The sequence below is a fragment of the Pistacia vera genome, unplaced genomic scaffold, assembly GCF_008641045.1.
Source record: "Pistacia vera cultivar Batoury unplaced genomic scaffold, PisVer_v2 Contig971, whole genome shotgun sequence".
Classification (NCBI taxonomy): Eukaryota; Viridiplantae; Streptophyta; class Magnoliopsida; order Sapindales; family Anacardiaceae; genus Pistacia; species Pistacia vera.
In genome coordinates, this window is record NW_022196858.1 from 20,287 (window position 1) to 164,465 (window position 144,179).

Sequence of the window (144,179 nt, forward strand, 5' to 3'; positions counted from 1 at the left end):
TCTTCTTAAATTCAACGATTAGTACGCTTGAAAGCTACTAGACACTACTTGTGATATTTGGTTGTTAAAATGTAATGGATTTCAAGCCTTAACATCACATCTTTTCATGAATCATTTATCACTTTAATCACTTTAATTTAAACATGTGTTTTCAATAATAAACAAAGTTTGCCATTTTTTTTTTTTGGCCGGTTTGCGCGCAAAACTTGAGCTAATTTTTGGAAGAGACTAACTCAACAATCTCCCGCCATAGTCCCCCACTTAAATTTTGGGAGTCAAGAGAGTTGGAACTTAAGACCGTGCTTCTTAACCACATATTTCAGTTAGGGGTGTTAAAAAAAATGTAAAAACCAAACCGAATCAGTTTTTCAGTTATCCGAAAAACCGATTCGGTTTCAGTTTAAGTAAACTCATAAACCAGAAATTCGGTCCGGTTACCGGTTTAAAGTAATTTTAAAACCGATTAACCAAAACTAGTTTTTAAAACCGATTTTCACTTTAAATTTAAAAAACCCTAAATCCTCAAATCCTTTTCTCTTTACTCTTCACCCTTTACGCGTTTTTTTTTTTTTTTTTTTTCACACAAACACACACATTTCTTCTCAATCCTCACCAATTTTCACTTTTCTCTTCCCTCTCAAAATAAAAAATAAGTTAAATTAGGAAAAATTTAAAATAAAAAATAAGTTAAAGGGAAAACTAGTTCAAAACTGGTTAACCAGTTCGGTTTTAATTTAGGAAAATTCCTGAACAGAAAATCCAGTTCGGTTCAAAAAATCAGTTAACCCATTAAACACCCCTAATCTCAAGACTCGTCCGACCACTTGAACTACCCAAGAGTAGGTAATAATACACAAAGTTGAAGCTTGTTTATTACGATTATATTGTTTTCAACAATATTTGTATAATGTTAATTTGAATTTGAGAGTACGTGAACACAGAAAATCAATACGCAATTAAATTTCTTAAATTGTGATTTAAAAAAAAAAAAAAAAAAAAATCTAGAATGCTTTGATTTCTACATGTGAAGTACATGAAAAACAAAACACATGACTTGTGTTTTCGGATTGAGACAAGAGAGACAGGTGAAGTGATACTGCTGGAGATAATCTAAGGAAACTAAGTGTTATAGATCCTCTTGATTAGTCATAAATTGATTTGAGTTGAGCTAATAATTCAATGTGAATACTTAACAAGCAAGATATGGTTATTTTATTTTGGTTATAGTTTTCCACGACTTGTGACAATTCAGAAGAAATAATAACCACCTTTTTCACACTCTAAATATTGCCCTCAATCCCACACGTGAAACTTACAAAAACATATTTATCCACGATTATAGAGATAAAAGATATATTCAAGTCTTCAATGATTATGTTAAAAGATTGCTTAGCGAAAAACATACACGATATTTATATAGTTTGGAGTAATCCGTCCATATCCACGATGAAAAAAAAACCATTATAATTTCATAAACATGATATACAACAGCATACAATACCATAAATCTGGTACATAATAAACAAAGCGGAAACAAAATCCTAATGAAAACAATTCTAGTTTCTAAGACACCTAAAATAGGAAGGTATTTGATAGTTTCTAATAATTATTGAAACGTTTTTAACTTAAGTGTTACCAGAAAAGACCTGCGCCTTGAAATCCTTCAACTTTATGGGCTTTTCAGCCCATATGTTAGGTGGTAATTGGGACAATTCAGAAGAAATAATAACCACATTTTTCACACTCTAAATATTGCCCTCAATCCCCCACGTGGAACTTACAAAAACAAATTTATCTACGATTATAGAGATAAAAGATATTTTCAAGTCTTCAATGATTATGTTAAGAGATCGCGTAGCGAAAAACATATACAATATTTATATAGTTCGGAGTAATCCGTCCATATCCACAGATGAAAAAAAACCATTATAGTTTCATAAACACGATATATAATAGCATATAACACCATAAACCCGATACATAATAAACATAGCGGAAACAAAATCCTAATAAAAACAATCCTAGTTTCTAAGACACCTAAAATAGGAAGGTATTTGATAGTTTCTAATAATTATTGAAGCGTTTTTTACTTAAGTATTACTAGAAAAGACCCATGCCTTGAAATCCTTCAATTTTATGGGCTTTTCAGCCCATATGTTAGGTAGTAGTTGGGCCATCTTTGAAATGGGTTTTTATTGAACACGATATACAACAGCACAAAATACCATAAACCTGGTACATAATAAATAGAGTGGAAACAAAATCCTAATGAAAACAATCCTAGTTTCTAAGACATCCAAAATAGGAAGGTATTTGATAGTTTTTAATAATTATTGAAGCATTTTTTTACTTAAGTATTACTAGAAAGAACCCACGCCTTGAAATCCTTCAACTTCATGGGCTTTTCAGCCCATATGTTAGGCAGTAATTGGGACATCTTTGAAATGGGTTCTTATAGTCAGCCCAATTTATATATTTAGTGGAGCGCGATCTTTTAAATAGTCACAACATTTGGGCTAGCCAAGTGAGCTGAATACAAGCCTGCCTAACATTTGGAATGGGTCTACTAGGTTGAGATTTGTTAGGGCCAAATTGTGATTTTATGATCTTGAGGCCCATCAACTCGAAATTAGCAAACTTGAGGTGTGATTCATTCAGGTTTCAGGATCCCCAAAGCATATCTAGAAAATCTAAATAATAATAATAATAAACTTTAGATTATAAAAATACTTCATGCAAAGCAAGCGTCATGAGAAGTCAGAGCTAACATGATCCACTCTCTATTACATTTTAATCAAAACACGAGTAGATTTAAATGGTTATTAAAATAATTAAAAATATATATAATTATATAATATGCCCTCATAATTATCTCTTAGATATGATCATTTTATATAAAAATCTTTCCATATAAAAAACGTAATGTATATCAATTTTAAATCATCCACATTTAACCTTATAAATCTTACATTATCTCCCCTATACTTTGGTCCCTAATCATAATATATAAAGTGTGTATCATAATTCATGTTATATTATTGGCTCGATTATCTTTGTCTATCTAATTATTAATAAAAATATTAATTTAACTTCTTTTAACAAGAAAACGGGTAATTTCTAAAATAGTAGTCACAAGATAGTATTATTATTATTTTTTATTTTTTGATAATCGAGATATCGGGCTAAGATTATGCATACTTCAACTAATTTACAAAACCTATTATATACTCTACAAATCCAATAAGACATATAAGCCACGATATAGTAGGTAATCACTTATGAAACTCGAACACAATAACTCATTATAACTACTCAAATGGTTAAAATTTTGTCATCCGACCACAAGGTTAATGATTTACAATATAGTATTATTAATAATATCAACGTCAAGTAAACCATTTGATAACGTTATGAACAATCGTCCAATTTTAGGAATCGTACTTACACAATGGTAGAAATGGAGTGACGTTAAGGTTAGGGAATTAAAAAAGAAATCCTAAGATATGATATAGAAGTCAAAGCCGGGGTGGTTTTTACGTGTGTTAAAATAGTGATGGGAATTGGTCAACAAAAAAAACATGTGTGCCTAAAATGAAAGGAACAGATAAGATTAAAAATTTAATTAAAAAAGGCAAAAGAAAAAAGAAAAAGAAAAAGGAAAGCAATAGGGAGGAGGGTCCGTAGTGGAAAGGTGAGTCAGGCATATCCTGTCACCCACCAAATGGAAGAGAACGCGTTAAACGTGGCAGGCTTGACTCGTTTACATTACAGCTTGGAATCTATCACACCGTCCATTCACTTTTTCCCCACTCGCCCTCTTTCACACTCGCCCATTTACTTTTTTTACCTTATTGATTACCTTTTTTTGAATTAATTTGATAGTTTTTACAAGAATTTTGTAATAATATTGGAAAAGCTAAGATCCGTTTGGTTTATTATTTCATATCTTATTCTCAAAATAACTGTTTGTTTAATTATTATAAAATACTATTATATTTTTTAATTACTTTAAACCCTTTAAGTTTATTAATTTAATAAACACCCACAAAAAAAAAATTTAAAAATTAACAAAAACACCCCACTCACAATAGTTACTAGATTCTGGCAACTACTATCAATGGTAGTCAAAATTTGTCACAACGGCTATAAACAACGGAATGACCAGTAATTCACGATCTAGTCTTTTTGCGGACGGCCAAAGAAATGGCCGTCATTGACAGTCAATGGCGACCATATCTTTAACCGTCAGTGATGACTAGATCTGACCGTGATTTGGCCTTTTCCAGCCAAATCAATGTGGATCTGGCGAAAATGCCAGATCAATGCACGATCGGTCAAATCGACTGGTCTGAGTCGTTATGCAGATTCCGACCTGATTCGGTGGTGGTGGCTGGAATCTGACACTGTGTGGGTGGGAGTGTTTTTGTTATTTTACAAAAATTTATATTAGGGTGTTTAGTTAAATTAGCAAACATAAGTGGATTTTTTCTTAATTTTAAAATTTTACCTCGTAATAATCACCATATCAACTACCCATATTATTTCCAAAAACAACCAAACGGACTCTAAGATACTTATAATTTTGTTTGATAAATAATAAAATCTATATATAAATAGTATCTCAAAAACTATTAGAATTATGTTTAAATAATAAACTATATAATTAGATTCAGTGCATACTATTATTATATAAAAATATATAATATTTTTCAATCTGTTTTATAATATTTTTTTAATGAAGAAAATAAATTACCTCGATTTTTATAACTTTGGAATTGATTTTTAATGTTAGTCATAATATAATTATAGTACTAATATATAAAAAAAAGAAAAGAAAAACCCAAATGCATAAAAATTAGATTGTGTTGCAATAAAAAAATTGAGTACATTACACATTTATGGATAACCTAACGGTAAGGGCAAACGAAAGGGGTTGTGTACGAACTCACAATCTCAGGTTTAATTTTCTGTTGATTGCTATTGGATAGTTTTCCCCTTAAAGAATATATCGGTCTAAAAATCAAGATTTATATAATGAAATTTCCAAAAAGACTAAGTAGAGAGTAAAAGACAGAGAGCAGAGCGGCGTGAGGTAATGGGTAATGTGGCAAGCAACGTGACTGACAACCCAATAAGCTGGTTAGATATAGGAGAAGAGAGATATGAAATAAAATGAAACGGTTTCATTTAGATTTCATTTGAATTTCATTTGAATTTGAGTATAGCTGTAGTGAAGCAACCAACTATGAACTAACTTAAAGAAGTGGCACCCTTTGAAGTGTTGACTTTGACCAAAGAGGAACAGAGACGAGAAGAAAAGTCTCCCTTTCCTCTCTCCTTCTTCTTCAAAGAAAAACACATAAAACCCCCTCACCTGCTTCTCTCTTTGCAACTCAATTCCTTTGCCGAGTTCTCTCTCTTCATATTTCGCACTCTAAACTTCCAAAAAACTATAACAAAAACCCTCTTCACTTCCTTCTTCTTCTTTTACTGGAAGTCACAAGTCTTCATAGGTATGTTTCCGTTTGGTCAAAAATCAAACAAAGAATTTTAGTTTCTTTGTTTCTTTCTTTGGTGGATTTTTTAGTTTAATTTTTAATTTAATATCTGGGTTGTTGACTGATTCTTCAATGGCTTTATAGTTTTTACACAGTTTATTCAAATTTTTGAAAGGAATTAGTCTTGCAGGACTAAGTCCATGGCTTGGAGACTAATATTAATAATTGCTTTTTTTTTTTTTATACTATCTGAATCTATGAGATAATTGAGGAAAATTAAATGATTGAGAAAAAGAGATTTGGTTTTATGATATAAAGAGACTTGGTTGTGAGACTTGATAAGTCCAAGTTATGCAATTTTGTTTTTCTCCTGTTTTTTGTCAGCAGCTAAACAAACTGTGTGTACTGCTTTCATATATGTTTCTCTCTTGCTATTAAGTTCCTTTCTTTATATGTTTGATTGAGCGGCTATTGAATTTGTTTTGTTTATAATTATGCAGGACTTGGGTATGTGCGGTGGTTCTGAAAGAAACTTTGCACCTCAAAATTTCTCATGGAGGGTGAATTCACAAGCAAAAAGATGTTGACTGTTATACCAAGTTCTCACTTTTGCTCGAATTGTCAGCTTCTGATGATCTCGCTGCCTTCAAGAATGAAATGAAGTGAGGGTTTTGATGTTGATGAGGCAAGCTTCTGGTATGCTAGAAAATTTGGGTTGAAAAAGATGGGGTTTGAAGAGAGGACCCCTCTTATGATTGCTGCCATGTTTGGAAGTCTTGAGGTCTTAAGTATAATCGGAACTGGCAAGGTTGATGTGAATAGGGCCTGCGGTTCTGATGGAATCACTGCCCTTCACTGTGCTGTCGCCGGTGGTGCTAACTCGTGGTTGAGGTTGTCAAGCGCTTGCTTGATGCCTTGCCGATGCTAATTGTGTTGATGCTAATGGAATAAACCAATTGATTTTGTTGCTGTAGCCATGAAGTCGTTACGCAATTCAAGAAGAAGGGCAGTCGAGTTATTGTTGAAGGTGATCAAACTGTCTTTGAAGAGGAAGAATTGGAGATGATTACAGTGCCTCAGTTATCAAAAGAGGAACGGAGAAGAAAGAGTATCCTATTGATACATCTTTGCCTGATATAAACAATGGTATTTATGGAACTGATGAGTTTAGAATGTTACTTTTAAGGTGAGCCTTGTTCAGGGCTTATTCACATGATGGACAGAGTGCCCGTTTGTCCACCCAGGCGAGAACGCAAGGAGAAGAGACCCTAAGAAGTACCCTTATAGCTGTGTCCCTTGCCCTGAGTTCCGCAAGGGGTCATGTCCAAAGGCAGAGGTTGTGAGTATGCACATGGTGTTTTTGAGTCCGGTAATCCTGCCCAGTACAGAACCGGCTTTGCAAGGATGAGATTGGTTGCAACCGCAAAGTTTGTTTCTTTGCACACAAGCCTGAAGAGTTGCGCCCTGTATATGCATCCACCGGTTCAGCTATGCCTTCTCCGAGCTCTATTTCAGTCAGTGCGGTCGACATGGCAATTATGAGTCCATTGTCACTTGGTTCAGCATCTTTGCCGTTGCCTGCATCTTCAACTCCTCCAATGTCTCCGTTGGCTACTGGTTCATCTCCCAAGAGTGGAAGTTTGTGGCAGAACAAAGTTAATCTCACCCCACCTGCCTTGCAGTTGCCTGGTAGCCGGTTGAAGACTACTTTTAGTGCAAGGGATTTGGACTTGGAGAGGAATTGCGTGGGCTGGAGAACATGTCAGCAATATGCGGCAACAACAATTTAGGGATGAGATATCAAGTCTCTCCTCACCATCTTGTTGGAGCAGGGAATACACTAGGATTGGAGATTGAAGCGTAACCTTGATGATTCTTTTGAATCTCTTGATCCTTCTGTATTGTCTCAGTTGCAGGGAGTTTCACCCAGTTGCAGTCACCAACTGGACTTCAAATTCGCCAGAACATGAGCCAACTTCGTGCAAGCTATCCAGCTACTACCCTTTCATTTCTCCTGTGAGGAAACCCTCAACATTTGGGTACGATTCTCTGCTGCAGTTGCAGCTGCAGGTGATGAATTCAAGGTCCACTGCCTTTGCAAAGCGAAGCCAGAGCTTTGTGACCGTGGAGCAGTGACCAGTCGTGCTGGCCTTACAGCACCTTCTAACCCTGCATCCATGAGGACCACTAATCTATCAGATTGGGCCCCCGATGGGAAATTGGATGGGAATGCAAGGAGACGAGTGAGCAAGCTTAAGAAGTCTGCTTCATTTGGGTACCGTAGCAACAATCTAACAACAAAATCCGCAACTGCAGCAACAGGCTTGATGCCATCATCAAATGTTGACGAGCCGATGTATCGGGGTTAATACCCTGGTGAGAGATGTTCCTCCAGTAGGAAATGGAATGTTGTGGCTCCGAGAAGCAGCAACATAATTTATGGATGGAGCAATTGTACATAGAACAGGAGCAGATGGTGGCATAATGAACATCTATTTGCCTGCCCTATCCTAACTAAATTGATATTCTTTTGTATTCCACGATTGTAGTTGAGGGTTAGGAAGAACAAAAAATGAATGAGCAACTGCTCATTTCATTCATGGTTAGTCCAAAGAAAAAGCAACATGAAAAGAGAAGAAAATTTGTTAATTTTTTTTTACATTATTATTTTCTCCCTCTCGAAGATTGATTGTAGTTTATTGGCAAAAGAATGTGCCTCACTCTACTGTCATCTTTACATAAATATAATGATTTTCATTTCCATAGTTTTCGAATTCTCTTCATCTCATCTTCTATATCTGGATATGATTTATTTTCTTTTCTTAGCATATTGGTTTCGGTCTCTTGTTCTGAGACATCTGCCGCCCACCAGAGTAATGGCCATGGGTTCTTTAAACTTATAGAAATCCTTCTATTAAAGTGAATATTATCATTTAGAGTTAACAACTTTTTTTCACGTACTTTTCATCCACAAACTTTTAAAATACTATTTTACTATTAAATTTATATCGAATAACGAACAAGAACAAACTCGACTAAGGCTAATAGAGCTTTTAAGAGAGAAGGGTGATTATTCTTTAGTGGTGAAATGTTGGTTTTTGGTGATTGGGATTGATTCGAATTTGATTTGGAAGGGGTGACTGCGCAAACTTTAATCGTTTGATTGTCGGTAATTAACAGTGTAGTGAAAGTAGGGTTTGAGAGATTTTGGTGGTGTGATTGGGGAAGAAAATAGTGGTGGTTGTGAGGCGTAATGATACCGAATGAAAACAAAATATAAATTTGGGTAGTAAAATGATATTTAAAAATCCGTTGGTGAAAAAGTGTCATTAAACTATTATTTGGGTGGAAAAAAGCTGTTTACTCTATCAATTTAAGGCAATCCAACACTGATTATGCGTCCAAATTTATCTGTCTTACACCAAGATAACAAAAGATTTGCATAAATGGAGTTGGATATCTGTTGAGGCAATAAGCTGGGTCCTTTAGTTTGAAAAGAAAGTGGGCAATTAATAGTTGTTGAAAATAATGCAATTGCTGAGCTGAATCTGACCATTAAACTTGAGCACTCAAATCCCAATAATTGTGTCACGGAAGCCAAATGCCATAGATTTTCCAGGAATTTGAGATAAGAAACTGGCAAAAAATTCCAAAATGATGTGTGGGGTCTTGTCTTTTCTCTGTTTTTCTCGGTCCCTCAGAATGAGAAAGTCTTGTGCGTAACATGAGTATGTGTTTGAAACGGGCCGCCCACGAGACTAAATTGCCCAACTCTCAACATAATATTATCAAAATCTATAGGCCGACCTACCCAGGTTTGACATAACGACGATTAGTACTCAAAAAATTTTAAACGATAAATAAGTACCTTTCATTAGTAAAAAGATTAGAATACCTTTTGAGAAATATTAGTCTATTTTTTTAATTACTTTTAAACCCTTTAAGTTCATTAATTCCATCAAATACCCCCAGAAAAAGTTTAAAAATTAACAAAACACCCCACTCACCTACTTGCAGATCCCGACGGCCACCACCGTAAATGTCCAATAATTCACCGATCTGGCTTTTCCGACTAGATTACAGTGGATTGGTCGGAAAGTCAGATCTGACGTGAAAAGGCAGATTGGCCGGAAAGTGACGGCTAAAGAAATGGCCGTTGACAGCCAGATCTGGCCTTTTCCAGCCATATCGTGGTGGATCTGGCCGGAAAAGGCCAGATCGGTGAACTTTCGGGTCATTTCCGGTGGTGGGTAAACGTTGTGACAGATTCCTGCTACCACCAGCGGTGCCGCTGGAATCTGACAAGTATGGGTGGGTGGGGGTATTTTTGTAATTTTTAAACTTTTTTCTAGGGTATTTTGGAATTAATAAACTTAAGGGGTAAAAGTAATTAAAAAAATAGACTAATGTTTCTCAAAGGGCATTCTAGTCTTTCACTAACGGAAGGTACAGTTTGTCTTTTGAAAACTGGGTACCATCACCGTTTACCAAACTTGGGTAGTGTAAGTTGTTTCCCCAAATCTATAAGAGTATGAAGCTTCTTTCTTGCTTCTTTTCAGCTTCATCCTCCCACATATTGATGCATTTTTTTATTATTTTAAGGTTGCTTCAAGATTACAACTACAAAAGTTGCTTTATGAATTAAGAATATCTCTTATTGTGGTGAATGTTGCCACTCAAAGAGCGTCACAATTAATATATTCAGATTCTCCTTTATAAAAATTTCATGCGCAACTTACATCACCATGTTATTTCAGCTTGGTCAAGTCAAAAATCTATGGCTTCTGGTTAAATAATAAGGCATTCAAACTACTTTTCAAGGATTCAAAGTAGTATGTTGGTATAAATATGTCTCTCTCTTATCTCTATATTTATCATCAGCTTTGTTAATGTGTGATTTTGACACCAACAAAATATCCTCCTAAGACGGTTTAAGGTTCAAACAGTTAATATGTTTTTGTCCTTAAGTGCTTGTTGAATCTTGGTTGTTAGAGCTGCTTGTTGAGTTCTGATTGGCGGAGATGTTGTCAGCATATTATTTAGGATTTAGGGTTTAGGGTTTAGGGTTGGCCCCGTTGCTTTCTATATTTATTTCGACTGTTATTCAGCAATCCTAAAGTTTTTTTTTTTTTTTTTTTTTCGTACTCTTTGATTTGGTGTGAAAAAAGTTTGTGACGTTGAAATAGGCCTACAACCCTTTGTTTGTTTCATACTACTCTTTCTATACATAATCGAGAATCTTTTGAAAAGAAAAAAAAATAAAGAATTTGGATACCAAATTCGAAGAGCCATGCTATTATTACTTAATATAAATAACAAGCTTCAATAATTTGACCTGTTAATAGATATGTATATATGAATTATGAATAATCACATAGGAAATGATTGGCAAAAGAGAGTACACGGTCAACAAAGACGACCACCTATATTTCTAATGAAATTGACCCCCAAGTATTAAAGAAATCCTTTGAAAAAGTATACGATAATTGAAATTAGATGAGGTGGAAAGCAGCGTATTGTGAAATTGGGCCTTAGGTGGGCTTTTAATTTGGATCTGAAATAGGCCCAGAATCCCTTTCAGTCGGGTTGTTCTAAATACACTCACATGTATTCTGAATAGCACCACCCCAAGCTCAAAAAATGGAAGTGTTTGTTTTAGACAGTTTAGTTGAATTCAGTTAAGAGAGATTCGATTACACTGGTTCATATTGGAGGAGGGGGTTGAAGGCTTGAAGCAATAACATAAGCATCAGAACAGTTCTGTTTCTGATGCTAATGCTTGGTAGATTGAATTTAAATTTGGGGTCGTTTAGGAAATAAGTGGGGTCTATTTAGTGTTACTCCTCAGCCTTCAAAACTTCAGCTCCCCTGGCTGTGCAAAAGGATCCTGGAATAATATAAACAGCTGAGAAATATGCCCACAGGTTGTTCCATATTATGCACACTAAATGAAGAGACGAAGAAGAAAAGTCTCCCTTTCCTCTTCCTTCTTTTCAAAGAAACACATAAAACCCCCCTCACCTGCTTCTCTCTTTGCAACTCAATTCCTTTGCCGAGTTCTCTTCTTCATATTTCGCACCTAAACTTCCAAAAAACTATAACAAAAAACTCTTCACTTCCTTCTTCTTCTTTACTGGAAGTCACAAGTCTTCATAGGTATGTTTCGTTTGGTCAAAATCAAACAAAGAATTTTAGTTTCTTGTTTCTTTTTTGGTGGATTTTTTAGTTTAATTTTTAATTTAATATCTGGGGTGTTGACTGATTCTTCAAGGCTTTAGTTTTTAACACAGTTTATTCAAATTTTTGAAAGGATACTTGCAGGACTAAGTCCATGGCTTGGAGCATGACTAATATTTAATATGCTTTTTTTTTTTTATACTATCTGAATCTATGAGATAATTGAGGAAAATTAAATGATTGAGAAAAGAGATTGGTTTTATGATATAAAGAGACTTGGTTTGTGAGACTTGATAAGTAAGTTATGCAATTTGTTTTTCTCCTGTTTTTTGTCAGCAGCTAAACAGAACTGTGTGTACTGCTTTCATATATGTTTCTCTTTGCTATTAAGTTCCTTTCTTTATATTGTTTGAATTGAGCGGCTTATTGAATTTGTTTTGTTTATAATTTGCAGGACTTGGGTATGTGCGGTGGTTCTGAAAGTAAACTTTGCACCTCAAAATTTCTCATGGAGGGTGAATCCACAAGCAAAAAGATGTTGACTTGTATACCAAGTTCTCACTTTGCTCGAATTGTCAGCTTGATGATCTCGCTGCCTTCAAGAATGAAATAGAAGTGAGGGGTTTTGATGTTGAGGCAAGCTTCTGGTATGCTAGAAAATTTGGGTTGAAAAAGATGGGGTTTGAAGAGAGGACCCCTCTTATGATTGCTGCCTGTGTGGAAGTCTTGAGGTCTTGAAGTATATCATCGGAACTGGCAAGGTTGATGTGAATAGGGCCGGTTCTGATGGAATCACTGCCCTTACTGTGCTGTCGCCGGTGGTGCTAACCTGTGGTTGAGGTTGTCAAGCGCTTGCTTGATGCCTCTGCCGATGCTAATTGTGTTGATGCTAATGGGAATAAACCAATTGATTTTGGTGCTGTAGCCATGAAGTCGTTACGCAATTCAAGAAGAAGGGCAGTGAGTTATTGTTGAAAGGTGATCAAACTGTCTCTTGAAGAGGAAGAATTGGAGATGATACAGTGCCTCAGTTATCAAAAGAAGGAAGGAGAAGAAGAGTATCCTATTGATCACATCTTTGCCTGATATAAACAATGGTATTTATGGAACTGATGAGTTTAGAATGTTTACTTTTAAGGTGAAGCCTTGTTCAGGGCTTATTCACATGATTGGACAGAGTGCCCGTGTGCCACCCAGGCGAGAACGCAAGGAGAAGAGACCCTAAGAGTACCCTTATAGCTGTGTCCCTGCTGAGTTCCGCAAGGGGTCATGTCCAAAGCAGATGGTTGTGAGTATGCACATGGTGTTTTTGAGTCCTGGCTACATCCTGCCCAGTACAGAACCGGCTTTGCAAGGATGAGATTGGTTGCAACCGCAAAGTTTGTTTCTTTGCACACAAGCCTGAAGAGTTGCGCCCTGTATATGCATCCACCGGTTCAGCTATGCCTTCTCCGAGCTCTATTTCAGTCAGTGCGGGCGACATGGCAATTATGAGTCACATGTCACTGGGTCAGCACTTTGCCGGGCCTGCATCTTCACAATCCTCCAATGTCCGTTGGATCTGGTTCATCTCCAAGAGTGGAAGTTTGTGGCAGAACAAGTTAATCTCACCCACCTGCCTTGCAGTTGCTGGTAGCCGGTTGAAGACTACTTTTAGTGCAAGGGATTTGGACTTGGAGATGGAATTGCGTGGGCTGGAGAACCATGTCAGCAATATGCGGCAACAACAATTTAGGGATGAGATATCAAGTCTTCCTCACCATCTTGTTGGAGCAGGGAATAACACTAGGATTGGAGATTTGAAGCGTAACTGATGATTCTTTTGAATCTCTTGATCTCTGTATTGTCTCAGTTGCAGGGAGTTTCAACCCAGTTGCAGTCACCAACTGGACTTCAAATTCGCCAGAACATGAGCCAACTTCGTGCAAGCTATCAGCTAATACCCTTTCATCTTCTCCTGTGGAGGAAACCCTCAATCTTGGGTACGATTCATCTGCTGCAGTTGCAGCTGCAGTGATGAATTCAAGGTCCACTGCCTTTGCAAAGCGAAGCCAGAGCTTTGTGACCGTGGAGCAGTGACCAGTCGTGCTGGCCTTACAGCACCTTCTAACCCTGCATCCATGAGGACCACTAATCTATCAGATTGGGGCTCCCGATGGGAATGGATTGGGGAATGCAAGGAGACGAGCTGAGCAAGCTAAGAAGTCTGCTTCATTTGGGTACCGTGCAACAATCTAACAACAAAATCCGCAACTGCAGCAACAGGCTTGATGCCATCATCAAATGTTGCGAGCCTGATGTACGTGGGTAATACCCTGGTGAGAGATGTTCCTCCAGTAGGAAAATGGAATGTTTGGCTCGAGAAGCAGCAACATAATTTAGGATGGAGCAATTGTACATAGAACAGGAGCAGATGGTGGCATAAGAACATTATTGCTCCTGCCCTATCCTAACTAAATTGATATTCTTTTGTATTCCACGATGTAGTTGAGGTTTAGGAGAAACAAAAAATGAATGAGCAACGTCATTTCATTCATAGGTTAGTCCAAAGAAAAAGCAACATGGAAAAAGAGAAGAAAAAATTTGTTAATTTTTTTTTTACATTATTATTTTCTCCCTCTCGAAGATTGATTTGTATGTTATTGGCAAAAGAATGTGCCTCACTCTACTGTCATCTTACATAAATATAATGATTTTCATTTCCATAGTTTTCTGAACTCTTCTCTTCATCTCACTTCTATATCTGGATATGATTTATTTTCTTTTCTTAGCATGGTGTTCTGGTCTCTTGTTCTGAGAAATCTGCGCCCACCAGGTAATGGCACATGGGTTCTTTAAACTTATAGAAATCCTCTATTAAAGTGAATATTATCAATTTAGAGTTAACAACTTTTTTTCACGTACTTTTCATCCACAAACTTTAAAATCTATTTTACTATTTAAATTTATATCGAATAACGAACAAGAACAAACTCGATCTAAGGCTAATAGAGCTTTTAAGAGAGAAGGGTGATTATTTTTTAGTGGTGAAATGTTGGTTTTTGGTGATTGGGATTGATTCGAATTTGATTTGGAAGGGGTGACTGCGCAAACTTTAATCGTGTTGTCGGTAATTAACAGTGTCAGTGAAAGTGGGTTTGAGAGATTTTGGTGAGTGATGATTGGGGAAGAAATAGTGGTGGTGTGAGGGTAATGATACGGAATAGAAAACAAAATATAAATTTGGGTAGTAAGATATTTAAAATCCGTTGGTAAAAAGGTCATTAAACTATTATTGGGTGGAAAAAAGCTGTTTACTTATCAATTTAAGGCAATCCAACATGATTATGCGTCCAATTTATCGGCTTACACCAAGATCAACAAAAGATTTGCATAAATGGAGTTGGATATCTGTTGAGGCAATAAGCTGGGTCCTTTAGTTTGAAAAGAAAGTGGGCAATTAATAGTTGTTGAAAATAATGCAATTGCTGAGCTGAATCTGACCATTAAACTTGAGCACTCAAATCCCAATAATTGTGCTCACGGAAAGCCAAATGCATAGATTTCCAGGAATTTGAGATGAAGAAACTGGCAAAAAATTCCAAAATGATGTGTGGGGTCTTGTCTTTCTCTGTTTTTCTCGGTCCCTCAGAATGAGAAGTCTGTTGCGTAAACATGAGTATGTGTTTGAAACGGGCCGCCCACGAGACTAAATTGCCCAACTCTCAACCATAATATTATACAAAATCTATAGGCCGACCTACCCAGGTTTGACATAACGACGATTAGTACTCAAAAATTTTAAAACGATAAATAAGTACCTTTCATTAGTAAAAAGATTAGAATACTTTTGAGAAATATTAGTCTATTTTTTTATTACTTTAACCCTTTAAGTTCATTAATCTATCATACCCCAGAAAAAGTTAAAAATTAACAAAACACCCTCACTCACCAATCCTGCCAGAATCCCGACGGCCACCACCGTAAATGTCCATAATTCACCGATCTGGCCTTTTCCGACTAGTTACAGTGGATCTGGTCGGAAAATGTCAGATCTGACGTGAAAAGGCCAGATCTGGCCGGAAAGTGACGGCTAAAGAATGGCCGTTGACAGCCAGATCTGGCCTTTTCCAGCCAATCTGTGGTGGATTGGCCGGAAAAGGCCAGATCGTGAACTTTCGGTCATTCCGGTGGTGGCGTAAACGTTGTGACAGATTCCTGCTACCACAGCGGTGGCCGCTGGAATCTGACAGTATGGGGGGTGGGGGTATTTTTGTTAATTTTTAAACTTTTTTCTAGGGGTATTTGATGGAATTAATAACATTAAGGGGTCTAAAAGTAATTAAAAAAATAGACTAATGTTTCTCAAAGGGCATTCAGTCTTTTCACTAACGGAAGGTACATGTTTGTCTTTTTGAAACTTTGGGTACCAATCACCGTTTTACAAACCTTGGGTAGTGTAAGTTGTTTCCCCAAATCTATAAGAGTATGAAGCTTCTTTCTTGCTTCTTTCAGCTTCATCCTCCCACCTAATTGATGCATTTTTTTAATAAAAATCTTTCCATAATGGAAAGTAATGTATAATCAATTTTAAATCATCCACATTTAACCTTATTTAAATCTATACATTATTCTCCCTTATCCTTTGGTCCCTAATCATAAATATATAAAGTGTGTATCATAATTCATGTTATATTATTGGCTCGATAATCTTTGTCTATCTAAATTATTAAATAAAACTATTAATTTAACATTCTTTTATAACAAGAAAACGGGTAATTTCTAAAATTAAGTAGTCACAAGATAGTATTATTATTATTTTTTATTTTTTTGATAATCGAGATATCCGGGCTAAGATTATGCATACTTCAACTAATTTACAAAACCTATTATATACTCTACAAATCCAATAAGACATATAAGCCACGAATATAGTAGGTAATCACTTTATGAAACTCGAACACAATAACTCATTATAATCTACTCAAATGGTTAAAATTTTGTCATCCGACCACAAGGTTAATGATTTACAATATAGTATTATTAATAATATCAACGTTCAAGTAAACCATTTGATAACGTTATGAACAATCGTCCAATTTTAGGTTAATCGTTACTTACACAATGGTAGAAATGGAGTGACGTTAAGGTTAGGGAATTATAAAAGAAATCCCTAAGAGAAGTCAAAGCCGGGGGTGGTTTTTACCGTGTGTTAAAATAGTGATGAGAATTGGTCAACAAAAAAAACATGTGTGCCTAAAATGAAAGGAACAGATAAGATTAAAAAATTTAATTAAAAAAGGCAAAAGAAAAAAGAAAAAAGAAAAAGGAAAGCAATAGGGAGGAGGGAGGAGGGTCCATAGTGGAAGGGTGAGTCAGGCATATCCTGTCACCCACCTAAATGGAAGAGAACGCGTTAAACGTGGCAGGCTTGACTCGTTTACATTACAGCTTGGAATCTATCACACCGTCCATTTACCTTTTCCCCCATTCGCACTCTTTCACACTCGCCCATTTACTTTATTTTACCTTATTGATTACCTTTTTTTATGAATTAATTTGATATGTTTTTACAAGAATTTTGTAATATTATTGGAAAAGCTAAGATCCGTTTGGTTTATTATTTCATATCTTATTCTCAAAATAACTGTTTGTTTAATTATTTATAAAATACTATTATATTTTTTTAATTACTTTTAAACCCTTTAAGTTTATTAATTTAATTAAACACCCACAAAAAAAAAATTTAAAAATTAACAAAAACACCCCCACTCACCAATAGTTACTAGATTCTGGCAACTACTATCAATGGTAGTCAAAATTTGTCACAACGGCCTATAAACAACCGGAACTGACCAGTAATTCACCGATCTAGTCTTTTGCGGACGGCCAAAGAAATGGCCGTCATTGACAGTCAATGGCGACCATATCTTTAACCGTCAGTGATGACTAGATCTGACCGTAGATTTGGCCTTTTCCAGCCAAATCAATGGTGGATCTGGCAAGAAAATGCCAGATCAATGCACGATCGGTCAAATCCGACTGGTCTGAGTCGTTATGCTAGATTCCGACCTGATTCCGGTGGTGGTGGCTGGAATCTGACACTGTGGATGGGTGGGAGTGTTTTTGTTATTTTACAAAAATTTATATATTAGGGTGTTTAGTTAAATTAGCAAACATAAGTGGATTTTTTCTTAATTTTAAAATTTTACCTCGTAATAATCACCATATTCAACTACCCAATATTATTTCCAAAATAACAACCAAACGGACTCTAAGATACTTATAATTTTGTTTGATAAATAATAAAATCTATATTTTTAAATAGCATCTCAAAAAAATATTAGAATTATTGTTTAAATAATAAACTAATGTAATTAGATTTCACGTGCATAATATTATTTTATATAATATTTTTCAATCATGTTTTATAATAATTTTTTTTAATGAAGAAAATAAATCACCTCGATTTTAAATAACTTTGGAATTGATTTTTTAATGTTAGTCATAATATAATTATAGTACTAATATATAAAAAAAAGAAAAGAAAAACCCAAATGCATAAAAAATTAGATTGTGTTGCAATAAAAAAATTGAGTACATTACACATTTATGGATAACCTAACGGTAAGGGCGAACGAAAAGAGTTGTGTATGACTTTAACTCACAATCTCAAGTTTTATTTTCCGTTGATTGCTATGGGATAGTTTCCCTTCAAAATGTTACTCGGGTCTAAAAATCATAAGATTTAATATAATGAAAATTTCCAAAAAGACCTAAGTAGAGAGTAAAAGACAGAGAGCAAAGCGCGCGTGAGGTAATGGGTAATGTGGCAAGCACACGTGACTGACAACCTAATAAGCCGGTTAGATAAAGGAGAAGAGAGATATGAAATGAAACGGTTTCATTTAGATTTCATTTGAATTTCATTTGAATTTGAATTTGAGTATAGCTGTAGTGAAGCAACCAACTATGAACTAACTTAAAGAAATGGCCCACCCTTTGAAGTGTTGACTTTGACCAAAGAGGAAACAGGGACGAAGAAGAAAAGTCTCCCCTTTCCTCCCTCCTTCTTCAAAGAAAACACATAAAACCCCCCTCACCTGCTTCTCTCTTTGCAACTCAATTCCTTTGCCGAGTTCTCTCTCTTCATATTTCGCACTCTAAACTTCCAAAAAAACTACAACAAAAACCCTCTTCACTTCCTTCTTCTTCTTTTACTGGAAGTCACAAGTCTTCATAGGTATGTTTCCGTTTGGTCAAAAATCAAACAAAGAGTTTTATTTTCTTGGTTTCTTTCTTTGGTGGATTTTTTAGTTTAATTTTTAATTTTAATATCTGGGTTGTTGACTGATTCTTCAATGGCTTTATAGTTTTTACACAGTTTATTCAAATTTTTGAAAGGAATTAGTCTTGCAGGACAAAGTCCATGGCTTGGAGCATGACTAATATTTAATAATTGCTTTTTTTTTTTTTTATACTATCTGAATCTATGAGATAATTGAGGAAAATTAAATGATTGAGAAAAAGAGATTTGGTTTTATGATATAAAGAGACTTGGTTTTGTGAGACTTGATAAGTCCAAGTTATGCAATTTTGTTTTTTCTCCTGTTTTTTGTCAGCAGCTAAACAGAACTGTGTGTACTGCTTTCATATATGTTTCTCTCTTGTTATTAAGTTCCTTTCTTTATATTGTTTGAATTGAGCGGCTTATTGAATTTGTTTTGTTTATAATTATGCAGGACTTGGGTATGTGCGGTGGTTCTGAAAGTAAACTTTGCACCTCAAAATTTCTCATGGAGGGTGAATTCCACAAGCAAAAAGATGTTGACTTGTATACCAAGTTCTCACTTTTGCTCGAATTGTCAGCTTCTGATGATCTCGCTGCCTTCAAGAATGAAATAGAAGTGACGGGTTTTGATGTCGATGAGGCAAGCTTCTGGTATGCTAGAAAATTTGGGTTGAAAAAGATGGGGTTTGAAGAGAGGACCCCTCTTATGATTGCTGCCATGTTTGGAAGTCTTGAGGTCTTGAAGTATATCATCGGAACTGGCAAGGTTGATGTGAATAGGGCCTGCGGTTCTGATGGAATCACTGCCCTTCACTGTGCTGTCGCCGGTGGTGCAAACTCTGTAGTTGAGGTTGTCAAGCGCTTGCTTAATGCCTCTGCCGATGCTAATTGTGTTGATGCTAATGGGAATAAACCAATTGATTTTGTTACTGTAGCCATGAAGTCGTTACGCAATTCAAGAAGAAGGGCAGTCGAGTTATTGTTGAAGGGTGATCAAACTGTCTTTGAAGAGGAAGAATTGGAGATGATTACAGTGCCTCAGTTATCAAAAGAAGGAACGGAGAAGAAAGAGTATCCTATTGATACATCTTTGCCTGATATAAACAATGGTATTTATGGAACTGATGAGTTTAGAATGTTTACTTTTAAGGTGAAGCCTTGTTCAAGGGCTTATTCACATGATTGGACAGAGTGCCCGTTTGTACAACCAGGCGAGAACGCAAGGAGAAGAGACCCTAAGAAGTACCCTTATAGCTGTGTCCCTTGCCCTGAGTTCCGCAAGGGGTCATGTCCAAAGGCAGATGGTTGTGAGTATGCACATGGTGTTTTTGAGTCCTGGCTACATCCTGCCCAGTACAGAACCCGGCTTTGCAAGGATGAGATTGGTTGCAACCGCAAAGTTTGTTTCTTTGCACACAAGCCTGAAGAGTTGCGCCCTGTATATGCATCCACCGGTTCAGCTATGCCTTCTCCGAGCTCTATTTCAGTCAGTGCGGTCGACATGGCAACTATGAGTCCATTGTCACTTGGTTCAGCATCTTTGCCGTTGCCTGCATCTTCAACTCCTCCAATGTCTCCGTTGGCTACTGGTTCATCTCCCAAGAGTGGAAGTTTGTGGCAGAACAAAGTTAATCTCACCCCACCTGCCTTGCAGTTGCCTGGTAGCCGGTTGAAGACTACTTTTAGTGCAAGGGATTTGGACTTGGAGATGGAATTGCGTGGGCTGGAGAACCATGTCAGCAATATGCGGCAACAACAATTTAGGGATGAGATATCAAGTCTCTCCTCACCATCTTGTTGGAGCAGGGAATACACTAGGATTGGAGATTTGAAGCGTAACCTTGATGATTCTTTTGAATCTCTTGATCCTTCTGTATTGTCTCAGTTGCAGGGAGTTTCAACCCAGTTGCAGTCACCAACTGGACTTCAAATTCGCCAGAACATGAGCCAACTTCGTGCAAGCTATCCAGCTACTACCCTTTCATCTTCTCCTGTGAGGAAACCCTCAACATTTGGGTACGATTCATCTGCTGCAGTTGCAGCTGCAGTGATGAATTCAAGGTCCACTGCCTTTGCAAAGCGAAGCCAGAGCTTTGTTGACCGTGGAGCAGTGACCAGTCGTGCTGGCCTTACAGCACCTTCTAACCCTGCATCCATGAGGACCACTAATCTATCAGATTGGGGCTCCCCCGATGGGAAATTGGATTGGGGAATGCAAGGAGACGAGCTGAGCAAGCTTAAGAAGTCTGCTTCATTTGGGTACCGTAGCAACAATCTAACAACAAAATCCGCAACTGCAGCAACAGGCTTGATGCCATCATCAAATGTTGACGAGCCTGATGTATCGTGGGTTAATACCCTGGTGAGAGATGTTCCTCCAGTAGGAAATGGAATGTTTGGCTCCGAGAAGCAGCAACATAATTTATGGATGGAGCAATTGTACATAGAACAGGAGCAGATGGTGGCATAATGAACATCTATTTGCTCCTGCCCTATCCTAACTAAATTGATATTCTTTTGTATTCCACGATTGTAGTTGAGGTTTAGGAAGAACAAAAAATGAATGAGCAACTGCTCATTTCATTCATAGGTTAGTCCAAAGAAAAAGCAACATGGAAAAAGAGAAGAAAAAATTTGTTAATTTTTTTTTTACATTATTATTTTCTCCCTCTCGAAGATTGATTTGTATGTTTATTGGCAAAAGAATGTGCCTCACTCTACTGTCATCTTTACATAAATATAATGATTTTCATTTCCATAGTTTTCTGAACTCTTCTCTTCATCTCATCTTCTATATCTGGATATGATTTATTTTCTTTTCTTAGCATATTGGTTTCTGGTCTCTTGTTCTGAGACATCTGCCGCCCACCAGAGTAATGGCCAAATGGGTTCTTTAAACTTATAGAAATCCTTCTATTAAAGTGAATATTATCAATTTAGAGTTAACAACTTTTTTTCACGTACTTTTCATCCACAAACTTTTAAAATACTATTTTACTATTTAAATTTATATTCGAATAACGAACAAGAACAAACTCGATCTAAGGCTAATAGAGCTTTTTAAGAGAGAAGGGTGATTATTCTTTTAGTGGTGAAATGTTGGTTTTTGGTGATTGGGATTGATTCGAATTTGATTTGGAAGGGGTGACTGCGCAAACTTTAATCGTTTGATTGTCGGTAATTAACAGTGTCAGTGAAAGTAGGGTTTGAGAGATTTTGGTGAGTGATGATTGGGGAAGAAAATAGTGGTGGTGTGAGGCGTAATGATACCGGAATAGAAAACAAAATATAAATTTGGGTAGTAAAATGATATTTAAAAATCCGTTGGTGAAAAAGTGTCATTAAACTATTATTTGGGTGGAAAAAAGCTGTTTACTCTATCAATTTAAGGCAATCCAACACTGATTATGCGTCCAAATTTTATCTGTCTTACACCAAAGATCAACAAAAGATTTGCATAAATGGAGTTGGATATCTGTTGAGGCAATAAGCTGGGTCCTTTAGTTTGAAAAGAAAGTGGGCAATTAATAGTTGTTGAAAATAATGCAATTGCTGAGCTGAATCTGACCATTAAACTTGAGCACTCAAATCCCAATAATTGTGCTCACGGAAAGCCAAATGCCATAGATTTTCCAGGAATTTGAGATGAAGAAACTGGCAAAAAATTCCAAAATGATGTGTGGGGTCTTGTCTTTTCTCTGTTTTTCTCGGTCCCTCAGAATGAGAAAGTCTTGTGCGTAAACATGAGTATGTGTTTGAAACGGGCCGCCCACGAGACTAAAATTGCCCAACTCTCAACCATAATATTATACAAAATCTATAGGCCGACCTACCCAAGGTTTGACATAACGACGATTAGTACTCAAAAAATTTTAAAACGATAAATAAGTACCTTTCATTAGTAAAAAGATTAGAATACCTTTTGAGAAATATTAGTCTATTTTTTTAATTACTTTTAAACCCTTTAAGTTCATTAATTCCATCAAATACCCCCAGAAAAAAGTTTAAAAATTAACAAAAACACCCTCACTCACCCATACTTGCCAGATCCCGACGGCCACCACCGTAAATGTCCAATAATTCACCGATCTGGCCTTTTCCGACTAGATTTACAGTGGATCTGGTCGGAAAATGTCAGATCTGACGTGAAAAGGCCAGATCTGGCCGGAAAGTGACGGCTAAAGAAATGGCCGTTGACAGCCAGATCTGGCCTTTTCCAGCCATATCTGTGGTGGATCTGGCCGGAAAAGGCCAGATCGGTGAACTTTCGGTCATTTCCGGTGGTGGCGTAAACCGTTGTGACAGATTCCTGCTACCACCAGCGGTGGCCGCTGGAATCTGACAAGTATGGGTGGGTGGGGGTATTTTTGTTAATTTTTAAACTTTTTTCTAGGGGTATTTGATGGAATTAATAAACTTAAGGGGTCTAAAAGTAATTAAAAAAATAGACTAATGTTTCTCAAAGGGCATTCTAGTCTTTTCACTAACGGAAGGTACATGTTTGTCTTTTTGAAAACTTTTGGGTACCAATCACCGTTTTACCAAACCTTGGGTAGGTGTAAGTTGTTTCCCCAAATCTATAAGAGTATGAAGCTTCTTTCTTGCTTCTTTTCAGCTTCATCCTCCCACATAATTGATGCATTTTTTTATTTATTTTAAGGTTGCTTCAAGATTACAACTACAAAAGTTGCTTTATGAATTAAGAATATCTCTTATTGTGGTGAATGTTGCCACTCAAAGAGCGTCACAATTAATATATTCAGATTCTCCTTTATAAAAATTTCATGCGCAACTTACATCACCATGTTATTTCAGCTTGGTCAAGTCAAAAATCTATGGCTTCTGGTTAAATAATAAGGCATTCAAACTACTTTTCAAGGATTCAAAGTAGTATGTTGGTATAAATATGTCTCTCTCTTATCTCTATATTTATCATCAGCTTTGTTAATGTGTGATTTTGACACCAACAAAATATCCTCCTAAGACGGTTTAAGGTTCAAACAGTTAATATGTTTTTGTCCTTAAGTGCTTGTTGAATCTTGGTTGTTAGAGCTGCTTGTTGAGTTCTGNACAACATAAATATTATTCTTTACCTGTTTACTGGGTTACGTTGTCTGGGATTCACTGAGACGCCTCTTATTTGCTTTGACTTCATCCTTCAGAATTTTCAGCTTCTGCAGTGATTTTATCGATCTCTGACATCCAGTTCTGAGCATCAGTTTCTATAATTTCTAGATTCTTTTCAGCGGCTTCCTTTTCTTTTACAACCAGCAAGTTTTGGGTTTCCAAATTGAGATCAGAAAATACAATACAATACTGTATTATCATAATTACTATGAAGGGTATCAAAAGCAATCACAATTCACAAACTCTCAATAAAAGCTGATGTGGTGCGTACTTTTGAGACTGTTTTGGGACCCTTCTTCTTCTTCTTCCTCCTATACAGAGCATAAACAGATTCTGGCTGTAAATAAACATGTATATAATTCAACAATATGGAAAAGTCTGCTAACTCTAGAGGGATTGAATCTTACTAAAATATGATTCATACCATTTTTACTGTCTACTTTCAATTCATCCTTCTTGTTGAATGACCTTTCAATTCAAAATTTTGTTTAATTTTTGTATTATTTATTACACTTTAATTTAATTGATTTATTATTTAAAAATGTTGGTAACATACCCTTTTCGGATTCTTTGTCGACTTTGTTGGTAAGGCAGTTAGTAACATCAGTATCGTTAATTTGTTGTTCATTTCCAAACGATGCAATGCCAGTATTCAAGCTATTAATAGGTGGCCTACTTCAGCTCAAAATTTTTAACTTCCACAGCAGGCCAATCCAAGGTAATGTTAAACTCCTTTTTTCATCATTGAAAGTTGTTTTAAACATTACTAATCACGTTAAGATTGTGTATTTGCAAGCGTAAGCGGAAGGAACTTGGAAATTTTCTTTTAATGATGAGGAGCTTGAAAAGAATGTACCATTGCTTAAGATGTATGGGATTACATCAACTAAAGATGCTGCTATGGCAGCAGAAGCTGGTGCTAATTTTATTGGAATGATTATTTGGCCAAACTCCAAGCGTTCGGTTTTGCTTGCAATTGCTCAAGAGATTTCAAAATTTTCAATAGAATATGGGGCAGAGCCTATCGGGGTTTTTGTGGATGACGATGCAGAGACGATGTTAAGAGCTGCTAACTGGGCAAAGCTTGAGTTTATGCAGGTATTTATGGTTTTCTGATAGCGAATTCCTTAAAACTTTTGATGGGAATCGACCAGATAACCATCCTTTATCCAATAATACCTTTTTCTATGCTAAGCTGCTGCTGAATGAATTGCTGCTAAATGAATTGCTAAGGTTATTATTGTTTTTCAATTCTAAACTGCTGTTGAATTGAATTGCTGAGGTTAATGTTGATTGTCTATGCTGAGCTGTTGTTGATTTGAATGATTGAGGTTATTGTAGAGATTCTCTGCTGAGTGTTTATGGGCAGAGTGTTTATGCTGCTGAGGAAGTGGGTGTTTGTGGATGATGATGCAGAGATGATATTAAGAGCTGATGAGGCAAAGCTTGAGTTTGTGCAGGTATGTATGTTTTTTGTGATAACCATCCTTTACCCAATAATACTTTTTTCTATGCCAAGCTGCTGCTGAATTGAATTGTTGAGGATAATATTGTTTTTCTATGTTAAACTGCTATTGAATTGAATTGCTGAGGTTAATGTTGATTGTCTATGCTCTGAGTCGTTGTTGATTACTATTGAGATGCTCTGCTGGGTGTTTGTGGGCAAAGTGTTTATGTTGTTGAGGAAGAGTTATTGCCAATTGCCAGATTTTTTCTGCTGAAGTGTTGTTGCCGGTTGACAGATTTTTCTGCTGAAGAGTTGTTGCCAGGTGTGATAAGAGCGGCGATGGGTTGCTATTAGAGGAGGAGGTACAGGAGGTGAGGACTCGATATACGTATATGCGTAACCAATGCATTGTCCTTAATTTATTTCTTCAATTATTCGGTGCTATTACAATTTAAAATTTCTCATAATTTTTATGGATAAAGGTCATAGTCTTGAGTCCCTCTACGAATAAGCTCTCAAATCTTAAAGATAACGCTGCAGCGTACATAGCTTTAATCATGGAAAAGCTAGACCCTGACCATAAGTGATATATAAATACTAGCATTTTGAAATAAGTTCACAACTATTATATATATATATATATATATATATATTGCTTTCTAACATATTTTATTTTCACAATTTGTTTTACTTTTAATTGAACAGACGGGGAAATTTTGATTGCGTGGGAGGGTCTTCCAGATCATGATGCTTCATGGGAACCTTTGGAGTTAATAGCACAGCAAATTCCAGACTTTCACCTTAAGGACAAGGTGAAATTGCTGGAGGGGAGTTTTGATAAGCATCTTGTATTAAAGGTTTATTCAAAAAGAGATAAGGGAAAGTTAGGTAGTGGACAAGGCTGTTAGGAGTTGATCATATGGGATTATCCTATTAATGATATGTTAGCAGTATTATACTGTAAATGTCCTCAGACTATAATCTGGGGAGTTCTTTATTTGGCTTTAATTAGTTTCATTTTGAGAACAAATTAGCCTTACGCACAACAAACATGTTGTTTCATGATTAGATATGAACTCAATTACTGGATCATCAATTTATTGGTTTATTACTCATCAACACCATAAAAAGAGCAGTCTAAATCAATTGAAACATCCAATGATTCAAACATACATGATGTCAACACCAAAGTCATAAGGAACCCGTGCGTCTTTCATCTAGTTGATTTATAATTGGAGTAACGTTAAAAATCTCATGCATCCAATCTATAACAAGTAAATTTCAATTATATCATAAATAAAATCTTATACTATTAATTTTTTTTTAAGCAAACCTCGACGGTACGAGGGAAATTTTATTAATTGAAAAAAATAAATGACATCTAGACAGAGGGGGACGTAATGAGCCTTACCTCTCAAATAATACTAAATACAATAAAAAGGAAAAAAGAAAAGAAAAATGATTATGCATGAATTACAAAGAATAAATATAAAAGCTTTTACGCACACTTTAATGTTTATACAAAAACAATCATATGAATGATAGAGCAAATCAAATTACTAAAATTTCTCACATCGACATCTCAATATCTTTCAAAACAAGTAGTTAATTCATCCTTCTTCTTCATCATGGTCTTCTTCATATCATCATCATCATCTTCATCTTCTTTTTCTTCTCTCTTCCTCCTCTACAGAGCATTGGTTATGAATAAACATGTAAAAGAAGAATATATAACAATAATGTATGACTAGCAACTGTATATCCAACAAAATCTTAATAAAGCAATCAGCAATCATCAACAACTCTTGAGAGATCTAATTTAGGCTCAATTATGGATTGTTATAGTTTATAAAGTAATAATTAATTCTATACTATAAATTAAAAGTGTTTATCAAATATTTGAAAAGTGATTATGTCTTTTAGGAAGGATTTTCGAATAAAAAATTAATTACATAAATAATAATACTAAAAGCCCTAAAAATCAATGTAAGGTATAGACTAATTTTTTATGCGCATAATTATTTAATTTAGTTGATAATTAACTATTAGATTAATTTAATAAAAAATAAAAAAACTCTATCCAACAAAGAATTTTTCCCTATCTTCCATAGCAAAACACCACTTTCACTACTCATTAGCTAACACCGTTTGACTACACAGAGGTACCATTGAAGTTAGCGGATGAGCTACATAAGGACGAGGAACAATTCCCAAACTAGCAACCATCTATTGATCCATCAATTTTATTTTATTTTTCTTTTGTATCTGTGTTAGTGTGAATATATACACAATCATATGAATAACAAGAAAATCAAATATAACAGTTCTTGTGTTATCAATAATATTGAATAAATAATATGATAAAACAAGATTCATACCATCTTTGATCCTCTTGCTTGATTCGCCTATAAAACAATAAGTTATAATAATAGACACCACTTGAACTTATTATTTAAAATGTAGAAATGAAAAGTTATCACAATTAATATAATGAAATTATTATTTAAAAAGTATATATATATATATAGAGAGAATGAAAACATATTCACATAATAAATAACCTTATTTAATTTTATTAAGATACAAAATTATTTATTGGTTTTGTGTATTGAATTTGTATGAGGCAAATTTTGTTAATTGGTTATGTAAAGAGAAAGAAGCTATAACTATTGTGTTTAAAAACAATCACAAACTACAAACAAAAAGAAAAGGAAGTTGAAAGAACAATAACAAAAATACAAAGAGAAGATTTTAAAAAAAATGGTACTTTAGGAAGGATTTTTAAATAAAAAATTAATTATGTAAATGATAGTTACTAAAAACCCTAAAATTCAATATAAGGTTATAAACTAATTTTTATGTGAATATTTAATTGATAACTAAATATTAACTGGTTTTTAAAAATAAAAAATGAGAACAGTATCCAACAAGATTGATTAATATACAATCATGGGAACAATTAAGCAAATTTCTTGTGTATTCAATAATACTGAAAAATAATATGATAAATCACAATTCATACCTTTTTCACTCTCTACTTTGAATTAATTCTTCGTCTCATTCACCACAAAAGCAATTTTGTTTATTAATAAAAATAACATTTGAAATTATATTTAAAATGTATAATTTCAAATATAGAATAAAAAATTGTCACACAATTAATATAATAAGATTTATTATTAATATAATATTGAAAAAAAAATGAAAACAATATTCACATAATAAATTGAACTTATTATAATTTTATTAAGAAAAGAAACAAAATTATTTATTAGGATTAAGAGATTTAAAAAAAAAAAATGAAATCAACTTATTTGAAAAAATTAATTATAATTATAATTATAAACAGTCAATTTAGGGTGTTTCATTTTTGGGTAAGAATTGAGAGTGAATTTCGAAAAGAAGGTTTCGTATGAGGCAAATGTTAGTTTAATTGGTTGTGTAAACTAGCAGCTATAAGTATTGTGTTTAAAAACAATCACAAACTAGAAACATAAAGAAACCTGAGAAAGAACAATCACATCCCCTGTTTGTGAAAAAGATTGCATATAAAAAGTCAAAAACATAACCAATCGGCCAGTGTTAGCTTTTAATATGCTAGGCATGAATGTTGATAAGCTTATTCATTGTATCTCAAATCTTAAAATAATGGGATAGGGTTACTCTATTGAATTTAATGTCATATTTAATACATTTAATTCAAATAAAGTGCATCAATGAGAAGATCATCAATGCAAAATGGTAAAACTTACAATATTAATACAACATGTAATGAAGCTCTTCATCATAAGTATGTACCTGTTCATTGAAGTAATCTTGCACTGTGGCATCAAGTTGCCATTCCAACGTTCCTCATACCCCTCTACAAACACTTTGTTAAGCTTGGGTGTCACTTGCTCTCCATAACCAAAGGTCTTCATTTTTCACATCCCACATCTCTATCGTCTCCAATGTGGGTATTCAATAGTATATGATCCAGAGCTAAAACAAGTGAGTGTGCCAAATAATAAAGGTCCAAGTAGTACAAACTAGGAAACACTATCCCTCTATTGATGCTTCTTTTTCTCCTTTCTATTTATGACCATTTTTCTATTGTTGAGCACCCCATATTTGAAGACTTTTGAGCTTCACCAGGCATTTGACAATGGAAGGGGGGTGAAGAGGTTTTTAATTTATCACAATCATATTTGTATAGTAGTTAGGTTTTCCAAACTTGGGGAGGTTATGGTGTGGTCTAACTCCTCATCCAAAGTTTCTCTTCTCTCAAAGATCTCCTCTAAATTATTGCAATACCTTATATCTATTTCTTCCAAACAAAATAGGCTTTGGAGTAGAGTTGCTGAAAAAGTTTTATCAACTTGTTGCATAACCAAAGTTTTACTCTCTTCAAGCTACAAGACTTATGGATTGATGGTCACCATTCCATAATGTGACAACTCGGGCAATTCTCCCATTCTAGAAGCTCTAACGATGATAGTAACTTGGTTCTCCCTCTGCAATCTTAATATCTTTACAATAAAAATATACGCCAATGATTCACAAGATGCGATAAAGACACTTAATTCATTGAACCTTCTTCAACTAGGTTATGACTAATACTCTTTAAATTAACAATATTCTCTAAAGTAGACGCTCGGTTCTTTTGAGCAAACCTTTAACCCAGTCATATATTTTTGAAATGTTGGTTTGTGAGACAAGCATATTTCTTGGTATCTACTCTCATCCATAGAAGCATCAAAATATTCACTATAACCTATTCTTAATTTAAAGTTGGATAGGTTATTTTGGAATACCAACAATTTTGGTGAGAGGTAAGGTTTGAATATTAATCTCTAAATGAGTTAATCGAGACAAAGCTTGTAAATCAACAAGATTGACATTGCTTTTCGAATTTTCACTTTCATATTCCCATTGCCAAAATTATTAATGTACAACTCTCTAACTTTTAAGAGAGGATATTACACCACGAGGTATTAGTGTAACTCCCAACAATTATTCAAATCTAATAACCTGAGATTACTTAATTGGCAAGGAATCAGGGATCTCTGAATAGAAGATGGAAAGGCTAAGAATCTCTAGTTACTTAGACCTCCAATCATTGATAGGTCACCCAACTTGTAACCATTAACATACAATGTTTAAGATTTGAAAGAAATGAAAGTGAATCAGGCAACGACAAGAGCGTGAATCCACTCAAGTTTAAAACATTAAGATTTTTCATTCTTGAAAGAAATTCTTAGGAAAAAAAATCTTAAAATTGCCTTGCAACATCAAAACCTGCAACTTGGGCATTCCAACTATTAGGTAGCTCCATAGTATTATTTGACATCAATGAGATGCATGTGAAATCTTCACATGTATCTCTTTGTCCACTTCGTAGACCAATGCCAGCTTTTACCAAGAATTGGTGGTTGTATTTAGGAGCTATGTAATGCGAAATCCGCCATACATCATGCATTTAACATACTCTCACCATCATCAATTAAGAGAAAGGAAGAAGTGATGGTACTTACAATAGCATGAACTCTATCTCTGACATCTTCTTGTCTCATCAAAGTCTTTAAACCACCCTCGACCAATTGCGTATCTCACTAAAACTTCAATAGGAATTTTGTAATCCTCTGGAAATAAGCTACAAAGTAAGAAAAGCAATTTTGACTCCACTTTTCGTAGATGATTCAAGCTCAGTTCCAAGGATGAAATAAGATCTCCTCCACTCCTGGATGTCAGATGGGTTGGACTTTTGAAGGTGTCGTGCCGCGTTGCTCCACACATGCTTGTTCTCGCCCTTTAAATCCTGCTATTGTTACAATTGCAAGTGGCAAGCCACCACATTTGGCAGCATCACTCTTGCAATAGAGTTTATGTCAGAAGTTTCGACATTCGAGTCGACAATCTTGCTGAAAAGTGCCCAAGATTCTTGTTTTGATAAAGTTCAACTGTATATATCTCCTGACACTCCATTTGATTACATACAGTTTTGCTTCGAGAGGTGATTAAAATTTTAAAACTCTATGGTCACTCCCAAAAGGAATACCAATCTCATCCAATTTGATTCTTTCCGAAACGTCATCTAAAATAATGAGGATTCGCCTGCTTCTTGATTGTATCCCATAGGAAACTTGTCTTGCTTTTTCGAATTAGCCGGCAGAAGTTCGTTGCACCTAACACGTCAGCAATATGCCTTGAATCTTCATAATACTGGGGGTTTGAGAGACAACCGCCATCATACAGCACCATACATCTTAGCTTCTTTACATGTTGGCTGATTCTTTAACTAGTGTGGTTTTACCCACACCCCCCATTCCACATATTCCAATTATGCTAACATTATGATCATAATAACGCCTTCTAAACTTCGATCGAATTCTAGATTCGAAAGGCCAGAATAAAATACTTTAGATGACGATATAATTCCAGATGGAGGAGCAGGACAAGACACGCTCTCAAAGCTTTCCACTTCCTGGAGGTAATCAGAAATCACCAGAGTATGCTTCTTTGCCTCCTTACTGAATGATAATGTTGTTTGAGATTAATGCGACCACCCTTGAGGCACCTTTGTGGCTTTGTCTTCCTCTTCAAAAAACTTTTGAGCTCTTGTGGAAATATTGTCAACTTCAACTATCCAACTTTGAACATTAGCAAAGATGATTTCTCCATTCTTTCAGCAAATTCGATTTCTTTTGCACCATGTCTCTGCCATCTGCCAGCTTCTTAGATTGCTTTTTCAAGTTTTCAACATTGTTGTTGTAATGAAACAAGTAACCAAGTTGATCACCAGGGGCTGCGAACCAGCACTTTCCAACCTCCACAGTAATTGAAGAAAGAAATTCCATGGCTTCTTTTTTTTTTTTTTTTTTTTTTTTTTTTTTTTTTTTGCTACTAAGTACTCTTTGAAGGTGAGAGAAGATAAAAGAAGGATTTGAAGAAAAGGTTAGGAGAAATTTAGTGGTTAGTTGCAACAAAGAGGCGGACACAAACACAATCAGATGAAGAAATTAATTAAAAAATGAATGATTGAGTGTAGTGAAATGATAAGAACAAACGGAAAAAGAGTGAAATGTTTTCAAGCAAGGTGAAAGAGAGAATCTATTTGAATGATTGAAGGTGAAAGAAGGATAAAATATAAGCAAAGGTGTTTAGGAGAGATTTTGTGAGCAATTTGAGAAATGATAAGAATAAGAAAAGCACAAATTAAAAGGAGGAGGAGTATATAAATGAAATAAGAAAAGAGAAAAGTGATATTTGAAGAAGGAAAGCATGTATTCATCTTTCTGCTTTGCTGTCAAGCCTACTTGGTTCCATCCTATTAATTACAACATATATCTTTCTTTACTTTTATAACATGTTAAGTGTTAGAATCTACAATTAATTTATTCTATAAGAAATGTCTTGGGAAGAGAATATCAAAATCTGCACTGAGCATGAAGAATAATTAGTGGGTGGGTTAAAACAAAATTACTACACAATCAAATTTACGTATAAAATCATATATAAGGATAGCAAGATAATATTTAAAATCTACTTCATTTTTAACTCCTGTGTTAAATTACTTTGATAATATATTATTTGCGTCATGAAATGATAAAGTAAAGAAAGAAAAGCACAAAAGAAGAAGAAATATTTGTATGAAATAAGAAAAGAGAAAGGTTGCAGCATAAAGCAAAGAAAATTAAATGTGTGAAGAGGAACGTATGAATGCATTTGAGTGAAGAAGGAAGGTATATATGATTTCAAGCAAGGGTATTTTGGAGGACGAACCTAGAATAAGAAAGAGAAAAGTTTGAGCATAGAAAAGTGATTATATGAAGAAGGAAAGCATGTAATTCTCTGAAATTTTTTGAATGATTCCATCCCTGCCTTTGCTGCCAAGGCTGCTTGGTTTCATCCTTGTACAACATCATTCTACTTTTATAACATGTTAATGCGTCAAAATCTATGAATAGTCCAGGCGCTTGGTTTCCAAGGTGTAATATAGAAAAGCAGTCTTGGGAGTGAGGCCAAGGATTGAGATTGAACCATTCATTTCCAAGGTGCATTATGTAATATAGACCTTCCTTCTTCATGCCATTTGCTTTTCTTGCTATACTGCAAGTGCAACCTTTCTCTGTTCTATTTCATAATAAATTTTGTCCTTCTTTTTATGCTTTTCTTTCTTATCATTTTATAACACAAAATATAATTATCAGAGTAGTTTAACACAAAAGTTAACATAATATATATGGGCGCGGACAAGACAACTTCTCCTAGGCCCGACCCCCCATTCGAGGATAATCTGTTCCAGTGGGATTGGGTTTTTCCAGGCAATCGATCCCATAAGTATTTGCCAAAAATAACATGAGCAGTAGTTACCAATACCTTGGCAAAATCTCAGAAAGGTCAATAAATTAAAGTAAATGTTAGGGTAGAAAATCAAAATTGAGCAAAAGCTTAAGGGCGTGGGGCAAATCAATAATATTGAAGGGATTTTATTACAAAACATAATGTCCAATTCTAAATTCTTATCTTGAAAAAATAGTTCCTCTCTCTTCTTTTAAGTCAAAAAAAACGAATCAGTTCTCATATTTGGAGTGCCGCGGTGCACTATCTAGTATTGCCATTCAAAGCGCCAGTTAAAACTTATTTCAATGTATAATATAATTCACTAAACAAAGGAATAAAATACTTTACCATTCTTTTTACAACAAAACTTCCCCAGAATGCTTATCACGAGTTGATCGATCGAGACTGGGAATATTGTAGGATCTACAATCTTGATAGTCCGGAAACTTATGGGATATGAATATGTTGGGAACGTGGCCCGAGCAGATGAGTTTACAACATCGTCTTGTACACTTTACAAATAAATTAGTAATCTCCTCTCCTGCTGCTGCTAAGCTCACTTGTAATCATGTCGTCGTTTTCACATTATTGCAATAGTTCATTATACTCGGGATTATAAGCAGCAGCTAAATGCAGATGCTTTACAACTTAGCCTTGCGACCTACATACATAAAGCACTGAAAACCCCAGTAGTTAGTGCCCCAACAATAGACATAAATTGTAATGACAAATATGATCAATTCTGAGACGAGCGAATATCAGGTTATAAGTAAAAACACTTGAGAAATGATTGTGTAAATTCATACCTTGAAAGTAATACCAATCCATCATAATAATGGGCTTTGGAACTTTTTTCCTCTAGCTCTTCCAGATTTGCATTCTTTCCAGGTGTACAATCCTTCAGCCATTTTCCCTGTAACATACACAAGAAAATGGAAAAATGGGAAAAAAAAAAAAATGAATGCCCTCTTCACGAGTAATTATATTTTTAAGCCTGCTCACTGAGCTCAAAAAGTTTACAGTGGCCCATGGCTGGGTCCCAAAATTGAACTCAAATTGTGGCATAGTTTTGAGAAAAATTGTTACACTCGACCTTTTATTTCAGAGTAGTGAGTAGAATCCCAAAAGCATCACTGAGTTTTACCTGTCTTATATAGGCACACCGGCCCACTGAGAAGCAACAATTAAAAGATCAATTTTTCAATTTTGTGGGATGGCTGGAGATGAAGAGTGATGTGATGTCAAAGAAACAACTTTTGTTAATGACAGAGCATAACGTTGATATGAGCAAGAAAAAATACTTTCAAAATTGAAAGAATCCAAAGCTAGGATAAAATAAAGTGGGTGTGACTAAATCACAATGTATGAAGGTTTTATATGCTCTTTCCAACATAATAAAACCGTTTTATTTAAACTTCTGTAATTACCAAAATAATGCATAAAGCATGCTTCCCGCCTATATAATCCTACTATATCCTAAACATCTGATTGTGAAAAAACATAAGATAATTAAATTAAACTAGACGGACCTTGGAGATAGCACGCTCCAAATATTCAATAGCCTCCGCTAGCAGTCCTTTCTGCAGTTGAGTCTGCCCCATAACTATCAAAGCATTTATGTAATCAGGATCCTCATCAAGCGCCAGTCCGTCATCAAACGTTAACTACTAGGGCAACAGCTCTTATTCGATGTTTTAATAAAATAAAACTACAGAATGCGGAGGAAGGAAAGGGGGCATAAGAAGAGCAAGTTACTGCAAAAAAGAATTTGCTCTTTCTTTCTGTACTTTTGAGAAGTGTTTGACTGAAAGCTGTCCAAAATCCAAACAACAAAGATTGAAGACAACATGTAACACAACCCTTACGTTCAAATTGTAGTTAAGGTTCCGAGGTTAGTCACTTACAGCTACCAGCTCTTTAGGGGTTAGGTCCTTGACAGATATTTTGCATTGCTTTGCAGGGAAATCCAAATGTTTTTCAGGACTATCAATTTCTTCAGATTTTTCCAGTGCTGATGAAGCATCCTTGTCAGGTGACCCCAACTTTGTGCGAACAGCAGGATATTTGAGGGATTATGATTTCACACACTAAACCAACTAAAACATATCACACATAGGAACAAATTCTTTCCAAAAAAGAAAATTGCAATAACAACCTGAATCATACAAATTGCAATAACAACCTGAATCATACTAAATGTGCTATTAGTAACCCAATAAGATGACCCAGCAAATCAAGGCAATTAAATTAGTGATTATACCCAGCACAACGTCACGGGAACTTCCCTATCAAATACTTACCTTTCTGATAAGGGTAAAGATCAGCAATTAGAAAAAGAAATTAAAATGAAATAGATAGCAGTGTTTTCACAATCCAATAGGCCATTGGCATTATCAGTATTTACGTATCAACTTTTGCCCATTCAGCCGAGGATGAGGTAACATATATGAACCACTTAGTTTGAATGGTCCCTAAAATCAATTATGCAATTAGGAATCTATCCTATGAGCTTAAATTCTGAGATTAATGATTACTCAATAAACTGTGGACAAATCCAAGAACAAAAATAAATTTCACTGTGAATCTCAATAAACAATAAAAATATCCAAGAAGGTAAGCTAAAAGGGAAATCTGATTTAAAATCATGGAACATAATTTCAAAGTAGAAATGAAGGTAGAATATTTTACTTGAGGAATACAATAGCCAATAAAAAATAAAGGTAGTGACCAGACATCCAAATATCTCTTGTAATACTGCAATAAGGAAGATAAATAATTTTTACTAAATATGGTATAAATATTACAGGGGAAATTATATGCCATTCTTATTCTCACAATTGACGTGAACATAAAATCTGGACAGTAAAAAATTTAGAATGTAATAACATAGCAGTAAGCAAACCTCAACAAAACTGTTCGTGACTCATTTTTGCCGATAAGCCATGCTTCTTATTTTCCAAGTGAAAATTTCCTAAAAGAAATCTGGAAAATATATCAAACAAGTAATAAGATGACCAATGAATATTAATTCACAATTCTATCACTATTGGAAAGATGGGGCCTAAAAGACCATGAGGGAATTCAGTCAAGTTCTGGAACCACAAAGTCCCACCCTGCAATAAATTCCACGGACAGAGCATCGTACATTCTATGCTCCTATAGCAAAATAACATCACATTCAAAAAAAAATATGAGACATATGCAGGGGAACGAAAAGCAAAAAGAGTTCCTTCATTGATGAGAATATTAAAGATAAAACAGAGATCTTGGCAACCAAATTAAAATTGTAAACTGTTTCATTCACTATAAAACTAATAAGATGAGAACCAACAAAAACTATAGAAATAAGATGTGTAATTCTCATATGTCATCATTATAAAATTTATGCTGCATGTTGCAAGAAGCATGGCCAAATTGTATGGTTCAGAAACATATCAAGTCATTTGTAACCCAAAAGAAAGTAATAACAAGACTGGTAACCCTCAAGGATATTAATCTATGAATACATAAAGACGATATTACTATAGTAAGCATTAATACATATATATATATTTATTGTTCTATACAAATATTTAAGCATGTTTGTGCCTTACACGATCAAACCCTGGATGACCCTCCAATGACATTTTCCAAATTCTCGTCACACCTAAGAGAAATCATGGGACCTGGAGAATTGAACAAAACACAACAAAATAAATAAGTACAAAATTTATTCAACCAAACTATACACTAGGCTTCTGTTGCTTAAAGTTTTAGCCTAAAGGACAGAAGACAAATACATCAAAATACCAAAAGAATTAAGAAAAAAAAAAAAAAAAAGCAAAGAAAACAATAATAGTACATAAATAACTGGCTCTCTATATAGATTCCAGGCTTTTGAATCTAACTCAAAATCCTCTATCCCAACATCTATCTATTTCCTTCAGTTAGAAGATGTGTATTTCTTTCTATTGTCTGTGTATCTTGGCTTGAGATGGGAGAAGAAAGTTAAAGTTATTTACACAATATATATAGCTGTGTCACCTGGATGGACAAGGGAGGCAAGGAACCACAGAAATGAGGGGCACCCCATTGCTTTTGCTTCCCTCGGAAAAAGTGAAATTTGATCAATGAAACTCCTTCCTGACTGAGGTGGTGGCAATGGAGGAGGCACTATGAGAAGTGCATATGAGAATCAAACAAAAATTTATTGCAAATTAAATATATGAGCAACAATGAAAGGGGGAGGGAGAATGACCCTGCAAGAATTCCAGAAGAATGATCTAGTATCCAACTGTTAATGAGGACGATGAATAGAATTACATACGACTCTCAACCTCGGAGGCAAGTCTAAATTACACAATTCTATGCAGGAAAAGAAGAATAAATATCTCCACATATCAGACAATTGCTAATAAGTACTGCAGCCCCACTTGGAATGTCTACCAAAAAAAACACATGCACAATAGAAACAGAAACTACACTGATACACGGACCATTGTGTGCATAAATGCCCTTACCAACCTTAACGGCATCAAAGACAATGATACAACATTGAGCATAAGATAGACGATTTTTTGGAAGAAACCTTCAATTCAAGGAAGAAATCATTCCTTCCTTCTGTCTTTACGTATTGACCGCCAAAACCTACTTCTACTCCTACTCCTTTAACAAACAAATCATGGTCAGGAGTCTATACATCAGATACAGGCTTTAATGACACCACAACATACCCATCAACGTGAAGCAAAAACAAAAAAAAAAAAAATCAACAATATTCTGCCACGCTCTACACTCAAGTTGGTAAAAAAATGCCAACTAAACTTAATTTGTTAATAGTTCATGTAGCTTGACAACCTCTCATTAAATATTAACAAGCCAGTAATCCCAGCATAACTTAAAAATTCCACAAATATATAAGGTATACAAATCCTAATCTAGATATCCTCTTCGGTCCACCTTATCGGTGTATGATATCACACCTTCAAGAAAGAAACTAACATATAGTAGAATTTACACTACTGCATTTGTGTTTTCAAGTTTTATTCTCTAGCGAATGTGTACTGACTAGAACTCCAAAGAACGGAAGTAAGTAGAGCTACAAACAAATTGCAAGTGAAATGAAAAAGCAGACTTACATTTAGGAGATAACTCTCCTATCCTTCGCAGCTTAAGAAGCTGCAAAACAACAACAGGAAGCAACGCAAGTCTGAATGCCGAAGTCGAAGTAGCAATAATTACCCACCTGAAAAGTCCTCATCCACCAACTAATTAAAACAAAACATCTCCAGAGTGAATTTCATTCACCATGAAAAGGAAGATATAAAAGAATTTAAAAGAAGAAAATAACATTTCAAAGAAAGAGCAATTTTATAGCGCTTTGTGACAATTTTCCACTTCATGAAACACATTTACACACAAAAGTAGGCTAGAGAAAGCAAGCTTTACCAAGGGACGCCAGAGAGATTATGATAAGCATCGAGCACCGAAATCAGAGTTTGAACAGGAAGAGTCGACTCTTCACCACTGCCAATCACTCCGTCACAAAAGTTAACAATCTCCGCCGGGATCCGCACAGAGTCAGTGAACTAGTCGTCGTGTACTGAACCGGAGTGGAAGATATGCGAACCCACCGGCGAGTGCTTGAAGTAGGGCGACTTTGACGGTTCTGGTGGTGGTAGTGTCGCGTGGAAGAGGTGATAGAGCGGCGGTGCGTGAGGTTTTTTTACATAATAAATTGAACTTATTATAATTTTATTAAGAAAAGAAACAAAATTTTTTATTAGGATTAAGAGATTTAAAAAAAAATAACTTATCTGAAAAATTAATTATAATTATAATTGAAAATAATCATTAGATATTTTTTTTTTTTTCGCTGTAGCCAGGGGGACTCAGCCATCCCTTGCTCCGCCCTTGTTTTTGTGGATTATAATTATTATATTCCACACGGGTTATTAGACCTTAGAGATGCTATCAGAAAATCATAGAGTTTATGCATGTGGGAAACTATGATAATCGACCTAAGCGAAACCAATCAACACAACGATCGGACGAAATAATGGTCAATGCCATCTTTTTATCTCACACACGTACACCCACACAACTTCTAACATCATCTAAAAGAGCTAGTGAATATTAAACAATAACATAAATGCAGAACATGAATATAAATGAAGAACATGTACAGAAATGAAGAATAAGAACATAAATGAGAACATCAATATTAAGCATGTTAAAGAACATAAATTAAAAACATATATGGGATCTTTTGCTATCTATAACATTATCAGAGTATTACAACAGCCTTGAGGTTGAGGGAAAGTTAGAAATATGAAAGAAACATGGAAGAAGTATAGTAAAGTGTGTAGAGAAAATATGGAAGCGTAGAGAAAATATGGAAAGAGAAAAGTGAGAAATAAACAAAAATTTTACAAAGTTCCTCCTCTCTGAGAAGGTAAAAGGCTTTATTTATAGATAAAAGGGATACAACCACTCATAAATGAGTTATTGAATACAAGACTAACCTTTTTGAATTTTTTTTTTTTTTTTTTTTTTTTTAACAACATTAAGTAGCCTACAATCCTTGACAAAACATAAGCTTACAATACTTGACTTTTTACAAAGGATAAGGGAGATATTACATTGAGATGGCAAATTGCCATTTAGTCCACCCCTATTTTACATAAAGGACACAACTATTAATTTTAGGACACACAGGTCTTTAATCGTCTGACAAGTTGGTAACGTGCCACGAGTCTTCATCCTGGAAGTCGAGACAACCCATTGATTAGATCCAGTTAGCAAGGATTTGTCGAGAAGATGTATCTAGATGAGTATCCGAAGAAATATCTCGAATCTGAGATGCTTGCTTTGCAGAGGTACTTGGTGCACGCATGTACTGTTGTTGCCTGGATTTATGGAGATAGTAATTACAAAACTACTGAAGCTCTTCTTCCTGCATAGTATCTGGCTATGAGTCTGGGTACCACCATTCTGGATAATCTGAATTAGCATCGGATAGAGCATTGATGGAACGTATGCATGTCTGTTTGGCTTGGAGTAATTTCTCAGTGTAGTCTGGAGGAAAGAGTTCACATGGAGCATCATCGTGAAAGGATGGCCATATTGCATTTGGAATGATCTGATTTTTTTCAAAAATGATTTTTTGAATTGACCTGGTCTCAACAGGATGATCAAACATATTATGGACGAGGTCATATGGATAAGACCGATGAAATGTAACTCGATGTTGTGAAAAATATAGGCCATCAGATCGGATGTAGTGATGTCTACGAAAAAACATGATAGACCATGCCATTTTGGTAGACATAGGACCTTTGTACCGGGCAAGTTGGTGAGCAAACACAGATTTTCATTTGTCTAGGGTTTTAAACCATCGGGGAAAAGTCATCAAAGAGCGTAATTCAAGGGTTGAGGTTGACTGATATTGGGAAATTATTTTCAACATATGATGGATTGGGAATTGAATGGCAATGTGGTATTGGTGTAACATATACCAAAAGAACCATAATAATTCTTCTGGAAATATGATATCAAGACTTGGAGGTAAATAAAAGATTTTTGAAAAGGGGTAATCTGGATGGACCCCTAACATATCATACATGGATTGACCATATTTTTCAATACATTGAAGTTGGTAAGAAAACATGAGGGTAGTAGCATTTTCATCAATGGTATGCATTCGAACAAGGTCATCAAATTCAGGAGGTACATCAGGAGAAAGGTTTGGTGAAGAAGATGAAGAACAGGAACTTGACTAGGTTAATGGTTGGAACATAAAACATGGAAGAGGTTTGGATCTAGGGTTCATGAAACCAACTTGTTTAGTTTTAGGTCTGGATAAATAATCTGCAATGGCGTTGGTGTGACCTTTGATATGCTGGACGGTGAAGGAATATTTACTGAACCATTTTGTCCAGCAAAGTAACTGCTGATGCGAAACCTTTTTCTTGTGGAAACGAAGAATTTAATCAAAAGACTTCATATCCGTTTCAACAAAGAAATGATGTCCAACAAGGTCGAATTCAAACCTTTCAATGGCATTTTTTACTGCTAATACTTCCTTGAAAGTAGAATGATAATGTTGCTGGTGTGGTTTGAATTGTCCATTCTGGTATCCGCACAAATGTCGTACCTTGTCCTTATCTTGTTCAAAAAGCACTGCACCCCAATGAGTGTCACTAGCATCCGTCTGAAGAATTGGTTTCCCCAAAGAAGGAATCTTCAACGGTTGTGTATGGAAGGATGCACGCTTGAGACTCTTGACTGCATTTGTCTGCTTTTCAGACCACTCTGGAGGATTCTTCTTAAGCATCTGGGAAAGTGGAGTAGTGAAACGAGAAATGTTGGGAATGAAACTGCGCATGTAGTTGGCAATTCCCAAGAATTATTGTATTTCTTTCTTGGTTGTGAGAACATCTGGGAATTTTTGCAATTCATGAGCAATATGAGATTGAAGATCATACTTGCCATCAGTAATCACCATACCAAGAAAATCAATCTTTTTTTATCCTAACTGCATTTTCTTCTCAGAGAGCATGATACCATAAGTGTGGATGATATCAGCAAAGTCATGAAGAAGACGTATATGAGATTCCTCATCTTTTGAAAAGAGAAGGATATCATCAATATAAATGAGACATGTATGCAGAAGGGGAGCAAAAATCTTCGTCATGGCTTTCTGAAACAGGGAAGGAGCAACTTTAAGTCCAAAAGGCATGACTGTCCATTGGTAGTGTTGATTGGGAATGCAGAAAGCGGTCTTATGACAATCATTAGAATGAATTCCAATTTGCCAAAATCCAGCTTTGAGATCAAATTTGGAAAACATCTTTGCATTATGGAGATTTGCAAAAAGAACTTGTCTGGAAGGCAGAGGAAATTTATCATCACGGAGAAAGAAATTCAATGGCTGATAATTAATAACAAGTCTGAGTTTTCCTCTGGCCCGTTCTGCCTATTTATTGACATAAAAAGCTTCACATGCCCATTAAGAGTCTGTGGGTTCAATCAATCCTTAAGATAAAAGCTGAGTACATTCTTGTTGGGCTAGACTGAGATGTTCTGGTGACATGCCAGAATGACTAGCTTTAGTGAGATTGATATCTTCCCTCTTGATGAATGGAAGACGGATAAAGAAATCTGAATTCTTCCATAATGGATGAGCACATTTAGTGACAAAATCAGCATGAGAATCTGCGCAAGAGCGGGAAATAAGCTAGGACTTGATCTGTTCGATAGGATTGCCTTCAATCTGGAATAAATTAGGCTGAGTAGTCCAGGATTGGAAAAACATCTTGTACCGAACACTATCAGGGAGGATTCTAAGTTTATTGAGTTTAGAATAAACATCAAAACCTAGAACCATATCTTTGCCAGGTAAATCGGAGCCAAGGACTTTATGAAAACTAAAACATCTTGAAAAAATTTGGATTTTAATGGGTTTGCTAATCAAATGAGTAGTGAAAGTCTCACTATTAGCAGTGTAGAAAATTTCCTGGTAGGTTTCCACTGAGAGGCTAAGAGGATCTTGGGGTTGATAATAGTACGAGTAGCACTAGTATCCAAAAATGTTATGACTGAAACGGGATTGGAGTATTTAGTGGGGAAGATCTGAACTTTTGCTGTAGGTATGTGACATGAGAAGGCTGATGATGGAAAGGAGTGTGGTGCTTATTGGACATGGTAGAAATAGTAACAATCATCTGAATCAGAGAACTCAGTATCAGTGGCTACAAACTGGAAAATAGTGTCTGAAGTGGGTTCTTCATCCATGGAAAACCAACTTTCAACATCATCATCAGAAAAATCTATATCTGTGAGCTCAGAAAGTTGTTGCATCATTTTGGCTGACTGCTTAGGCTTGGTTGGACAATTTCTGGCAAAATGACCCGACCGGTTGCACAAATAACACCGATTAGACCGTTTGCCTTTGCGTTTCCTTTTCCAAAGAAACTTGCAGTGCTTGAAACGTCAAAATTTGCGTCTGGCCGGAGCATTAGAGGGAGAAAACTTTATGCGTCTAGAATGAAACTTCTTCTTGGTAGGACAAGAACATGAGCGATCTTATTTGCATTTGATCTGCAAGTCTGGTCGTTGAGAAACCTTTGTCAGCTGTTTAGAATGCTTTAGATAATCGTCAAAAATTGTTTTTGAGAACAAAGCTTTTCCAGAGCAAGAATAACAAACTGATAAATTTCACCAAGAGAAGTGGATCCAAGTTGTTTGTTCTGGGACTGCATAAGCTTGGTTGCTTCATGACTTAGGGATTCAGGAATAAATTCCAAAAAGGCTTGCTTCATGTTAGGATCATCCATACCCCTAAGCATATGATATCTTTTTATCATCTCTTTGTAATGTCTGTCAAGATCTTTCTTTTTTAGAGAATAGCATCGCATTTTAAAATATTCTTCTCTGACCTGGTTCTCATAAAGGTGAGGTAATCCACAGAATTCATCATACAAGAGATATAAAGCTTGGTTAATATCTAGCATTTGGATGAACAAATTTTGTCTATACTCCTGAAGACTTATCCACCAATCACGAAGAATGCCACCAAATCTAGCTGTAAACTGCGTAAGCACAGTAGAGACTTGGGCATTAAGTTTCAACATCTCAGCTTGTAACTAGGCCTGAAATTCATACATCCGAGTTCTCCATTTGTGTGGAGGAAGATCATTGACGGTAAAAGTGTGGAGCTTTGCTAAAGTTGTATAAGAGTCACGTTCAACCGTAGTATGATGAGATTGTCGATACATAGGCGGAGAGTCAGGATTGGAATCATCACCTTCAGGCATCTCATCATTAACCTCAGAAACAACAGGTGGTCTTGACGATTCGGGTTGATGGGTCATCAGTTATGGATAAACATTAGGGTGTTGATCAGAAGTATTACTGTCAGAGTCAAAGCCACTTTCAAATGATTCATCAGTAGAAGGTATATCGGCTTCTAATTCTGTTTGGAAGGTAGATAGAGAATCCAAAGAAATACCCGAAGTGGCAAGATGTTACCTTTCTGCCATATCTCTCAAAAAAGAGCTCATAAAATTTGAAGAGACGGGATTTTCTGAAGAGTCAGGATTAGCAGAAGGTTGGCGCTCTTCCATCATCATTATTTGCATTGGAGCCTTATCCTTAGATAAAGGACAATGAGGCTTAGGAGATGGAGTATCTGAGTGACTAGAAGAGAAAGAGTCAGGAATATCAGCGGATGGGGTCTGTGGTCTAGCAGAATACTTTTCTCGCTTCTTTTGTTCTCGTTCTAGCTTGATCTTTTCATCACGTTCTTTGCGGAGCTTGGCATATAATTGTTCAGTGTTGCCAAAACCTTGAATAGCACCAGAAGGTATATAAGGTGAGACCAAAGGTTGGCTAATTTTTGGGAAAGGTGAAAAAGAGGGTTGTGGCCATGCTGTTGTGGAGTTAAAAGGATTTGATACCAATGATATTTCAGGGAAAGTCTATGGTTGTTTGAGTTTTTTCTTCAGATATTCCTGCTGAAGTGATGCCATTTGAGTTTTTAATGACTTCATTTCTGCTTCCTTCTGGAGAAACTAAGATGAATAACCATGAGAGGTGCAGACAATGTGCATTAATTCCTGATGGAGCTGATCAATCCAGCTTTGGAGATGATCAAATTATTTTTGTAGTAGTGAAATCAGCATAGTTTGGTTTTGAGACTGGGAGTCTACCTGATGAGCTACCAAATCCAGTTTTTGTTCAATTTTGGTAATGGTTTTGTTTTGGGCTAAAGCATTTTCAGTCTGCCAATTGAGAATTGCTTCAGCTTGGGAGAGTTTTGGCATGGATCCATCAGGCTGTATAACTTGGATTTTTTGATTTTTTGGGATATAAGATATTTCATACAAACTATCCACTTTAGAAGAAGATCTAGATAAGCTAGTATTTATGGGAGCAGTAAATGTAGATAAAGTTGAAGAGGATTCTATGTACGTAAGTTCAACCTCTTGGATGTGTAATATCACCTCAAATAGTAAGGATAGTGCAAGACCCACACATTGAACATAAAATAAAACATAACACATTAAACAGAGAAATAAAACATAACCAAAGCTTAAAGAAGCCAATATCCAAGGGGAGGTAATCCTCCGCACACACAGAAATTGGAACCAATAAGTAACTTAAAGAATCCAATATCCGAGGGGAGGTAATCCTCCGGACACACAGAAATTGGCATGTTAAAAATAATAATTAGATTTTATATAAAAGATCAATAACATATCAATAATGCTACGGAAACCAGATTCTACACAGAAATCTTACACCGACTTACGTGGCCCGTGACTCACAACAGACACGTTTCACGTTCAAATTTTTTTTCTAGTGAATGGTCATTCATTAACTATGGACGACCGTTGATAAGCATTCATAATATCTATATATTTGTTATATTTCCTCATGTTTTAATGGGTATAAATGCTTAAATCTTGGGTTTTGATTATGTTTCGTATTTTGTGGAGTAGATTGAGGAGTTAAATCAAATTGAATTCAAAATCAAGAGTTTTGGAGAGAAAAAATCGGAGCTCAAAAAGAGATACATTCCAGAAGTGGATTTTGCTTAAAGCGTGGGCACGTCCTGTTTTCCCAGAATGTTCATAAAAGCAGTCAGCAGATAAAGCGTGGGCGCACCTTACTGGATCCGAGGTTTTTGACCTAGGGTTACGAATTTGTTGGAGAAAAAGATATGCATGACAGCTGGAAAGATTTATTTACCCTTTCTTAATCTCTAGGATTTGCCAAGACTCCTTATTTTGGTGGGATTTGCTTTTAATTAGTTTCCTGATCTAGATAGGGTAAATATTATTAGATGGAGTTATAAATAGGGAGATTATTCACAAGAAAATGGGACATCTATTTCTATCTCTCTTTCTTTTTTTTTTTTAGGCTTCCTTTTAATTATGTGTAGCTAAATTCTTTTCTTCCAGCTGAAGGATAATTGAAGTTTTGGTTCTTCAAGAATTGTGAGATCTAAATAATTTTCAATGTTATTTTATTTCTTCATTATTTATATATCTTCTATGTTTATTAACAATTATTGTTTTGATTGATTGATGCAAAGGGCCCGTTGTTCAATTATCAGGTTGATAAATTGCCATTTAGAACTTTAAATCCGTAATTGTTTAAGTGTTCTAATATTAGTGGTAAAATAACATAATTGATTATAAAAAGATTTTCAAATTATATTATGAAGATATATAATCTAGTCTAAATGAATCGAGCTTGTGTATTTGTTGGCTAGAATTGGTAGTCTCTCTAATTATTAATGCTGTCTATAGATTAAATCCTAAGAGCTTGTTTAGGGTTGTTTATTAACAAGGGAAGTAATCAAAGAGCTTGTTTTGGTTATCGAGAAAGTAAGGAGAGATAGGTTGTTAGAACTTGTTAATAACCATAACTAATTTGGTGAAGAATAGAAGATTTTATCCTTGTATCTATGATCAATTCTCTGAACCACTTCTGACATTATACCTTTGGTTGGATATTTGCCTGATATTGATTTTTTCTTAATTTTTAGTTGATTATAATTGCTTTCTTTTTATTTTACTTTGAAATTTCAAAACCCCCATTTTTCTTTGCTTTAATTTTCATTAAAATAAATCTACCCAATCTCTGTGGATACGACCTTGCTCATCACTGTTACAATTTTTATTTTTTTGAGAGTGAGAATTTTATTATTTGTTAGATTCGACACCCACCAACCGTTCACTTACATGGACTCCCATTCATATTATATGGATGAGAGTTCATGTACTATGGACGAGCGTCCTCATTTAAAGAATATCCGTTCATCAGTAAATAGAATAAAAAATATAAACAAAAGTAAGGGATGGTCGTCCCAAAAAAAGGACGGGCGTCCACATATAATGGACATCCGTCCATGAACAATGGTTTTAAAAACTTAAAAAAAATTAAGGGACGCCCATTCATCAATTATGGACAACCATCCCTTAATTTTGGACGGGCACCCACAAATAAGGGACATCCGTCCATAATATAAACATAAAAAATTAAAAAAAACTTTGGACGCCCGCAAATAGGTATAGCTTTCTTGGTTTACTATAGAGCTTCTTTTAACTTTGCATAAAGCATTGAAAGCCCGAGTACAGACCTAGGTTTTTAATTTTAACATTCAACGAGAACTTGTAATAAATATGATACTACAATTGGATACAATTCATTATTATGCAAAAGCCTGTTTCATTTAAAGCTTTCAACATGCCTAAAAATGAATCAATCTCTTCTCAGTTACAAACATTTCAAAGATGTTCCTCAAAAGAACCCCAAAAAAAGAAAAAAAAAAAGGGAAAAATCAAAAATACAAATCAGAACTCTGTTTTAGTATTCTGGAACAGAAGGATAATTCCTTCAGCAACTTAAAATACTCAAAAACTTGAAAGTATATTGAACAAAAAGTTGTGGGCAAGTTAGCTGAATTCTCTTTAGAGTGTTGAATGATTCAAAGTTGTAGCTTCTTTCTATATTATTTTCTACATTTTGTTTAACAAGCACAACCCCCTCGTTTCTGATCTATCTGAGATGAACTCACAGTCGGCTTTAGGTTGACATCCACCATGTCTTCTTGTTTTGTGGAAGAAAGGGTCTCCATTCCTGGCAATGCAGCCGCTATCTTGCGAAATAGAGGCTGTAATATTACATTAAACCATCAAGATTAAAGTGATAAACGGACCCAAATGACAGCAGTTCTGGAATGAAAAAGAAATGCAATTTGTCCATTATTATTTACCTTGATATTGAATCCTGCTTTTGCACTTGTTTCTATAAACACGACTCCGGAGTCCGGACTCGCGAGCCTTGCCATCTCCTTGTGCTATGGACACTTGCCTGTTTTGATTCATCACCAAACCCACATTATCAAAACAACCTATCCATACATCCAAAACCAAAATAATTTATACTAAAATGCTCTGTTCATTCATGAAAGAATCCACATTGAGCTGCAATAACATTTAGCTTGTAATATGCTAGGCATGAATGTTGATAAGCTTATTCATTATATCTCAAATCTTAAAACAATAGGATAGGGTTACTCTATTGAATTGAATGTCATATTTATATACATTTAATTGAAATAAAGCACATGAATGAGAAGATTATCAATGCAAAGTAGTAAAACTTTACAATATTAATTTCAAGATGTAATGTAGCTCTTTCATCATTAAATACATACCTGTTCATTGAAAAACTCTTGCACCGTGGCATTCAAGTTGTCATTCCAACGGTCATTCCATATTCCTAGAAGCACTTTGTTAAGCTTGGGTGTCACTTGGTCTCCATAACCAAAGGTCTTCATTTTTCCACATCCACGTATCAGTACGCTCTCCAATGCTGGGTATTCAATAGTATATGATCCAGAGCTAAAACAAGTAAGGTTGTTTAGATATCCAAGTTCCAATATGTACAAACTAGGAAACACTATCCTCTCTACTGATGCTTCTTTTTCTCTTTTCTCATTTGTGACTATTTCTTCTATTGTTGAGCAGCTTCATAGTTCAAGTCTTTTGAGCTTCCCCAGGCATTTGACAATGGAAGGGGTGAAGAGGTTTTTTAATTTATGACAATTCTCTATGTACATAGATGTCAGGTTTCCCAAACTTGGGGAAGTTATGATGTGGTCTAACTCCTCATCCAAAGCTTCTTTCTTCTCAAAGATCTCCTCTAAATTATTGCAATACGCTATATCTATTTCTTCCAAACAAATAAGGCTTTGGAGTAGAGTTGGTGAAAATAGTTTTATTAACTTACTGCATGACCAAATTTTTACCTCTTTCAAGTTATGAAGGCTTATGGATTGATGGTCACCCTTCCATATATGTGACAACTCAGGCAATTCTTTCAATTCTAGATGCTCTAATGATGATAGTAACTTGGTTTCTCCCTCTGCAATCTTAATATCTTTACAATCAAATATATACACCACTGATCTACAGCCATATGTTTTAAAAGTTTGAAAATTTTGTAAGCTCTGTAACAAATGACTTGGTACAACACTTAACATGTTGCTGCAACTTGTAACTTTTAAAACTTTTAATTTACTGAAAGAGAGGGCTGGAGGTTGTCCATGACATAGTTCAACCAAGTTGGGATTGCAATAGATATTCAATTCCTCTAAATTGTGGAAAGTTGAGTTTGGTGTCCCTTCCATTGCATTTAGGAGATACTTTATCTCATCACATAATGTGATATCAAGATACTTCAATTCATTGAACCCGTCTTCAACTAGGTTATGGCTAATGCTCTCTAAATTAGCAATTTTCTTTAAAATTAGGCACTCGGTTCTTTTGAGCAAACCTTTAACCCAACAACAGTCATGTATTTTTGAAATGTTGGTTTGTGAGGCACACATATATCTTGAGTACCTACTCCCATCCAAATATTCATCAAAATGGTTACTATATTCAATATAACCTATTCTTAATTTAAATTTGGACAGGTTATTTGGGAATACTAACAATTTTGGTGAGAGGTCAAGGTTTGAAATAGAAATCTCTAAATGAGTCAATCGAGACAAGGCTTGTAACTCAACAAGATTGGCATTGCTTTTCAAAATTTCACTTTCAGATTCCCATTCCCAAAATCTATTAATGTACAACTCCTCTAACTTTTTAAGAGAGAATATAACACCACGAGATTTTAGTGTTAACTCCCAACAATCGTTCAAATCTAGTAGTCTGAGATTACTTAATTGGCTAAAGGATATGGGGATCTCCTTAATATTAGATTCGGAGAGACAAAGAATCTCTAGTTTACTTAGCTTTCCAATTACTCCTATGTCACCCAACTCTCCATCACTAATATATAATGTTCTAAGATTTGAAAGAAATGAAACTGAATCAAGCAGTGAAAAGAGCCTGAATCCACTCAAGTTTAAAACATTGAGATTTTTCATTCCTTGAAAGAAATTCCCAGGAAAACAAATCTTAGCACTGCCTTGCACCATCAAAACCTGTAACTTTGGGCATTCTAACTCATTAGGTAGCTCTATAGTATTATTTGACATTAGTGAGATACATGTGAAATCTTCAAATGTATCTATGTTTGTCCACTCTCGTAGACCAATGCCAGCTTTTACCATGAATTGGTGGTTGTATTTAGGAGCTATGTTTAATGCAAAATCCCGCACTACATCATGCATTTTAACATACTCTTCACCATCATCATCATCAATTAAGAGAAAGGAAGAAGTGATGGTACTTACAATAGCATGAACTCTATCTCTGACATCTTCTATTGTTTCATCGTCTTTAAACCACCTCTGACCAATCGCGTATCTCACTAAAACTTCAATTGGAATTTTGTAATCCTCTGGAAATAAGCTACAAAATAAGAAAAGTGATTTTGACTCCACTTTTCCTAGATAATTCAAGCTCAGTTCCAAAGATGAAAATAAGATCTCCTCCACTCCTTCGATGTTGGATGGGTTGGACTTTTGAAGTTGTCTTGCCGCGTTGCTCCACACATGCTTGTTCTTGCCCTTTAAAGCTCCTGCTATTATCACTATTGCAAGTGGCAAGCCACCACATTTAGCAGCTATCTCTCTTGCAAAAGAGCTTATGTCAGAAGTTTCGACATCTGAGCCGATAATCTTGCTGAAAAGTGTCCAAGATTCTTGTTCTAATAAAGTTTCAACTGTATGTATCTCCTGACACTCCATTTGATTACATATAGTTTTGCTTCGAGAGGTGGTTAAAATTTTACAACCTCTATGGTCACTCCCAAAAGGAATACCAATCTCATCCAATTTGATTCTTTCCCAAACGTCATCTAAGATAATGAGGATCCGCTCCTTCTCCTTGATTCTCTCCCATAGGAAACTTGCTCTTGCTATTTCAGAACTAGGTGGCAAGGAGTTTGTTACACCTAACATGTTAGCAATATCGCTTTGAATCTTCATAATACTAGGGGTTTGAGAGACAACCGCCATCACAACAACATCATACATCTTAGCTTCTTTTACATGTTGGCTGATTTCTTTAACTAGCCTGGTTTTACCCACACCACCCATTCCCCATATTCCAATTATGCTGACACTGTCACTATCAGTTAAGGCCTTCATAACTTGCTCTTAATTGAATTTCTAGATTCAAAAGTGCCTGAAGAAAATAACTTCGAGGATGATATAATTCCAGATGGAGGAGCAGGACAAGACACACTCTCATCAAGCTTTCCTACTTCCTGGAGCTGTTCAGATATCACCAGAGAATGCTTCTTTGCCTCCTTACTGAATCGATAACGTTGTTTGAGATTAATGCACCACCCTTTGAGGCACCTCTTGTTAGCTTTGTCTTCATCTTCCAAAAAGCTTTCAGCTTTTGTAGAAATATTATCAACTTCTGCTATCCAGCTTCGAACATTAGCGAAGATGATTTCTCCTTGTCTTTCAGCAACTTCGATTTTCAGTTGCATACTACGTCTTCTATTTGCCAGCTTCTCAGCTTGCTTTTTCAAATTTTCAATGTTGTCGTTGTAACAAAACAAGTAACCAAGTTGATCACCAGCGGCTGCAAAACAACACTTTCCGACCTCCACAGTAATTGCAGAAACAATTTCCATGGCTTTTTTTTCTCTTGGATATAAGGAGAGAATTCTATTGAGTAGTCTTTGAAGGTGAGAGAAGGATAAAATAAGGGATTTAAAGGAAAGGTTTAGGAGAAATTTAGTGGCTTAGTTTGCAACAAAGAGGAGGACACAAACAATCCGATGAAGAAATTAATTAAGTGATGAATGAGCGAGTGGTGTGAAATGATAAGAAGAAAGAAAAGCACAAAAGGACAAGAAGTAAATATCAACGTGTGTTGATTTTTCCACCTTTCTTTTCAGTTTTTGTTGGACTGAATGTGAATATGATGAACTTTCGAAGTCAGTTTTGACTATAATGAATAAAGCTAGAATTGGAATTTAATCAATGAAAATAACAACTTTGATGTTACCCTACCTACCAATGAAATTTCCCACAACTTGTGGTGAAACCAGCTGGAAACTTTAAAATAATTATCTGCAAGAAAATCAGATATTGAAAGCAAATATAATTCTATGTTGATCCTGGTGATTAATGCTTGAATAAAATACATGATTATGATTAATACTTGAAATTCTTCTTCTTGAGTGAAAGATTTAGAGTTTTGAAGGTTCCATGATATTTCAAGTTGAGAATTCCGGGAAGATTACTGCATAAAATTAAAAACTTTAAAAACTGTAAGCCTTCTTTCTGATTTGATCCTGGTAATTTTTAAGTTTGTATTGTCTTTTTTTTTTTTTTTTTTTTTTTTTTTTATTTTTTTTTTTTTTTTTTTTTTACATTCAATTCAACTATGGTTTCTAACATCACATAATAAACTATTTTATTGTTTATTCAAGAAGTTCAAATTGTTTCCATACCATACAACTAATTTTTTAAGCTTATTTAAAGCAGTAAAAATTTTAAATTATTTTTTACTTAATTTTTATATATTTGACTCAATTTATTGTTGTATATTAAAATCTTTTATGATAAATTAATAATATATATATTTTATAGTTTCTCAACCAAACAATTAGCTATCACATTTCGTCACTTCATTCAATCTTCTACAACTCAAGAAGCTTTTCTTTTTTGTGTTAAAATATTAGCAACAAGAGTTAATGAATTAATCTCTTTGAGATTTCATAAATAACATCAATCTCTTTGTCTTTAAGTTTTAGATGTTAAAAAAACAGAAAAATTTGGTAATACTTATTAACCCGTAATAGTATAAATTTTAACAATTTACTGATAATTTATGAAGGATTTCTATTATTTTAAAAATATAAGAGGATTTTTTATTATTATATCATATCATAATCGAATTAGCATCATTGAGTCTATCAACAATAAAATTACACAATTCTCAATTATATAATAAAAAATTGAATGGAAATAACCACCCTTAGATGGCCGAGGGGTCAATTAAGACTCTTGGGTGTATTACTCAAGAAGTCTTGAGTTCAATTATCCCAATTGCTAATAGGAATGACTATTGAAAGTTTACTTGATCCTTAACTTCAGGCCACGAGAGATTAGCAACTGAGAGTTTAGTCGAACTTGATCCTTAACTTCAAACCTGGGGGAATTAGTCGAGTTGCGCGTAAACTGTCTCAGACACTCCTGATCAATAAAAAAAAAAAAAAATTGAATGGAAAATCTGAGTTTTAAACCATCGCATCAAAATAAACCATTAACAACAAAATATTCATTCTCATTCAATCCTAATAGTTTTTTTTAATGGTTTTAAAGTAGGGATTTAAAGAAAAGATTAGCAACCCGAAGTTTAGTCGGTCCTTAACTTTAGGCCTCAGGAGATTAGCCGAGTTGTGCGCAAACTAACTCGAATACTCTCCGTCACAAAAAAAAAAAAAAAAATGGAAATGATGAGTTTTAAACCATCACATCAAAATAAAACCATTAACGAACAAAATATTCATTCTCATTTAGTCCTAATAGTTTTTTTAACGGTTTTAAAGTTGGGATTTAAAGACATTCTTGTGGGTATTGTGGTGAAAGGTTTTAGAGGAATTGCTATTGTTAAATAAGTTAGGTGGGTATTCTCATTGACACTGTTGCCATTTAGATTCCAATTTGAGGCCGGGGCAAGGACAAGACTAACTCTGTCCTTGGCTTCACCCGCCATTCGGGGATTGCTTTTGGGCCCGAGCCTGCCCTGTTTGAGGTGGGTTGGGTAAACTTTTATTGTGATTGGGGTATTTTAGTTAAATTCTCAAACATTGGGGGTTAAAAGAATTCTCTAAATCATAGTAGCAATAATAATAATAATAATAATACCCACCAATTTATTATTAAGAAAGAGGGACAATTCAGGAAAAGCTTCTTCCGATAATCTATTATTCCTCCCAACCAAACACATTAATTATTTATACCCACCAATTTATTCCAATCTAACCAAACATATTAATATAACATTTTTCAGTAATCTTCAAAATAATACGCACACTAAGGGGTATATAACACCCACCCTAAACATAAAAACCCTCCATAATTAATTATGTTTCACTTAATATGTTTGATATTTTTAGTCAAAATTGAGTTTTAATAGGTTTTCATTTGCATTGGTAATCCTTGCCTTCTGTTCTAGGAGGTACATCTTTTCCCACCAACCCTAAAATTTTCCAAGGATCATTGTCCAATGGGACTGGATTTTTCCGAGCAACTGATCCGGTCTAGTATTTTTGCCAAACCTAACATGATAATGGTCACCAATACCTTAGCAAAATTTGAGAAAGGTCAATAACAATTAAAGTAAAATGTTAGGGGAGATAATCAAAGTTGAGCAAAAGCTTAAGGGGAAATCAATAATGTTTTTTCACCGATGGATGTGAATATAATGATTGAAAAACTTTCAAAGGCCAAAGTGATATATATGACACATATCATCAATCTCAAGGTGTATAGTTTATCTTGACCGAGACGGACCACCAAATTTAGAGAAGACGTCTTCGTCTTGTACTTATCCTTACCTTAGCTTTATTAAAGTTGATATGAACCAACAAAGTATAATAAAATGGGGGTCAATATCACTTTGCAATATTAAGACTCTGTTTGTTAAACTCTTTAAGAATACTATTATTAGTATTCTCAATAAAGTTAAACAGTAAAATTAACTTATTCTTAAAATATTATTCTATACTATTCAATTTTTTTTAAACCCTCTTAAATTTGTTAATTTAACTAAACACTCCTAAATATTTTTTTTAAAAATTACAAAAACACCCCAATAACCCTCCGACGGTGGTGGCCGATTATCCGTATTTAATAGATGAGTTAAGGATGTTTTTGTTAACTTTTAATATTTTATTATAAGGATGCTTAATAAATAAATAAACATAGAAGATATTTTTGTTAATTTCTAAATTTTACATCGTAATACCTGTCCAATTTAACTTTTTTCAAAATATTATTCTAAAAAATATCATGATAATGAACCAAACGTAACCTAAGTTTTCATAAGTAGGTAGGTGGTAAATATAAACTATAAAGGAAAGGTGAGGAAGAAATCAAGATGGGATTTTGAGATAAGCTTCAGAAATAAGGCCGATACAATGCCCGATGTCATTTTCTTTATCTTCTAATTAGCACACGCACACAAATATTAACCACACACAGGCTTAATGAAGCAACAGTTAATTGACAAAGACGTTGTGTGACTGAGAGATCATTTACCTAAGATGGGGAATTATTGCAGGACTCTACAATCTTTATAGTCCGGAAACTTATGGGATATGAATATGTTGTGTAGGTGGCCTCGAGCAGATGAATTTACAACACCGTCTTGTACACTGTACAAATAAGTTAGTAATCTCCTCTCCTGCTGCTGCTAACATCACTTGTAAAATCATCGTCGTCGTTTTCACATTGTTGCAGTAGTTCATTATACTCGGGATTATCAGCAGCAGCTACACGCAGATGCTTTACAGCTTTAGCCTGGCGACCTACATTATATAAAGTACTGAAAAACCCAGTAGTTAGTGCTCAAACAATAGACATAAATTGTAATGACAATATTGATCAATTCTGAGACGAGCGATTATCAGGTTATAAGTAAAAACACTTGAGAAATGATTGTGTAAATTTATACCTTGAAAGTAATACCAATCCATCATAATAATAGGCTTTGGAACTTTTTTCCCCTGGCTCTTCCAAATTTGCAATTCTTTCCAGGTGTACAATTCCTTCAGCCATTTTCCCCTGTAACATACAGAAGAATATGGAAACAAATGAAAAAAAAATGAATGCCCTTCTTCATCGAGTAACTATATTTTTAAGCCTGCTCACCCAGCTCAAAAAGTTTACGGCGGGCCATGGCTGGGTCCTAAATTGAACTCAAATCGTGGCATAGTTTTGAGAATAATATGTTACGCTCATGGCCTTTTATTTCAGAGTAGTTAGTAGAATCCCAAAAGCATCACTGAGTTTTACCTGTCTTATATAGGCAACACCGGCCCACTCAGAAGCAACAATTAAAAGATCAATATTTCAACTTCTCTGGGATGGCTGGAGACGAAGAGCTGATGGGATGTCAAAGAAACAGCTTTTAGTTAATGACACGTCAGAAACGTTGATATGAGCAAGAAAAAATATTTTCAAAATTAGAAAGAATCAAAAGCTAGGATAAAATAAATGTGGGTGTGACTAAATCACAATGTATGAAGGTTTTATATGCTCTTTCCAACATAATAAAACGCTTTTATTTAAACTTCTGTAATTACCATAAATCATGCATAAAGCATGCTTCCTGCCTGTATAAATCCTGTTTTATATCCTAAACATCTGATTGTGAAAAGACATAAGATAATTAAATTAAACTAGACGACCTTGGAGATAGCACGCTCCAAATATTCAATAGCCTCCGCTAGCAGTCCTTTCTGCAGTAGAGTCTACCCCATAACTATCAAAGCATTTATATAATCAAGATCCTTATCAAGCGCCAGTCTGTCATCAAACGTTAACTACTTAGTGCAACAGCTATTATTTGATGTTTTAATAAAATAAAACTAGAGACTGCAGAGGGAAGGAAAGGGGGCATAAGAAGAGAAAGTTACTGCAAAAAAAGAATTTGCTCTTTCTTTCTGTCCTTTTGACAAGTGTTCGACTGAAAGCTGTCCAAAATCCAAACAACAAAGATTGAAGACAACATGTAACACAACCCTTACATTCACATTGTAGGTGAGGTTCCGAGGTTAGTCACTTACAGCTACCAGCTCTTTAGGGGTTAGGTCCTTGACAGATATTTTTGCGTTGCTTTGCAGGGAAATCCAAATATTTTTCAGGACTATCAATTTCTTCAGATTTTTCCAGTGCTGATGAAGCATCTTTGTCAGGTAACCCCAACTTTGTGCGAACAGCAGGATATTTCAGGGATTATGATTTCACACACTAAACCAACTAAAACATATCACACATAGGAACAAATTCTTTCCAAAAAAGAAAATTGCAATAACAACCTGTATCATACTAAATGTGCTATTAGTAACCCAATAAGACGACCAGGCAAATCAAGGCAAATAAATTAGTGATTATACCCAGCACAACATCAGGGGAACTTCCCAGTCAAATACTAACCTTTCTGATAAGGGTAAAGACCAGCAATTAGAAAAAAAAATTAAAATGAAATAGAGAAATAGATAGCAGTGTTTTCACAATCCAATAGGCCATTGACATTATCAGTATTTATGTATACAACTTTTGCCCATTCAGCCGGGGATGAGGTGACATATATGAACTACTTAGTTTGAATGGTCCCTAAAATCAATTATGCAATTAGGAATCTATCCTATGAGCTTAAATTCTGAGATTAATGATTACTCAATAAAACTGTGGACAAATACAAGAACAAAAATACATTTCACTGTGAATGTCAATAAACAATGAAAACATCCAAAAAGGTAAGCTAAAAGGGAAACCTGATTTAACAATCATGGAACATAATTTCGAAGTAGAAATGAAGGTAGAATATTTTACCTGAGGAATACAATAGTCGATAAAAAATAAAGGTAGCGTCCAAACATCCAAATATCTCTTGTAATACTGCAATAAGGAAGATAAATAACATATACTAAATATGGCATAAAAATTACAGGGGAAATTATATGCCATTCTTATTCTCACAACTGACATGAACATAAAATCCGGACAGTAAAAAATTTTAAATGTAATAATATAGCAGTAAGCAAACCTAAACAAAACTGTTCTCAACTCAATTTTGCCAATAAGCCATGCGCGCCTTCTTGCTTTCCAAGCGAAGATTTCCTAAAAGAAATCAGGTAAATATATCAAACAAAAGACGGCACAAACTGTAATAATATGACCAGCTTGTTAGTGCCACATACCATCAAACCCTCAACGATATTAATCAATGAATACATAAAGACTATATTACTATAGTAAGCATTATGATAGAAACCCACTCTAATAACTCAATAATTTGGGCTGGGCCATGGGTCTTTCATGGGCTTGGGTAGAACTCTCCTTGGAAAACCGGCTTGCCAAGGGAGGGTGCCCAAGCCTTTATAACCCACATGCCCACCCTTTTCCCTTTCAATGTGGGATCCTAACATTCCACCACGCTTCCGCAACCGACGTCCACGTCGGCCTCTTTACCCCCGTCGGCCTCTTTACCCCTTGGGTGACTACGCGGATCCCCTTTCCCTCGGGCCTCTACGCCCTTTCTCGGGGTAACAGCCCGGGCCCAAGGTCAGCCTGCCACGGGTCAGCCTGCCACGCGTGCGCTACCACATAGGCGCAGAATCATGCTCTGATACCAAATTGATAGAAACCCACTCTAATAACTCAATAATTTGGGCTGGGCCATGGGTCTTTCATGGGCTTGGGTAGAACTCTCCTTGGAAAACCGGCTTGCCAAGGGAGGGTGCCCAAGCCTTTATAACCCACATGCCCACCCTTTTCCCTTTCAATGTGGGATCCTAACACATTAATACATATATTTCTTGCTCTATACAAATATTCAAGCATGTTAGTGCCATACACAATCAAACCCTGACCCTCCAGTGACATTATCTGAATACTGGTAAAACCTAACATAAAACATGGGACCTGAAGAATTTAACAAAACACAACAAAATAAATAAGTACAAAATTTATTCAACCAAACTATATATGAGGCTACTGTTGCTTAAAGTTTTTGCCTAAAGGACAGAAGACAAACAGATCAAAATACCAAAAGAATAAAAAGCAAAGAAAACAATAGTGGTACAGAAATTACTGGCTAACATCTATATATATTTTTTCAGTTAGCACTGCAAGTCTGAATGCCAAAGTCGAAGTAGCAATAATTACCCACCTGAAAACGCTTTGCACACCAACTAATTAAAACAAAACATCTCAAGAGTGAATTTCATTTAACATGGAAAAGGAAGATATTAAAGAATTTAAAAGAAAACATCTATAGAATTAACTGGCTAACATCTATAAGAGACATGTATTTCTTTCTAGGTCTGTGTATCTAGGTTTGAAATGGGAGAAGAAAGGTAAAGTTATTTACAGAATATATGTAGTTGTATCACCTGGATGGACAAGGAGGCTAGGAATCACAGAAATGAGGGACACCCGATTGTTTTTGTTTCCCTCCGAAAAAGTGAAATTTGATCAATGAAACTCCTTCCTGACTAAGGTGGTGGAAATGGCGGAGGCACTAATTTTATCATGTACTCTATATATTGAAAGGCAACTAATCAGTTTCGTGAAGCGGGCTATGTGCTCTACCGAGCTAGAGCTTCCTCCATCTCACTAGCCACCATTTTGATAAAATGTTTTCATCACTTCCAATTTGGGAAGTTTTAGCTCTCATGCACCTAATAAAATATAAAAATAATAATAATAAAGATTGATACATCTTGCTGGATGCAGAGCCGATTTAGAAGACAAAGAAGAAATTGCTTATTCTTTGTATGGAATGAGAATTTAATAATGGATACAAAAGGTATTTATGCTATACCTAGAGGCAATATTGTACATTCATAAAAAGTCTTTAAACCAATTAGATGGGCACTCTCTGCAGAAGATATGCAGCATGTGTGAGATACTCACTCTTTCCACTAACTTCAATGTTAACATAAATTTTAAGCAACGGCTATTGTGTATTACCATATATGTTAAAAGAAAGAAGTTTGTGCAAAAATTTCTTTTTTCTGCACTCAGGTTGGTCAAAAGACCCTCCAAAAGTAAAAACCAAGTTCACCTTATCAGATAGGATAATTAGTGAAAGCATGCATCTCATAGTTGTTTTGTTTTAAATCAAAAAGCAATTCTTCAACACCTTCTATGTAATAATGTCCTCTTCTCATACAATGTTTTAAGTTCTGCAGAGATTTTTAGTTAAAATTAGTATTTTACAAATAAGGAGGGATAGATCCATAGAAGAAATAGAACATAGAGCATATCAGCATATCCAAAGAAGAGTCATTCAGAAATAAACATAAATCAGAATATCTGAATTGATTCTCAAAATATTACAATAGAATACTGTGTTTCACTTTGTAGTTTGATTAATTGGTGGAAAGGATAAAAAAGACAGGGTAAAGTAATTCATGACATAAGAAATTTACAAACAAAATGATAAGATACAGACCACTAACCAGTACAAAAATTGCTATTGAATAGGAGTTAATTAACAATTTATTATCAATTATTCATATTTGCTTGGCTCACGTATGTAACCAACACTTGTTTTGAAAAAGAATCTAAAAAAACAATGCAGTTACCAACATGTAAGAAAAGAAAATAACAAATATAAGTTGCATTGTTACTGAACCAAAATTCGGTTAAAAAAAATATACGTTTCATACGATTTCTTGTCCTAAAGTCCAAAACAATTTTCAGGCAAAACCCAGAACATGCTCTCCACTCTAACATGGCAGGCACTAGATTGTCAAAGCTCATAAAAAGAGAAATTTAGCAACCTGCCAAATCGAAAGGCCTTCCGTCTTTAAAGAATTTTCTAGCTAACTCCACCTGAAATAAGACAAGACACATTAGTATAGGACATTTGATGGGACCAAAAGCAAAAAACAGCTCATTTAGATGATCAATTGATGTAAATTTAAGAAAGCAATACAGTGGATTTTATAGCAGAAGGGAGTTATTAGGGCTAAAATCTATAAAATTTACAAGATGAAGAGTACAAGAGAAATTGCCAAAAAAACAGGAGCATAACTTTGCAAGATCCTCAACTTTTGGGAGGAGAGATCACTCCACATTTCCAACAAGTTAAACAATCCGGAAATAGTGATTATTGATCAATAATTCTAAATTCCAAAATCCAACTTGTGTTTCAATGCAATTCCACACTTCAAAATATAAAAAGGACACATAAACACAAAAAGAGAACAACAATATAACCATTATGCAATCAAAATAAATACAAGGATATAAATCCTTTTATGACTTTTCAAATTTCAAACACGAATTGACCTAATTACTTAATAAAATTGATCACTCAACATTCTATACTGTACAAATTTAATCATTCTATACTACAAATGATGCCTCAAATCAATTTAACTGAAAAATGAGTTCCTTCAACTGAATGAAAGATAATATTTGGACATTAGTGTCACACATACCTCATCAATCAGCCCCTTTTTGAATTCAATCCATGCAGTTGGGTGCTTGCATTATATTAGTTCCTTCGTAGGCATTCTGAGCATAAATTCTCATTTTGATCATCGCAGCCTTAATATAAGGAAATAACTGGAAAGATTAAGAGAAGGGCATGCTGTGTATCCAAATACTGTTTCTGAAAACTCCCAACCAAATGTATTTTCCTCAGATTCATGTATCATTTGATTCCAAAAAGTAAAAAAACTGTACCTTGTAAATTAAAAAAAAAAAAAAAAATTCTAATATCTATGCAAGCTCACCAATCATAACACAAATAGGCAAAGCAAAGTCCAATAAGGCATCAACAGTAGTTATCTTCATCACTATGTTAACATGTGTCCTTAACAAGACTCTTGGTGAATAAGCACAATATCTCACACAAACCAAGATGCATCAATGCAGTAGATGCGGTTGTGTATTACCTCTATAGACCCTAACTCAAGAGCCTACATCATAGAAGATGATTAACTATATTTTTATGAGTTTCTATGGATTGGAAGCATTTACTTGTAAGCGATAACTATGCTCAACAGTCATTTTGATCATCTTAAAGAAAGAGACGTGCAGAAAGACACCACCATTTCATCAAGAACCTTTCTGAAGTTGCAAAATCATTATAAACCTCCCCTAAAATTCCCAAAAACATTTAATCTCTAAGTTCTATAAAATTTATCAAAGCTGAAACTGCAAACACAAACACTCTACAACTCAAGAAGCTTTCCTTTCTTATGTTATAATATCAGCAACAATTAAATTACACGATTCTCAATTATATAATCGAAATGGTATGGAAACCGCTATATTTTAAATCATTGCATCAAAATCAACCGTCAACCAAAATAATATTCATCCTCATTCAATATGTTAACTTCTCCAGTACAGTACAATACCAACATTATAAAAATAACCATAATATTCAAAGAAACATTTATTTCTCTAAGTTTTAAAAAAATTGTCAGAAACTACCATTAGAAACAAAGTCTCCATCTAATCTCTAAACCAAAAAATCTACTCTTCAAGAATCTTTCCCTTTCTTAGATTATAATCACATCAACATTGAAAAATCCAAAATTCTATTATGAGAAATAGCATGAAAACTGAAAATATTTCATCCTCATTCAATGGTCTTAACTCTTAAGTGTTAACTTCTTCAACATGATACTGTATCAGCATTATCGAAATAACCCACCAACAAAACAACCCCAATATCTCTCGTTACCCTTTATTTGACCAGAATTCTTCACAAATAATCTAATTCTGCTCACACTAATTCATTTTCATGGCTTACATAAAACTTTTATTATTATTTTTTTTTTTCAAAAAGGCTTTGACTTTGGCGTCCCAATTTCTAACAAAAATATAAACAAATAAAGCAAAAGAGCGAGTACCCAAAGAAGGCAGGGACATCCTCGTAAAAAGGGTCACGACCGATTGTGTCCATGATGTCAAAGAGCAGTATGAGAAGCTTTCTCTGTTGAGTTTGTCCACTCAAGGAGGCCATGAGGGGCCTTTTTGTAATGTTTTTTAAGCTCGGATTTAAAGAAATTCTTGTGGGTTTTCTAGAGTATGCTTTTAGACGGATTGCTGTAGAACTCAGTGTGGTAGTTACTCTCATAGACACTGCTGCCATTCAGATGCTAGTTCCGAACTGTGCAGTGGGTTGGGTTTGTTTTGTTCGGTCCCCGGGAAAATGAAGTGTAATATCATTTTACTCCCTGTTGTTTTTGTTAAATTTTGGGTTTAATTTTCGACCTCCCCTTACTTTTAGTAGAATTTTAAAATGTCCCCCTAGTCTGGAAACTATCCATCACGTTCCTTGAATTATGTCGATGAATGCTAGCAACATTTTCTTTTTTACTCTTGCACTTCCTTCTTGATAGTGTATAAAGACAAAAAAAAAAAAAGTTACAAGCCTATACTTTCTATAAACAAAACAGTTGTTAGTTCGGTTTTTTTATACAAAATCAAAACCAAAGTCAATGAATGAGAAAGTGAGTATTGCTAACATTTCTCGTATAAAGTAACCTTGACAATATTCGGGACCATGATTAAGGACTTTAACCTCTCATCTCAACCCATTACACAAACCCATATTTGTAAGGTGGAGTCAAGTAAATATCTTTAGGGTATATAGGTCCTTAGAGGGAAAATTAAAAAAAAATTAAATAAGTAAAATGATATAATTAATTGAATTTTATTTATTATGTTTAAAATTTCTTGTTGACAATTTTTTTTTTTTTTTTTTTTTGGTGTTTTCATTGCACTAACTCTCAATTTTAGTGTATCATTCTCATCAACCATAAAATTTTGGAGATCCCTCGTCCAATAGGGTTGGATTTTTTTGAAGCAATCGACCAAACGATACTTTAGCAAAATCATAGAGACAATAATAATTAAGTAAATGTTAGAGAAGATCATCAAATTTAAGCAAAAGCTTGGATGAAATCAACAACTTGAAGGGAGTTTATTACAACCATAACGTCCCGATAATATTCTTATAAAAAATTCTTATCTCTGAGTCGAGGAAAAAAAAAAAAAAAAAATTCTCATAATTTTAATCTACCTAAAATTGGGGTGCCCCAATGACATCACCAACAAAGTACTAGTTAAAACTTATTTCACTCTATAATACAACTGAATGACCCAAAAAAAAAAAAAAAAAAAAAAACACAAGAAATGAGGATTAAATTAATATTCTCTTTTGGAAAATTCTAAACCCCTCGAAGCTTCCTTTTCACGTAAACCTCGAGTATTCAAGAATGACTATAAACCCCCGAGCAAATGAGTTTACATCGTCTTGTATGCTTTACAAATAAATCAATAAACAAGTTGACGTCTTGTATCAATCCAAACCCAATCTATTTACTTATTCATGTTAAAGGTTTCAACCTATTTAATATTCGTGTCATAAATGTTTCAACCCATCACGACATGTTTAATAACTTGACCCGTTTAAAACATGTTTAATAATTTGTCCTATTTAATAATTGACAAATTAAACTTGTTTACAACATATTTAACAATGGACAAATTTAACACGTTTGTGACACTTTTAAAGTATTATTTGATATAAATGCATGGTTAATTAGCCATTTTTGTTATTTATTTTTATTATTAAAATCAAGGTTTTAAAATCCAACCCGGCTTGACCAATGAACTAGTTCAACTGGGACTTGGTTTGTGAGCTAGGTCAAAAAGACCTAAAAACCGAGGGGTCATTTCATCTTGAATAACTTACGATTATAGACTGGGGGTACTATAGTAACCCGCTAGTCCAATCGATTTTTGGGAAAAACCAAGTCAAACATAAACCCCACTTTTTATATCCCTAAACCCAATTTTCCACCCGTTTTCCCCCCCAAAATCTTCATACCATCAAGCCTTGACCCAGTTTGTCACTCTCCCATTTGCGATTTCCTCTCTTCACTATCGATCTCTTCCTTTCATCTTTCTTTAACTTCTTCATTGCATCTCTCATATCCAATTTTCCACTTCAACAATAGCCCATAGCCTTGTTTCATCATCTTCATCAACTTGCTTTTATCTTCGGTAGTAGCTCATCTTTCTTATTCCAGTATTGACTTTCAGTTCCTCTCCAAGACCCGTCTCTTTCTGGTAAACCTTCTTTTATTCCATTTCAATCCATTCTCTATATGCTTTTTTCTTCTTTCTCTACTGGGTTGTTTTTGTACTGTCAATGATAGTCTCTTTTGATTGAAGCTTGGTTGTAGCTTGAGTTTATTACTAAAACTTTAATATACTAATGTTTTTGTTTTTTATCACCATGGATTTAGTTGATGCTCGATCTTAACACTAACTAATCGCACATGGGAAATGTTGAGCTAACTCAGAAGACACACGTGTATATGGGGGTTTTGGGTTGAATAAGAAACAAAGAACAATATTTAAAGCGGTTCGGATGCTTAAACAAGCGAATCTTACATCCACTGATATTGCATTAATATATGAGATCAGGTCGCGTTCAGTGAGCTGATTAGTAGCTTAAAGAATACAAGTGAATATACAAGAGAGAGAAAATGTATGTTATTTCAGAGAAAAATTAGTTAATCCCACGAACAAGAGAGGAGCCATCTATTTATAGCAGGATGAATTGAGATAATGATTACTAAATTTACAAGTGGGTTAGACTGCCGTGCAATCCTTATTTGTGTCCCGTTATTCACCTACTCGATAGATTTCTTCGATTTGCGCAAGGATTGGACACGTGGAACGTCTCCAACCTTTCGCCAGCCTGACGCATACCCACTATTGGCAGGAGCAGACCGCTCATGTCAGCATGCGACGTGACTACATTTGAACCGCTGCAGAACCTACCTAAGTTCTGACCGCTCACACTGACAAGGCTTGGCGTCAACCCTACTTTTTCAAGCGTAACAGATTCTAAAATCATCAGATTCAATTTGTTATTATTTTGTCAATGATAGTCTATTTTTTTAATTGTTTTACTACAATTAATCGCTATTTAACTTAATATATAGAAGCATCAAGCCTTATTAAACAAATTTTGAAGTTTAATCGCAATGTGTGATTTTGATTGCATCATCAATGTGTTAGAATTTTGATGGAGTAATATATTTGACACACTTGATGATGATCATCTGTCACATGGTATGCCAAGTTCAATTGAGGATGAATTGAAGATTATTGGGTAAAGAAAATCATTTTTTACTAAAATGTTTATTAATTATGATGTGTTTTCTTCATGAATTTTGTTATTTTGATTTGTAATTAATTGTAATATGGATTAATGCTTTGTTAAAGAATTTTTTTCAAGAATTTGTATTCTGGAATTCTGCATTCTGAATTCTTTTTGCATACGTTAACATGGTGACATCACCGATTGAACTAGTTTAGTCTATGACCCGAGACCTGACCAGTTTGTCTGGTTTCACCCCGGGTTGGTTTTTAAAACATTAATTAAAATTATGATAATTAAGTATTAATCATATCATAAACGGGTTCGAAGGGTGAGAACCCTCAACCCAAACCCAACCCTTTTAACAAAGGTTTTGAGTTTTTGAACCCAAACCTGCCTAAACTGTGTCATGATCCATTTTGCCACCCTCAATCTCCTCTTCTGCTACCGCTAAGATCACTTGTAAAATCATCGTTGGCGTTTTCACATTGTTGCAGTAGTCCGTTATACTCGGAGTTATAAGCAGCAGCTAAACGCAGATGCTTTACAGCTTCAGCCTTGCGACCTACATTATATAAAGCACTGAAAAACCCAGTAGTTAGTGCCCAAACAATAGACAAAATTGTAATGGCGATATTGATCAATTGTGAGATGAGCGATTATCAGGTTATAAGTAAAAACACTTGAGAAATGATTGTGTAAATTCATACCTTGAAAGTAATACCAATCCATCATAATAATGGACTTTGGAACTTTTTTCCTCTGGCTCTGCCAAATTTGCAATTCCTTCCAGGTGTACAATTCCTTCAGCCGTTTGTCCCTGTAACATACAGAATAAAGTGGAAACAAATGAAAAAAAAAAAAAAATTGAATGCCCCTTTTCATCGAGTATTTATATTTGTAAGCCTGCCGACCCAGCTCGAAAAGTTTACAATGGCCCTGGCTGGGTCCTAAAATTGAAATCAAATTGTTGCATAGTTTTGAGAATAACATGTTATGCTCCTGGCCTTTTATTTCAGAGTAGTGAGCAGAATCCCAAAAGCATCACTGAGTTTTACCTGTTTTGTACGGGCAACACCAGCCCACTGAGAACCAACAATTAGAAGATCACTATTCTCAAATTCTGTGGGATGGTCGGAGACGAAAACGACGAGGTACGTGGCGTTGTTATACCAGAAGTCGCCAAGTGCTGCCAGGCAGCGTTTAAAGCGGTTACTGGTTTCCAGCCGATATACCCTAAGATTGGACAATGCTGCTACAAAACGTCAACCACGGCGGGCCAATGAGCTGCGGCCTCTACTAGATTCTGAAAAGGAGGCCAGCTCCAAAAAACACCCGTAACCCTGTAATAGAGTAATCGTAACAGTAAAACCGGAGGAGATGAATAGCACAAAACGCCGCATCCAGGATCACAAAAATATTCAGGTGTTAACAGACAACCGCGGCAGAGCCGAACTGAGTGTCTGTTAAAACGAGAAACTTCTGTGAAATAGGAGGGCTTCCAGCCAGAGAAATCTTTAACAGAACTAATGCATTAAGAGATTTAGAGAGAGAGAGACATTGTAGAAGTAGAAGTTTTTATTTATGTTTTTCCTTCTCTGCCTTCTGAAAGAAGGGGAGTCTCCTTATATAGGAGAAGGGAAGCATGTTACAAGCATTACAAACCATACACGTAATACATAGGGATTACAAACATTTCAACAAGTGGAAGGCCAAGATCTGGCCAACATAAAAGTAAAATACAAGTGACAAAAGATTAAGATAAACGGCTATGATGTTGCCGACAGTCGGTGGAGGCTACGTGTCTTCATCTGGAGAGAGGATGAGATCAGCAGGATGACGTCATTCAGAGGATGAGGTGTCAGTCCTGTTTAGGTCTTCATTGTCGTCAGAGTCCATTGGGTCGTGGGTATATCCAAGAGTCTTCCACCAAAGTGGATCAGGAGAATATGGGTTTTGGGAGTCTTGGATCATGCGGGCTTGGGCCTGTAAATAGGCTGGACTGTTGAGGACAAGGTCGAGGTCTGGATCACCAGTCTGTATTCCAGGGATGGTAATAGCATGGTCTGGGTCGTATTCCAAAGGATAAAGTGTTTGGGGAGGGCTGTGGTTAATGAGCTAAGTGTATTGGAAGACAGGAACAGTATCTTTGACTTTTGGTCGGATAGTCGAAGAAGATGCTGCTCGGGAGTCTGCATGTTGGTGAACAGCGTTGATCAAGGTTTGGCAATAGTTATGAGGAAGGGTATCCCAAGGTGGTTCTGAGGGGTTATGGCGAGGCCAAAGGGATGGAGGAATATATTTGTTTATGTGGCACATATGGGTCTGAAAATGTTTGAGTTCTGGAAGATGGAAAGACCAATCTGTGTGGAGGGAAAATGTATAGAGGCCATATTTTTTAAGAGTGCCAATATGTTTTGAGTTCTGGAAGATGGAAAGACCAATCAGTGGTGAGATAATGATCCCGTTGGAAGGTAAAGATAACATGGGATGTAGGAAGATGGGGCTTGGTGCAGAGGGATGCTTGTTGTGTGAAAATATGTTTCCAATATGAGAGAGGGTGAAACCATTCGAGGAAAGTCTGGAATAGAAATTCAGGAAAACCAGGAGTAGGTTGGAAAGGTTTGTATGATTGAAAATAAGAAACCATGGGTTGAAGGGGAAATTCGAAGGCTAAAATGTATTTGTATAGGAGACACCAAAGGAGATACAAAAGAGGGGTGGTGAATATGTGTGGATCAGATATATGGAAAAGGGTGAGGAAAGGATAATCAGGATGATAGTGTAATCCACCAAGAGTTTGTAGACTTGTGGTTTGGATAGCTTGTATTTGGTATTGTGAGGTAAGGTGGGAAAGATGGTGGTCTAAACTGTTTTCTTCAAGTAGGGCCGGAACTTCGGGTGGTTGATCCGAAAAAGGATTCATCATGCATAGAACAGGAATTGATGGGGGTTTAGTATATAGGCTTATCAGGGAAGTGGGCTTGGATTTTTTGGGCCGGGAGAGCAAATCTGCAAGGGTATTGTGTTTGCCTTTGATGTGTTTGACAGTGAACTGGTAGCGAGAAAACCATTGGGCCCAGCGAAGTCATTGGGCATCTGGAATTTCCTTTTGCTTGAACTCAAGCATGCGGGGGAAAGATGACATGTCCATTTCCACAAGGAAATGATAGCTGATCAAGTGGAATTCAAATTTCTCAATACCACGTCGGACAGCAAGAATTTCTTTGTAGGTGGAATGGTAGTGTTCTTCACTAGGTTTGAAATGTCCACTTTTGTATCCGCAAACTTTGCGAATTCCATGAAGTTCTTCAAGAAGGATAGCGGACCAATGAGAATCACTAGCATCTGTCTGGAGTATCCGTTGTCCATTAGAAGGAATTTGGAGTGGTGGAAGTTTTTGGGCGATTTCTTTGAGACGTGTCACAGAAGTGGTTTGGTCTGGGCCCCAAGGAGGAGGATTCTTTTTTATCATTAATTGAAGGGGGCGAACCAAAGGAGAAAGTTTCTTGATAAAGGGAGCCATATAAGTAACAATTCCAAGAAACTGTTGGGTTTCTGTGAAAGTAAGATGCGAGTCCGGAAATTTGAGAAGTTCTCTGCCAATGTGAGGTTGAAGTTGATATTGGCCATCTTCAATATGCATGCCAAGGAAATCAATAGAAGTGGTCTGGAGGACCATCTTTTTCTTAGAGAGCATGACACCATATTTTTTGAGGAGAGTGAAATTGGTGGAGGAGAGACATATGACTGGAATGGTCGGGGGAATAAAGCAAAATATCATCAATATAGATGAGAGCTTGCTTCAAAATAGGTTGAAAAATGCGGATCATGGCTTTTTGAAAGATAGAAGGAGCAGTTTTAAGACCAAAGGGAAGAACAGTCCACTGGTAATGGAGATTGGGAATGCAGAAGCCAGTCTTTTCTCGTTCAGTAGGATGGAGACCAAGTTGCCAAAAGCCAGCTTTAAGGTCAAATTTGGAAAAAACACGAGCATTGGCTAAATAGCTGAATAAAAAGTCCTTTCGAGGAAGGGGGAACTTAATATCAGCAAGGAACCAATTCAAGGGTTTGTAATTGATAACAAGGCGGAGTTTTCCGCGGACTTGTTCTGCTCGTTTGTTGACATAAAAGGCTTGGCAAGCCCATGGAGATTGGGTTGGTTCAATGAGACCTTCCTTTTCCAATTGGGCCAATTCGTCTTGGGCAAGAGCAAGATGTTCTGGATTCATGCCAGGGTGAGTGGCTTTGGTGGGATTGACATCTTCATTTTTCTTGAAGGGAAGGCTAACAAAAAACTCAGGGTTAAGCCACAAAGGGTGTGGACAATTAGTCAGGAAATCTGAATGTGAGTCTGCAGAACATTCAGAAACAAGCTGAGCGGTAATATCGGTGGCCGGGGCAGAGGAAATGGGTAAGGTGGTAAAGTAATTTTTGGGTCACCGACTGTCGGCAACATCATAGCCGTTTATCTTAATCTTTTGCCACTTGTATTTTACTTTTATGTTGGCCAGATCTTGGCCTTCCACTTGTTGAAACAGAGGATGAGGTGTCCGTCCTGTTTGGATCTTCCTTATCGTCAGAGTCCATTGGGTCGTGGGTATATCCAAGAGTTTTCCACCAAAGTGGATCAGGTGAATATGGATCTTGGGAATCTTGGATCATACGGGCTTGAGTCTGGACATAGGCTGGATTGTTGAGAACAAGATCAAGGTCTGAATCACCAGTCTGTATTCCAGGGATGGTAATAGCATGGTCTGGGTCGTATTCCAAAGGATAAAGTGTTTGGGGAGGGCTGTGGTTAATGAGCTGAGTGTATTGGGAGACGGGAACAGTATCCTTGACTTTTGGTCGGATAGTCGAAGAAGATGCTGCTCGGGAGTCTGCATGTTGGTGAACAGCGTTGATCAAGGTTTGGCAATAGTTATGAGGAAGGGTATCCCAAGGTGGTTCTGAGGGGTTATGGCGAGGCCAAAGGGATGGAGGAATATATTTGTTTATGTGGCACATATGGGTCTGAAAATGTTTGAGTTCTGGAAGATGGAAAGACCAATCTGTGTGGAGGGAAAATGTATAGAGGCCATATTTTTTAAGAGTGCCAATATGTTTTGAGTTCTGGAAGATGGAAAGACCAATCAGTGGTGAGATAATGATCCCGTTGGAAGGTAAAGATAACATGGGATGTAGGAAGATGGGGCTTGGTGCAGAGGGATGCTTGTTGTGTGAAAATATGTTTCCAATATGAGAGAGGGTGAAACCATTCGAGGAAAGTCTGGAATAGAAATTCAGGAAAACCAGGAGTAGGTTGGAAAGGTTTGTATGATTGAAAATAAGAAACCATGGGTTGAAGGGGAAATTCGAAGGCTAAAATGTATTTGTATAGGAGACACCAAAGGAGATACAAAAGAGGGGTGGTGAATATGTGTGGATCAGATATATGGAAAAGGGTGAGGAAAGGATAATCAGGATGATAGTGTAATCCACCAAGAGTTTGTAGACTTGTGGTTTGGATAGCTTGTATTTGGTATTGTGAGGTAAGGTGGGAAAGATGGTGGTCTAAACTGTTTTCTTCAAGTAGGGCCGGAACTTCGGGTGGTTGATCCGAAAAAGGATTCATCATGCATAGAACAGGAATTGATGGGGGTTTAGTATATAGGCTTATCAGGGAAGTGGGCTTGGATTTTTTGGGCCGGGAGAGCAAATCTGCAAGGGTATTGTGTTTGCCTTTGATGTGTTTGACAGTGAACTGGTAGCGAGAAAACCATTGGGCCCAGCGAAGTCATTGGGCATCTGGAATTTCCTTTTGCTTGAACTCAAGCATGCGGGGGAAAGATGACATGTCCATTTCCACAAGGAAATGATAGCTGATCAAGTGGAATTCAAATTTCTCAATACCACGTCGGACAGCAAGAATTTCTTTGTAGGTGGAATGGTAGTGTTCTTCACTAGGTTTGAAATGTCCACTTTTGTATCCGCAAACTTTGCGAATTCCATGAAGTTCTTCAAGAAGGATAGCGGACCAATGAGAATCACTAGCATCTGTCTGGAGTATCCGTTGTCCATTAGAAGGAATTTGGAGTGGTGGAAGTTTTTGGGCGATTTCTTTGAGACGTGTCACAGAAGTGGTTTGGTCTGGGCCCCAAGGAGGAGGATTCTTTTTTATCATTAATTGAAGGGGGCGAACCAAAGGAGAAAGTTTCTTGATAAAGGGAGCCATATAAGTAACAATTCCAAGAAACTGTTGGGTTTCTGTGAAAGTAAGATGCGAGTCCGGAAATTTGAGAAGTTCTCTGCCAATGTGAGGTTGAAGTTGATATTGGCCATCTTCAATATGCATGCCAAGGAAATCAATAGAAGTGGTCTGGAGGACCATCTTTTTCTTAGAGAGCATGACACCATATTTTTTGAGGAGAGTGAAATTGGTGGAGGAGAGACATATGACTGGAATGGTCGGGGGAATAAAGCAAAATATCATCAATATAGATGAGAGCTTGCTTCAAAATAGGTTGAAAAATGCGGATCATGGCTTTTTGAAAGATAGAAGGAGCAGTTTTAAGACCAAAGGGAAGAACAGTCCACTGGTAATGGAGATTGGGAATGCAGAAGCCAGTCTTTTCTCGTTCAGTAGGATGGAGACCAAGTTGCCAAAAGCCAGCTTTAAGGTCAAATTTGGAAAAAACACGAGCATTGGCTAAATAGCTGAATAAAAAGTCCTTTCGAGGAAGGGGGAACTTAATATCAGCAAGGAACCAATTCAAGGGTTTGTAATTGATAACAAGGCGGAGTTTTCCGCGGACTTGTTCTGCTCGTTTGTTGACATAAAAGGCTTGGCAAGCCCATGGAGATTGGGTTGGTTCAATGAGACCTTCCTTTTCCAATTGGGCCAATTCGTCTTGGGCAAGAGCAAGATGTTCTGGATTCATGCCAGGGTGAGTGGCTTTGGTGGGATTGACATCTTCATTTTTCTTGAAGGGAAGGCTAACAAAAAACTCAGGGTTAAGCCACAAAGGGTGTGGACAATTAGTCAGGAAATCTGAATGTGAGTCTGCAGAACATTCAGAAACAAGCTGAGCGGTAATATCGGTGGCCGGGGCAGAGGAAATGGGTAAGGTGGTAAAGTAATTTTTGGGTCACCGACTGTCGGCAACATCATAGCCGTTTATCTTAATCTTTTGCCACTTGTATTTTACTTTTATGTTGGCCAGATCTTGGCCTTCCACTTGTTGAAATGTTTGTAATCCCTATGTATTACGTGTATGGTTTGTAATGCTTGTAACATGCTTCCCTTCTCCTATATAAGGAGACTCCCCTTCTTTCAGAAGGCAGAGAAGGAAAAACATAAATAAAAACTTCTACTTCTACAATGTCTCTCTCTCTCTAAATCTCTTAATGCATTAGTTCTGTTAAAGATTTCTCTGGCTGGAAGCCCTCCTATTTCACAGAAGTTTCTCGTTTTAACAGACACTCAGTTCGGCTCTGCCGCGGTTGTCTGTTAACACCTGAATATTTTTGTGATCCTGGATGCGGCGTTTTGTGCTATTCATCTCCTCCGGTTTTACTGTTACGATTACTCTACTACAGGGTTACGGGTGTTTTTTGGAGCTGGCCTCCTTTTCAGAATCTAGTAGAGGCCGCAGCTCATTGGCCCGCCGTGGTTGACGTTTTGTAGCAGCATTGTCCAATCTTAGGGTATATCGGCTGGAAACCAGTAACCGCCTTAAACGCTGCCTGGCAGCACTTGGCGACTTCTGGTATAACAACGCCACGTACCCCGTCGTTGCCGCATATCATCATCTGTATCCCAACCAGATGGTTTGGTGGGATATGGTGCAGGTGAAGGAGCGCCTGAGGGTTGGCCAAGTGGACCAATATGTGGGTCACCATGATCGTACCGACTTTTAAATTATCAAATGGTATACAGGGTCCAAAATCATGCTTTTGATTTGGTACCCCCTCGTCATGGGATGTCAAAGAAACAGCTTTTAGTTAATGACAACCAGGAATGTTGATATGAGCAAGAAAATAACTTTCAAAATTAGGAAGAATCAAAAGCTACGATAAAATAAATGGGGGTGATATGAGGGTTTTATATGCTCTTTCCAACATACTATAACACTTTTATTTAAAATTCTGTAATGACCATAAATCATGTATAAAGCATGCTTCCCGCCTATATAAATCCTACTTTATATCAATGTTGTAAAACCCGACCCGTCCAATGACCAGGCGACTGGGTCACGTGTTGGCTGGTCTGACCGGTTGGTCCAGCTGGTGCTGACATCAGCATGATGCCAGCCCACAAAACAAAACCATAATACTTATAAACTATGTGCTGGGCTAGGAAAGTTCAAAGTTGGGTGAGGCAAACTATCGAACAGGTGTTAGGCAAGTTCAGGGGATAAGGGGAAGGAGAAGTGAAGGTGGAGGATCTCTGGCCAGGAAACACACAACAAGCACAGCAACACACCATTGACACAACAACACAGCCAGAGGTAAAGGAGGGTGAAATTGTAGCCTATAAAATTATCATATAAAGATGTAAAAATATTTATATTCACCAATAAAAGAAGCTTAGAGATCACATAACATATAAATAATATTTTTGGTTTTGAAAAGTAAAAGGTTAAATCTTATTTTCAACAGAGGAAAACTTATAGAAGACAAAGGAGGCATTTGAAGCAAAGAATTTCACCATCACATTCAGACTCCACCACATCTCCTCATCGCTTCTCTAAACTATCTTTCTTTCTTTCAGGTTTTAACTCCCATTACCAAACACTTGCTCTAGTACATTTGCTCTTTCCATTAATCCATGGCTTTCAGTGTTTATAGCTTTTAGTTAGGGTTTCATGTCAACAATTGGTGATGGCAGATCACAGATGTAAAGCTGGAAGAAGACTTGGAAGAAGTCGAATGAAATTGAAATGAAGGAGAAAATAGTAATGGGTTAAAATTCCTTTAGTTTAGGGATTTTGGATATTAGACTGGATTTTATTCCAGGCCAGTTGGGCTGGTGGTTTAACACTATTATGCTGGTCCAATAGCGGTCCAAAGACGTCCAACAGGTAAGTCCGGGTTTATTTCTAGTGTGAAACGGGGAAGCTGCCAAAACCCAGTTAGATCGGCCAGTCTTGTCTAGGTTTCAGAACATTGCTTTATATACTAAACATCTAAGTGTGAAAAAACATAAGATAATTAAATTAACTTGACAAACCTTGGAGATAGCACGCTCCAAATATCCGATAGCCTCCGCTAGTAGTCCTTTCTGTAGTTGAGTCTGACCCATAACTATCAAAGCACTTATGTAATCAAGATCCTTATCAAGTGCCAATCTGTGACGAAATGTCAATCACTTAATCCAACAACTAAGGAGATTATTTGATACTTTAATATAAATAAAACCACAGAATGAAGACGGGAAGGAAAAGAGACATAAGAAGTGAATATTACTGCAAAAAGGAAATTGCTCTTTCTTTCGATCCTTTTGACAAGTGTTTGACTGAAAGCTGTCCAGAATCCAAACAACAAAGATGTAAGACAACATGTAACACAACCCTTACATTCAAATTGTAGGTGAGGTTTCCAGGTTAGTCACTTACAGCTACCAGTCCTTGATGGGTTAGGTCCTTGAGAGATATTTTGCGTTGCTTTGCAGGGGAATCCAAATGTTTTCCAGGACTATCAATTTCTTCAGATTTTTCCAATACTGATGGAGCATCCTTGTCCGGTAACCCCAGCTTTACATGAACAGCAGGATGTTTGAGGGATAATTGCTGCAAAGTTGATCATGGTTTCACACACTAAACCAACTAAAACATTTCACACATGAAAAAGAAATTCTTTCCAAGAAATAAAATGGCAATAACTACCTGAATCATACTAAATGTGCTATTAGTAACCCAATAAACCAGACTATCCCGCAAATCAAAGCAAACAAATTATTGATTCTACCCCCGCCCAGGGTCAGGGGAACTTCCCTGACAAATAATAGCCTTTCTGAGACCAGCAATTAGAAAAAAGAAAATAAAATGAACTAGATAGCAGTGTTCTCAAAATTCAATAGGCCATTGACATTATCGGTATTTATGCAATGACTTTTGCCCATTCAGTCGGGGGAGTAACGTATAGGAATGCCACTTATTTTTAATGGTCTCTAAAATCAATTATGCAATTGCGTAACCTATCCTATGAGCTTAAATTCTGAAATGATTACTCAATAAACTGTGGACAAATACAAGAACAAAAATGCATTTCACCATGAAACTCAATAAACAATAAAAAGTTTCCAAGAAGGTAAGCTAAAAGGGAAATCTGATCTAAAAATCACGGAACATAATTTCGAAGTAGAAATGAAGGTAGAATATTTTACCTGAGGAATACAATAGCCGATAAAAAATAAAGGTAGCATCCAGACATCCAAATATCTCTTGTAATACTGCAATAAGAAAGATAAACAAATTTGTACAAAATATGGTATAAAAATTACAGGGGAAATTATATGCCATTCTTATTCTCACAATTGACATGAACATAAAATCTGGACAGTAAAAAATTTAAAATGTAATAATATAGCAGTAAGCAAACCTAAACAAAACTGTTCTCAACTCATTTTTGTCAACAAGCCATGCGGGCCTTCTTGTTTTCTTAGTGAAGATGCGGGCCTTCTTGCCAACTCAACATTAGTGGAGCAGCTATCAGTCTATCACTATTGGAAAGATGGGGCCTAAAAGACCATGAGGGAATTAAGTCAAACTCTGGAACCACAAAGTCCCACCCTGTAATAAATTCCGACAGAGCATCATATTCTGTGCTCCTATAGCAAAATAACATCACATTCAACAAAAATATGAGACATATGCAGGGGAATGAAAAGCAAAATTAGTTCCTTCATTGATGAGAATATTAAAGATAAAACAGAGATCTTGGCAACCAAGTTAAGAATGCAGGGGAATGAAAAGCACAATGAGTTCCTTCATTGATGAGAATATTAAAGATAAAACAGAGATCTTGGCAACCAAATTAAGAATTGTAAACTGTTTTCATTCACTATAAAACTAATAAGATGAGAACCAACAAAAACTATAGAAATAAGATGGGTAATTGTCATATGTCATCATTATAAAATTTACGCTGTATGTTGCAAGAAGCATGGCCAAATTGTCTAGTTCAGAAACATATCAAGTCATTTGTAATCCAAAAGAAATATTAATCCATGGATACAAAAAGACTATATGACTATAGTAAGAATTAATACATATATTTATTGCTTTATACAAATATTCAAGCTGTTAGTGCCATACAGAATCAAACCTGGATGACCCTCCAGTGACATTCTCTGAATACTGGTAAAACCTAACATAAAACATGGGACCTGAAGAATTGAACAAAACACAACAAAAAAATAAGTAATAAAAATTATTCAACCAAACTAGATACTAGGCTACTGTTGCTTAAAGTTTCCGCCTAAAGGACAGAAGACAAACAGATCAAAATACCAAAAGAATAAAAAGCAAAGAAAACAATAATAGTACAGAAATAACTGGCTAACATCTATATATATTTTTCAGTTAGGAGATGTGTATTTCTTTCTTGGTCTGTGTGTCTAGGTTTGAGATGGGAGAAGAAAGGTAAAGTTATTTACACAATATATGTAGCCGTATCACCTGGATGGACAAGGAGGCAAGGAACCACAGAAATGAGGGACACCCGATTGTTTTTGTTTCCCTCCAAAAAAGTGAAATTTGATCAATGAAACTCCTTCATGACTGAGGTGGTGGAAATGGCGGAGGCAATATGAGAAATGCATACGAGAGTCAAACAAAAATTCATTGCAAACTAAATATATGAACGACAATGAAAGGGGGAGGGAGAATGACCCTGCGAGAATTCCAGAAGAATGATCTAGTATCCAACTTGTTAATGAGGACGATGAATAGAATTACATACGACTCTCAACCTCTGAGGCAAGTCTGAATTTCATAATTCTGTGCCGGAAAAGAAGAATAAATATCTCCACATATCAGACAATTGATAATAAGTACTGCAGCCTCACTTGGAATGTCTTGCAGAAAAACACATGCACAACAGAAACAGAAACTTGGACTGGTACACAGACCATTGTGTGCATAAATGCCCTTACCAACCTTGACGGCATCAAAGACAATGATACAACATTGAGCATCAGATAGACAAATTTTTGGAAGAAACCTTAAATTCAAGAAAGAAATCGTTCCTCCCTTCTCTCTTTACGTATTGACCCCCAAAAACCTACTTCTACTCCTACTCCTTTAACAAATAAATCATGGTCAGGAGTCCATACATCTGATACAGGCTTTAAGGACACCACAACATACCCCTCAAGGTGAAGCAAAAACAAAAAAATCAACAATATTCTGCCACGATCTACACTCAAGTTGGTAAAAAATGCCAACTAAACTTAATTTGTTAATAGTTCATGTAGCTTGACAACCTCTCATTAATTATTAACAAGCCAGTAATCCCAGCATAACTTTAAAATTCCACAAATATATAAGGTTTTACAAATCCTAATCTAGATATCCTATTCGGTCCACCTTATCGCTATACGATATCACACCTTCAAGAAAGAAACTAGCATATAGCAGAATTTACACTACTGCATTTTTGTTTTCAAGATTTATTCTCTAGCGAATGTGTACTGACTAGAACTCCAAAGAACGGAAGTAACTAGAGCTAGAAACAAATTGCAAGCAAAACGAAAAAGGAGACTTACATTTGGGAGATAACTCTCCTATATTCCGCAGCTTACAAAGCTGCAAAACAACAACAGGAAGCAATGCAAGTCTGAATGCCAAAGTCGAAGTAGCAATAATTACCCACCTGAAAAGTCCTTGTACATCAACTAATTAAAACAAAACATCTCAAGAGTGGATTTCGACTTCATGAAACACATTACACACATAATAAGCTAGAGAGAGCAAGCTTTACCAAGGGAAGCCACAGAGATTATAATAAGCATCCAGCACCGAAATCAGAGTTTGAACAGGAAGAATCGACTCTTTACCACTGCCCATCACTCCATCACACAAGTTAACAATCTCCACCGCGATCGGGACGGAGTAAGCGCCGGAGTCAGTGAGCGAGTCGTCGTCTACTGAACCGGAATGGAAGAAACGAGAACTCACCGGCGAGTGCTTGAAGTAGGGCGACTCTGACGGTTCTGGTGGTGGTAGTGTCGCGTGGAGAAGGTGATAGAGCAGCGGCGCGTGAGATGGAGAGCGAGTGAAGCGACGGAGATGTGACAGTAAAAGCCTGGAAGTCGCCATTAGAGCCTGACTGGGTTTATCTACCCAAAAATAAAAAAATAGTTAATAAAAGGAGAAATGTGCGGCCCCTATATAATGTAATAAATTTGAATTTTACTTTTCTCTTTTTTAAAATAAAAACTTTCACTCTAAATTAATATTTCTAACACAATATTACAAACGAAAATCAATTATTAACATATTGATTGTGTTAGTAATAAATTTTATATTTTTTGTTTTTAGACAAACATGAAAAATTATCACACAATTAATATAAGAGTAATGTTACATCCACAACTCATAAACTTTCTCTTACAAACCGACGTAACAACTCGTAATTGGTCAATTATAATTTATTAGGTGGGACTCAGGTAAGACTTATTGCAAGCTAATCAATTACGAGTTGGCACATCAGGATTGTGAGAAAAGATTATGAGTGTAGCATTTTCCTTAATATAATGAGATTTATTATTTATTATTTATATATGTATATTATTTATAAATTTTACCCCTAAAAAATACTAAAAACCCCCTATAAAATTTCGTTTTGCCCCCAAAATATAAAAAAAATTGAGAGGAGAAAATGAAATTATCCAAGCCCATGGGACCGGTCCTAGGACCGGTCTTGGGCCCACGGGACTAGTCTAGACCAGGCCTAGGGCCTGGTCTGGGTCTTGGTTTTTCTCATGGGCCTAGGACCGGTCCCAGGCCCATGAGTGACTGGTCCCATTTGGGACCAGTCCCAAGGGACTAGTCCCAAACGGGCCCAAGCCTGGGCCCGCAAGGGACCGGTCCCTTGCCCACCTCTACATGAATGTCATATTTACGGTTACTCTATTGAATTGAATGTCATATTTATATACATTTAATTCAAATAAAGTACATCAATGAGAAGATCATCAATGCAAAATAGTAAAACTTTATAGTGTTAATTATAACATGTAATGTGCTCTTTCATCATTAAGTATGTACCTGTTCATTGAAGTACTCTTGAACTGTGGCATTCAAGTTGCCATTCCAACGTTCAACCCAATCTAGAAGCAGTTTGTTAAGCTTAGGTGTCACTTGCTCTCCATAACCAAAGGTCTTCATGTTTCCACATCCCAATATCTCTAGCCTCTCCAATGCTGGGTATTCAATAGTATATGATCCAAAGCTAAAACAAGTGAGGCTGTCTAGACATCCAAGGTCCAAGAGGTACAAACTAGGAAACACTATCCTCTCTATTGATGCTTCTTTTTCTCCCTTCTCATTTGTGACTATTTCTTCTATTGTTGAGCAATCCCATATTTGAAGACTTTTGAGCTTCACCAGACATTTGACAATGGAAGGGACGAAGAGGTTTTTTAATTTAGGACATTCATTTATACACATAGAAGTCAGGTTTCCCAAACTTGGGGAGATTATGGTGTGGTTTGGAGGTTGGGTTAGAGGTTGTCCATGGCATAGTCCAACCAAGTTGGAACTACAATAGATAACCAATTCCTCTAAATTGTGGAAAGTTGAGTTTGGTGTCCATTCCATTGTATTTAGGAGATACTTTATTTCATCACATGATCTGATATCAAGATACTTCAATTCATTTAACCCTTCTTCAACTAAGTTATGACTAATACTCTCTAAATTAACAATTTCCTCTAAAATAAGATACTCAGTTCTTTTGAGCAAACCTTTAACCCAGTCTTGTATCTCTGAAATGTTGGTTTGTGAGAGACTCATAGTTCTTGAGGATCCACTCTCAGACAAATAATAATCCCTATAGTCACAATATGCACCATATTCTATTCTTAATTTAAATTTGGATAGGTTATTTTGAAATATCAACAATTTTGGTGAGACATTAAGGTTTGAGATAAAAATCTCTAAATGAGTCAATCGGGACAAGACTTGTAACTCAACAAGATTGGCATTGCTTATCAAATTTTCACTTTCATATTCCCATTGCCTGAATGTATTAATATACAACTCCTCTAGCTTTTTGAGAGAGCGTATAACACCATAAGGTATTAGTGTTAACTTCCCACAATTATTCAAATCTAATAATCTGAGATTACTTAATTGGCTAAAGGATACGGGGATCTCCTCAATATTAGATTTGGAGAGACTAAGAATCTCTAGTTTTCTTAGCTTTCCAATTACTCCTATGTCACCCAACTCCCCACCACTAATATGCAATGTTCTAAGATTTGAAAGAAATGAAACTGAATCAGGCAATGACAAGAGTGTGAATCCACTCAAGTCTAAAACATTGAGATTTTTCATTCCTTGAAAGAAATTTCCAGGAAAAAGAATCTCAGAACTGCCATCCAACATCAAAACCTGCAACTTTGGGCATTCTAACTCATTAGGTAGCTGCATAGTATTATTTGACATTAGTGAGATACATGTGAAATCTTCGAATGTATCTATGTTTGTCCACTGTCGTACACCAATGTTAGCTTTTACCATGAATTGGTGGTTGTATTTAGGAGCTATGTTTAATGCGAAATCCCGCACTACATCATGCATTTTAACATACTCTTCACCATCATCAATTAAGAGAAAGGAAGAAGTAATGGTACTTACAATAGCATGAACTCTATCTCTGACATCTTCTATGGTCTCATCAACGTCTTTAAACAACCTCTGACCAATCGCATATCTCACTAAAACTTCAATTGGAATTTTGCAATCCTCTGGAAATAAGCTGCAAAATAAGAAAAGTGATTTTGACTCCACTTTTTCTAGATAATGCAAGCTCAGCTCCAAAGATGAAAATAAGATCCCCTCCACTCCTGGGATGTCAGAGGGGTTGGACTTTTGAAGTTGTCGTGCTGCGTTTCTCCACACATGCTTGTTCTTGCCCTTTAAAGCTCCTGCTATTATCACAATTGCAAGTGGCAAGCCACCACATTTAGCAGCTATCGCTCTTGCAAAAGAGCTTATGTCAGAAGTTTCGACATTTGAGCCCACAATCTCGCTGAAAAGTATCCAAGATTCTTGCTTTGATAAAGTTTCAACTGTATGTATCTCTTGACACTCCATTTGATTACTTACAGTTTTGCTTCGAGAGGTGATTAAAATTTTACAACCTCTATGGTCACTCCCAAAAGGAATACCAATCTCATCCAATTTGATTCTTTCCCAAACGTCATCTAAAATAATGAGGATCCGCTCTTTCTCCTTGATTCTCTCCCATAGGAAACTTGCTCTTGCTATTTCAGAACTAGCCGGCAAGTTTGTTACATGTAACATGTCAGCAATATTGCTTTGAATTTTCCTAATACTAGGGGTTTGAGAGACAACTGCCATCACTACAACATCATACATCTTAGCTTCTTTTACATGTTGGCTGATTTCTTTGACTAGCGTGGTTTTACCCACACCCCCCATTCCCCATATTCCAATTATGCTGACACTGTCACTATCAGTTAAGGCCTTCATAACTTGCTTCTTAATTGAATTTCTAGATTCAAAAGTGCTTGAAGAAAATAACTTCGATGACGATATAATACCAAATGGAGGACCAGGACAAGACACACTCTCATCAAACTTTCCCACTTCTTGGAGCTGTTCAGATATCACCAGAGTATGCTTCTTTGCCTCTTTACTGAATCGATAACGTTGTTTGAGATTAATGCACCACCCTTTGAGGCACCTCTTGTTGGCTTTGTCTTCATCTTCCAAAAAGCGTTCAGCTTTTGCAGAAATATTATCAACTTCTGCTATCCAGCTTCGAACATTAGCAAAGATGATTTCTCCTTGTCTTTCAGCAACTTCGATTTTCAGTTGCATACTACGTCTTCTATCTGCCAGCTTCTCAGCTTGCTTTTTCAAAATTTCAATGTCGTTGTTGTAACGAAACAAGTAACCAAGTTGATCACCAGCGGCTGCAAAACAACACTTTCCAACCTCTACAGTAATTGAAGAAAGAAATTCCATGACTTTTTTTTTTTTTTTTTTCTTTTGGATATAAGGAGAGAATTCTATTGAGTAGCCTTTGAAGGTGAGAGAAGGGTTAAATAAGGGATTTGCAGGAAAGGTTTAGGAGAAATTTAGTGGCCTAGTTTGCAATAAAACTATCAGATGAAGAAATTAATTAAATGATGAATGATTGAGGGCAGTGAAATGATAAGAAGAAAGAAAAGCACAAAAGGATAAGAAGTAAATATATATGACTACTTGTTGTCTGCCATTTATATCATTAAATATATAACAATATAAAGAATTATTTTTTGATTACTTCTTGTCTGCCATTTACACCATTAAATATATAATAACACTAGTGCAATCCACTATAAGAAAGCTTAAAGTGCTGACATTTCATGAGTGAAGTTTCCCATACCTGACCATTTCTTTTTCCACTTTATAAAAGTGTTGTTTTTTCCACTTCTTTTGCGGTTTTTGTTGGATTGAATGTGAATATGATGAACTTTCAAAGTCAGTTTTGACTATAATGAATAAAGCTCGAATCGGAATTTAAGCATAAAAAGAAGTAATATTTATATGAAATAAGAAAAGAGAAAGGTTACAGCATAAAGCAAAGAAAATTAAATGGTATGAAGAAGGAAGGTCTATATTATATAATGCATCTTGGAAATGAATGATTCCATCAAAAGCAAATGTTAAAATAAACAGATCAATTTGGTAATATTTACTAACTTATAATAGTATAAATTTTAATAGTTTGCTAATAATTCATCGGAAAGGTTTTTGTTATTTTAAAAATCTAAGAGGATCTTTTATTATTATATCATATCATAAAAGAATTAATATCATTAAGTCTACCAACAATGAAATTACATAATTCTGAATTATATAATAAAAAATTGAATGGAAATAACCACCCTGGGTGACCTAGGGGTCAATTAGAACTCTTTGATGTATTACTCAAGAGGTCTTGAATTTAATTCCCTCGATTGTTAATAAGGGTGGTTATTGAGAGTTTACTTAATCCTTAACTTCAGGCCACATGAGATTAGCAACAATGAGTTAGTCGAACTTGATCCTTAACTTCAAGCCTTAGGGGATTAGCAACCAGGATTTTAGTCAATCTTTAACTTTAGGCCTCGGAGGATTAGTCGAGTGGCACGCAAGCTGTCTTAGACACTCCTTTTCATTAAAAAAAAAAAATTGAAAGGAAATGATGAGTTTTAAACCATCACATCAAAATAAACCATTAGGGAACAAAATATTCATTCTCATTCAATCCTAATAGGTTTTTTTTTTTTAATGTGTTTAAAGTTGGGATTTAAAGAAATTCTTGTGGGTATTGTGGTGGAAGGTTTCAAGGAATTGCTACCGTTGAAATCTGCTGGGAATGCTGAATGATTTGAGTGGTGTGGGGTGTGGAATGATAAGAAGAAAGAAAAGCACAAAAGGACAAGAAGCAAATATATATTACTTCTTGTCTGCCATTTACATAATTAAATATATAATAATAATATAAAGAATTATTTTTTGATTACTTCTTGTCTGCCATTTACACCATTAAATATATAATAACACTAGTGCAGTCAACTCTAGGAAAGCTTAAAGTGCTGGCCATTTCATGAGTAAAGTTTCCGCGAAAGAGCCAGGAAATTTCCCATACCTGACCCCCTCTTTTTTCACTTTATTTAAGTGTTGTTTTTTCCACCTTTCTTTTCAGTTTTTGTTGAATTAAATGTGAATATGATGAACTTTCAAGTCAGTTTCAGGATAGTAAAGCTGGAAGCTATGGACATTGGGATTTTTGCACTGAAAATATGTACCAACCTATATGTCTCTTGACTCATACCAGTAATTCAGATGCATGATTAAACAATAAATATTTTTCTAATGAACGGCCATCCATCAAATATGGACGGCCATTTACTTACATGGACTTCCGTCCATATTATATGGACGGGGGTAGAAGTGCTATCGAGCCGAGCTGAGCCGAGTTTTCGGCTTAACGAGCTCGGCTTGTGAGAGAGGAAGACTAAATGAGCCGAGACCGAGCCGAGCCGAGCCATAAATTATGTGACTCGGCTTGGCTCGGTAATGAGTTTGACATATTTTGAGCCGACTCTTGAGCCGAGTTCGAGCCGGCTCGGGAGCCATCTCCAAATAATTGTGTTTTTTTTTTTTATTCAATTTTTTTTTAAAAAAATTCGCTAGGCAGAAACTGGGCGTCTGATTGTCTGAAATTCAAATAAATGCAAATCATAAATTCAAACCCAACATTCTCTTCAAGAAACCATTCACGACGGCAGTATAATCTCCCCTAACATCAACAATATGCTTTTGCCCTTTTGCAACACAACTCAAATTTCAGAAATTAACCGAGTGAAATCTTTTTTTAAAGGCAATTCAAAATAAGAAAGTAGTGAAACATCAACTACAAAGAGCCACAATTTTGCCAGATAATCATGGGGAGTTTGGGAAGTGCCTCTGGAAAATGTTGTCAAATAGTTAAAAGCTAAAAGCTGTAAGCTCTACTATAGTGTCTAGCTGAAACCAATAAAAATGCTTTTAGAAAAGTGCTTTTGGGAGAAGCACTAGATAATTCTCTATTTATCTCGTGGCAACAAACAGCTCTTAAAGAGTAAAGTGAGTTTTAAAAAGACAATAAACATTTTCAGAAAGGTACACTTAAGCACTTCTGCTTAAAAAAACACTTCCTTCAAAATCAATTTCAAACCCAGCTCCACAAAATTAACCCAAAGCCACTTTTGAACATTTAAAAGCACTTCTGGCAGTTCCCAAAGCACTCTCAAGTCCAACACACACTATACTTTTGGCTCTCAATTAGCACAACCAGCATTCAAAAACAACAAAACCTTAATTATTTCAGCTCCCACAAAAAGTAAAAAAAGGTCCTTGCTCTAGATATCACATATGTCACTCCTATCTACAATTTATGGATAAGCATCTAAATTTTTATTTTATTTTTTAAACCAAATTAAGTTTGGACAGACGTCCATTCCTTACAGACACCCGTTCAAACTTAATGGACGGGCATCCTGTATTTGTGAACGCCCGTCCAAAATGAAGGGACGGCCGTCCACAACCTATGAACGGTTGTCCTTAGTTTTTATAAGAATTTTTTATTCTATTTTACTAGTGGACGAGCGTCCTTTAAATGGGGACGTCCATTCGTAGTAAATGGACCCCCATTCATATAATATGAACGACCGTCCATATTTGATGGTCGACTGTTTACTAGAAAAATATTTATTATTTAATCACGCGTCTGAATTGCTGGTGTGAGTCGGAGGACACGTAGGTCAGTATACATTTTCGGTATAAAAACTCGGTGTCCGTAGCTTTATTGGGCATCGGTGGCCCATCAATGTCAAAACTTTTGACTATAATGAATAAAGCTATAATCGGAATTTAATCAATGGAAATAATAAACTATGATGTTACCCTACCCTACCAATTTAATTTCCCACAACTTGCGATGAAACCAGCTGGAAACTTTAAAATAATTATCTGCAAGAAAATTAGATATTGAAAGCAAATATAATTCTATGTTGATCTGAGTTGATCTTGAATAAAATACATGATTATGATTAATGCTGAAACTTCAAATAGAATAATTTGGGTAATATTTACTAACCTGTAGTAGTATAAATTTTAACAATTTACTAATAATCCATCGGAAGGGTTTTTGTTATTTTAAAAATCTAAGAGGAATTTTTATTATTATATCATCTCTTAAAATAATTAATATCATTAAGTCTACCAATAATGAAATTACACAATTCTTAATTACATAATAAAAAAATTGAATTGAAATAACCACCCTTGGATGGTCGGGTGATCAATTAGAACTCTTGGGTGTATTACTTAAAAGGTCTTGAGTTTGATTCCTTCAGTTGCTAATAGGGGTGTCCATCGAGAGTTTACTTGATACTTAACTTTAGGCCATGGGAGATCAGAACTCAATCCTTAACTTCAGGCCATGGGAGATCAGAACTCAATCCTTAACTTCAGGCCTTAGGGGATTAGCAATCGAGGGTTTAGTCGATCCTTGGCTTCAGGCCCTGGGGGATTAGTCGCTTTGCGCATAAGTTATCTCGGCCACCAAAAAAATTGAATGGGAATGATGAGTTTTAAACCATTACATCAAAATAAACCTTTAGTGAACAAAATGTTCATTCTCATTCAATCCTAGTAGTTTTTTTTAATATTTTTAAAGTTGGGATTTAAAGAAAAGATTAGCAACTAATAGTTTAGTTGAACTCAATCCTTAACTTCAGGCCCAGGGAATTAGCAACTGGGAGTTTAGTTTATCCTTAACTTCAGGCTCCAGGGGATTAGTTGAGTTGTGCGTAAACTGACCCTGACAATCCCGATCACTAAAAAAAAAAAAAAAAAAAAAATCTAAATGTAAATGATGAGTTTTAAACCATTATATCAAAATAAACCATTGATGAACAAAATATTCATTCTCATTCAATCCTAATAGTTTTTTTTTTTTTTTTTAAATGTTTTTAAAGTTGGGATTTAAATAAATTCTTGTGAGTATTGTCGCGAAAGGTTTTTGAGGAATTGCTATTGTTGAAATTAGTGAGGTGGGTACTCTCATTGACATTGATGCCGTTCAAATTCCAATTCGAAGCTGGGGCGAGGATGAGACTAACTCTGTCCCTGGCTCGACTTGCCATTGGGGCATTGCTTTTGGGCCTAGGCCCGCCATGTTCCTCGATCAATTCGGGGAATCCCCACCTCGTTTGAGGCAGGGAACATGCCCATCCTAATTGGGGTTATTTTGTTAAATTTTAAACTCTTATTGTGATGGGGTGTTTTATTAAATTATCAAATGTTAGGGATTAAAAGTAATACTCTGAATTATAATAATAATAATAATATTATTATTAAGAAGGAACGACAATTCAGTAAAAGCTTCTCCAGATAATCTATTATTCATCTCAACCAAATTATTAATTATTTTTCCTACCAATTTATTCCAAACTTACCAAACATATTAATATAACATTTCCCAGTAATTTTCAAAGTATACATAATGGTGGAAAATTGACTCGCCCGGCCCGTGGCAGGTCACTGAATTTGGCGGGTCGGGCCTATCCCGCCCGCCAACAAAGGCAGGCCGGGTTAGGCCTGCCATTTCTTGGAAATTGGCTGGCCCAGCCCGGCCTGCCAACCCTAACCTGCCGGGTTAGGCTACGGGCTGGGCCAGGTTAGCCCCTTTTTTTATTTTTATTTTATTTGTTTAGTTAACTTTTCAAATGAATAATTAATAATTTATAAATGAATAAATGTAATTCTTTTTAGTTAACTTTTCAAATATCAATAATTAAATTAAATTAAATTTTGTTTTCGGTTAACATTTCAAATATTAATTCAATTTTAATACAATAAAGTTGTAATATAAGAAAAATTAGATTTATTCATTTATCAAAAAATAAAATAAGAAATTACAGCAATTACTACCTCTTTAAAAACCTCACCAAGAAAAACCCAATGGGACAAAAACTTGATAAAGAAAAAAGAGTGCAATAATTGACAATTAATTTACAAGTTACAATTTACAAAACAATTAATTTGGGGGTGGTTGACTAGGACCTCCCTCATCCGTATCATTTACATTACAAAATTGAAATGATTCTATTAAAGTATCGTCGACAACCTCGTATTGATCTTGATGGTGCGACCATTCTCAATATCGAAGACATGTGAAGATTATCATTTTTGGAGAAAGTTTAGTCCTCATTTCATTTAAAATTTTTCCACTTGCACTAAATGTTTGTTCGGATGAGACGATTGAGATAGGAAAAGCGAAAACATCCAAGGCAAGTCTTGAAAATACCAAAAAAATACATTTTTTGGCTTTCCAATATTCTAAGACATCAATGTTAGCTCTCTGTTGTGGATCTACTGGTAACATTACGGGGGTTGCTAAATAATGCTAAAGCTCATTACTCTCTAACTGCATGGAGGACAGTATATTAGTTGTTGTTGTTGGTGGTTGTGCTTCTGAAAAGGAGGCTGTGCTTCGGATTCGAGTCCTCTTCGGCCTATTCAGTGCATTCCAAGAGTAGAAGTGTTCATTTGTTTCTTCTGATGCAACTTCCCTGGATGTTTCGCTTCTTTGCGGGTTTCCATACCTGTTTTCATATTGGAAATATACATCTGCAAGAGAATTTGTGACCTCTCCTATTTGATTGGCATATGCTTCGGTTTGTAAATTTTCACATAAATTGTCAAAACCATTTTCTAAACCTGCTAATTTAATTCTAGGATCAAATATAGCACCTAAACAATAAAAAAAATGAATGGGTTGCCAATATTTAAAAAAAAAAATTCCATTGTCTTTATTAGTGCCTTTAAAATTTTATTGTTTTTGTTTTTTATAAATAACTTAGAAATTTTTATAATTGTATGTATTACCAATGAACTAATCGGATAATACACACCAGAAAGTTGTAAAGTGGATTGGTAAAAAAATTTAAGAAAAGAATGAAATATTTTAGCTATATGCCAATCAGTTTCTACCAAATAATGAGTACCTCTATTATTTGCTACAAAATAACTAATTATATTAGCATAAGGTAAACATGAATCAAGCATTAAATAAATATTATTTCATCTAACAGGCATGTCTAAAGCAAAAGTTCTAAGAGACATATTTGATTTTATACAAGCATCTTGAAATTCAGCATTTCTTCTATTACTACTAGTAATCCAAGCTAAAGATTATCTAATTCTATCAATATTTTCTTTAATTGTTTTCATACCACTTTTCACAATTAAATTAATAACATGACATACACAACGTTGGTGAAAAAACTTCAAATTGTTATATAAAAGATAATTAATTTGAAAAAAATCTACAGCTTTACTATTAGAACTTGCATTATCTAAAGTTAAACTTATCACTTTATTAATAATATCATAATCTTCTAAAACTTCAACAATTTTATTATAAATTTGTCGACCACTATGATCCATATCCATTAATCTAAATCCTAATAAAGATTTATTTAATTTACATTCGTTATCAAAATAATGACTAGTTACACAAATATAATCTTATTTAGCTCTACCACTCTAAATATCGGCAGTTAGAGCCACACTAATATGACAACTATGTATTTTATTTTTTAATTCTAATTTCATTTTTCCAAACAATTTTATTAAATTATTTCTAGTTACAATTTTAGAATAACTTTTAAATCCTGGAAAAAATGAATTTTTAATAAATATTTCAAAAATATTTATCTTCAGGCATATTAATAGGTTGATCAGTTACAGCAATATATAAAGCTAATTGTTCCCTATATACATCAGAATTATAACGTTAAGTAGTACTCATGTTAGTTATTTGAGTTTGATTAGCTTCTCTATTTCCATGTTGAGCAATATGTTTATTAGCATGCTTTTTTAAAGTACTAGTACCATTATCTGAATCAATTTTATAAATATTTCCACAATACTTGTATCTTGCTTTCTTCACTTGAACTCCATTTTCTACCTCGTAAAACTTATCGAAATGCGCTCAAACGTCTGATGTGTGTCTGTAGTCGCCTTCGACAGTAGTTGATGAACCCACTTCAGCTTGAGATGAAGTTGGACGAGGACGACGATTACAAGGACGACTTCTAGAACCACCGGCATGGGGAGGAATCGAGGGCATATTTTGAGGTGTATCGGATTCTGAGACTGGGAAAGCGTGACTATTTGAATCTCCTCCTGCATTTATGTTAGTAAATTCAGTGGGACTAGGACTAGGATAGTAGTTTCCTTCATCATTGAAATTGATAGGAGTGAAATATCTATCAATTGTAGTTGAAACAAAAAAATTGATGTAGAATAAATAAAAAATTAAAGAAGGAGAATTGAAAATATGAATTGAAAATTGCAAAAACTAATAAAAATTAAAATAAAAGCAAATTGATAACAAAGAGAATAAGAGATTAAGAGAATAATTGAGAGATTTCAATAGAGATTAGAGAAAATGAGAGAATAAGAGAAATAGAATTGTGAGAAAATATGAGAATTAAGGGCCAAATAATAGAAAAAAATGGGAAAAGAAAATGACGAAAAAGACCCCTCCAACTACTATAAAACGGCTATATTTCAAGGGTAAAAGGGGAATTTGAAAAAAAAAAATTTGTTTTTTTTTTTTTTTTTTTTGTTGGGTTGGCCGTTGTTTACACAACCAACCCGCGGGTTGGCGGGTTCAGCTCCAGAAAAGCCAAAATAGCAACTCGCGGGCCGCAGGGTTGCCTTATATCAATCCGGCCCGCCCGAGAGTTGCATGTGGGTTGAATCCTCTTTATTGCGGGCCGGGTTAGGGTTGACCCGCCTAACCTGGCCCATTTGTTCCACCTAATACACATCCTAAGGGGCATCTAACACCCTTCCTGAACATAAAAACCCTCCATAATTAATTATGATTTGCTTAATACGTTTGATATTTTTAGTCAAAACTGAGTTTTAATAGGTTTTCATTTGCACTGGTAATCATTGCCTTCAGTTCTAGGGACATCTTTTCCCACCAACCCTAAAATTTTTCGAGGATCCGTTGTCTAGTGGGACTGAGTTTTTCCGAGCAACCGATCCCATCAAGTATTTTTGTCAAACCTAACATGAGCAGTGGTTACCAATACCTTAGCAAAATCTGAGAAAGGCCAATAATAATTAAAGTAAAATGTTAGGGCAGATAATCAAAATTGAGCAAAAGCTTAAGGGGAAATCATAATGTTGAAGGGAGTTCATTACAAAACATAACGTCCCAATTCTAAATTATTATTCTTATAAAATAGTTCCTCTCTCTTTTTTTGAAGTCAAAAAATGAAACAGTTTTAATAATTTTAATCTATCCAAAATTTGGAGTGCCTCAGTAGCACTATCAGCTATACAAAGCACTAGTCAAAACTTATTTCAATCTATAATACAATTCAATAAACAAACTGAGAAATGAAATAATTTGACTAATATTCTCTTATTATAGCAAAACCTCCCCGAAATGTTCATCATGAGTTGAACAATCAAGACGGGAAATTATTGCAGGAATCTACGATCCTGATAGTCTGGAAACTTATGGGATATGAATATGTTGTGTAGGTGGCCTCGAGCAGATGACTTTACAACATCGTCTTGTACACTTTACAAATTAGTAATCTCCTCTCCTGCTGCTGCTAAGATCACTTGTAAAATCATCGTCGTCGTTTTCACATTGTTGCAGTAGTTCATTATACTCGGGATTATAAGCAGCAGCTAAACGCAGATGCTTTACAGCTTCGGCCTTGCGACCTACATTATATAAAGCACTGAAAAACCCACTAGTTAATGTCCAAAAAATAGACATAAATTGTAATGACGATATTGATCAATTGTGAGATGAGTGATTACCAGGTTATAAGTAAAAACACCTGAGAAATGATTGTGTAAATTCATACCTTGAAAGCAATACCAATCCATCATAATAATGGGCTTTGGAACTTTTTTCCTCTGGCTCTTCCAAATTTGCAATTCTTTCCAGATGTACAATTCCTTCAGCCATTTTCCCCTGTAACATACAGAAGAAAATGGAAACAAATTTAAAAAAAATGAATGCCCTTTTTCATCGAGTAATTATATTTTTAAGCCTGCTGACCCAGCTCAAAAAGTTTACAGCAGCCCATGGCTGGGTCCTAAAATTGAACTCAAATCGTAGCATAGTTTTGAGAATAATATGTTTCGGAGTAGTGAGTAGAATACCAAAAGAATCACTGAGTTTTACCTGCCTTACATAGGCAACACCAGCCCACTGAGAAGCAACAATTAGAAGATCAATATTTTCAACTTCTGTGGGATGGCCGGAGACGAAGAGCTGATGGGATGTCAAAGAAACAGCTTTTAGTTAATGACATTGATATGAGCAAGAAAAAATACTTTCAAAAATAGAAAGAATCAAAAGCAAGGATAAATGTGGGTGTGACTAAAGCACAATGTATGAAGGTTTCACATGCTCTTTCCAACATAATAAAATGCTTTTATTTAAAATTCTGTAATTACCATGAATCATGCTTCCCGCCTATATAAATCCTACTTTATATACTGAACATCTGAATGTCAAAAAATATAAGATAATTAATTTAAACTAGACGGACCTTGGAGATAGCACGCTCCAAATATTCAACAGCCTCCGCTAGCAGTCCTTTCTGCAGTTGAGTCTGCCCCATAACTATCAAAGCATTTATGTAATCAGGATCCTTATCAAGCGCCAGTCTGTCATCAAATGTTAACCACTTAGTGCAACAGCTATTATTCGATGTTTTAATAAAATAAAACTTCAGAATGCGGAGGGAAGGAAAGCGGCATAAAAGAGAAAATTACTGCAAAAAAGAAATTGCTCTTTCTTTCTGTCCTTTTGACAAGTGTTTGACTGAAAGCTGTCCAGAATCCAAACAATAAAGATGTAAGGCAACATGTAACACAATCCTAACATTCAAATTGTAGGTGAGGTTCCGAGGTTAGTCACTTACGGCTACCAGTTCTTTAGGGGTTAGGTCCTTGACAGATATTAGGCGTTGCTTTGCAGGGGAATCCAAATGTTTTTCAAGACTATCCGTTTCTTCAGATTTTTCCAATGCTGATGGAGCATCCTTGTCCGGTAACCCCAACTTTGCGCGAACAGCAGGATGTTTGAGGGATAATTGCTGCAAAGTTGATTAAGATTTCACAAACTAAACCAACTACAACATTTCACACAAATGAACAAATTCTTTCCAAGAAATAAAATGGCAATAACTACCTGAATCATACTAAATGTGCTATTAGTAACCCAATAAACCAGACTACCCTGCAAATCAAAGCAAACAAATTATTGATTCTACCCCGCACAAGGTCAGGGGAACTTCCCTGTCAAATAATAGCCTTTCTGAGACCAACAATTAGAAGAAGAAAATAAAATGAACTAGATAGCAGTGTTCTGAAAATTCAATAGGCCATTGACATTATCGGTATTTATGTAACGACTTTTGCCCATTCAGCCGGGGGAGTAACGTATAGGAACCCCACTTATTTTTAATAGTCTTTAAAATCAAATATGCAATTACGTAACCTATCCTATGAGCTTAAATTTTGAGATAAATAATAACTCAACAACGGGTGTACAAATACAAGAACAAGAATATATTTCATTGTGGATCTGAATAAACTAAAAAAGGTTTCCAAGAAGGTAAGCTAAAAGAGAAATCTGATTTGAGTCATGGAGCATAATTCCAAGTAGAGATGAAGGAAGAATATTTACCTGAGGAATACAATAGCCGATAAAAAATAAAGGCAGCGTCAAGACATCCAAATACATCTTGTAATACTGCAATAAGGAAGATAATTCCAATAATTTGTATTAAATATGGTATAAAAATTACAGGGTAAATTATATACCATTATTATTCTCACAATTAATGTGAACTAAAATCTGGACAGTACAAAATTTGAAATCTAATAATCTAGCAGTAAGGAAACCAAAACAAAACTGTTCTCAACTCACTTTTGCCAATAAGCCAAGTGGACCTTCTTGTTTTCCAAGTGAAGATTTCGTAAAAGAAAGCTGTTAAATATATTAAACAAAAGTCAGCACATACTGTAATAATGACCAGCAATATTTTCTCATAATATATTAATATTAATTCAAAATTTACCAAAAAATCTTACTCCTCCCTCCAAAAAAAAAAAAAAAAATTAGGGGACTCAACTTAATAGGGATGGAGGGATGTTCTACAGCACAACTATATCTAGAAAGATGAAGGAACATAATAACTGACAACTCGATTTGAAAACTTTAATCAATGATAGACAGAGTCAAATACCTGAACATTAGTGTAGTGGAGACCAGCTATCAGTATTGGAAAGATGGGGCCTAAAAGACCATGAGGAAATTCAGTCAAATCCTGGAACCACAAAGTCCCACCCTGCAATAAAATCCATGGACAAAGCATCATACATTCCATGCTACTTTAGCAAAATAACATCACCCATTCAACAAAAATATGAGACATATGCAGGGGAAATTAAAAGCAAACTGAGTACTTTCATTGGTGAGAATGTTAAAGATCAAACAGAGATCTTGGTAACCAAATTAAGAATTGTAAACTGTTTTCATTCAGTGCAAACTAATAAGATGAGAACCAACAATAACTGTAGAATAAGATGTGTAATTGTCATATGTTATCATTTTGAAAATTTATGCTACATGTTGCAACAAGCAAGGCCAAATTGTATGGTTCAGAAATATATCAAGTCATTTGTGATCCAAAAGAAAGTAATAACAGGACAGGTAACCCTCAATAATTTTGATCTATGAAAAGATGAAGACGATATATACTATAGTTAACATTAATATTGATATTTTTGTATCCATTCAAAAATTTAAGCATGTTAGTGCCTTACAGAATCAAACCCTGGATGACCATCCAGTGACATTCTCCGAATACTGGTCACACCTAAGAGAAAACATGGGACCTGAAAAATTGAACAAAACACAACAAAATAAATAAGCACAGAAATTTATTCAACCAAACTATATACTAGGCTACTATTGCTTTAAGTTTCAGTCTAAAGGACAGAAGACAAGTAGATCAAAATACCAAAAGAATTTAGAAAAAAAGAAAGGAGAAGAAAAGAATAATAGTGATAGGGGAGAAGAAAGGTAAAGTTATTTACACAATATAGGTAACTGTCTCACCTGAATTGACAAGGAGGCAAAGAACCACAGAAATGAGGGGCACCCCATTGCTTTTCTTTCCCTCCGAAAAAGTGAAATTTGATCAATGAAACTCCTTCCTGACAGAGGTGGTGGGAATGGAGGAGGCACTATGAGAAATGCATGTGTGAGTCAAACAAAAATTCATTGCAAATTAAATATGAACTACAATGAAAGCACCCTGCAAGAATTCCATAAGAATGATCTAGTATCTAACTGTGAATGAAAAAAATGAATAGATCAAAATTACATACGACTCTCGACCTCTAAAGCAAGTCTGAATTTCATAACTCTATACAGGAAAACAAAAATAAATATCTCCACATATCAGACATTCAATAACAAATACTGCAGCCTCAAAATTAGAATGTATTTCAAATAGAAACAGAATCTTGTACTGGTACATGGCCCATTGTGAACACCAATGCCCTTACTAGTCTTGACAGTGCAAAAGACAGTGAAAAAACATTGAGCATCAGATAGATGAATATTTGAAAGGAATCTTCAATTCAAGGAAGAAATCGTCCCTCTCTTCTCTGTTTAATCGTTGACCCCAAACCTACTCCTAACTTTTTAACAAACATAAAAAATATGTCATGGTCAGGAGTCTATACATCAAATACAGGCTTTACGGACGACACGACATGCCTGTCAAGGTGAAGCAAATACAAAAAATCAACAATATTCTTCCACAATCTACACTCAAGCTGGTAACAAATGCCGATTAAACTTAATTTGTTAACAGTTCATGTAGCTTGACAACCTCTCATAATTATCAACAAGCCAGCTATCCCAGCATAACTTATAAATTCTACAAAGCAATAAGATTTTACATATCCTAATCCAAATATCCTTTTTGGTTCACCCCGTCGCTATATGATATCACACCTTTAATAAAGAACTAGCAAAACAGAATTTACACTATTACATGTGTGTGAATTTTTTTATTCTCTAGCAAATCGGTATTGACTAAAATTCCAAAGAATGGACGTAACTTGAGCTACAAAAAATTTCAAGTAAAACAAAAAAGAAGACTCACATTTAGGAAATAACTCTCCTATCTTTTGCATCTTCTTAAGTTGCAAAACAACTATAGGAAGCACCGCAAGTCTGAACGCCAAAGTCGAAGTAGCTATAATTACCCACCTGAAAACTCATTATACACCAACTAATTAAAAAAATAAAATCTCAAAAGGGTGAATTTATTCACCCTACCAAGGAAGATACAAAAGAATTTAAAAAGAGAGAGAGAGAGAGAGAGAGAGAGAGAAATTTCAAAGTTCCTATCTATCATAAAGTTTACAATTTTATAGAGCTTTGTGACAAATTTCGGATATAGCTTTACCAAGGCAAGCCGGAGAGATTATGATAAGCATCAATCACCGAAATCAGAGTTCGAACAGGAAGAATCAACTCTTCACCCCCGCCAATCACTCCCTCACCGAAGTTAACAATGTCCGCCGGGACCGGCACCGGCACCGAGTAAGCGACGGATTCAGTGAGCGAGTCGTCGTCTACTGAACCGGAGTGGAAGAATCGAGAGCTCACCGCCGAGCGCCGGAAGTAGGACGACTGTGACGGCTCACGCAGTGGTTGTGGTGTCGCGTGGAGGAGGTGATAGAGCGGCGGCGCGTGAGATGGAGAGCAAGTGCAGCGACGGAGATGTGATAGTAAGAGCCTGGAAGTTGCCATTGGTGGAGTAGGGGCTTAAGCTTTGCGTTTTGGTTTTAACGAACTACTCTCTGATGGAAGGGTTTTTTAATTTAATAATATTTGCGGGGTGTTTTTGAAAAGACAGATTTGTACAATATGAGAAACCGTTATATGTTCGATGAACCGTTAATTAACAGTTGACAAAATAACAGAACGGGGACGTCTCTGTGTATTTCTAAAATCTTTTCGTTTCGGTTAATCTTTTGAAAGATTAAGGTGATTATTGTGACTACCTACCATTAAATATGGGTTGGAATTTGGATTATCGTGAAAAATAATTTTGTTTAATTTAATTACACATAGATGTGATTTTTTCTATTGTATGGCAAATTATGATTGGCTCGTGATGGATGAACTTAAAAAAGAGTTTTATTTAAACACAATTATAATATTTTATTTTAATAAAAATAAGATTAAGTATTTCTTTGGATGCTACAGTGCATACTAAATTATAATTGCTTCGGTAACGAGTAAATGTTATAAGAGTTTTTTATTTTAATATAATTATAATATTTTGTTTTAATATAAATAATTTCTATTTTTATGTATACATTTAAGCAAAATCGAGATTGCATTATTTTCTGTTTTGAACTTGGCTCGACCTGTCCTACTTAACCAGTTTGACCAAGACCTGGGGTTTTCTACGGGCTGGGCTACCACTTGCAACTATTCTTGAAATCCCTAATTTGATCTACAGCGAACAAGGGTCTACCAAGTGTCGATGTTATAAGGGTTTTGTAGAATGGTGGCTGGTGGTTAAAAGGTTTGTGTTAGATTGAATTTTAGACGTCGGAATCAGCTTAAATTTGGTCGGAAAATCAAGGTGTACACGAGTCATGGCTGGTGAATGGGGAGTTACTAAGTGCTAGGGTTAGAGGGGTTTTGTATAGTGGAGGTCGGTGGTTCAAGTGATGGTGATAGATTGAATCCTGGTTGCCAAAATTAGTTGAAAAAACAAAAACCTAACTGTTGCAGGGGTGTATTTGCTAAATTGCAAACCTATAGTGACTAACAATGTTTTAAATGTTTGTTTGCTAGATTTTAAACTTTCTGGATCACTGATCAGATTGTCGATTTAATCGGTTAACCCGGGACCCAGCCCCTTAGTTGGGTGACACTCTAGGTCGGGTTTTAAAATATTAGTATTATTGGGTGCGTTTGGCTCCCTATTTTTATCCATATTCCCAATCCTATTCTCCAAATAATGTTTGGCACATTATTCCAGAAATATTCACTATTTTTTAATTACTTTTAGACCTCATAAGGTTATTAATTTTACTAAATACCCCTGAAAAAAAGTTTAAAAATTAACAAAAACACCCCCATCAACCCAACTTGTCAGATTCCGGCAACCACCGTCGGTGATGGCCGGAATCTGTACAACAGCCTAAATTTCGACCATAAATGGCCGGAATTTCACCGATCTGGCCGAAAAAGGCCAGATCTAGCCGTCGTTGACCGAAAACGACGACCACATCTTTGGCCGTCGCTGACGGCCAAAGATGGCCGTTGTTTTGGCCTTTTCGACCGTCGACGATCATAACAGGCTGTAAATCTGGCCTTTTCAGGCCAGACACGTGCTGAATATGGCCGGAAAAGGCCATAATGATGCGTTACGGCACAGATCCGACAAGTCTGTGCCGTAACGAAATTTTTCGGCTAGATTCCGGTGGTGGTGGCCGGAATTTGGCACTGCAGGTGGTGGGGGTGTTTTTGTCATTTTATATATTAGGGTCTTTAATTAAATTAGTAAACATAAGGGTTTTTTCATAAATTTTTAAAATTTACATCGTAATACTCCCCTATCCAATATCTCAATACTATCCCCGAAATCCTATCCAAAATACTACACCAAACGCACCCATTATTATCATAAAAGAGCACGAGAAACATTTTTCTTAGAAGAGCAACAAACAAGAAAGTTCTAAATTATTATTTTTTTGAGCAATATATTATATGGAATGCATGCCATGTATTAAAAAAGTTGAGTTAACAATTTAATTTTTAATTATATTTTAGATTTTGGAAACCCTTTTTAATTAATATTGACACAAAACTTTGAATTTTTAAATTATATTTTAGGATTTGAAAATTATCCGTTGGATAAATCATTTCAAATTTAGTAATCAAAATATCCGTTGGATAAATCATTTCAAATTTACAATCCAACCCAAAATCCTTGTAATATTTCAAACAAATCCATCATTCTAAATTCATCCGACCCAAAAAAAACAGCCCATAACATTTAAAAATCTTCACTTAAAACCCAAAGCCTTAATGCAGAAGTAAACAAACAGATTCCCATTTTTCCAATTTATTTTTAAAACTGTCATTTTGGCACCGAAAATTTTCCCCTCTTTCATTCATCAAATCGTCTCTGAAGATCATCTCAAATTCTTGATCGGAGATTCGGAATCCGAATCAATGGCGAGCCGCTTCGGTTCCCAATCCGCGACCGTGACGATGCACGCGGTCAACACGCCGGGCTCAGATCTCGTCCTCACCAACTTCGCCTATTGCTCCACCTCCGATCTCCAGAGCTTCCGCGTCCCCAACTCCAATCTCTTCCTCGCCTCCGTCGCCAGCGACACCTTCGTTCTCTCTCTTGCATATCCTTTTTATAAATTCTAGTTCTTTTTCGATTTGGTTTGTTTTGTTAAACCTGCGTGGTGGACACAGTAAGTTACCGGGATCTAGAGGGCTATTTGTTGGTAGATTTATCACGAGGGAATTGTTAAGATACATGATCAACGCTGTTTTACTTTTTATTTTATTTTTTCTGAAAATTTGTGTGCCTAGCATTAATAGATCAGCCGGCCCGGCAAATTTATGCCCCCATTAACGTTACCGGGATCACTTGCTAGCATAATAATGTTACCAGGACCGGCAATGTTGTGTTACTGTACTGGTGTGGCATAGCTGTGGTAGAATTGAATAGTAAAAAAAAAAAAAAAAAAAAAAAATCTTGTTTTCGTAATATGGAAATCGGTATGTTACCATAATGCAGTTGATGTATTAAGTGACTAAAAATTCAGTAGTGTTGCTGGATTCCCATGACTTTTGGTAACATGACATGTAATATGAATTTGTTGCCAGTTGACATTGAATGTTACCTGATACGGTATGCCAATGTATGTTACAAGCAGGACATTGAAGTATGACCTTATTATGTTGTTAGATTGTGTGAAGTTTGTTTTGTTGTTACGATTGAATATTTTACTCTTGGTGACGATTATGATATTGACATGGTAAGACTGGCGGACTGAATACAACACAATAACGGTGATATATACTAAGCAAGCGTTTTATATGTTAAAAGTTTTGTGTATAATTCATATTTTATTACTGCTTTCTTGTTAGATATTACTTATATGACATTGTGTGTTTCAAAAAATGGCAGTTTTGAATTATAGTTGATTACATATTAAAAAAAGAATTATCATTGATTTGTGGTTATAGCACTGAGATTATTCGTGTTAGTAACACAAAATGCATCGCATATGCCCGGCAGTGTACCATCCTGGGGTTTTTAAATGGCCGATAAAGGTTGCATGCTATTAGCATGGTATCAATCTGTTAATGTTACTACAAAATGTGGAAGATGGGTGTTTTTGTTTCCTTTTGTGATCTTAACTGAGGTTAACTTCTCATCCGGGCATAAGCAATGGTCAAATTGGCTTGAATTCAATCCAACGTCGCCAAGCTAGAGTTTCCAGTGGTGACTCAGTATCTCTAAACAGGTTATTTATTTTGCGTTTTAATTCTTATTCTTATTGTTATTTTGATTTTGATTTTGTTTATGTTTTTGTATCTAGATTTACCGGTTTCTAACTTTATAGAAGTTTTTCTTTGGGCTTTTCGGTTGTAGATATATCCCACCAGATGATTTTAATCTTGCTTTGCTATCGGTTGAGTTGGAATTTGTTAAAAAGGGTACTAAAAGTGAACAAGTATGCACACCAATCTCCTTTCTTTATTTTCTTTGCCACTTCTTATTTTTATTTTTTCAATTGATGTATATTTTTTTTCCATTGTTAGGTTGATGCTGTTCTTTTGGCTAATCAACTCAGAAAGAGATTTGGTAACCAGGTAAACTTGTACATATCGACTAAAGTAATTTAGGTTGCCATTGTGAGTGTTTTTGTAGAAAGTACTTGTGAGCGGTGAGATTTTTATGAGGCATTTACAAGTGCCGCATTTCTGAATATGAAAGTGATTTTCTTATTCAATACTGTCTTTTGGAAAGACACCTATTTAAGTGCTTTTTTAGAAAAGAACTTCAAGCATATTTTGGGATGTTGTTTGATAAAGCCAATGCATTTGATTATTAGAAAGCACTTTTAGCAAAAATAAAAGCACTCCTAAGCATACTATTGTATGATATAGTCTTTTAGATGATTTAAAGGAATTCTTTGCAGGTTATGACGGCAGGGCAGAAAGTTATATTCGAATATCATGGAAATAATTACATTTTTACAGTAAATCAAGCAGTTATAGAAGGTCAAGAAAAATCCAATGCTGTTGAAAGAGGGATGATATCCAATGACACTTACATTGTCTTTGAAGCATCTAATGCCAGTGGAATTAAGGTATTCTATTATTTACATGTTTCATATTTTTAGACAATGTAAATGTTTGATCATTTAAGTTATGATTTGATCAATTTGGTGTAGCTTGATTCATTCATTAACTTGTGCTGTACTGTGCAGATTGTCAACCAACGAGAGGCTGCCAGTAGCAACATCTTCAGGCATAAGGAGTTTAATCTTCAGTCACTGGGTATAGGTGGCCTAAGTGCAGAATTTGCTGATATCTTTCGAAGAGCATTTGCTTCTAGGGTTTTTCCTCCTCATGTGACTAGCAAGTAATATATCTTATTCTTCAACTTATTTAAATCCTAATATGGTTATCAATGTATCTGTGCTCCTAATTGAAAGCTTTTTAATTTCCCAGACTGGGTATTAAGCATGTAAAGGGTATGCTGCTTTATGGGCCTCCCGGTACTGGGAAAACTCTTATGGCTCGCCAAATTGGAAAAATGTTGAATGGAATGGAGCCAAAGGTTTGGACACGGATATACTGTTTATTTATTTTAATTTATGTGCAGAGATTAATGAAATGATTTATACACCTTAGCTGGTGATAATGGTGGCGATAATTTTGTGTTCTTATCTGCATTCTAGCCAATAAGTGAAATCTTTGAGCTCTATCATTGTTGTTATTGTGTTAGGATTACTATCTGGTTGATCATCTAATTTTTTGTCATACAACTTTTGTTTGTTTATTTCTTTATTTTTGGTGTACTAGATGCTCTCATGTGTGCATAATACACTTTGATTTTATGCCAGTATTCTTGGTTATGGTTGGAATTTCTCATTGCTACTTTTTCCCCGTAAATTATATATTTTAGTTCACCTACTAATAATTTGAGTGAAAGTAAACTGTTTCACATATGATGCTTTATATATTTCCTAAACCTAATTTTGTTTGGTTTTTGGGTTGTCCCATTTGAACCCTTTGAAATGTATGAACACACGGTTGTGGTGTTTAAGTTTAAATGAGATGTTTGACGTCATATTTCACAATGCATGTAAATGAGTTTACAATTGTATTTAGAAATAAATTTGGAATGAACTTGAGAATTAGAATGTAAATGGGCTTTTCTTTTGTAATTATGAGAAACTTTCTAATTAGATCCTAAGTGAATTTTTTTAATGAAAGATATGTTCTTTTGAATTTCTAGAGTTGATTGATTGTGTGATATCTGGAATGAAATTCTAGTTACTCATATGTTATGGCTAGGTACTGATTATTCTTTTCTAGCAATTGATGGACTGTATTTCTTTCCCATGTTTTTTGTGGATGTACTAGATTGTAAATGGTCCTGAAGTCCTAAGCAAATTTGTTGGTGAAACTGAAAAGAATATTAGGGATCTTTTTGCTGATGCTGAGAATGATCAAAGGTCTCGTGGTAAGGGAAACTAACATGCTTTGTGTACTTCTAGACTTGTCTTTCTAAATGATGCTGATTTTGTTCCCATTTTATTTTTCAGGGGACCAAAGTGATTTGCATGTCATAATATTTGATGAAATTGATGCTATTTGTAAGGTAAGAGATTTGCAACTTTTACCTATCTATCTTGTCCAGTACATTGAAAGTTGGTATCAGTGTCTTCCTATGAGCACTAGCAAACCTGGTGCCATTTAAATGTTTATTCTTTTACTTAATGATTAATTGCGTTTAAATGTTGCTTTGACTGGGATTTAGTCAACCATTTTTTTCTTATTTTTGAACATATTGTGGGGATCAACTGATGTTTAGTATTTGTTTTTGGATGTCTTTCATGTTCTTGAAGTAATTATTGTTGATAATAAAAGCAAGAACTGATCTGTTAGACTTAGGATCTAGCATAGTTGTTATTGTTATTTTGGCTGCAATTGTTATTTGTTGTTACTATTCTTACACATTACAATTCTTTTTTTCCCAATATGTAGTTCAAGAATTTATTAGGGTGCTTATGTTCACTTAGATTGTGTCACTAGCGTCTATAACAGTGGAACCCTTTTACCCTGACCAAATTTATCTTTCCTTTTCTTAATTTATTGTTATTTCAGATATTTAAGTCAGGAATTTTATCTGTATATGATAATGTAATTTTGTGATTGTTATAAAGATAAATTTGTTTATATGGATTGTAATGTTTGTTACCAATTTGTTACTAATTTTCAATGTCAATGTTTGAAGAATATAATTTCGTAGTCTTAGCTAGCAGTGGGATCCCTTTATTTTGCCAATTTTTATCACAGACCAATTTAAATTTTTTATATCACCACTGGAATAATGAATTCCTTTTTTTTTTGAGTGAATTGGGGTATTTTTTTTCATGAGAAACATATTCTCTAGTTTGATTTCTTTTTACTATGACCTTTGAAGAATTAACTTTGTGGCTTTAGCTACATTTCTGCCTAGCGCTGGTATAATAGATCTGTCATAAAACCTTAAGTTTATACATTAATATTGGCTTTGAGATTTTTTGTTTATATTAGAGAGGTTATCTATTAACAGAATAATCTTGATGCATGCTTTTATTTTGACATTTTCAGTCAAGAGGATCAACTAGAGATGGTACAGGAGTTCATGATAGCATTGTCAATCAGCTACTTACCAAGGTCAGTGCGGAGTTTAAATAATTTCTGACTCTTCGAAAATTAATATAAATCTTTTTTGGCTGCTGACATTTTACATTTGTGGGGTTTCTCTTTCATTGCAAAGGCTAAGTGATGTCGTTATATGGCTAACAAAGTACTTGCTTTGCAGATAGATGGTGTGGAGTCTCTAAATAATGTTTTGCTTATTGGAATGACCAACAGAAAGGATATGCTGGATGAAGCACTCTTGAGGTTCCTCCCTCTCGCTCTTTCTCTTTCTCTCTCTGCCCCTTGCGGCATTTAACTGCCTCTTACCTCTTTAGATTATCTCATATTATGGAAATCATGAGTGACAACTGGCAATTAAAAGTAAAGTTGATGTGTTTTGACCATAATCGTTATAGTCTTCTGAGCTACAGTAACTACGGAACANAAAAAAAAAAAAAAAAAAAAAATCTTGTTTTCGTGATATGGAAATCGGTATGTTACCATAATGCAGTTGATGTATTAAGTGAGTAAAAATTCAGTAAGGTTGCTGGATTCCCATGACTTTTGGTAGCATGACATGTAATATGAATTTGTTGCCAGTTGACATTGAATGTTACCTGATACGGTATGCCAATGTATGTGACAAGCAGGACATTGAAGTATGACCTTATTATGTTGTTAGATTTTGTGAAGTTGGTGTTGTTGTTACGAATTGAATATTTTACTCTTTGTGACGATTATGATATTGACATGGTAAGACTGGCGGACTGAATACAACACAATAATGGTGATATATACTAATCAAGCGTTTTATATGTTAAAAGTTTTGTGTATAATTCATATTTTATTACTGCTTTCTTGTTAGATATTACTTATATGACATTGTGTGTTTTAAAAAATGGCAGTTTTGAATTATAGTTGATTACATATTAAAAAAAGAATTATCATTGATTTTTGGTTATAGCACTGAGATTATTCGTGTTAGTAACACAAAATGTATTGCATATGCCCGGCAGTGTACCATCCTGGGGTTTTTAAATGGCCGATAAAGGTTGCATGCTATTAGCATGGTATCAATCTGTTAATGTTACTACAAAATGTGGAAGATGGGTGTTTTTGTTTCCTTTTGTGATCTTAACTGAGGTTAACTTCTCATCCGGGCATAAGCAATGGTCAAATTGGCTTGAATTCAATCCAACGTCGCCAAGCTAGAGTTTCCAGTGGTGACTCAGTATCTCTAAACAGGTTATTTATTTTGTGTTTTAATTCTTATTCTTATTCTTATTTTTATTTTGATTTTGTTTATGTTTTTGTATCTAGATTTACCAGTTTCTAACTTTATAGAAGTTTTTCTTTGGGCTTTTTGGTTGTAGATATATCCCACCAGATGATTTTAATCTTGCTTTGCTATCGGTTGAGTTGGAATTTGTTAAAAAGGGTACTAAAAGTGAACAAGTATGCACACCAATCTCCTTTCTTTATTTTCTTTGCCACTTCTTTTTTTTATTTTTATTATTTTTTCAATTGAAGTATATTTTTTTTCCATTGTTAGGTTGATGCTGTTCTTTTGGCTAATCAACTCAGAAAGAGATTTGGTAACCAGGTAAACTTGTACATATCGACTAAAGTAATTTAGGTTGCCATTGTGAGTGTTTTTGTAGAAATTACTTGTGAGCGGTGAGATTTTTATGAGACATTTACAAGTGCCGCATTTCTGAATATGAAAGTGCTTTTCTTATTCAATACTGTCTTTTGGAAAGACACCTATTTAAGTGCTTTTTTAGAAAAGAACTTCAAGCATATTTTGGGATGTTGTTTGATAAAGCCACTGCATTTGATTATTAGAAAGCACTTTTAGCAAAAATAAAAGCACTCCTAAGCATACTATTGTATGATATAGTCTTTTAGATGATTTAAAGGAATTCTTTGCAGGTTATGACGGCAGGGCAGAAAGTTATATTCGAATATCATGGAAATAATTACATTTTTACAGTAAATCAAGCAGTTATAGAAGGTCAAGAAAAATCCAATGCTGTTGAAAGAGGGATGATATCCAATGACACTTACATTGTCTTTGAAGCATCTAATGCCAGTGGAATTAAGGTATTCTATTATTTACATGTTTCATATTTTTAGACAATGTAAATGTTTGATCATTTAAGTTATGATTTGATCAATTTGGTGTAGCTTGATTCATTCATTAACTTGTGCTGTACTGTGCAGATTGTCAACCAACGAGAGGCTGCCAGTAGCAACATCTTCAGGCATAAGGAGTTTAATCTTCAGTCACTGGGTATAGGTGGCCTAAGTGCAGAATTTGCTGATATCTTTCGAAGAGCATTTGCTTCTAGGGTTTTTCCTCCTCATGTGACTAGCAAGTAATATATCTTATTCTTCAACTTATTTAAATCCTAATATGGTTATCAATGTATCTGTGCTCCTAATTGAAAGCTTTTTAATTTCCCAGACTGGGTATTAAGCATGTAAAGGGTATGCTGCTTTATGGGCCTCCCGGTACTGGGAAAACTCTTATGGCTCGCCAAATTGGAAAAATGTTGAATGGAATGGAGCCAAAGGTTTGGACACGGATATACTGTTTATTTATTTTAATTTATGTGCAGAGATTAATGAAATGATTTATACACCTTAGCTGGTGATAATGGTGGCGATAATTTTGTGTTCTTATCTGCATTCTAGCCAATAAGTGAAATCTTTGAGCTCTATCATTGTTGTTATTGTGTTAGGATTACTATCTGGTTGATCATCTAATTTTTTGTCATACAACTTTTGTTTGTTTATTTCTTTATTTTTGGTGTACTAGATGCTCTCATGTGTGCATAATACACTTTGATTTTATGCCAGTATTCTTGGTTATGGTTGGAATTTCTCATTGCTACTTTTTCCCCGTAAATTATATATTTTAGTTCACCTACTAATAATTTGAGTGAAAGTAAACTGTTTCACATATGATGCTTTATATATTTCCTAAACCTAATTTTGTTTGGTTTTTGGGTTGTCCCATTTGAACCCTTTGAAATGTATGAACACACGGTTGTGGTGTTTAAGTTTAAATGAGATGTTTGACGTCATATTTCACAATGCATGTAAATGAGTTTACAATTGTATTTAGAAATAAATTTGGAATGAACTTGAGAATTAGAATGTAAATGGGCTTTTCTTTTGTAATTATGAGAAACTTTCTAATTAGATCCTAAGTGAATTTTTTTAATGAAAGATATGTTCTTTTGAATTTCTAGAGTTGATTGATTGTGTGATATCTGGAATGAAATTCTAGTTACTCATATGTTATGGCTAGGTACTGATTATTCTTTTCTAGCAATTGATGGACTGTATTTCTTTCCCATGTTTTTTGTGGATGTACTAGATTGTAAATGGTCCTGAAGTCCTAAGCAAATTTGTTGGTGAAACTGAAAAGAATATTAGGGATCTTTTTGCTGATGCTGAGAATGATCAAAGGTCTCGTGGTAAGGGAAACTAACATGCTTTGTGTACTTCTAGACTTGTCTTTCTAAATGATGCTGATTTTGTTCCCATTTTATTTTTCAGGGGACCAAAGTGATTTGCATGTCATAATATTTGATGAAATTGATGCTATTTGTAAGGTAAGAGATTTGCAACTTTTACCTATCTATCTTGTCCAGTACATTGAAAGTTGGTATCAGTGTCTTCCTATGAGCACTAGCAAACCTGGTGCCATTTAAATGTTTATTCTTTTACTTAATGATTAATTGCGTTTAAATGTTGCTTTGACTGGGATTTAGTCAACCATTTTTTTCTTATTTTTGAACATATTGTGGGGATCAACTGATGTTTAGTATTTGTTTTTGGATGTCTTTCATGTTCTTGAAGTAATTATTGTTGATAATAAAAGCAAGAACTGATCTGTTAGACTTAGGATCTAGCATAGTTGTTATTGTTATTTTGGCTGCAATTGTTATTTGTTGTTACTATTCTTACACATTACAATTCTTTTTTTCCCAATATGTAGTTCAAGAATTTATTAGGGTGCTTATGTTCACTTAGATTGTGTCACTAGCGTCTATAACAGTGGAACCCTTTTACCCTGACCAAATTTATCTTTCCTTTTCTTAATTTATTGTTATTTCAGATATTTAAGTCAGGAATTTTATCTGTATATGATAATGTAATTTTGTGATTGTTATAAAGATAAATTTGTTTATATGGATTGTAATGTTTGTTACCAATTTGTTACTAATTTTCAATGTCAATGTTTGAAGAATATAATTTCGTAGTCTTAGCTAGCAGTGGGATCCCTTTATTTTGCCAATTTTTATCACAGACCAATTTAAATTTTTTATATCACCACTGGAATAATGAATTCCTTTTTTTTTTGAGTGAATTGGGGTATTTTTTTTCATGAGAAACATATTCTCTAGTTTGATTTCTTTTTACTATGACCTTTGAAGAATTAACTTTGTGGCTTTAGCTACATTTCTGCCTAGCGCTGGTATAATAGATCTGTCATAAAACCTTAAGTTTATACATTAATATTGGCTTTGAGATTTTTTGTTTATATTAGAGAGGTTATCTATTAACAGAATAATCTTGATGCATGCTTTTATTTTGACATTTTCAGTCAAGAGGATCAACTAGAGATGGTACAGGAGTTCATGATAGCATTGTCAATCAGCTACTTACCAAGGTCAGTGCGGAGTTTAAATAATTTCTGACTCTTCGAAAATTAATATAAATCTTTTTTGGCTGCTGACATTTTACATTTGTGGGGTTTCTCTTTCATTGCAAAGGCTAAGTGATGTCGTTATATGGCTAACAAAGTACTTGCTTTGCAGATAGATGGTGTGGAGTCTCTAAATAATGTTTTGCTTATTGGAATGACCAACAGAAAGGATATGCTGGATGAAGCACTCTTGAGGTTCCTCACTCTCACTCTATCTCTATCTCTCTCTGCCCCTTGAGGCATTTAACTGCCTCTTACCTCTTTAGATTATCTCATATTATGGAAATCATGAGTGACAACTGGCAATTAAAAGTAAAGTTGATGTGTTTTGACCATAATCGTTATAGTCTTCTGAGCTACAGTAACTACGGAACATGGATTGACTTTGAGAAGGATTTGTAATTTGTTCTATGACAAGCATATGAAATAAATGGGATTCAAGTATGCAAGGTTTTATTGGTTGAAGAAGACAAAAAATAAGGCATTCATGTGTTCATTTATCCACTAACAAATTCCTTTAGTATACATCTTTGAAACCCTTTTTTTCTTTTTCCTGAAATTTATAGGCCTGGTCGGTTGGAGGTTCAAATTGAGATCAGCCTTCCAGATGAAAATGGCCGCCTGCAGATTCTTCAAATTCATACGAACAAGATGAAAGAGAATTCATTTCTTTCTCCTGATGTGAACCTTCAAGAACTTGGTATGTGAATTAGTTGTATTCTTTTCCTTTTAAAAAACAAAAGAAAAAAAGAAGGCTCTATATAGTTTTACACATTCATGTTTGTGATCATTTTTGTGTGTACAGCTGCTCGTACAAAAAACTTCAGTGGTGCAGAGCTTGAAGGTGTTGTGAAAAGTGCTGTATCCTATGCTTTGAATAGACAAATTAGTATGGATGACCTTACCAAGCCAGTGGACGAAGAGAGTATCAAAGTTACCATGGATGACTTTCTTAATGCACTTCATGAAATTGTTCCTGCATTTGGGGCATCCACTGATGACCTCGAGCGCTGTAGGTAATGCTTTTAGCTGCAAACAGAGAAAATTGTCTTCTTTTTCTTTCTAAAGATCAAACAGTGAATTTTTTCAACAATCGTAAGGCGTTTTAGTTTCTATTCTGCTTGCATCTGCATCATCATTTGAATGCTAGAAATAAATTTGCTAGGAAATCTGAATTACAATTTTGTATGCTTGCATATGACCATAGGTTTTGATTTCTAATACTCCATTTATACAAGTCTATTTGAACTGTCTCTGTTAAGATTCCACATTGGAAGGGAAAAGGATAGGCATGTGGGTTATAAAGGGCTTGGGCATCCTCCCTTGACAAGCCGGTTTTCCAAAGAGAGTTCTACTCAAGCCTACCAAAGGACCACCCAACCCAATTCCTATTAATTTAGGAGTGGGTTCCTATCAAATGGTATCAAAGTATGATCCTGCGCCCACGTAGGCATCGCCTATGTGGCAAGTTGACCTTGGGCCTGGGCTGTTACCTCAAGAAAGGGCATGGAGGCCCAAGAGAAAAGAGATCCGCGTAGTCACCCAAGGGGTAAAGAGGCTGGTGTGGATGTCGGTTGCGAAAACGTGGTGGTTGTTAGGATCCCACATTGGAAGGGAAAAGGGTTGGCATGTGGGTTATAAATGGCTTGAGCACCCTCCTTTGGCAAGCCGGTTTTCCAAGGAGAGTTTTACCTAAGCCCACAAAAGGACCATTGCCCAGCCCAATTCCTATCAAAGGCCTACTGCTCAACCCAATTCTTATTAATTTGGGAGTGGGTTCCTATCAGTCTCTTAGTGACTATTGTCAAGATTTCCAAAGCATCTTTAATGGATAAGTAGCTGCCAAGATTTGAAATGAAGGATGTCTATAATAGTTAAATGTCAATGTGAAATTTTATAAATACATTAGTTATTGGTCTTTATATCTGCTTTACCAAAACAACTATTGATTGTTTAAATGTTATAAAATTTAGCTCTCATGGCTACCTTGCTGTCTTTAATAATTTACCAAGTTCTAATTCCACTTCAACTGGCTTTATTGTTGAGTTGTCTGCCACAATTAGATTGATTAATATAAGGAGGCTTGCAGAATTTCCAAACATTTATTTTGTATCTTGATGCACTTTCTTTTTCTCTTTTCTATTTTTGAGAGCTCTTTAAATTAAATCTATTTTTTTCTGTTTGAGATTTCAGCAGAATAACATGCATGTTAACTCTCTATCTTGTTTATTATTGTTCTATGTAACATGATACTAGACTTAATGGCATGGTGGACTGTGGTAATCGCCATAAGCACATCTATCAAAGGGCTATACTACTAGTGGAACAAGTTAAAGTGAGCAAAGGAAGTCCTCTCGTTACTTGTCTTTTGGAAGGCCCAAGTGGCAGGTATGCATGGTCAATTTTTTAGTTGCTTTTTTCTATTGCTGCCAGCTTATACTGAATCATAATTTCCATGGACAGTGGTAAATCTGCTTTGGCAGCTACTGTTGGCATTGATAGCGATTTTCCATATGTGAAGATAGTAAGCTCCTCTCCTATATGTGTAGATGACATCCTTTTACTTCTGGAATTTCCAGCCTGATTCTGATTTTTTTTTTTTTTCCGTCCCTTGAATTGGGTAGATCTCAGCTGAATCAATGATTGGTCTTCATGAGAGCACCAAATGTGCACAGATTGTCAAGGTTTGTGAATGATTATTTTTTGGCCCTCCTTTTTCCACTTTTTATTTTTTAAAAGCAAGGGAAAATATTTGTTTTTTTCTTGAATTTCTATTTTGTGCTACACTTGAAGAGAATGGTGATTAATCTGTGGGCTATATTGATTTTCATTTGGCTATCATATTTGTCATATTAGAAAAAAAGGAAAAGTTTCATAGTATTTTTTATGTTTTGAAAGGTTTTTGAGGATGCATACAAGTCACCCTTGAGTATTATTATCCTTGATGACATTGAAAGGTATGACCTACTGTCTTGAGTTATGTCATCTTAAGCATTTCCCTTCATTTAGCTATCTACTTATATATAAATACCCTGTGTTTTACTTTTGCAGGTTACTGGAGTATGTTGCAATTGGACCTCGTTTTTCAAATATAATTTCTCAAACGCTGTTGGTCCTCCTCAAACGGCTTCCACCAAAGGTTTATTTTTGGTTTTTGTCTCTTTTGCATATGTTTTGGTTTTATCATTCAGGCCAAGCTAAATTCTGTATGAACTTTGTTTTCAGGGTAAAAAGCTTTTGGTGATAGGGACAACAAGTGAAGTGAGCTTCTTAGATTCAGTTGGCCTTTGTGACGCTTTCTCTGTCACTTACAATGTCCCTACTTTGAAGACAGATGATGCAAAGAAGGTAATAGTTGCTACTGTCACTCATCTTCTTTTGGATCATCTTGTTTTCATGATCTCCTAGTTTGTTTCCTCTGGCCAGTCTGAATTACTTACTCCATTAATGCTAGTAATTTTTTAACAACGTGGAAAATCATGAAGCTTATTATTTTGTATATTGGTATCTGTAACTTATTCAAGATGCCTGCTTTGTAATCTTTTCACCGAGAGTCAGCCATGGGCATTAGTTTAGGCCCTGTAACTCTGGCTTCTCGTACTGTTGTTGATTTGGGTTGATTCCTGGCTTATGAATGCTGCGTGGTATTTGTATGAATCTTATTCACTTGCAAACTTGGTTTATTATGCTCTGTTGTTCTGGTAAACTTAGAATCTGAAGTAACCATTGTAAAATTTGGAATGCATTCCTCAGAAGGCACTTTTATGTTCTGTTAACTGCTGCATCTTATCATGATCATGCATACAAGCTGAGAAATTCAAACTTAGTGCATTCAATCGTTTCTGATATGTTGAAATTTATAGATGCCCAAAAAGTCATGCATAGTTGAATATTTTATAAATGAAAGTGTTCACACAAGTCTTGGCACATGTTTTACTGTTGACTATTCACTATCACTTATGACCTGCCTTGATATAGGAAATCTAGTATTTTTTTTTTTTTTTTCTTTTTCTTTTAAGAAAGAAACATGGAAATCTTGTATTTTTTGTGCATCTTATATCAGGAAAGGCCTTGTATGGATGGTATTTTTTTTGTTTTTCATAACGTTAATGATACCCATTTGTCTAGGAAAAGAGATGTTCTTTTTCCAAGTGCTTTTTTGTTGTCTACAAGTTAGTCTGAATTCTGGGAGTATATTTTGATAATACTTCATATGCAGCCATTATAATCTTAAACAGGAAAATATTTATAAGTAAATCATTTAATTTGCAATTAATCTCTTCTTGTTCTCTCCAGGTGTTAAAACAACTCAACGTTTTTGCTCAAGAAGATATTGATACAGCTGCAGAGGCCCTGAATGATGTGAGTTTTTATATATTTATCTCCCAGCATGCCTTTTACAGTTATTTCTGTGTAATTGAGTTCTTAAAATAAAACAAATTGTCCACTAAATTGAGTTTGAAATCAAACGATTACTACAAAATTGTGATGGTAGAAGAAAGAGGACACATCTTGAAGCTCTGAGTCTATTCATACCCTCCTTGTTTTTTGTTAAAGAAAATGGTGGGCAGCTTGTCATTCACACGCTTTGCCTTTAGAAATATGGTACCTCAATTGTTTTTTCTTCTGATGAATATGTTAGCTTGTATATCATACTTTCCGTGATCACAACACTAATCATTCTCGGAGTTCTTACCGCTCACAATCTTAGCTTTTCTGTCCTGGAATTGTACCTTGCATTCTGAAGGTAGCTTGGTGTCCCAAGTCCTGATGTGAACATATTTAAGTTACTGTAAAAACTACATCACCAATTCTGAACACAGTATTATTTACTTTTTGCCATGATAGTACTGTTGCCGGTAGTTGGAAATAAAAGAACTCATTGTTGCTTTCTCTGTTTTTTTCTCTTAGATACCTATCAAGAAGCTGTATATGGTGATTGAGATGGCCGCTCAAGGAGAGCACGGCGGATCCGCGGAGGCAATCTTCTCTGGCAAAGAAAAGATTAAGATCTCACACTTCTACGATTGCCTTCAGGATATGGTTCGATACTAGTTTCAACACTTACTTTCAATCTTAATTTTCCGAGTTAACTCAAAAAAAATACTGCAATGGGTGCTTCACCATGTCTAGTTTGGAACTAGATCTGGTGTTACATATCAAAAGGGTTAATTGGTCTTCAATTCCTTGTTGCTTGCTTTGATCTATCTTTTTATATTCATTTTTATTGTTTTGGGTCGTGTTTGATTTCCTCTAGCTTAATTTTGGAATCCAGCCCTGTAAATTTTACAAATTACAAACCTTTTTTGGAGAATTATGTAATAGAGAATAGAAGAAACTTTTGTGGTCATATCTTGAGAAATTATTTTTCATTCTTATATAGTTTAGACTTTAGAGTAATGATATACATTGTAAATGAGAGTCCGAATTTCTCATCCAAAGTGATTGTGTCGTTTTATGTGGCGTTGATGGATCAATTAACTTTTTCATTTTCACATAAACGCCACATAGGATGATATATTAATTAAGGTCGTAATTTTGGGATATCACTTCGTACGTATAATATTATTGCGTTAGGGTTTTATATTATGTCGAATTTTAGGGTTGTTAATGTGGTGGTTTTGGTTGAATTTATTCGTTAATTGTTTTAACTTGATTCTTAAATTGTTTGGTGAAAGAGAAATTGAAGAAGTTTATTGTGTAAAAAACAAATTGTGATAAATTGTGTTGTAAATATGCAAATTGGTAGATTTAAGTACAAGGGTAAAAAATCTAATTAGAAGTTTAACTAATATTGAAAGGAGGGTTTGACTCTTGTTCTCCAAAAGAGGGTTGGTCACTTACTCATTTAATCTCCATCCAAATATAATAAAACCTTTCTATAGATATAATGATAAGATCAAACTAATTTTATTGAAGTTATAATTTAATAGAGGTGTAATTACAAAAATTATTGTTTTGACTTAATTATTCTTAATGCAAGTGATATAGAAGTAAAATATACACTACATTAAGAGTAAACGACTTTTTTCCATCCAGATAATAACTTAATGACACTTTTCTATTCACAGACTCTTAAAATACCACTTTATTATCCAAATTAATATTTCGTTTTCGATTCCGGCATCATTGCGATCCCATATTATCATCATTCTCTTCTCTAATCATCACTCACCAAAACAACCCCCCACTGACCCTGGCAAACGCTAACAATTGAGCAGTTAGAGTTTGCGTAGCCACCCCTTCCAAGTCAAATTTCGATCAATTTCAATCACCAAAATCCAATATTTCACCACTAAAAGACTCATCGGCCCCCCCTCTTTAAAAGTTCCAATAACTTGGACCGAGTCTGTTTTTTGTTCATTGCTGGATTATAAATTTAGGTAATAAAATGATATTTTAAAAGTCTGTAGGTGGGAAAGTGTCATTAAGCCATTATTTGGGTGGGAAAAAATCGTTAACTCTTACATTAATAATTAATTATTGGAGTATATCAAATCCAAGATATAAACGTTGATAAAAGAGATAAGACATAATTTCTTACAAAGTTTGAATATTGCTCTTCTATACATCAAACATGCATAGCAATGTTCTAATACAAAATTTTGAACGAATTAAAGAGCGAGCATGCATAATACATGTGCCCAAATTAAGAGGAAATTAATAGTATGAATGATCACTGTTTTAAAACCCAGACTGGACCAGCTGGTCTGACTGGTTCAACTAGGACCTGACAACCTCTCTGATCCGGTTCAGGATTTAAGGGGTTTTTGATATATTTCAAACTTATAGAGACTACTTTATAGTTTTATAGGGGTTTTTTCAATGTTTCAAAACTTTGGGGACAATTTCATAATTTAGTTGAGCATTTTGAAATAAATTAAAATTTTAGGGACTCACCTGTAAGTTTTAGGGGCATTTTGTAATATACTAAAATTTAATAAACTATTTTGTAATTTTTAAAACTATTTTCTTTGCTGACATCACCGGCCCAATTAGTTGGACTAGTAGACTTGTGACACGGTCACTTTGTAGAGTCTCACAACGGGTCGAGTTTTAAAACAACGTGAATAATACGCATTACCTAAATCTTTTTATTCTTTTTAAAACAGTGTTAGGTAGTATACTTAAACTAATATAAATTTTATCTATAACACGATACACAGTTGGACTTTAAAACGATTCTCTGCGTACATCAGGACATCGAAGTACAAACAAGCCACTTAAGAGTTAAGATAATTAATTATACTGTAGTTATCCAACATCATAATTATTCTTAATATATTTAGCTTTTTGCAAAAAACTGAGTTTATTTAGCCTTCTACATGCATATTTAATTTAATTAGTCCTAATGTGCATAATATATGTATGATTATGAACATAACACTAGCTTACATGCATAATAGTCAAAGCAAGGGAAAGCCAAAATACAAGTAAAAAAGTCAGCTTTCTAGGAAAAATAACAGTTCCTAACTAGTCTATAGTAATCCAACAAATCCAACAAAACATTTTAATTAACTTATGCATTAATTCCTAACTATATTACTCACTCGTGTAAGTCGACAGTTTAATTGATTCTAAGTGTTATTATGTTACGGTCATTTATAGGTTTTACGTTTGAGTTTACAGTATCACATTATAATCATTTTGACAAACCTATATTTCAATAATGTACTCATAAGTTAGGCAAATTGATTAGATTCAAGTGAGATTAGTGTTGTAGTGATTTACGGGTTTTACAGTATCACAATAAATATATCCGAACAAAGCTCATATTTTAATAATGTTTAATTCATTATTCATTAATTACTCAGTCATTTTTTTTTTGAGCTTAAAGGATCTCATAATCATATATGATTGTTTCATAAATATGGGTTACCAATCTTATGTACATAAAATTAAACCTCCACCACTGAAATTAGTGAAGATAATTCGAAAATTATTTATGAATAAAAGAATTTATTATAATTTTAAAATGATTAGGTATTTAATATATTTAAAAATGATACAAATATCATTTCTTACAGTGCTTTTATAAATATAAATATTACTTAATTCCAAAGTTTAGATTGATAATAAGATAAAAAGTAAACAATATTATTTAAGTCTATAAAGATGGGTGTACTTAACAATCTCATTATCATATAAAAAAATAAAATAATAATTACTAATTTTGTCTTTCACTTAATTCATTAATATCTCTCATATTTAACATTGTTTTTTCTTCTAATGATCGGATATATTATTTTCATCGCATCTTTCTTCTAATGATCAGATTTGTTGTTTTCATCAATTTCACTTTTAATGATCATATTGTTTTTTTTTGACATAAATCAATCATATTTTTGTATGAATCAAACTTTTTTTTTTTTTTTTAATTCGGAATTAAATTTTTGTTAGGAGTCATTTGCAATCTTTCAATGAATTAAAAATGACTCATGGCGTTCCCTCTTCAAAAGCCAATAACCTTGACGATTGCCTTTTGTTCATTGTCGATATAAATTTAGGTAATGAAATAGTATTTAAAAGTCTGCAGGTGAAAAAATGTCATTAAGTCGTTATTTGGTGGGAAAAAGTCGTTAACTCTCATTAATATAATTAATTAATGAAGATACAAATTCAAGGTATAGACATAATAAAGAGATAGACATATATTCTTACAAAGTTTGAATGCTCTTCTATAGATCAAAATGCATAGCAAGTTCTAATACAAATTTTGAACGAATTAAAGAGTAGCATGCATTAGATGTGTCCAATTAAGAGAATTAATAGTATGAATGATCACTATTTCAAAACCCAGCTTGGACTGGTGGTCGATTGGGACCCGACAACCTCTCCGATCCGGTTCAGGTTTCAGGGGTTTTTTTGATATATTTCAAACTTATAGAGACAAACTTATAGTTTTATAGGGGTTTTTTTAATGTTTCAAAAAATTTGGGGACAATTATAATTAGTTGAGCATTTGAAATAAATTAAAATTTTAGGGACTCCCCTGTAATTTTTAGGGGCATTTTGTAAATACTAAATTTAATAGAACTATTTTGTAATTTTAAAGTATTTTCTTTGATGATGACCGGTCCAATTGATGGATGGTAGACTTGTGACACGGCTAATTTGTAGGTCGGTCAAGTTTTAAAAATAATGTGAATAGAACGTATACCATGATTATTTTATTCTTTTTAAAAGAGTGTTAGGTAATAACTACATCAGGACATGGAAGTACAGACAGGCCGTTTAAGAGTTAAGAAATTAATTATATTATAGTATCCAAAACTCATAATTATTCTTTATTATTTTTTTTTGCTACAAATTGAGTTTCATTTAGCCTTCTACGTGCATAATTATATGTATGATTATGAACATACACTAGCTTACATGCATAATAGTCCAAGAGCAAGAGAAAGCCAATATACAAGTAAAAAAGTCAGCTTTTTAGGAAAAAAAACGTTTCCCTTAACCCAAGTGCTATAAATAATCAACAAAACATTTTAATTAACTCTAATGCTATTAATCAACATATATAACATTGTTTTTCTTCTAATGATGGATATATTATTTTCATCGATCTTTCTTCTAATGATATATTTGTTGTTTTCACAATTTTACTTTAAGATCATTTTTTTTTTTTTTGACATAAATAATCATATTCTTGGTATAATCAAATTTTTTTTTTTAAATTTTGGAATTAATTTTTTTGTTAGGAATCATTTGCAATCTTTCAATGAATAAAAATAGCTATTTTCTTCAAAAAATAAATATATATTGATACAACCCTATTTATTAAAATATAATAAGAACATAATTTAAATAAAATATCTTTGTGGCATTTGATATATTTATAACGTCTTATTTAACCATTGTGTAAAGAATTTTTCGATTTATTCATTTAGTTTTCTTAATAAACTGCTAACAGATACTCAATGTTGCTTGTGAACCTAAATCGGAAACATAAATATTTAAGGAGATAAGGATGTATTATAATATGTAACAATAAAGAAACTTTGTGTTATTTTTTATAATTTCCTTCAAGGAATGTGTAAACTCTCTCTCTCCTATATATATACAGACACACACATTATTAGAACGAAAACTGTCTATTTGGAACATTATACAGCTATTTCAGTAATGGAAGTCCAAAAACCATATCAGAAACCTTGTTCTGGTTTAATGACGCCATTTGAAAGGGGTTCGGTGGAATATGCGGTTGGTTTGGTAGAAGAGATTGGAGCTGGACAAAAAATGACGAAAAACAGCCACGCAAATGGAACGACATGTACGATTTTAGTAAAGAGCGTGTGAACCATGTACCATGTTAAAGGCAAAAGCAAGAAGACAATAAGAACGCATCCATTCTTAAATTATAGAAAATATTTACCAATCTATTTATGATAGTAATATTTATTATTTATTATAGAGTTACCATGAGTCACAATATTTTTGGACTCAATCACTGGTGACTCTGTATCTTGATCATCAAAAATATGTATTAGCATTCAACAAAATCCTCGTATTGAGAGAGTTTCTTGGTGAGTGAAATGGATGAGAGAAGAAATCCTCAAAAAGGGCCTCGCCAGGAGGCGTTTCAGTTAGAGAAGAAATCAAGAAACCCTGTGGACGTAGTCTTCATCTTCCTCAAAACCTCCCGCATTAGGAGGGCGGTTCAGTTGGAGAAGAGATCAAGAAATCCAGTGGACGTAGCTCTTCTCTTCCTCAAAACCTCCTACATTAGGAGGCGTTTCTGTTGGAGAAGAAATCAAGAAATCCTGTGGACGTAGCTCTTCATCTTCCTCAAAAACCTCCTGTAAAAGGAGGCGGTTCAGTTGGAGAAGGAATCAAGAATCCAGTGGACGTATAGCTCTTCTTCTTCCTCAAAACCTCCTGCAAAAGGAGGCGGTTCAGTGGAGAAGAGATCAAGAAATCCAGTGGACGTAGCTCTTCATCTTCCTCAAAGCCTCCTGCAAAAGAAGGCGTTTCAGTTGGAAAAAGAAACCAAGAAAACCCGTGGACGTAGCCCTTCATCTTCCTCAAAACCTCCTCAAAAGAATGATTCTTCTACTAAAACATATGATTCTAAGACGGTTGCTGGACGTAAACAAAGTTGAGGAGGAGAGACCAGGCCCGGTTAGTGACGTTTACTTTTGAGTTCTGAAACAAATGCTTTGATTAAGCAAGAGGTAGCAAAAAACGATGGAAGAGTACAGCCAAGTTGGTGAAAATTACTACTATTTCTTCAGCGTCAAGAGTCACGTAAAATTGTAGTAATATGTTGTTCTTAATTTTGCTTTTGTATCGGCTTTGATCTTTGGCTCAAAGCTACTTTACTATCTAAAATATTTTGTATTTGATTGAGCTGCATGCTCTTTGCAATATATCATCATATATGTAGTTGCGATGCTTCAATAAGTCGTTTTCTGATGCTTTCGGGGGTTTCTTCTGGCAAAGGTGTAGACTCTGGATTAGTGGATTATATTAAGCCCTGGTCAAGTCGATCTATCGTTTGCTATGTTTCTTTTCCAGTTACCACAACTCCCTCCCTCTTTTATAACATAAACCTCCGTATATAATATTACACGTATTATATTTTTATACACAATTTCACATATAACTTGATATAAGAAAATATAATTAATTGATTTTAAATTAAAAATAAACTTTCACCTAATCATCTTTTGTCATATCAGGTTGTATGAGAAATATTGTATTTGTAGTATTACTCAAACCTCCACTACTTTACCCTTTGAGATAATTTAAGAATAAATTACATGCTATTTCACATACCAACAATCACAATCACCTCTTTAAAAATTAAAATTAAAAATAAAATAAAAAAGGGGAAAAAAAAGATTTGGAAAAAGGGTGACTCGCGGGTCCACCCATACCCGCAGGATCAGGTATGCGTTTCCAATTTCTTTACCTGTTTCTATTCTCGACCTGGTTGACTTGCATCCGTTTTTACTCGACTCATACCTGCCTGACCAGCCCATTTACCATGTCTAGTAATAGGGGTGGCCATGAAGGTTCTTACCCGACTAGTAATTTTAAAATCTTGAAGATTAGTTGGGATGCATATAAGTTAACCAGACACCCCTGATGATTAAAATAAAATAAAATAAACATATCAAGCATTGGTTTTTGGGTGGACTGAAAATTACTAAACTTTTTGAACATGGAATTTCATGTTTGTTACACATAGGACTAGCAGTGAGCCTAAATAAACCACATATTTAATTTTATATTTTTATACCTATTATCAAAATCTTAAAAAAAATTTAAAAAAAAAATCAATCTTTTAACCAAACAACATGGGAAAAAAATTAAGCAAATCTAAAAGCTTAAACTTAGGTTTTTGTCCTACACTGCTATTAATATTTTTCAATATCTCTTTTGACTTTTACATTATATATATATATATATAACGCCCCACTTGAGGTATACTGCTATTAATATTTTTCAATATCTCTTTTGACTTTTACATTATATATATGTAACGCCCCACTTGAGGTATGTAGTTAAATTATTATTATATTTATTGAATGTTTATTGATTTGTTCTCATTTGAGCTTGCATGTTGTTATTTTTGGTTGGTTAGCCCTTAGTTGAATTTTGTTAAAATTATTTTGAGAAAAAGTGTGAAGAAAATCCCTTAAACTTTCATTAAGGGTAAAATGGTCTTTTCACTCAAATTAGTTGAAAAAATTGGGAAGTTAAAAGAGATAGAATTTCATGGAGAATGTAATAAAAATGAGAGCATTATTGTAATTGACTAAGGGACATAGATAAAATTTTATAGAAAGTGCAAGGGCAAAATGAAAAACTATATATATATATAATAAGAGTTCAAGAGTAGAAACCCAAGCCACTCTATCCCTCTATTCATGCCATTCTCTACTCAAATTCATAATTTAATAGTATGAATGATCACTATTTTAAAACCCAAACTAGACTAGCTGATCCGATTGGTTCGACTAGGACCCGACAACCTCTCCGATCCGGTTCAGGTTCTAGTGGGGTTTTGATATATTCCAAACTTATAGAGAACACATATAGTTTTATAGGGTTTTTTCAATGTTTCAAAACTTTGGGGACAATTTTATAATTTAGTTGACCATTTTGAACTAAATTAAAAATTTTAGGGCATTTTGTAATATACTAAAATTTAATAGACTATTTTGTACTTTTTTAAATCATTTTCTTTGCTAACGTCACCGGTCCAATTGACTGGACTGGTAGACTTGTGACACGACTACTTTGTAGGGTCTCACAACAGGTCGAGTTTTAAAACAATGTGAATAATAGGTATTACCATCATCTTTTTATTCTTTTTAAAACAGTGTTAGGTAATATACATAAACTAATATAAATTTTATCTATAACATGGTACACAATTGGACTTTAAAACGATTATCAGCATACATCAGGACATGGAAGTACAGACAGGCCACTTAAGAGTTAAGATAATTAATTATATTGTAGTTATCCAAACATCATAATTATTCTTAATATATTTTAGCTTTTTGCTACAAATTGAGTTTCATTTAGCCTTCTACATGCATATTTAATTTTAATTACTGTCCTAATATGCATAATTATATGTATGATTATGAACATAACACTAGCTTACATGTATAATAGTCCAAGAGCAAGAGAAAGCCAAATATACAAGTAAAAAAGTCAGCTTTTCTAGGAAAAATAACAGTTTCCCTTAGCCCAAGTCTATAATAATCCAACAAAACGTTTTAATTAACTCTAATGCTATTAATTCCCAACATACATAACATTGTTTTTTCCTTCTAATGATCGGATATATTATTTTCATCGATCTTTCTTCTAATGATCATATTTGTTGTTTTCATCAATTTTACTTCTAATGATCATTTTTTTTTTTTTTGACATAAATAAATCATATTCTTGTTATGAATCAAATTTTTTTCTTTTAAATTTTGGAATTAATTTTTTGTTAGGAATCATTTGCAATCTTTCAATGAATTAAAAATAAGCTATTTTCTTCCAAAAATAATATATATATTTAATACAACCCTATTTATTTAAAATATAATAAGAACATAATTTAAATAAATATATCTTTTGTTGCATTTGATTCATATTATAACGTCTTTATTTAACCATTGTGTTAAAGAATTTTTCGATTTATTTCATTATAGTTTTTCTTTAATAAACTGCTAACTAGATACTCAATGTTGCTTGTGAACCCTAAATCGAAACAATAAATATTATAAGGACTAAGGATGTATTATATATATGTAACAAATTAAAGTAAACTTTGTGTTATTTTTTTATATATTTCCTTCATGGAATGTGTAAACTCTATATATATATATATATATATACAGACACACACATTATTAGAACGAAACTGTCTATTTGGAAACATTATACAGCTATTTTTCAGTAATAAAAGTCCAAAAACCATATCAAAAACCTTGTTCTGTTTTAATGACGCCATGGTGAAAGGGGTTCGGTGGAATATCGCGGTTGGTTTGGTAGAAGAGATTGGAGTCATCGGACAAAAGATGACGAAACCAGCCGCGCAAATGGAACGACATATACGATTTTAGTAAATAGCTGCTTGAATTCATGTACCATGTTAAGGCAAAAGCCAAAAGCAAGAAGACAAATAAGAACGCATCACATTCTTAAATTAAAGAAATATATTTACCAATCTGTTTTATGAATAGTATATATTTATTATTTATTATATTGAGTTACCATCACTCACAATATTTTTGGACTCAGTCACTGGGACTCTGTATCTTGATCATCATAAATATGTATTACGCATTCAGATACATCTCCATTTTTAAACAAAAACCTCGTATCGAGAGAGTTTCTTGGTAAGGTGAAATGGATGAGAGAAGAGATCTTCAAAAAGGGTCCTCACCAGAAGGCGTTTCAGTTGGAGAAGAAATCAAGAAATTTTGTGGACGTAGCCCTTCATCTTCGTCAAACCCTCCCGCATCAGGAGGCGTTTCAGTTGGAGAAGAGATCAAGGAATCCTGCGGACGTAGCTCTTCATCTTCCTCAAAACCTCCTGCAAAAGGAGGCGGTTCAGTTGGAGAAGAAACCAAGAAAACCTGTGGACGCAGCCCTTCATCTTCCTCAAAATCTCCCGAAAAGAATGATTCTGCTACTAAAACATATGATTCTAAGACAGTTGCTGGACGTAAACAAAGTTGAGGAGGAGGGACCAGGCCTGGTAAGTGACGTTTACTTTTGAGTTCTGAAACAAATGATTTGATTAAGCAAGAGGTAGCAAAAAACGATGGAAGAGTGCAGCCAAGTTGGTGAAAATTACTATTATTCCTTCAGCTTCGAGTCACGTAAAATTGTAGTAATATGTTGCTCTTAATTTTGCTTTTGTATCAGATTTGATCTTTGGTTCAAAGCTACTTTACTATCTAAAATCTTTTGTATTTGATTGAGCTGCTCTTTGCAATACATCATCATATATGTAGTTGCGATGCTTCAATAAGTCGTTTTCTGATGCTTTTGGGGGTTGCTTCCAGTTACCACAATGCCCTCCCTCTCTTATAACATAAACCTCTGTCCATGATATTACACGTACAATATTTTTATACATAATTTCCCGTACAATTTGATATGAAAAAATATGATTGATTGATTTTAAATTAAAAATAAACTTTCACCCAATCATCTTTTGTCATATCAAATTATATGAGAAATATTATATGTATAGTATTACTCAAACCTCCACTGCTTCACCCTTTGATATAATTTAAGAATAAATTACATAGAATAGCTCCGTTGGTTGAAAAGTGAGATACCTATTTCACATGCCAACAATCACAATCAACTCTTTAAAAATTAAAATTAAAAATAAAATAAAAAAGAGAAAAAAAATGATTTGGAAAAACGGGTGACCCGCGGGTCCACCCATACCCGCAGGATTGGGTATGGGTTTCATATTTCTTTACCTGTTTCTATTCTCGACCGGGTTGACTTGCATCCATTTTTATCGGACTCGTACATGCCCTACCAACCCCCCACCCCCCCCAATTTGCCATGTATAGTAATAGGAGTGATCATGGGGGCTTTTATTCAACCAATAATTTTAAAACCTTAGAGAATTAGTTGAGATGTATATAAGTTAGCCAGACACCTGAAAACACAGGGTATTTTTACATTTTCTGAAAAGGAGTATTTTTGTCATTTCAATATAAACCTGAAAACACGGGGTCTAAAAAGGAATGTAAAGTAAAACAGAGATGTTGTGATCTCGGTCACTGTTGATTAAGTACTCAAATATCTAGCTATTGTTGTAAGTTGGAGGACGTTCCAGGACTTATGTTGCGGACCAAAACAAATTTTGACCAAGTCAATTTGCTATGCCGAATTGAGTCCGAGCTAAGCTTGTTTTGCTTATCTCTTTTGGTCATTGCTTTTGTTTCTCCCAAACCGAACCAATTTGGATAAACTTTACGTTCAAATCTTATTGGTTACTAGGGTGGCAAACAATTACTAGAGTAATTCTACACTTACAACCCAATCTTACAATTTCGACGTATGTTGCAATTGGTTAGTTTGTAATAGGTCCTGCTTATCTAACAATGAATCATGTATGTCTAATTCAAGCTGACTAATTATGAGTTGTTAAGTTGGAGTTATGTGAGAAAATTTATAAGATTGAGTTGTGAGCCAATATTTATTGTTACTATAAATACAACCCTTCCTCTCTTGTTTTGGTACATTGAAAATTGAGTAAAGAGAAATAGGAAGCTTTCTCTTTTAAACTCTAAAGCTTATGTTCAATTTTAATGAAGTCCCCCTTGATTTTCTTTAATTATTCTATAACAACTATTACATGTCGCATGACCTATAGTTCAGCATGATAATATTATTATTCCTTGAAGTCAGAATTATACGTTTGGAGTTAGAAATTTAAATAAGTATATGTCTTTTATTTTTGTAATTTCAAGATTTAAATCATTGTTCATTTACCTTTGGCTTCCATATGGTTATGTAACCAAACCCACTTCCCATGAATCTTGAATATATATTCAAGATTCATGGGAAGTGGATTCAAGATTCATGGGAAGTGGATTTGGTTACATAACCATATGGAAGCACTGTTTTAAAACCCAGATCGTCTCTTGACTCGATTCAAGGGGTCAGTTCTCAGTTTTTCTAATTAGATCGAAGGTCATTGATGTAATACAAAATCTTTCTCTATTAGATGTTGATGTTGTGTATGAAGAATCGATAGATGACCCTTTTTTCTGGATCTATCTCACATCAATGAGCGACCCAAAAAGAGAGTAAAAAAGTGAGAAAAAAGTTGGGTTAAAGAAAGAAAGAAAGAGAGACAAGAGTGGGAATCTGGATCCAAACAAAACTCATATTTTAATAATGTTTATAATTCATTATTAATTCTCCGAGTAATTATTGTTGATAATAAAAGCAAGAACTGATCTGTTAGACTTAGGATCTAGCATATTGTTATTGTTATTTGGCTGCAATTGTTATTGTTGTTACTATTCTTACACATTACAATTCTTTTTTTCCCATATGTATTCAAGAATTTATTAGGGTGCTTATGTTCACTTAGATTGTGTCACTGGCGTCTATAACAGTGGAACCCTTTTAACCTGACCAAATTTATCTTTCCTTTTCTTAATTATTGTTATTTCAGATATTTAATGTAGGAATTTTATCTGATATGATAATGTAATTTTGTGATTGTTATAAGAAATTTGTTTATATGGATTGTAATGTTTTGTTACCAATTTGTTCTAATTCAATGTCAATGTTTGAAGAATATAATTTCGTAGTCTTAGCTAGCAGTGGATCCTTTATTTGCCAATTTTATCACAGACCAATTTAATTTTTTATATCACCACTGGAATAATGAATTCCTTTTTTTTGAGTGAATTGGGTATTTTTTTTCATGAGAAACATATTCTCTAGTTTGATTCTTTTTACTATGCCTTTGAAATTAACTTTGTGCTTTAGCTACATTTCTGCCTATCGCTGGTATAATAGATCTGTCATAAAACCTTAAGTTTATACATTAATGTTGGCTTTGAGATTATTTGTTTATTAGAGAGGTTATCTATTAACAGAATAATCTTGATGCATGCTTTTATTTTGACATTTTCAGTTCAAGAGGATCAACTAGAGATGGTACAGGAGTTCATGATAGCATTGTCATCAGCTACTTACAAGGTCAGTGCGGAGTTTAAATAATTTCTGACTCTTCGAAAATTAATATAAATCTTTTTTGGCTGCTGACTTTTACATTTGTGGGGTTTCTCTTTCATTGCAAAGGCTAAGTGATGTCGTTATATGGCTAACAAGTACTTGCTTTGCAGATAGATGGTGTGGAGTCTCTAAATAATGTTTTGCTTATTGGAATGACCAACAGAAGATATGCGGGATGAAGCACTCTTGAGGTTCCCTCTCTCTCCTCTCTCTCTCTCTCTCTGCCCCTTGTGCATTTAACTGCCTCTTACCTCTTTAGATTATCTCATTTATGGAAATCATGAGTGACAACTGGCAATTAAAAGTAAGTTGATGTGTTTTGACCATAATCGTTATAGTCTTCTGAGCTACAGTAACTACGGAACAGGATTGACTTGAGAAGGATTTGTAATTTGTTCTATGACAAGCATATGAAATAATGGGATTCAATATGCAAGGTTTTATTGGTGAAGAAGACAAATAAGGCATTCATGTTTTCATTTTTCCACTAACAAATTCCTTTAGTATACATCTTTGAACCCTTTCTTTTTCCTGAATTTATAGGCCTGGTCTGTGGAGGTTCAAATTGAGATCAGCCTTCCAGATGAAAATGGCCGCCTGCAGATTCTCAAATTCATACTAACAAGATGAAAGAGAATTCATTCTTTCTTCTCTGATGTGAACCTCAAGAACTTGGTTGTGAATTAGTTGTATTCTTTTCCTTTTAAAAACAAAAGAAAAAAGAAGGCTCTTATAGTTTTACACATTCATGTTTGTGATCATTTTTGTGTGTACAGCTGCTCGTACAAAAAACTCAGTGGTGCAGAGCTTGAAGGTGTTGTGAAAAGTGCTGTATCCTATGCTTTGAATGACAAATTAGTATGGATGACCTTACCAAGCCAGTGGCGAAGAAGTATCAAAGTTACCATGGATACTTTCTTAATGCACTTCATGAATTGTTCCTGCATTTGGGCTCCACTGATGACCTCGAGCGCTGTAGGTAATGCTTTTAGCTGAACGGAGAATTTTCTTTCTTTCTTTCTAAGATCAAACAGTGAATTTTTTCAACAATCGTAAGGCGTTTTGTTTCTATTCTGCTGTGCATCTGCATCATCATTTGAATGCTAGAAATAAATTTGCTAGGAAATCTGAATTACAATTTTTTATGCTTGCATATGACCATAGGTTTTGATTCTATACTCCATTATACAGTCTATTTGAACTGTCTTGTTAGATTCCCACATTGGAAGGAAGGAGAGGCATGTGTTTATAAAGGCTTGGGCATCCTCCCTTGACAAGCCGGTTTTCCAAAGAGAGTTCTACTCAAGCCTACCAAAGGACCACCACAACCCAATTCCTATTATTTAGAGTGGGTTCCTATCAATGGTATCAAAGATGATCCTGCGCCCACGTAGCACACGCTATGTGGCATTGACCTTGGGCCGGGCTGTTACCCAGAAAGGGCATGGAGGCCCAGAGAAGAAGAGATCCGCTAGTCACCCAAGGGTAAAGAGGCGGTGTGGATGTCGGTTGCGAAAACGTGGTGGTTTTTAGGATCCCACATTGGAAGGGAAAAGTTGGCATGTGGTTATAAAGGCTTGAGCACCCCTCCTTTGGCAAGCCGGTTTTCCAAGGAGAGTTTTACCTAGCCCACAAGGACCATTGCCCAGCCCAATTCCTAACAAGGCCACTGCTCAACCCAATTCTTATAATTTGGGAGTGGGTTCCTATCAGTCTCTTAGTGACTTTGTCAAGATTTCCAAAGCCTCTTAATGGATAGTAGCTGCCAAGATTTGAAATGAAGGATGTCTATAATAGTTAAATGTCATGTGAAATTTATAAATACATTAGTTATTGGTCTTATATCTGCTTTACCAAAACAACTATTGATTGTTTAAATGTTATAAAATTTAGCTCTCATGGCTACCTTGCTGTCTTTAATAATTTACCAAGTTCTAATTCCACTTCACTGGCTTTATTGTTAGTTGTCTGCCACAATTAGATTTTAATATAAGGAGGCTTGCAGAATTTCCAACATTTATTTTGTATCTTGATGCACTTTCTTTTTCTCTTTTTATTTTGAGACTCTTTAAATAATCTATTTTTTTTCTGTTTGAGATTTCAGCAGAATAACATGCATGTTAACTCTCTATCTTGTTTATATTGTTCTATGTAACAGATACTAGACTTAATGGCATGGTGGACTGTGGTAATCGCCATAAGCCACATCTATCAAAGGGCTATGCTCTAGTGGAACAAGTTAAGTGAGCAAAGGAAGTCCTCTCGTTACTTGTCTTTGGAAGCCCAGTGGCAGGTATGCATGGTCAATTTTTAAGTTGCTTTTTTCTATTGCTGCCAGCTTATCTGAATCATAATTTCCATGGACAGTGGTAAATCTGCTTTGGCAGCTACTGTTGGCATTGATACGATTTTCCATATGTGAAGATAGTAAGCTCCCTCCTATATGTGTAGATGACATCCTTTTACTTCTGGAATTTCCAGCCTGATTCTGATTTTTTTTTTCCGTCCCTTGAATTGGTTAGATCTCAGCTGAATCAATGATTGGTCTTCAGGAGAGCACCAAATGTGCACAGATTGTCAAGGTTTGTGAATGATTATTTTGGCCCTCTTCCACTTTTATTTTTAAAGCAAGGGAAAATATTTGTTTTTTTTCTTGAATTTCTATTTTGTGCTACACTTGAAGAGAATGGTGATTAATCTGGGCTATATTGATTTTCATTTGTGGCTATCATATTTGTCATATTAAAAAAAAAGGAAAAGTTTCATTATTTTTTATGTTTTGAAAGGTTTTTGAGGATGCATACAAGTCACCCTGAGTATTATTATCCTTGATGACATTGAAAGGTATGACCTACTGTCTTGATTTATGTCATATAAGCATTTCCCTTCATTTAGCTATCTACTTATATAAAATACCCTGTGTTTACTTTTGCAGGTTACTGGAGTATGTTGCAATTGGACCTCGTTTTTCAAATATAATTTCTCAAACGCTGTTGGTCCTCCTCAAACGGCTTCCACCAAGGTTTATTTTTGGTTTTTGTCTCTTTTGCATATGTTTTGGTTTTATCATTCAGGCCAAGCTAAATTCTTGATGAACTTTGTTTTCAGGGTAAAAGCTTTTGTGATAGGACAACAATGAAGTGAGCTTCTTAATTCAGTTGGCCTTTGTGACGCTTTCTCTGTCCTTACAATGTCCCTACTTTGAAGACAGATGATGCAAGAAGGTAATAGTTGCTACTGTCACTCATCTTCTTTTGGATCTCTTGTTTTCATGATCTCCTAGTTTGTTTCCTCTGGCCAGTCTGAATTACTTACTCCATTAATGCAGTAATTTTTTAACAACGTGGAAACATGAAGCTTATTATTTTGTATATTGGTATCTGTAACTTATCAAGATGCCTGCTTTGTAATCTTTTCACCGAGAGTCAGCCATGGCATTAGTTTAGGCCCTGTACTCTGGCTTCTCGTACTGTTGTTGATTTGGGTTTGATTCCTGCTTATGAATGCTGCGTGTATTTGTATGAATCTTATTCACTTGCAAACTTGTTTATTATGCTCTTTTGTTCTGGTAAACTTAGAATCTGAGGTACCATTGTATTTTGGAATGCATTCCTCAAAAGAACTTTTATGTTCTGTTAACTGCTGCATCTTATCATGATCATGCATACAAGCTGAGAAATTCAAACTTAGTGCATTCAATCGTTTCTGATATGTTGAAATTTATAATGCCCAAAAGTCATGCATAGTTGATATTTTTATAAATGGAAAGTGTTCACACAAGTCTGGCACATGTTTTACTGTTGATATTCACTATCATTATGACCTGCCTTGATATAGGAATCTAGTATTTTTTTTTTTTTTTTTCTTTTTCTTTTAAGAAAGAAACATGGAAATCTTGTATTTTTGTGCATCTTATATCAGGAAAGGCCTTGTAGGGATGGTATTTTTTTTTGTTTTTCATAACGTTAAATACCCATTTGTCTAGGAAAGAGATGTTCTTTTTCCAAGTGCTTTTTTGTTGTCTACAAGTAGTCTGAATTCTGGGAGTATATTTTGATAATACTTCTATGCAGCCTTATATCTTAAACAGGAAAATATTTATAATTAAATCATTTAATTTGCAATAATCTCTTGTTCTTCCAGGTGTTAAAACAACACCTTTTTGCTCAAGAAGATATTGATACAGCTGCAGAGGCCCTGAATGATGTGAGTTTTTATATATTTATCTCCCAGCATGCCTTTTACAGTTATTTCTGTGTAATTGAGTTTAAAATAAAACAATTGTCCACTAAATTGAGTTTGAAATCAAACGATTACTACCAAATTGTGATGGTAGAAGAAAGAGGACACATCTTGAAGCTCTGAGTCTATTCATACCCTCCTTGTTTTTTGTTAAGAAAATGGTGGGCAGCTTGTCATTCACATTCTTGCTTTAGAATATGGTACCTCAATTGTTTTTTCTTCTGATGAATATGTTAGCTTGTATATCATACTTTCCGTGATCACAACACAATCATTCTCGAGTTCTTACCGCCACAATCTTAGCTTTTCTGTCCTGGAATTGTACCTTGCATTCTGAAGGCAGCTTGGTGTCCCAATCCTGATGTGAACAATTTAAGTTACTGTAAAAACTACACTCACCAAATCTGACCAGTATTATTTACTTTTCGCCATGATAGTACTGTTGCCGGTAGTTGGAAATAAAAGAACTCATTCTTGCTTTCTCTTTTTTTTTCTCTTAGATACCTATCAAGAACTGTATATGTGATTGAGATGGCCGCTCAAGGAGACACGGCGGATCCGCGGAGGCAATCTTCTCTGGCAAAGAAAGATTAAGATCTCACACTTCTACGATTGCCTTCAGGATATGGTTCGATACTAGTTTCCACTTACTTTCAATCTTAATTTTCCGAGTTAACTCAAAAAAAATACTGCAATGGTGCTTCCCATGTCTAGTTTGGAACTAGATCTGGTGTTCATATCAAAGGAGGGGTGTCTTAATTCTTGTTGCTTGCTTTGATCATCTTTTATATTCATTTTTATTGTTTTGGGTCTGTTTGATTTCCTCTAGCTTAATTTTGGAATCCAGCCCTGTAAATTTTACAAATTACAAACCTTTTTTTGGAGAATTATGTAATAGAGAATAAAGAAACTTTTGTGGTCATATCTTGAAAATTTTTTTCATTCTTATATAGTTTAGACTTTGAGTATGATATACATTGTAAATGAGAGTCCGAATTTCTCATCCAAAGTGATTGTGTCGTTTTATGTGGCGTTATGATCAATTAACTTTTTCATTTTCACGTAAACGCCACATAGGATGATATATTAATTAAGGTCTAATTTTGGGATATCACTTCATACGTTAATATTATTGCGTTAGGGTTTATATATTTGCATTGTTTTAAAACTCGAACCGGAGGGCAACCCATTTTGTTGCTCTAGTCATCAGTCGAAACATCAGCAATAATTTATTTTTTTTTTTTAAAATTACATTAATCTCTTAATTTTAATATATACAAAAATACCCTAAAAAATGTATAGTCTTTAAATTTTATTTATTTCAAAAATTCCCCAAAAAATTTATTGATCCCTAAACTTTGTGATATCCAAACACTCCTAAAAATTATAAAGTCCCTATATTTGAAATATTACAAATACCCCTAAATCCTGAACCGATCGAGAACATTGGGTCCCAATTGAATTGTCTGACTAGCCGGTCTGGTCCGGTTTTAATATAGAGATATTATGTCGAATTTTAGGGTTGTTAATGTGGTGGTTTATGGGGTTTTGCTCGGTGTTTTGGTTGAATTTATTCGTTAATGTTTTAACTTGATTCTTAAATTGTTTGGTGAAAGAGAAATTGAAGAAGTTTTTGTGTAAAAAACAAATTGTATAATTGTGTTGTATATGCAAATTGGTAGATTTAAGTACAAGGGTAAAAAATCTAATTGAAGTTTATAATATTGAAAGGAGGGTTTGACTCTTGTTCTCCAAAAGAGGTTGGTCACTTACTCATTTAATCTCCATCCAAATATAATAAAACCTTTCTATAGATATAATGATAAGATCAAACTATTTTATTGAAGTTATAATTTAATAGAGGGTAATTACAAAAATTATTGTTTTGACTTAATTATTCTTAATGCAAGTGTATAGAAGTAAATTACACTACATAAGAGTAAACACTTTTTTCCATCCAGATAATACCTTAATGACACTTTTCTATCACAGACTCTTAAAATACCACTTTTATCCAAATTAATATTTCGTTTTCGATTCCGCATCATTGCGATCCCTATTATCATCATTCTCTCTCTAATCATCACTCACCAAAACAACCCCCCACTGACCCTGGCAAACGCTAATTGAGCAGTTAGAGTTTGCGTAGCCACCCTTCCAAGTCAAATTTCGATCAATTTCAATCACCAAATCCAATATTTCACCACTAAAAGCACCATCGCCCCCCCTCTTTAAAAGTTCCAATAACTTGGCACCGAGTCTGTTTTTTGTTCATTGCTGGATTATAATTTAGGTAATAATGATATTTTAAATCTTAGGTGGGAAAGTGTCATTAAGCCATTTTGGGTGGAAAAATCGTTAACTCTTACATTATAATTAATTATTGGAGTATACAATCCAAGATATAACTGTGATAAAGAGATAAGACATATTTCTTACAAAGTTTGAATATTGCTCTTCTATACATCAAACATGCATAGCAATGTTCTAATACAAAATTTTGAACGAATTAAGAGCGAGCATGCTAAATACATGTGCCCAAATTAAGAGGAAATTAATAGTATGAATGATCACTGTTTTAAAACCCAGACTGGACCAGCTGGTCTGACTGGTTCAACTAGGACCTGACAACCTCTCTGATCCGGTTCAGGTTTTAAGGGTTTTGATATATTTAAAACTTATAGAACTACTTTATAGTTTTATAGGGGTTTTTTCAATGTTTCAAAACTTTGGGGACATTTCATAATTTAGTTGAGCTTTTGAAATAAATTAAAATTTAGGGACTCACTGTAAGTTTTAGGGGCATTTTGTAATATACTAAAATTTATAAACTATTTTGTAATTTTTAAATATTTTCTTGCTGACATCACCGGCCCAATTAGTTGCTAGTAGACTTGTGACACGGTCCTTTGTAGAGTCTCACACGGGTCGAGTTTTAAAACAACGTAATAATACGCATTCCTAAATCTTTTTATTCTTTTTAAAACAGTGTTAGGTAGTTACTTAAACTAATATAAATTTTATCTATAACACGATACACAGTTGGACTTTAAAACGATTCTCTGCGTACATAAGGACATCGAAGTACAAACAGCCACTTAAGATTTAAGTAATTAATTATACTGTAGTTATCCAAACATCATAATTATTCTTAATATATTTTAGCTTTTTGCAAAAAACTGAGTTTTATTTAGCCTTCTACATGCATATTAATTTATTACTGTCCTAATGTGCATAATTATATGTATGATTATGAACATACACTAGCTTACATGCATAATAGTCCAAGAGCAAGGGAAAGCCAAATATACAGTAAAAAAGTCAGCTTTTCTAGGAAAAATAACAGTTTTCCCTTACCCTAGTCTATAGTAATCCAACAAATTCCCAAAAACATTTTAATTAACTCTAATGCTATTAATTCCTAACATATATACTCACTCGGTAGTCGTACAGTTTAATTTGATTCTAAGTGTTATAAATGTTACGGTCATTTATAGTAGGTTTTCGTTGAGTTTACAGTACACATTATATCATTTTGACAAACCATATATTTCAATAATGTACTCATAAGTTGGCAAATTTGATTAGATTCAAGTGAGATTAAGTGTTGTAGTGATTACGGGTTTTACAGTATCACAATATAATATATCCGACAAAGCTCTATTTTAATAATGTTATAATTCATTATTCATTAATTACTCATCATTTCTTTTTTGAGCTTAAAGGATCCTCATAATCAATATTGATTGTTTCTAAAATGGGTTACCAATCTTTATGTACATAAATTAAACCTCACCACTGAAATTATGTGAAGATAATTCGAAAATTATTATGAATAAAAAGAATTATATTATAAATTTAAAATGATTAGGTATTTAATATATAAAACTGATACAATATCTATTTCTACAGTGCTTTTATAAATATTAATATTACTTAATTCCAAGTTTAGATTGATAAATAAGTAAAAGTAAACAATTAATATTAAGTCTATAAAGAATGGGTGTACTTAACAAATTCTCATTTATCTATATAAAAAATAAAATAATAATTACTAATTTTGTCTTCACTCTAATTCATAATATCTCTCATATTTAACATTGTTTTTTCCTTCTAATGATCGGATATATTATTTTCATCGCATCTTTCTTCTATGATCGGATTTGTTGTTTTCATCAATTTCACTTTTAATGATCATATTTGTTTTTTTTGACATAAATCAATCATTTTTGTTATGAATCAAACTTTTTTTTTTTTTTTTTAATTTCGGAATTAAATTTTTGTTAGGAGTCATTTGCAATCTTCATGAATTAAAAATGACTCATTGGCGTCCCTCTTCAAAAGCCCCAATAACCTGACGGATTTTGCCTTTTGTTCATTGTCGGAATTAAATTTAGGTAATGAATAGTATTTTAAAGTCTGCAGGTGAAAAAATTCATTAAGTCGTTATTGGGTGGAAAAAGTCGTTAACTCTTCATTAATAATTATTATTATGAAGTATCAAATTCAAGGTATAGACATTATAAAAGAGATAGACATTTCTTACAAAGTTTGAATATTGCTCTTCTATAGATCAACATGCATAGCATTTTCTAATACAAAATTTTGAACGAATTAAAGACTAGCATGCATAATAATGTGTCCAAATTAAGAGGAAATTAATAGTATGATGATCCCTATTTCAAAACCCAGCTTGGACTGGCTGGTCCGATTGGGACCACAACCTCTCTCGATCCGGTTCAGGTTTCAGGGGTTTTTTTGATATATTCAAACTTATGAGACAAACTTATAGTTTTATAGGGTTTTTTTTAATTTTTCCAAAATTTGGGGACATTTATAATTTAGTTAGCATTTTGAATAAATTAAAATTTTAGGGACTCCCTGTAATTTTTAGGGCATTTTGTAATATACTAAATTAATAGACTATTTTGTATTTTAAAAGTATTTTCTTTGCTGATGTCACCGTCCAATTGATTGGACTGGTAGACTTGTGACACGGCTAATTTGTAGGGTCGGTCAAGTTTTAAAATAATGTGAATAGACGTATTACCATGATTTTTATTCTTTTTAAAAGAGTGTTAGGTAATAAATATACATCAGGACATGGAAGTACAGACAGGGCCGTTTAAGAGTTAAGATAATTAATTATATTATAGTTATCCAAACATCATAATTATTCTTAATTTATTTTGTCTTTTTGCTACAAATTGAGTTCATTTAGCCTTCTACGTGCATAATTATATGTATGATTATGAACATAACACTAGCTTACATGCATAATAGTCCAAAGCAAGAGAAAGCCAAATATACAAGTAAAAAAGTCAGCTTTTCTAGGAAAAATAACAGTTTCCCTTAACCCAAGTCTATAATAATCCAACAAAACATTTTAATTAACTCTAATGCTATAATTCCCAACATATATACATTGTTTTTTTCCTTCTAATGATCGGATATATTATTTCATCATCTTTCTTCTAATATCATATTGTTGTTTTCATCAATTTTACTTCTAATGATCATTTTTTTTTTTTTGACATATAAATCATATTCTTGTTAGTGATCAAATTTTTTCTTTTAAATTTTGGAATTAATTTTTTGTTAGAATCATTTGCAATCTTTCAAGAATTAAAAATAACTATTTTCTTCCAAAAATAATAATATATTTGATACAACCCTATTTATTAAAATATAATAAGAACATAATTTAAATAAATATATCTTTTGTTGCATTGATTCATATTATAACGTCTTTATTTAACCATTGTGTTAAGAATTTTTCGATTTATTTCATTATAGTTTTTCTTTAATAAACTGCTAACTAGATACTCAATGTTGCTTGTGAACCCTAAATCGGACAATAAATATTATAAGGACTAAGATGTTATTATATATTGTACAAATTAAAGTAAACTTTGTGTTATTTTTTTAATATTTCCTTCAAGGAATGTGTAAACTCCTCTCTCCTCTATATATATACAGACACACACATTATTAAACGAAACTGTCTATTGGAAACCATTATACAGCTATTTTTCAGTATGGAAGTCCAAAAACCATATCAGAAACCTTGTTCTGGTTTAATGACGACTTTTGAAAGGGGTTCGGTGGAATATTCGGTTGGTTTGGTAGAAAGAGTGGAGTCATTGGCAAAAAATGACGAAACCAGCCACGCAAATGGAACGACATGTACATTTTAGTAAAGAGCTGTTGAATCCATGTACCATGTTAAAGGCAAAAGCAAGAAGACAAATAAGAACGCATCACATTCTTAAATTATAGAAATATATTTACCAATCTATTTTATGAATAGTATATATTTATTATTTATTATATGAGTTACCATGAGTCACAATATTTTTGGACTCAATCACTGGTACTCTGTATCTTGATCATCAAAAATTGTATTATGCATTCAAACAAAATCCTCGTATTGAGAGAGTTTCTTGGTGAGTTGAAATGGATGAGAGAAGAAATCCTCAAAAAGGGCCTCGCCAGGAGGCGTTTCAGTTAGAGAAGAAATCAAGAACCCTGTGAACGTAGCTCTTCATCTTCCTCAACACCTCCCGCATTAGGAGGCGGTTCAGTTGGAGAAGAGATCAAGAAATCCAGTGGACGTAGCTCTTCATCTTCCTCAAAACCTCCTACATTAGGAGGCGTTTCTGTTGGGAAGAAATCAAGAAATCCTGTGGACGTAGCTCTTCATCTTCCTCAAAACCTCCTGTAAAAGGAGGCGGTTAGTTGGAGAAGAGATCAGAATCCAGTGGACGTAGCTCTTCTTCTTCCTCAAAACCTCCTGCAAAAGGGCGGTTCAGTTGGAGAAGAGATCAAGAAATCCATGTACGTAGCTCTTCATCTTCCTCAAAGCCTCCTGCAAAAGAAGGCGTTTCAGTTGGAAAAAGAAACCAAGAAAACCCTGTGGACGTAGCCCTCATCTTCCTCAAAACCTCCTCAAAGAATGATTCTTCTACTAAAACATATGATTCTAAGACGGTTGCTGGACTTAAACAAAGTTGAGGAGGAGAGACCAGGCCCGTTAGTGACGTTTACTTTTGAGTTCTGAAACAAATGCTTTGATTAAGCAAGAGGTAGCAAAAACGATGGAAGAGTCAGCCAAGTTGTGTGAAATTACTACTATTTCTTCAGCGTCAAGAGTCACGTAAATTGTAGTAATATGTTGTTCTAATTTTGCTTTTGTATCGCTTTGATCTTTGGCTCAAAGCTACTTTACTATCTAAAAATCTTTTGTATTTGATTGAGCTGCATCTCTTTGCAATATATCTATATATGTAGTTGCGATGCTTCAATAAGTCGTTTTCTGATGCTTTCGGGGGTTTCTTCTGGCAAGGGTGTAGACTCTGGATTAGTGTTTATATTAAGCCCTGGTCAAGTCGATCTATCGTTTGCTATGTTTCTTTTCCAGTTACCACAACTCCCTCCTCTTTTATAACATAAACCTCCGTATATAATATTACACGTATTATATTTTTATACACAATTTCACATATAACTTGTATAAGAAAATATAATTATTGATTTTAAATAAAAATAAACTTTCACCTAATCATCTTTTTTCATATCAGGTTGTATGAGAAATATTGTATTTGTAGTATTACTCAAACCTCCACTACTTTACCCTTTGAGATAATTTAAGAATAAATTACATGCTATTTCACATACCAACAATCACAATCACCTCTTAATAAAATTAAAATTAAAAATAAAATAAAAAAGGGGAAAAAAAAGATTTGGAAAGGGTGACTCGCGGGTCCACCCTACCCGCAGGATCAGGTATGCGTTTCCAATTTCTTTACCTGTTTCTATTCTCGACCTGGTTGACTTGCTCCGTTTTTACTCGACTCATACCTGCCTGACCAGCCCATTTACCATGTCTAGTAATAGGGGTGGCCATGAAGGTTCTTACCCGACTAGTAATTTTAAAATCTTGAAGATTAGTTGGGATGCTATAAGTTAACCAGACACCCCTGATGATTAAAATAAATAAATAAACATTCAAGCAATTGGTTTTTGGGTGGACTGAAAATTACTAAACTTTTTGAACATGGAATTTCATGTTTGTTACACATAGGACATCTGAGCCTAAATAAACCACATATTTAATTTTATATTTTTATACCTATTATCAAATCTTAAAAAAATTTAAAAAAAAAATCAATCTTTTAACCAAACAACATGGGAAAAAAATTAAGCAAATCTAAAAGCTTAAACTTAGGTTTTTGTCCTACACTGCTATTAATATTTCACAATATCTCTTTTGACTTTTACATATATATATATATATATACGCCCCACTTGAGGTATACTGCTATTAATTTTTTCAATATCTCTTTTGACTTTTACATTATATATGTAACCCCCCCACTTGAGGTATGTAGTTAAATATTATTATATTTATTGAATGTTTATTGATTTGTTTCTCTTTGAGCTTGCATTTGTTTTTTTTTGGTTGGCCCTAGTTAATTTTGTTAAATTATTTTGAGAAAAAGTGTGAAGAAAATCCCTTAAACTTTCATTAAGGGTAAAATGGTCTTTTCACTCAAATTAGTTGAAAAAATTGGGAAGTTAAAAGAGATAGAATTTCATGGAGAATTTAATAAAATGGAGAGCATTATTGTATTTGACTAAGGGACATAGATAAAATTTTAATAGAAGTGCAAGGGCAAAATGAAAAACTATATTATATATATAAGAGTTCAAGAGTAGAAACCCAGCCACTCTATCCCTCTATTCATGCCATTCTCTACTCAAATTCATAATTTAATAGTATGAATGATCACTATTTTAAAACCCAAACTAGACTAGCTGATCCGATTGGTTCACTAGGACCCGACAACCTCTCGATCCGGTTCAGGTTCTAGTGGGGTTTTGATATATTCCAAACTATAGAGACACTATAGTTTTATAGGGTTTTTTCAATGTTTCAAACTTTGGGGACAATTTTATAATTTAGTTGACCATTTTGAACTAAATTAAAAATTTTAGGCATTTTGTAATACTAAAATTTAATAGACTATTTTGTACTTTTTTAAATCATTTTCTTTGCTAACGTCACCGGTCCAATTGACTGACTGGTAGACTTGTGACACGACTACTTTTAGGGTCTCACAACAGGTCGAGTTTTAAAACAATGTGAAAATAGGTATTACCATCATCTTTTTATTCTTTTTAAAAACAGTGTTAGGTAATATACATAAACTAATATAAATTTTTATCTATAACATGGTACACAATTGGACTTTAAAACGATTATCAGCATACATCAGGACATGGAAGTACAGCAGGCCACTTAAGAGTTAAGATAATTATTATATTGTAGTTTATCCAAACATCATATTATTCTTAATATATTTTAGCTTTTTGCTACAAATTGAGTTTCATTTAGCCTTCTACATGCATATTTAATTTTAATTACTGTCCTAATATGCTAATTATATGTATGATTATGAACATAACACTAGCTTACATGTATAATAGTCCAAGGCAAGAGAAAGCCAAATATACAAGTAAAAAAGTCGGCTTTTCTAGAAAAATAACAGTTTCCCTTAGCCCAAGTCTATAATAACCAACAAAACGTTTTAATTAACTCTAATGCTATTAATTCCCAACATACATAACATTGTTTTTTCCTTCTAATGATCGGATATATTATTTTCATCGATCTTTCTTCTAATGACATATTTGTTGTTTTCATCAATTTTACTCTAAGGATCATATTTTTTTTTTTTTTTTTTTTTGACATAAATAATCATATTCTTGTTATGACAAACTTTTTTCTTTTAATTTTGGAATTAATTTTTTTAGGAATCATTTGCAATCTTTCAATGAATTAAAAATAAGCTATTTTTCTCCAAAAATATATATATATTTAATACAACCCTATTTATTAAAATTAATAAGCTATTTAAATAATAATCTTTTGTTGCATTTGATTCATTTATAACGTCTTTATTTAACCATGTGTAAAGAATTTTTCGATTTTTCGATTTATAGTTTTTCTTTAATAAACTGCTAACTAGATACTCAATGTTGCTTGTGAACCCTAAATCGAAACAATAATATTATAAGGACTAATGTATTATATATATGTAACAAATTAAAGTAAACTTTGTGTTTTTTTTTTTATATATTTCCTTCATGGAATGTGTAAACTCTATATATATATATATATCATACAGACACACACATATTAGAACGAAACTGCTATTTGGAAACATTTACAGCTATTTTTTCAGTAATAAAAGTCCAAAAACCATATCAAAAACCTTTTCGTTTTAATGACGCCATGGTGAAAGGGTCTCGGTGAATATCGCGGTTGGTTTGGTAGAAGATTGGTTCATCGGCAAAAGATGACGAAACCACCGCGCAAATGGAACGACTATACATTTTAGTAAATAGCTGCTTGATTCATGTACCATGTTAAGGCAGCCAAAAGCAAGAAGAACAAATAAGAACGCATCACATTCTTAAATTAAAGAAATATATTTACCAATCTGTTTTATGAAGTATATATTATTATTTATTATATTGAGTTACCATCACTCACAATATTTTTGGACTCAGTCACTGGGACTCTGTATCTTGATCATCATAAATATGTATTACGCATTCAATACATCTCCATTTTTAAACAAAAACCTCGTATCGAGAGAGTTTCTTGGTAGTGAAATGGATGAGAGAAAGATCTTCAAAAAGGGTCCTCACCAGAAGGCAGATATATCCCACCGGATGATTTTAATCTTGCTTTGCTATCGGTTGAGTTGGAATTTGTTAAAAAGGGTACTAAAAGTGAACAAGTATGCACACCAATCTCCTTTCTTTATTTTCTTTGCCACTTCTTTTTTTTATTTTTATTATTTTTTCAATTGAAGTATATTTTTTTTCCATTGTTAGGTTGATGCTGTTCTTTTGGCTAATCAACTCAGAAAGAGATTTGGTAACCAGGTAAACTTGTACATATCGACTAAAGTAATTTAGGTTGCCATTGTGAGTGTTTTTGTAGAAATTACTTGTGAGCGGTGAGATTTTTATGAGACATTTACAAGTGCCGCATTTCTGAATATGAAAGTGCTTTTCTTATTCAATACTGTCTTTTGGAAAGACACCTATTTAAGTGCTTTTTTAGAAAAGAACTTCAAGCATATTTTGGGATGTTGTTTGATAAAGCCACTGCATTTGATTATTAGAAAGCACTTTTAGCAAAAATAAAAGCACTCCTAAGCATACTATTGTATGATATAGTCTTTTAGATGATTTAAAGGAATTCTTTGCAGGTTATGACGGCAGGGCAGAAAGTTATATTCGAATATCATGGAAATAATTACATTTTTACAGTAAATCAAGCAGTTATAGAAGGTCAAGAAAAATCCAATGCTGTTGAAAGAGGGATGATATCCAATGACACTTACATTGTCTTTGAAGCATCTAATGCCAGTGGAATTAAGGTATTCTATTATTTACATGTTTCATATTTTTAGACAATGTA

At 34.6% G+C, this 144,179-nt stretch overlaps 6 protein-coding genes, 1 long non-coding RNA gene and 4 pseudogenes across 32 annotated transcripts in view; 6 read left to right on the forward strand and 5 right to left on the reverse strand.

Moving 5' to 3' along the window:
* The first annotated feature begins 5,095 nt into the window (after nucleotides 1-5,095).
* On the forward strand, nucleotides 5,096-7,949 carry LOC116121259 (annotated as a pseudogene).
* LOC116121287 lies at nucleotides 5,402-14,077 on the forward strand (annotated as a pseudogene).
* Nucleotides 14,078-18,745: 4,668 nt separating this feature from the next.
* On the forward strand, nucleotides 18,746-21,468 carry LOC116121258 (zinc finger CCCH domain-containing protein 29-like). The gene is made up of 2 exons (XM_031407222.1): nucleotides 18,746-18,897; nucleotides 19,397-21,468. Exon 2 carries the CDS (start codon nucleotides 19,406-19,408, stop codon nucleotides 21,413-21,415), a length of 2,010 nt encoding a protein of 669 aa, XP_031263082.1. The 5' UTR covers nucleotides 18,746-18,897; nucleotides 19,397-19,405; the 3' UTR covers nucleotides 21,416-21,468.
* Nucleotides 21,469-34,138: 12,670 nt separating this feature from the next.
* Nucleotides 34,139-34,695, reverse strand: LOC116121253. The gene is made up of 2 exons (XR_004126691.1): nucleotides 34,648-34,695; nucleotides 34,139-34,518 (listed from the first exon to the last, which is right to left on the reverse strand). It is a non-coding gene; the product is annotated as an uncharacterized LOC116121253 (long non-coding RNA).
* A 643-nt stretch (nucleotides 34,696-35,338) lies between these two features.
* Nucleotides 35,339-84,015, reverse strand: LOC116121248 (ALBINO3-like protein 2, chloroplastic). Of its 23 annotated transcripts, none has more exons than XM_031407210.1 (10): nucleotides 79,651-79,980; nucleotides 79,436-79,542; nucleotides 77,995-78,055; nucleotides 77,290-77,497; nucleotides 77,054-77,119; nucleotides 76,284-76,457; nucleotides 76,135-76,190; nucleotides 75,899-76,016; nucleotides 67,395-67,504; nucleotides 66,837-67,266 (listed from the first exon to the last, which is right to left on the reverse strand). In XM_031407210.1, the coding sequence occupies exons 5-10, from the start codon at nucleotides 77,090-77,092 to the stop codon at nucleotides 67,113-67,115; spliced, it is 651 nt and encodes a 216-aa protein (XP_031263070.1). In that variant the 5' UTR covers nucleotides 77,093-77,119; nucleotides 77,290-77,497; nucleotides 77,995-78,055; nucleotides 79,436-79,542; nucleotides 79,651-79,980; the 3' UTR covers nucleotides 66,837-67,112. The 23 variants fall into 23 exon arrangements, with proteins under 23 accessions (XP_031263047.1, XP_031263070.1, XP_031263072.1 ...); XM_031407212.1 differs by having other exon boundaries at nucleotides 66,837-67,249; nucleotides 77,269-77,497; XM_031407207.1 differs by having other exon boundaries at nucleotides 77,269-77,497.
* Nucleotides 48,074-51,949, reverse strand: LOC116121250 (disease resistance protein At4g27190-like). 2 transcript variants are annotated; one of them, XM_031407214.1, is made up of 4 exons: nucleotides 51,078-51,949; nucleotides 49,050-49,236; nucleotides 48,606-48,703; nucleotides 48,074-48,503 (listed from the first exon to the last, which is right to left on the reverse strand). In XM_031407214.1, exons 1-2 carry the CDS (start codon nucleotides 51,933-51,935, stop codon nucleotides 49,216-49,218), a joined length of 879 nt encoding a protein of 292 aa, XP_031263074.1. In that variant the 5' UTR covers nucleotides 51,936-51,949; the 3' UTR covers nucleotides 48,074-48,503; nucleotides 48,606-48,703; nucleotides 49,050-49,215. The 2 variants fall into 2 exon arrangements, with proteins under 2 accessions (XP_031263074.1, XP_031263073.1); XM_031407213.1 differs by lacking the exon at nucleotides 51,078-51,949 and having other exon boundaries at nucleotides 49,050-51,067.
* LOC116121252 lies at nucleotides 55,919-59,914 on the reverse strand (annotated as a pseudogene).
* An 8,618-nt stretch (nucleotides 84,016-92,633) lies between the features above and the next one.
* LOC116121251 (ALBINO3-like protein 2, chloroplastic) lies at nucleotides 92,634-98,349 on the reverse strand. 3 transcript variants are annotated; one of them, XM_031407217.1, is made up of 14 exons: nucleotides 97,976-98,349; nucleotides 97,670-97,776; nucleotides 96,613-96,740; nucleotides 96,318-96,389; nucleotides 95,738-95,839; nucleotides 95,419-95,478; nucleotides 95,176-95,241; nucleotides 94,678-94,725; nucleotides 94,409-94,582; nucleotides 94,260-94,315; nucleotides 94,034-94,151; nucleotides 93,664-93,753; nucleotides 93,341-93,450; nucleotides 92,634-93,194 (listed from the first exon to the last, which is right to left on the reverse strand). In XM_031407217.1, the coding sequence occupies exons 1-14, from the start codon at nucleotides 98,320-98,322 to the stop codon at nucleotides 93,146-93,148; spliced, it is 1,527 nt and encodes a 508-aa protein (XP_031263077.1). In that variant the 5' UTR covers nucleotides 98,323-98,349; the 3' UTR covers nucleotides 92,634-93,145. The 3 variants fall into 3 exon arrangements, with proteins under 3 accessions (XP_031263077.1, XP_031263075.1, XP_031263076.1); XM_031407215.1 differs by having other exon boundaries at nucleotides 92,634-93,211; XM_031407216.1 differs by lacking the exon at nucleotides 93,664-93,753 and having other exon boundaries at nucleotides 92,634-93,211.
* A 2,287-nt stretch (nucleotides 98,350-100,636) lies between these two features.
* Nucleotides 100,637-115,578, forward strand: LOC116121288 (vesicle-fusing ATPase-like). The gene is made up of 32 exons (XM_031407242.1): nucleotides 100,637-100,952; nucleotides 101,988-102,083; nucleotides 102,212-102,293; nucleotides 102,382-102,432; nucleotides 102,762-102,932; nucleotides 103,053-103,207; nucleotides 103,297-103,405; nucleotides 104,215-104,314; nucleotides 104,397-104,452; nucleotides 105,448-105,513; nucleotides 105,662-105,795; nucleotides 106,445-106,510; nucleotides 106,624-106,725; nucleotides 106,854-106,935; nucleotides 107,033-107,083; nucleotides 107,413-107,583; nucleotides 107,704-107,858; nucleotides 107,948-108,056; nucleotides 108,866-108,965; nucleotides 109,048-109,103; nucleotides 110,099-110,164; nucleotides 110,313-110,395; nucleotides 110,767-110,900; nucleotides 111,006-111,216; nucleotides 112,457-112,588; nucleotides 112,664-112,724; nucleotides 112,825-112,884; nucleotides 113,099-113,157; nucleotides 113,252-113,339; nucleotides 113,426-113,548; nucleotides 114,497-114,562; nucleotides 115,112-115,578. Exons 1-32 carry the CDS (start codon nucleotides 100,768-100,770, stop codon nucleotides 115,253-115,255), a joined length of 3,324 nt encoding a protein of 1,107 aa, XP_031263102.1. The 5' UTR covers nucleotides 100,637-100,767; the 3' UTR covers nucleotides 115,256-115,578.
* Nucleotides 115,579-125,062: 9,484 nt separating this feature from the next.
* On the forward strand, nucleotides 125,063-133,273 carry LOC116121289 (annotated as a pseudogene).
* Nucleotides 133,274-143,411: 10,138 nt separating this feature from the next.
* LOC116121286 (vesicle-fusing ATPase) overlaps nucleotides 143,412-144,179 on the forward strand; it is an 8,752-nt gene continuing 7,984 nt past the window's right edge. The window contains exons 1-3 of the mRNA XM_031407241.1: nucleotides 143,412-143,490; nucleotides 143,588-143,638; nucleotides 143,968-144,138. Of these exons, the coding sequence (XP_031263101.1) occupies nucleotides 143,971-144,138 (168 nt within the window). The 5' untranslated portion in view covers nucleotides 143,412-143,490; nucleotides 143,588-143,638; nucleotides 143,968-143,970. The remainder of the gene's footprint in view (nucleotides 143,491-143,587; nucleotides 143,639-143,967; nucleotides 144,139-144,179) is intronic.

What these genes read in the sequence shown, in the direction of transcription:
- LOC116121258 (XM_031407222.1), top strand. Translation starts at nt 19,406, where the DNA reads ATGTGCGGTGGTTCTGAAAGTAAACTTTGCACCTCAAAATTTCTCATG.
- LOC116121250 (XM_031407213.1), bottom strand. Translation starts at nt 51,014, where the DNA reads ATGCATGATGTAGTGCGGGATTTTGCATTAAACATAGCTCCTAAATAC.
- LOC116121248 (XM_031407187.1), bottom strand. Translation starts at nt 83,888, where the DNA reads ATGGAATTTCTTTCTTCAATTACTGTAGAGGTTGGAAAGTGTTGTTTT. An exon ending in AAGAGTACTTCAATGAACAG is followed by an intron (nt 80,009 to 80,939) that starts GTACATACTTAA and finishes ATTTTTGGGTAG; the next exon opens with ATAAACCCAGTCAGGCTCTA.
- LOC116121251 (XM_031407215.1), bottom strand. Translation starts at nt 98,322, where the DNA reads ATGGCAACTTCCAGGCTCTTACTATCACATCTCCGTCGCTGCACTTGC. An exon ending in GTGTTGCCTATGTAAGGCAG is followed by an intron (nt 93,451 to 93,663) that starts GTAAAACTCAGT and finishes TGTATGTTACAG; the next exon opens with GGGAAAATGGCTGAAGGAAT. An exon ending in GGATTGGTATTGCTTTCAAG is followed by an intron (nt 93,212 to 93,340) that starts GTATGAATTTAC and finishes TGGGTTTTTCAG; the next exon opens with TGCTTTATATAATGTAGGTC.
- LOC116121288 (XM_031407242.1), top strand. Translation starts at nt 100,768, where the DNA reads ATGGCGAGCCGCTTCGGTTCCCAATCCGCGACCGTGACGATGCACGCG. An exon ending in TCAAACGGCTTCCACCAAAG is followed by an intron (nt 113,340 to 113,425) that starts GTTTATTTTTGG and finishes CTTTGTTTTCAG; the next exon opens with GGTAAAAAGCTTTTGGTGAT. An exon ending in AGACAGATGATGCAAAGAAG is followed by an intron (nt 113,549 to 114,496) that starts GTAATAGTTGCT and finishes TGTTCTCTCCAG; the next exon opens with GTGTTAAAACAACTCAACGT.